This window comes from Harmonia axyridis, chromosome 5 (genome assembly GCF_914767665.1).
Source record: "Harmonia axyridis chromosome 5, icHarAxyr1.1, whole genome shotgun sequence".
Classification (NCBI taxonomy): Eukaryota; Metazoa; Arthropoda; class Insecta; order Coleoptera; family Coccinellidae; genus Harmonia; species Harmonia axyridis.
The window spans coordinates 25,113,821-25,257,999 of record NC_059505.1 but is presented as its reverse complement, the minus strand read 5'-3'; the positions used below and the strand labels follow the sequence as shown (position 1 = coordinate 25,257,999).

Below are 144,179 nucleotides of genomic sequence, written 5' to 3'. Positions count from 1 at the left end.
CATTTATTATGCCATTTCATTTCACATCAGGCCTCTTCAATGCGTCAACATTAGTTTCCGTTATAACAATTTTTTGTTTCAATTTAGTTTTATCTCTTTGTGAGTGGAGATATCCAATGAAAACTTCTTTTTAACAATTCGCAATAAATGCAACAGCCCTAATTTTTTTGAAGTTCAAACCTATTGAATCTTTCACACAAGCAGTATAATGTTTAAGATAAGGAATTTTGGATATTGGATGTTACTCATGATGGAATGTTTAACTCCGTCAAAAGTTTGGGTCAATGCCCCTAATTCGAAGTAAATCATAATTTTCTTCTGATTCATATGTATGAAAATCCTACCCAATATGTTGCAATATCTGATGATCATTGAACCCGCTGTGATTCAACATATTCGATTATGCCAATATCAGGATGCAAAAAACGAAATAACAAAGGACTTTCGCTATATAAATCTGTCAATTATCTATTAACTCACTGTCGAATGAAGCACTTTGTGGCAATCACTTGTCTTTTAAAGACCCAACGTATCAACATATGTTTAACTTGCTGATATTAATTTACAGAAAGTAGAATAGCAAAAAAACACCCTACTCTCCCTACTTACACGCGTAAAATACGAATCAATAAAAAAAGGTTTACCTTTTGAAATTCCAAAATTGACCTCCGTACCCTCCCCAGGGGAAACTAAATGGAAGATGTTCTGGCATAAGTGAATTCCCTCTCAAAACTATAAACATTTTATTCGAAACATTCATCCATAAGATGTTTCTTTTTCGAGATTTTTGACTGGTTCAACTTGAAAAAAAATCTGATATTTGTTTATATCTTCGTCAGAATCATAGAAAACTCAAGCGAATTATCGAAAAAAAATAGCTTATTATTCTGTAACAACAGATCAGACCGAATTAAGATTTTGCAGGTATTTATAAAATAACGATTTTCGGCATTATACAAAATTCCATATTGGTCGCGTCTTCCGAATAGTAGAAAATTACAGAAGAATATTCGGACAAAAATACTCAAAATCGAGTTTTCGCGTTATATATAGAATAATCAATTTTAGCTTCGCGCAAAATTGTGTGTGTACAGCGTTTTCTGAACTATAGCTGCATATCTAATATCGGACAAAATAAGGAAAGCACTTGAGTGAAATCAAGATCTTTATAGAGAGTTCGTATATTCAAGTGCCAATTAGAAATTACAACCTTGAATACACCTATGTACAGTTTTGTGGTCTCTAACAGTGATATTGGCGCATTAATGAAAGTACGGCTTGAAAGCTTCTGACGTGTGAGTCCTAACTTTTTCACTTATCTGAATAAAATTTATTTTAAAAATGATGGTCTCCTATTAGTCCATTTTACATTGACGAAAATAGTCGACATGAAATAAAACTCTCAATATGATTCTCCCTGACAGACCAAAAAGAAATGCAACTGTAAAACTAAAAAAAAATTAAATTTTTAGTAGGATGGTATCATAAATAGAGATTGAAAATCAATGAAGCCCAGAGTCAAGCGATAATATTTCAATACAAAAGAAAGAAAAACGAATCTAAATTGAAAATAAACAAGAAGCAGACTGGAGAACCGACGTCAGATATTTAGGAATGACCATGGACGAAAATCTGAATTTCAATCTACCCATTCAAAAGACAGGTATGAAAGCAAGAAAAATCAAAAACTACCTACACCCACTAATGAGCAGAAGGAGCAAATCAGACAAACGGCTTTAAGTGTGAATTTATGAATCAATGGTCAGATCCACTATGACATACGGAAGCGAAATACAACTATCAAACAGAATCCAAATGGAAGAACCTACTCGAAATAAAACAAAACAAGATGCTATCGACGCAAAGTGGCTCACCAGAAATGAAATGTCGGAATAATAACTAGCACGGAATCCCCGAGATTGAAAGAATTCATAATCAACCACTCAACAGTGACTGACTATCAATAAAAACGTATAATTAAATGACCATAAACCAGAATTAGGGAATACCCCTAGACGAAATAATAAACCAAAAACTCATAGAAAAACTACAATGACAAATCAAAAGTGAATTGAGATTATAAGAAAGAAAAATGTCGCCGAAAGCAGCGAAAAAACTAATATTTTTGTCTACAAATCCACAGAGGAACAGATAAATTGATATGATCAGCAAATACCTCGAACAAGATCTCATACCCGTGATCGTCTCTGAAAAAGAATTTAACGATGGGGATTCGACCAATGAGTGCGGTCAATGTCAACTGTTGAACCACTCTTTCTTTTCGTGTATCATATTCTTATTGCAATATCGGAGAACGTTGAACCTGCTCTATTACAACACCTTCCGGGTCTTAATTTTTGGGCGCATTTGGATTCGATGGGCGTAGCTTCTTGCATTTCTTCTTCTAGCAGCACGTGGAGGACCTTTTCTTACCGAATGTTGCAATTGGGGAGCGTTGAACCTCTTCTATTTCAACATCTCCGCTATCCCAGGGTATGATTTTAAAATTCTATTGGTGCATCTGATGATATGTAAGATAAAAAAAGTGGATATGTATTCAGGGAGAGAGTGTTCTCGGGATTGATTTTCACATTTCTCTACAGTAAATTTTATGTTTCATGGATACTTATTGAGGATGCTAATTTTTTGTTGATTCATTTAGGGAATTTTGAATTCTTATGAAAATTTTTGAGTGCTGGTCGAGTGTCATGTTAGATCGAAAGCTCATTCAATTTTTAGTAGGAATTGATAGAAACTAACGAATCTTTGTTCGAATTCGATTTGTCCGTTCGTATATACACTACGACCATTGAACGAAATGATCTAGAATCTTGAAATTTTCAGGGTACGTTCGGATCTCAAATGCGGTCCAACTCAATAATGGTAAAAATCCGCTAGGGTTTCCCTAAATGGCCGTTCGAAATTCCTATTAGTTTCATAACTGCAGATTCGATTGTGTTTTGATCTAAAATATCATTTTCAAGTTTTATGCAATATTTCACATAACCGGAAATATAAACAGGGTGTTCCTAATTGGTACAACGAGAAATCAGAGATTCGTGGAATAATTTTAAGGAAAAAAAAATCCTGCATAGGCACGCAAAAACTTTGCTTTCGCGATACAGGGTGTTTCTTGTCCTCTTACTTTTTGTCATGATTATACAAGTTTATCGAATCTTTACTAATCTTCACTACGTCAGATGGGATGAATAAATATCGAAAATTATTATTACTTAATTTATTCATCACAGCTTACTAACTAAATTTTTATAATAATTTGGATTTTCGTAAGAATTTCTAAAGAATAGTTTAGAATTTTTCTCTAGAAACCGGTAGCAGATACAGCAAAACAACTAGAAACTAAAAAGTGTAGTTCTAGATTAATGTTGCTTTTTACATTTTTCTAAACTACCAGTGGTTCACCAAGAAAAAAGGTCTTGAGGCAAGAAGCGATATTTTGAATTATCATTTTTTATAATTCTGCTGAGCTGATGCGCTCAATAGGAAATTTCACATAAACCTTAAAACCGCAATGCTCAACATCTTAACTTTTATTGTTTTATCGAACGTTTCAGCAAATAAAGGAAAAATTGAGTTTTTTGTGATCCTGATGTCAACATTAAATTCTGCACGAATCTGAAAATAATTATTCTGAATTCACTCAAAATATCAGCTTCAATAACGAAAATATTTATAATTCAGTATTTTTTTCCAATATTCTTTGCTTTCCAATGTTCTCTAGTTCTGATGATGTTATCATCTTGAAATTGGTATTTCATATTAACATACAGAATCTGAATGCCTTAATTTTTTTCGTCACGGAAATATTGTGTAGTTTTATTTCAATATTCTTCTCAATTTTTTATAATTCGATTTAATTCTTTTCATAATCTAATTTTCCGACTCAAAATTTGAAAAATACAGATATTGACAAGAAACGATATAGCGATTGGTTCGGAGAACGAGCGCTCGTGAGGATGAAAATCTTAATCAATCTTACAACTTCGGAGTTACAAATGTTCAAACATTTCTTTTGACTTGAAAACCAAAAGTTCAATAAACTCCAGTCTAAAACTGCTCCAGCTTTGAGGTGAATGTCACTTTTTGTCAAACCAAAGATTGAAAATTAACACTTAGGGCCAGTTTCATAAACAAAGTAAAGTCTCGTTTTCCGTGAGAAGTCTTCTTTTCAAATGAAACGTTTTTCATAAACCAATTTTGAGGTAAGAAGGTTTCCTTCCTCATTAAGTCCCGATATTGGCCCTTTATGACAAGAAAGGGATCGTTTACTTCACGTATGCTCTTTGACTACAAAACATAACCTCATTCTGTTGTGTCGTTTCCATCACACGTTTTTCTCTATCATAAAAACTTTCCTGTTAAAATTTTCATATTCGAAATTAAGTACCTTCATATACTTTCACTTTATACACAATTTTTTTAATTCAATTTCAATTTAAATTCAACAAAATTTCAAAATTTCTATGAAATATTATCAAATGCAGACAATAAATCACTAGTTCTCAGAGTAGCCAACCCTAGGAAATTTAACTCTTATGAATAAAAGAAAGCTTTCTCTAAAAAACTGTCGCAATATGTTCACGAAACCGGGGCCACTTTCAAGCTCCATTTGAAGGCGACTTTCTAATGAAACGGTCTTTATCAAGAGAGCCTTTTTGCATGGGTTCTGAAACTGGCCCTTAGCCTAATTTCAACCGAAAAAAAAATTGTAAAAAGGCGAGTTTGGGAACTAAGTTTAAAAGATGGAGCCTACAATTAGTATTTCAAATTGGTATGACTTTGTTTTAAATTAATTTTTTTTTCACTTACTTAAAAATTGGTGACATTACTCAAGGCCGTAACTTTAAGTTGATGTGGGACGGACAGTCATTTTGCGTATGAGCGAAATAGATATTGACTCCAGTTATCATCTGTCTTGCAGAAGTTACGACCTTGAGGAAAATTATGGCTACAACCAATATTTTGAATAATCAAAACGTATTCAAAACTCGGTTTTATTAGAAAAGGAAAAATAAGGACTCTCAGCCTCTTTTCGATCATTTAGAATATTCTGTGAGATAAAAGCATTCTGCGGCCTTCCACGGACACCCAGAAGTACCCACCACTACCAAGTGCGAGTACCAAGATCATACGATGTTCGTAAAAGCACTCGTCCATTTATAACAAGGAGGGATTACTGTACGAAATTGCATACCCAAAAGCGGTTCGCATCCATATACATGCATTCTCAAGATTTAGGGCTGGCTTTATTACGGAAATTAAGGCCCTTGCGAAAGAGACACGACATATTGCTAAGTGAAAATTATGGGTTACGTGGTCAAGGAGGCATAATTTCGGATGGAGATTAACCCGAGTAGGCTGTGCGAAATGACCTAAATGACCGATTGCATCGTGATGACTCAAAACGAGGAATTCGACGAAGAACTGCAGACGCTGATCTCTCTGATCGTACGAGGATTCCGGGAAGTTATTTAATCGTTATGCGTTTTTCAGAGTTATTGCTGGGAAAGTCCAGCAGATCGGGTTGGTTTGTGGGTCAGCCGGATTGGCGTGAATTTTGATCTTGGTTTCGGCAGCATTCTTGACAGTACACATTCGGGGAGTGTATTCGCAAATTGGTCTTCCGCAAATGTGTCTGATAGCAGATCTTGGTGGGGTTCTGTAAGGTAATAGCGAAGCTATAACGTAAAACTTCTTTTTCACTTTTATGATATCCGACAATACAATGATTCGAAAACGCCACTATTGGTTGATTATTTCAAATAAATGATGGCTAGAAATAATCCAACCAATAGGGGCATTTTCAGATCATCATATCGTCGGATATCATGACTATCAAAAGTAAGTTTCACATTATTGTTTCGCTATTATCTTAGAGAATTCCACTTACATAAGATAAGGTTTAATTGTGGCAATATCTCGAATGAGTTTCATCTACTCGCACCATCATCTTTTCTGAGCTCGAATTGAGCTTTTACTCGTTTGAAATATTCATTTTGCCTCGGAGTACAATCCGATGAAAGAAATAGGTTTGGATGTTTCCTATACTTTTTAAGTTGCCCGGATCAATATCAATATCACAGCAGACAACTTTAAATTTAAAGTTGTCTTTAATGGACGTAGTTTCCCAGCAGAAAAACAAGATTTTCCAACTCTGAACACCTTAGTGATGTCCAGCTAAACATAAGGATTAATAAAGTTCAGTTCTTCTTCAACATTTTTAATATCTGTTTAGAGTTCTATTTTCCACAGCTAAATCATGGGAAGGCTCTTCCAAAATATAAAACATGAGATTGTTTTTACGCTGCATAGATCTTCCAGCTTTTGTACGATTTCTTCAAAAGATTTATCCTGTATTTTCATCGTTTGTGAAGATGAAGCAGTAATAGAGGATTGAAATCTCCTTATCTCCTTTTGTAATGAGACAATTATACTTTCAAGTGACATAATTTCACTTCCAATACTTTCACATTTTCAATATCTGTCTGGAGTTCTATCTTCCACTGCTACATCTTTGAAAGGCTCTTTCAAACCAGAAATCATGAGATTGTTCTTGCGCTGCATAGATCATCCAGCTTTTGAACAATTTTTTCAAATATTCATATCGTATTTTCATTTTTTTTCAAGGAGAAGCGGTAATAAATGATCAAAGTTCACTTATCTCCTTTTGTAAAGAGACAATGATACTTTTGAGTGGTATAATGTCATTTCAAATACTTTCACATTTGTTACAATTCTATACGAGATGATTTCTTTGAGGTTAATATACGCACTTCGGAACTGCTCATTCCTATACAGGAATTTCCATATAAATGTTGACAAACAGCACACGTTAATGGAAGGTGATCGTCGTACACATTTGTGCAACAAAAACATGGCTTCCCCATATCGAGATAAGATAAGCACCCGCAACAACATTATCGAAAAAAGAGCCAATATTTATGTACCAACATAATATATAATATATAAAAAATCATTGAGTGAGAATCGTAAAGTAAGTCCTCATCTAGGTGAATTAACCGACACAAATGGGCACATCAAAAAAATACCGCACAAAAGCTATTGACGTCAAGTTAGTGATTTTCACTAAATTATTGACAAAGTATTTAAAATATCCTAAAGAATGTACCTATTGACTGATGTTTCTAATAACTTCTCTTGAAGTAGTTAACGTGTTCACAAGCAGATAAAATTGATTAATCAGGAATATCATTTTATAATAATAATAATAACAAAAAACTTTAGGTCGATGCCTTCAACGAAGAAAAAAAGAAAAACCATAAACTTTATTTGCAGATAATCGTTTGTGACCATTGGCAGCTATAAGTTTTCTCCATGTGGGAAGTTGAAATAATTTTGTTTGAATTGTATTCATTTCAATGAAGATACTGACATTAGCGACGAAGTAAACTATTTGTTAAACATTGCTAAGAAGATAATTGTTGTATCGCACGTAGGTCCGCAGCTAGAATACAGAAAGTCGTGGCGAAAATGAGCTACACATAAAATAAAATGCCTTCAGATTTATTAACTGAAGGCGGTACAAAATGAGAAGTGAGATATATGCAACATTACGTGCCACCATTAAACTTGCTAGCTATAAGGAATGGCTGCTTATTTCCTGAACAATAACTAAAGAGAGCTCAGACTACCCTGCAAGTTACACATTGGGAAATTTATAATAAGTTATACTAAAATGTGAAAAAATGTACATACAAAACAAGTAATTCGATTTTTACTTACAGTAGCAGTCATCAAGATAGGGCGATGAATTTAAAATAATATTTATGAGTTATTGATAGATAGAAAAGTTTTCGAAATAAATATTTTTTTGTCAGCAGGAATTCTGAACATTCTTTCCACAAAGACGTTCTTGATTTTGTGGTATTGAAAGCATCGATTTGTCAATTTAATCCTGAATTTCTTTCTATCCTATGGATAAAAAAAAGAACAATAAATATTCAATTCCTACCTGAGCTATCTGGAATTTGAGAAATGTCAATATTTTATTGCTGAAAATACAATTTCTTGGCTTTACCGGCTTGCATGATTTACTGCTGTAAAACTAGACTTTTTTATGGAAACTTTTCCAATAAAAATTAAAGGAGTGAACAAGTCAATTCAAATTCAATGCATTATTTGATCGGTTGCTAAAACATTTGATACAATAAAATTATTAAATGATATAACTATCCCAATATTATGTCGATATCGACTATTTGATTCATTTAATTATATTCATTCTATTTTCAAAGGTAGCTCTGTTTCAACGATCTATAAAGATGGTTAGTCTATGATGCACTTTAGGCCGGACTTCATTTAAATTGTAATCTTAATCTTAATTAATGGAATGATTGTGTCTTCTTTTCTGCCATGGTGTGTTAGTTTGACGCTAATGATCGGTTCAGTTCGGTTCAGGGAAGCAACAATACAAAACCCGTGTTTACCAAGGAGTACTCATTATGTAATCCAATTGAGAGAGTCTCTTTATCTTTGTGGGTGCTTCATCAGGAAGCCGATTGTTTCTGATAGGAAATCACACATTATTATTATTATCACAAACATTACATATTTATTAGAAACACATTTTCCACTCATTCTGAAATTTTTTGAACAAATAAAACTTTGTTAATAAAATTATAAATGATACAGCTGAACACTAGACTATTCTATAAATTCTGATCTTTTAACAACAAAATATTTAAAAATTTCGTCGATTAATTTATACCTACAGTAGGTCTCGGGAGAAATGCAGCAAATTGAAACCATAAACTGAGGTCATCAAGGTGGACTCATATCAAGAGGTTTTAATCGCTTGAAGCCTTTGTTTAGGATATACAGGGTGAATATTTTTTTGTTTGCAGAATAAAAGCCTTCATTATTATATTCGGAGAATGAATAAAATTTCAAAATTCAATGAATGTTGAACTGAGCAACAGACTGATGTCAAATACAATAATTAATAATATTTTTGACCATTCGACCATTTTGGTTTAACATTTTTTAAATTAAAAAGTCAGGACTGAAGTCGAAAATGTTCAACTTTTCAATTAACGTTTATCATATCACCCTGTACATGATCATTATCAAATGTCTTAATTTTTATGACCATTGAGAAGCAATTCCAAAACTTGGCGATAAATGAATATTTTTTTGTAAGAATATGTAATTATTATTTCAATATTCAACTAGCTTGATAGACTTCACTAAATACTATGAAAAATTCCACTTATTAGTATATCCTAACTATTCAACACAAAAATGAAACGTCTTGAATGAAATGTAATCGATCCATTCGTCAAAATTCATCAATTGATCAATTAATGTTTGACTTCTTATGTAGGTAGTTAAATAAGTTTTTTAAAACATGTCACTTAAATATTGTACGAGAACAAACAATGACACAATAATCAAAATGATTAGCAATGAGCCTACCAATTATAAAAAAGACTGAGTTTCAAAGACTTTAGCATGCAATTTTGATATAAATCAAAACGCTAATAGGCTAGTTTACGGTAATACCCTAAATGCAATAGTTATAATAATATTTATAATAAACTTAATATTCTTAATTGAACAGTTCAAATCAGGAATTTTCAAAAATGTTCCATGTTCATTTTGAACACAAATGAAATAAATCAACAACAAATCATTGAAAAATTGAAAAAAACCATCACAAGAAATTTGTCCGCATCATATTAATGAACTAGTGATCTAAAAAAGTAAAGATGATCGCTTTGTCAAAAAACAAGTTGATTAGGTACAAAATTTTTCCGTTTACTTCATTATCAATTCAAATAAGCAATTCTTGATTGAAAAAATGTTCATTTTGCACAATAACCTAGAATATTTATAAATTTTTTATATTTATATCGGAATATTGATATTACTATACTGCTGACTGAACAATTGGAGAAGTTCATAGAGAAAATATTCGACATGTGAGCCTTACGATATCTAGTAAGAATGGTAAGGACTATGTGGAGCTGGTGGAAGCTGAAATTGTAGTGAGGGTTTCGAACGATTATACAGAGTGGGCCATTGAAAACGAAACAGCGGCTCTGTAGGTCGGCAGAACCGAGTTATATAAAAACGCTCGGACACGTAAACAACATTTTCGAGGGGGACATCGTTCGCGATGAAATTCACCCGAAATACATTCCATCCCTCGGAGCTGTGACCGCCACCCCTAAATTTTTGAATGGCATCATATGGCAAGTGATACCTCATTTGAAAGGTAGTTTCCTTCTCAATATCAATCAACAAAAATGAATTAATTTTATCGATTCGTTTTCGAGATATAGGAACTTTAAGTTGGGAAATAACTTTTTATTCACTCAATCAATAAAAATAAGATCTTACATTGCAACTGTTGAAAGATAATTATCATTGTCAATGAATTAAATGTTCAAACTGTCTACCACCCATTTCCATACAATAGTACAAGTTTTGTTCAAAATGAGACCTCACATTTTGCAGCATTTCCGGCGTTATTCGACGGCATTCTTCAATAATTCTACGTCGTAAATCTTCCAGAGATTCTGGTTCGGTTGCATAGATTTTGTTTTTCAAGTGACCCCACAGGAAAAAGTCGAGTGGGGTTAAATCTGGAGATCTGGCTGGCCACTCTATAGCACCTCTTCTTCCAATCCAACTTCCAGGAAACATTCTATCTAAAAACGCCCTAACAACTTCAAGTTCCTATATCTCGAAAACGAATGAATAGAATTTATTTATTTTTGTTGTTTGATATTGAGAAGGAAACTACCTTTCAAATGAGGTATCACTTGCCATATGATGCCATTTAAAAATTTAGGGGTGGCGGTCACAGCTCCGAGGGATGGAATGTATTTCGGGTGAATTTCATCGCGAACGATGTCCCCCTCGAAAATGTTGTTGACGTGTCCGAGCGTTTTTATATAACTCGGGTCTGCCGACTTACAGAGCCGCTGTTTCGTTTTCAATGGCCCTCTCTGTATAATATAATTTTCTCAGCAAATTCTACTTCATTTTGTAATACTTGTCATTTGAATATATTTCAGTCTTTTATTTAAGATCTTAATTATTATTTAATGAGTCACTGAAAATCTTCCTTTGCGTACCATCCAATCATGTTTTTAAACAGTTTTTTCCATTTTCTGAGATTTTTCAAATACTTGAGTTGACCAGGAATGATATGATAAATGTTTGTAACTAGAAAGCTTCTTTGATTTTTTGTTGCATATACCGATTTAATGAATTATTGAAAATTTCATTAAGTAATTATTTTATTATAATTAATTATTAATGGAAAAACTACAATCCGACGATCAGTACAAATAGAAAAGCACAAATTGAAGAACTTCCAATTCTGCTCACTTTCGCTAGTTCCGCCAATGCGAAACTATGGAAGTTCATCCAATCAGGAATTCCTTCCACGAAAGACGAGGTAGATGGATGCACTGCCACTGGGCATTTCACTTTCGGTTTCACACCATTATGTGAATGTTCCTCCGAGTTCAACGTACAAATTCCCGAAGAAGTTGAAACAGGTCTCCTCTTCTTCTATCAGTTCCTTGTCGTGGTTTCCCCGTCATGTGCCGGTCAAAAATTCGTGAACTCTTCTGTAATAATTATCAGCGTCCAGATTTGGGAGTTGAACGAACTGATTTGAAATTCGAGTCACTCTTTTCCTTTTTATTCTCAAGGAAGATCCAAGGCCACTCCTACTTGCAGGTCTCTCACGCATCAGCCCTGTAAAATTTTTAATTATTGGTCTCTGAGTTGTTTATTTATTGAGATGCGTTCCAGTCCAATTTGCATAACCATAAATTCGTTCAATGGGAATGCAACGAGGATATCGAGTTTTGATTCCTGCGCCAGTGGCGTAGACCAGGAAGGAATTTGTGTAAAGAATTCAAGTGTTGATTTGTTTGTAATATTTATAAAGACATAGGTATAATATTGTTATCTCTCATTTAGTCATTTGATGATAGACTAGAGACCTGATTTTCTTTATGTGTACATATTAAGGACAGGCGCGGATTCAGGGAGGGGGGGAACTGGGGGAACGTTCCCCTCCCAAATGGCCTGGGCACCTCTTAAATTTTGCCCTCCTAGGATTTGACATACCAAGGCTCAAATAATTACAAGATCAGCAAAAATGTTACCTTCAATACATTTTGTGGAAACCCATATTAATGAACGGCAAAAAAATGACGTCCCAAAATGGCGGAAGTGTCTGAGTTCCACATTTTCAGTATTTTGAAAACCTAAAAGTTCCCCCCCCCCAATAGTGGGGCCTGGATCCGCGCCTGATTAAGGAAACAGTGATAGCAAATAGTTAATAGCAATTAAATGAAATGAAATTCACAAAAACTGCTAAAAAATTGCTGTATTTCAATTCAGCATTCAGAGAAATTTAAGCTGTTTGGGAAGGATAATGAAATGAAAAATTCAAAACGTGAGCGTTGCTCAAAAACAACTGAGAATGGTGCTGCTGTAGACCGTAGTTGTAGAGTTGACGAAAACTCAGGTTTGCCGATTCCTCTTCGATCTAGGGAATTAGATTTTGATTGTTGATTTTTTCAATGGCCGAATGATGTGGACAACGTTTTTCTTCAACAAGACGGTATACTATGTGCCTGCAAAAGCAACGAAACAATCGCAATTTTGCAAGAAAAGTGTCCTGGCTGTTTTATTTCTCGAAGAGATAATCACAATTGATAACTGAGATCTTTTGATTTGACACCTTTAGACTTTTTTTTGGGGTAACGTGAAAGATAAGATCTATGCCAATACTCCACAATAAATTTAAGGCCTTAAAGATGGAATTCGTGAATTTATCGAGCAGATACAGACTCAAGTGTACGAATTGATAATGACAGTTTTAATCAAAAGGATGAAATAAACATAGGTACCTGCATTCATTCCTCTTAAAATATACTCGTTCTGTTTTCAATTTCAAAAAGGAACATCTTATTGGAAATTCATTCATATAAAAATATCTCCTTTTATTGCACAATTTAATTCTTGGTGCGAAACTGCTTGTTTGAAGTTTACATAGGTTATAAAAAAGATTATCCAAGTAACGTAGTGTTACACAGGAATAGGATAATATTTGGTTTATAATTCGTAGTTAAGAACATTTGAAATTTAACAATATAATTGTCACATTCGTTCAAAACAGTCATATTGTGAGTTCTTGGTGTAAAAAGAAAAAAATTCAAAATTATTCTGAAAACGTGGTACAAGCTTATTTATGTGAATTGAGAATGAAATTCAAGATAAAATAGAGGGTTCAACAATCAATCAATATTCCATGATGAAATCATTACTTACATATTTGTTACCTATTTGCTTCTTTTCTGTATAGCCTTGATGAAGTCTAAATACCTATGTAGACGAACGTTGGCTTAATCCAAATTGGTCACCTGATTTAAATGGTATTTTTCCTGCAATTTAAACTTCAACATGGATTCAATATTATAAAACAAATAATATGACGATATCATCTTATTTAAAGGAGTAAATTGAAGGCAACTTACCCACAAAAAGTCAAATCCATTCACTAAGAAATAAAAAAGATGCAAATTCGACTTATACTTTCTATCGTTAATTTCTGAGTTTTTACTTTTATCTTAATATTGAGGTTCAGAAAAATTTGCCGGAAATTTTCCATTGAAGCCCTCAGTTTGAGACGCACCTGATTGAAATTGCCGTAATATATTACTGTAGTAGTACTGCTCATAATTAATCAAATTTGATGTTTTTTGGTAAGGTTAGTTTCGGAGAAAAGAACTAAAATCCATCTAGTGCATTCATTTTTGAAGGGCTGCAGCTTCGTCCGAAAACATTCTCCGAAAAAAAAAATAATAATATCGCCAAATATTTTTGATCCTAGAATACGATGATGAAAATTGACTGGGACGATATATCGAAAAAGGGAACTAACAAACCATAATATAATATTTGCAAAGTATTTCCTCTTCGAAATAAATATGTATACCACAAGTTATAACAGTAGTCGTTGTAGATAATGAGCTAATAATCCTTTCCATTTCAGAGCTAATGTTCTATGACCATGTTCGAATCTGGAGAAAGTGAAAACTCATTCAAGAGCACGACCATTTTTCGGTCTCTTCACGGACGACCTCCTCAAACGTTTCATTCATAAACAATCATGAATGACGGACACTGATTTACATTTCGTTTTCATATGCTTTGAGATATAAAAAAGACCTTGATTTAAATACTTTTTTATAGCTTATTTATAGATTGGAAATGCAGATGACTTTCTCATTCAGACGAATCCAACATAAGATGAGTGATGCTAATAATTATTAAACAGATGGAGAGCAAAGAGGATTTATCTTCGTTTTAATCTTCGCTCAGGGACTTAAAATTATCTCTTTCAACCTTATTCAACCTTTATTGTTGTACAGGTTTCAAGAATATTCAAAATTATTATAGCTCAAAAATGTGTTTGAGTTGAAGAAGATTCAGGACTTTCCGAAGGGTTACTATTTTGGTATTTTCTCAAGCTTCCTCTACATTCAATGCTTCTTGCTATTTAATTTATGTTTTCTGAAGAATTATTGATTCTTGTACACTAAATGGAAATGAAAAGTGTATGCTAAATAAACTAAATATAACGAAGCAAAATCATATTTTTAATACAAAGCACTATTTTCACAATATGCTCTTCTTAATGAATAAAGAGAAAAGCATTAATGCTGGACCTTCTATGCCGCTATTCATTCATGCGCCAATTGCACCCTTGGAGGCCACAGAATTCCTCATATATATGAGTATCAGGTTATGCTTGAACTTTATAGGATTTTGGCTATGCTATCAAGACGAAATTCTGCAGGAAGCTTGAAATTGATATTCTTTATATGCAGGCAAAATTACAATTCTTTCGGATTTGTTGTCACTAAAATATCAGATTTTTGTTTTTCGATATTCTTCTTGGATTTTTCCATGCTTCTGGTCAAGGTAGCTACAAAAAATTTTGCACAAACTTTGAATAGTTATTTTACATATGTATATGATATCTCTACCTGTATCTGCAATCACGAAAATATGTAGTATAAGTATTAAGTTTTTTTTTCAATATTATTTCTAAATCTCAACTGCGTGAGTTTTGTGTTCACGGAATATAAGTTAATTTTTTGTCGATATTCTTCTTGAATGTCTATGGTACTGTTTGAGATATTTAGGTACTATTTCACGCTAAGCTTGAAAAGGTTATTCCTTATATTCGTGCAACAGATCAATCCGACCGAGTCAGTACTTACCAAAATATTCAGAATCTGTTATGTAGTATTTCTTTTCAAAATGTTCTTCAATATTCTATGTTTCTGATGATAAAATCTGCTTGAAATTTCGCAAGATGCTCGAAATTGTCATTTTCATATTTCATATGAACACCCATAATCCGTCAGTTTTGAGGTCACGCAAATATTGCGTAGTTTTTTTCGTTATTCTTTTAATAATCTTTGATGAAAATAAAATTCTGCTCGAGACTCTAAATTGTCCTACATTCAAATGCAAATTTTCATCTCAATCGAATCTATAATTTTTAAATTATTGATTAACAGGACAAACACAATTTAAAACGGCCATATTTTCGGATCCCTCAGTCGGATTTTGCTTCAGACCTTTAACTTCAGAACTCAACCACAGCTAACCCACATTAAAAATATGATATTTCCAGGTCTTTTCTTTCAAAAGTTATTGCATATAGAGACAGGCAGAATCGAATTTGAGGACGTATACGACATCACTGAGTCAAGACCATTCCCGGCTCGGAATTCGATAAAATAAAAACATACAATGTGAAAATATAGAAAGATCGATTGGGAGAACGAGTGTTAAAAAACCGAACTCAGTAGCTAGATCATCAACCCATAAACAGCTGCCAGGTTGAAAATACCTGTAGGTATACACCAGAATGTTATTCATCCCTTAAAAATGCTGAGATTTAATCAGGACTGCCCTTACTATTAACAGACTGACCAATAAGGCTGAACCACCTTCTGTGGATTGGATATTCAATCACATTCTCTATTATTGACCATCTCATTCACCACCTTGCCTATTTCCTGTCTGTGTAGCCGACTTCTCCACGCTTCATTTTAAATTAGATTATCTTTTAGAGTGGACCTCGAAACCATCTGATGTCCGAAAAAATGATTGACCAAGTTAATATTGACTCCTCCGACAAAAGAATAAACAGAGAAGGCAAAAAAACGATTAATATTCATGAAAACTCGTATACCAATATCTATCCCTCACGTTTTTGTTTCTCAGAAAGGAACGGTAGGTGTTTAGGCCATCATGGCAGGGTGTCTTCAGAAGAACGCGGAAGTCAAAGCTAGTCAGGGTTATAACCGTTACTGTGGACCAACAAATGGTTAATCTGCAGCTCCGAAAACGAATCTACATGATTGAATGGGTGGTTTAGGTAGAACCATTAATACAGGTACGTATCGAGATAATCTGGTGCTTGTACTTCAGAATGAAATTTTACGTGTCACTTGTTGGACAAGGAACGATTTTGAAAATGATATAGACAGTGTTGCATTATTCACAATGATAAAGAAGAAAATTCATGAAACATTTAAGAACGACCAGTTGCGACGCCAGCTTTCAAAAACAGGGGTAGCCAAGAGGGGGTCGGAAATTGAAGTTCTGCTAATCTTTTATACTTATTATGTCACATTTTAGGGGGGCCAGCAGTATTATATGAGGGCCTGGGTCCCCCCTGGCCCCCCACCTACCGCGTCGCTACTGAGAACGACCCAAGATGGCTGTTTGTTATTTTGCCATAATGTACTATAATATGGTAGTTCCAATTTCTCATTGTCGTTTTTCACTAGCGTTTCCAAGTTTGAAGCATTAAATTAAAGTGCAACTGCTTCAATAGAAACTCTTCAATTTTGTGCAGGTTTTCCATGACCCAAATTGAACCATTTCTTCTCCTAGACATCATTCGATATTTTGTTATCATTATAAGCTAGTATATTACTGCGTTCTTCAATGAGACATCTTCGTCAGGTACGTATTGGAATAATTTATTTCTACTTTAGAATGACTAAATCAAAATTTGTGAAATTTTATATGAGACACTTGTTGGCAAAGGATTGATTTTGAAAATGAAACGACAGACCTTTGCTTTTCACAATTGAAAAAAGAGAATTCTTGCAAAAACATGCAACATTCAAGAATGACCAAGATGCACTTCATTTCGGTTAACTTATTTATCAAATCATCCATAGCTGACAACGATTTCCTTTTCTCTATTTTTCTGCCTCTACAGACAATATTGACGAGTCGGATAGCCGTTCTTATCCCATAGAAGTCCTTAGACCTTTTTTATGCGTTGTAATTTCGAAAGACGTCTTTTAGCTTCTCAAGTTGATATTGGAAAGTGAAAATAGGAAGCATGCATTATAAACGTTGAATAACTCTACGTGATGAAGGAAATTTAAGATAAAAATGCAATTTCTGTGTAATTAATATATAATCGAAATTAATTCCTCGCTCATCAATTGATAAAAATAAGAATTAGAAATGTTTATTCATAAATAAATGAATAATAATAAATTTCAATCGAGCGCAGTATTTCTGTTCTTTTTTTAATATTTAAATAAGTATATAAGTTTTAAGTTGGTAAATTCAGTAAGTTTTCTGAACTATAAAACACTGATGATGAAAAATTATATCAAAAAACGATAAAACGGTTTTAGCGTTTGTGAATTAATATAAGGAAAATTATATCACGCCATGCAGACAATATTCGGATTCCGGAGAAAGTAACTCCTGGAGCGGGACTCGAACCCGCAACCTCCGATTCAGTAGTCCAGTGCTCCACCAACTGACACTTTCACAAACTTTGAACTTCCTCTGCGGCTCAGTTGGAGGAGCACTGGACTTCTGAATCGGAGTTTGCGACTTTGAGTCCCGCTCGATGAGGTATTTTTTTCGGAATTGAAAAATTGTCTGTATGCTGTGATATTATTTTCCTTATTATATTGGAAAACTCCAAGAATTCCGAAACAAAAAAAAAATTAAAACGAAGAATAACTTGCTGTTACTTGTAGAATAGCTGAATTTATTTGCTACAGACTAATGAGAATAATGTATTAAACAAAATTAAATCAAATGTTCAAAATGACTGCCTTTCACCTCCTGACAATGTGCTATCCTATTAACAAATTCTTGAGTCACTCTTTCCAAGACCTCTCCACGTATTAGTTCACAATCCCCCATATAAATATATATCCCATGTGAATTAAAAAAATTGAGGGTATTTTCGGTTTAACCGGAAGAATATTATCAACAAAAAATTGTACTCACCTGCAAAATTTCATAAATATTGTCCTTTTTGTTCAAAAGATATTTACTTGGTTCCATACTTTATCCCAATCCTGTATAACAATGCAGTTATAACCTCTGGAAAACTGGATGCAAGGATTGCAAGGCTATTAAATTTCATCTATGGGTACTAATTCCATTATATCATTGATGGAACAAATTTTCTGAATTTCAGATTTTAACAGTTGCGACGCCAGCTTTCAAAAACAGGGGTGACCAAAAGAGGCCGAATTTTTTTTGGGGCACCAAAGTGAAGCGAAATTATAGTTCTGCTAATCTTTCAATTATTTTACCTAAATATGTCAAATTTAAGGGGGGGGGGGTTAACCTCCTGGTCTTCTCGTAACATCGCCACTGGATTTTAAGTGTGTTTTCAAAGCAATTAGTGGTTCATACAGATAATTCGAATTGTCCGTGTCGAGAATCGGAGTTGACAAGTGGAAACTAAGGAAAATTGCTAATGAGACACATAACAATAACGTAAGAGTCAGTACCACCAGGCAAAAGTTTTTCTCACTTTAGACAATAAGTGACAAACATTTCGTCTAAAATTTTGCAGAACTCAAAATATTCGGAGTAAAAACTTTTCTTCCTAGATGTCCCTCATTTAACGACCAAATTATCAACACGTTCATCAGTTGCGAAGGAAAAACAATTACCCGGCGACTTTGTAACAGTTTTCTGTGCAATATTTTATACGCAGCAGACGTCGGATGTACATAAGCACACATACTGCATTTATGGTTCTGAGAATAGCGAGTACAAATCGTACTCCTGATGTCCAGTGCATAAGGCAGTAGTCACCTAGTGGAGTATTTCCTGGTGAGTCGCCAATTAGTCCACTATCACGCCCACAAAACGCACCCACGACACGTATAGGCAGCCATGACATTGTCTTGAATCGCAAATTAAGAACGTCGGGTCTTACCAGGTCATTGGAAAGGTGTAAGCAGGTATCTAAGTGTATTTTTGTGTGGTAACGCGACGAGTAAACATCGTAAAATATGTTATAGTAACTGCCTGACACAATGGCGCGATCCCTATTGGTAATCGTTTATATTTATATTGCCTTTTCTGTAGTGGGATGAATTGTTTTTTGATTCTTTTAATTCGATGATGAATAATAATATAATGATATTAATAAAAGAAAATAAAATAAAACACTTGACTATACGTTTCACAATTTGAGAATAGGATGAAACCCGAAACATGCATAGCATGTCAACGAGATGTTATATATTTATTAAAAATTGTGAAACGTATAGTCAAGTATTCTATTTTAATTTCTTTTATAAATATTGATGTTATGTTTCACCAAAGGATATGTGAGGAATCAATTTCGATTCGAATATAGTGATATTTGTACAATATTCAATATCATAATTTCTCAATAAAAGTAATTATATTTGAGCCTCCTTTATTTACATCAACAAAGCAAAGTACCAGGGAGTCATCTTCAATAAATGAAAAATAGTGAAGATGAGATTCAAGAAATCCTAAATAAAGAAAAAAAATAATTTCTCAATAAAAGTAATTTTATTTGGGCCTTTATTCACATTAACAAAGCAAAGTACCAGGGAGTCATATTTATTGGAGGAGAAATTGTAAAGGGGAGACACAAAAAATCGAAGCAAAGAACAGAAAAACAATTCAAGCAAGCAATTTCATAATTTGGAAACGATTATTAAGAAAGAAACAAAAAAGCTAATCTACAAATCAATAGTTCAAAGCATTATTTTGTATAACGCGGAAGTTACGGATCTGAGTAAAAGACAAAAAACTGCTTGATGCAGAAAAGCACCTTTTAAGAAGGAGTTGTGGAAAGTTTAGATTGAAGTAGTAAAATGAACATCGAGAGAGGCATATAGGGTGATTCACCGCGATGGCCTATTAGACGTGTATGGAAAACGAATCATGAGTTTATGCTAAAAATGATCTTTCTTCCTTAAATATTTCCAGATCTTTACAACTTCCGGTTATACCAGAAACAGACTACTACTTCCCCATTTTAAATGGCACAGTATTCCATTGCATCATTATAAAGCTTTTTTGCTGGCAATTTCAGCTAAAAACTCAACGGTTCATGAGTTCATGGGATTCTTGTTAAAAAAAATGGTGGCGACAAGGACTCAATTTTTTTTCTTTTATTTCTGCAGAAAAAGTTTTTTCGAAAAAACCTTTTTTATTTCCGATTCTGCAAATACGTAGTATTATAAACCTGTTCGCGGTTTGGACGAAAAATGTACAGGGTGTTTATCAGAAAAATCATGAACTTGGACAATTCAAATTCATCAAAACTCAAGGTTTTTTTTATTTATTCAATACATCAATTCTACAAATCGTCAATACATTGATCTTCCCATAGAATGAAAATTGGAAATTATAACCTATATTTTTTATTATTTCAGTCGATTCGACGTATAAAAAGAATTTATTAAATTCTTCTTAAGCAAACCCTATACCTAATATGAATGCTTTAAGAGTTATCGGAGAAGATTTTTAAATAAGGAAAAACCGCAATTTCTAACTGTGTGGAATAGTCTGTGGCTTTCGAAAAACACAGAAAGAAACTAAAATTCGATGTTTCAATAACTGAATTTGACATTTCAAGAAATGTAATGAATTACTCGTAATTGAAAATTGTATTGATTTATAGATTTAAGAGCCAGTTGCACCATTTACCTAAACCTTGATAAAAAATTTAAACGTTGATTACTCTATGATTTCTCAAGAGAAATCAGAAATTAATCAACGTTTAAATTTTAATCAATGTTTAGGCAAATGGTGCAACTGGCCCCTTAATCTTAAATTTATTTATCCAAGCATCGAATTTTAGTTTTTTTTCTGTGTTTTTCCGAAATCACAGACACTCCAAACAGTAAGAAATTGTAGTTTTTATCCATTCAAAGTTTTTTCTCGATAACTCTTACGTTATTTATTTTAGGTAAAGAGTTTGCTAGAGCAACCCCCACTATTTTTGTACATTTTCAAGTTGTAGAGATCTGAAAATATTTTAGGGAGAAAGTTTATTGTCTCAAATCCCAACATACAAATTTTCATCACAAAATTATGATTAGTCCTGTATTTGACTATGAGGTAGGAAACTATTGACATGGGCATGGACATGGATACAAAACGAATGGATTAAACAAAAGGGCCAAGAAAAGTGTTCGTGTTGGAGTGGATACCTCCAAGGAACTTGGAGGAAGATATATTTATAAGTATAAAACAGATAAATGTACAGTACAATAAACGACATATTATGTAACACCATACCGTCTCTCATTCATCTAGTTTTGAGACATTTCCGATATGTCAAATTGTAAGTCTACTGATTCATACCTGAAATTGTATTCAGAAATTCTATAAGAAAAGAGCATCGAATATCTCGCCGAAATGCTGCATTTATTTGGAAATACAATATCGGGTTAATTCTCGAGTATGTAATAGGAAATAATGATTTTTATTATGACTACGAAATGAATAATACAATTCCTTAATCATGAGAATGTCGCAATCATTTTCGATGAAATTAATATTGGCCAATAATGTTGTCACTGTAAAAACCAAATCAGTGACTCACACTGGATTCATTAGAAAATTTTCAATTTTTAGAAGGTTATCCATATTGATATTATGTTATCCTTTCTACTTACTACATAAGTCTGTTCTTATATGAGACATGAGACTAAAAAAATTTTCATGTTGGATTCGGATCTCGAATGCCATTACTAGACAAAATCTGAAAGGGGGTACCATAAACATAAACTGTCAAACATGGCAGTATGGTTTTCCTAATAATTTGAAACTGCGGATTCGATCGAATTGAAATGTTGTATTTGAAAATATGAGTTCACTTTACAGATACTTAAATAAAAATTTCAAGTTACGAAGATGTTACTATTCTATCCTTTAATTTTTTGAACAAAAAAACCGCTCAATGGATTGAATTGAAATTCTCTGGGATTTTGTGGGGATATTGAACTGTAAAACGCACACTCAACATTGATGGTTTTTTCGATATTTTCAATTCAGCGCTTGATTATCCAAAAAGCCTCCAAAGGCCTTTTCAAACGAAGAGAATTTTTTCCGAGGATACTATAGCAAAAAGGTCCTTTTCAATTCAAAGTTCGATATTTCAGAGAGAAATGCTCGTGTCGGAATTTAGAAAAAAGAATATTGAAGCTGAATAAACAAGTAATGTCATCCATATAGTGGTTGAGTTGGAAAAAAAATGTCCAAGTCTGTAGGCCAAAAATAAAAACTGAAAAAATTTCGCAGAAATTTTAGACACTGTATGCATTAGGATTGAGCGGTACACGTTGCTTGGAAAATTTTTTTCATCATGAGATCTCTAAACTATAAACTTCAAGCTTCAAAAAGCTTTTTTTCGAATTGAGATACGACCATTGTTATCGAGATTACAGCCATTTGAAAAACCGCTTAAAATTTCGAATTATATTTTGATCCTTTAATTTATTCCCCTAGTGTATGTAAAAATGATAATGTATATATAATGCATGTATAATAATTCAAGCTTCATTCAATATTTCATTGCATCGATGGAATCACAGAAACTTCAAGCAGGCTATGAAACAAAAAACCCAGTATTTCCGTAACAGCAGATTAGACTAAGTTGAAATTTAGTTTGTTATACGTGAAATGTTACTGGAATGCTGATGATGGAATTTTTCAATTCAACACGTATGACGTATGTGAAATCTTGAAGTAGGTACCCTTTAATGAAACTGAAAATGAATTTTTGTCAGGTATTTCAAACTAAAATCATAAAAATATCCTATAGTTCAGATTTCATAAAGGATTAACACTTTTTCACTTCTATCATTATGCACAATTGTTTTATGCTTTAGAAAAAAACAAAAGATGAACAAAACATTTGATCGGGAAATCACAACAATCTGTCCCTATGTCGAATGTCATGAATTCTCCTTCAAAATATACGAAAAACACCTGATCAAACCAGATCCCAAACCACCTCACTGACAAAATGGCAACCCCATAAAAAAAACGAAAGGGATAACACAAAAAACATAAAATTCATGGGAACCATCTGCCCTGAGATAGCAATCAATAACAGATACATGGAGAGAATTCCGGCATGAGGAACTCGCCAAAACCGATTATAAAAAACATAGTGAAAGGGCCACGTTCCCTTGTGAAAAAGCAGGTAAAAAAGTGAAAGGGTTCTAAAAAATGAGACGAACGAAAGGCCTATTTTTTGCCATGGTTAAAAAATTGTGGCGGAACCCTCTTCGCTAAAAGGGTTGAACCCCTCACCCATCTAGGTAAAAATTTCGATGTTTCTCATCTTTTCGTGTTCTTATCTCATAAAGGGGTGTTTATTGCCTAGAAAAGTCCTCGAAAGAAAGTGCTTAATGATGCAGATTATTTTTCACAACAGATGCTCTAACATTTGCTGATGATTGAGATTAATTCAGCGGTGAACTAATTCGATTATGCAGAGATAGTTATCTATAAGAAATAAATCAGGGGAATCATTCGATAATAACAATTGATTTTTTTTAGTTTGTCACACAATAGGAGAATAATGCATGATTTATTTAGAAGACTTTATTATTTTCAATGTATCAGTTCAACTGGATGGGTATTATCATAGTATTCCTTATACTATGTTATTATCTATGATATAATATGCAAATTTTATGGTTTGAGACCATTCCTGGCTCAAAATTCGAAAATTACAGATATTGTCATGAAATGTAAAAGCAATCTGTTCGGTGAATGTAACCTCAAAAACGATTGAAATGAAATTGGTGGATATTGTGTATAACCCTGTAGGTTCAACGAGGGTCTCTACCCTTTTGACGCTAAGGCGCTAAGCTAATTCTTTTTTCGCATTCTGTTCAAAAAAACTTATTATTAACAATTGAAAATCATCTGAAGTATTACATTGTTGACGTGAGAATTGGAAAAGTGATTTCGACGTGTTTTATTATTTTGTTTTGTGGTTGGTATATATATATACGAATCGGGTTCAAAACGTCTTTCGACGTTGTCCGATGCCTAATAAATAAATAATTTATTCTTGTTAATACTTGTAAAAGGAATAACTTTATGTAATGAATTGCCAAATAAAATAAAAAATTGTGATAATTATAGAAATTTTAGAAAATTATTGATTTCTTACATTAAGGAGCATTTTGATTGAATTATTGTTAAAGTATAACAGTCATTTCATTGTTTGTAAATAGTATATTTTGCTAATAAAGGGTTTTATAATTATTTTTATTTTTCCACATACGGGGTAATTTTGGAACCAATAATGAAAACAAAAATGAACCAAACGAAAGAATTTTCGTTATTTTTCGAAAATGACCTGAGTATACACGGCGTTCCTTAATTGGAGGTACAAAGGAAAATGAGAGATTCCTTGAATTATTTTAAGAATAAAATTCCCTTGAACATTGGTACGTAAACGCTTTGTTTTCGAGATTTATTGTCAATTTTTTTGTGATAGTTATACTAGTTTATTGAATGTTTAATAATCTTCGCTACATATTGGGTGAATAAAAACCAAAACATTCAATTAATTCATTCATCACAGCTCACCAACTGGATCTTTAAAAAAATTTGTATATTTCTGAAGATAACTACAGAATCGTTTGAATTTTTTCTCTAAATCGGTAGCAGATGCAAAAAAACATCAAGAAACTAAAACGTGTAATACTGGACCAAAGTTTCTTTTTACATTTTTCAGGACTACCAGTGGTCCACCAAAAAAAGTGCTGGAGGAAAGAAGAGGGCATTGTTCCAAAAAAAATATCACCCTGTAGATTTGCATTAAAAATTAGCATATCACATGACGAAAACTTCAAATTGGAATACTGCCTAATTTAAGTTAAATATCTGGTGAAAAGAAGATGCTTATGAAAAAAACTTCAACACCCTGTATCTTCAAAACAAAGCGATTGCGGACTCATAATCATAGGACATTTTTTTTATTCAAATTATCGGAAGAATTTGTCATTATCGTTTGTACCTCCAATTCAGCAACATCCAGTATACGACAAGCAATACATTCTTTCAGCAGCAATTATTCTCTTTACAATTTAGGTACCTACATTTACGTAATATTAGGTTACTATTGCCTACAAAGCAAAAATTTAATTTTATCGATATTTTTATGGTGAGGTCTATGCTATATACATGTTTTTATATTTGTGTACCGCAGCCTACAGGAAGTTGGACTACTCCATCGGGTAGAAAGGACTATTGGGTAACTTGGGTGGTCATAAAATGAAAGTGAATTTTATGAAACGCATATTTTGGACCTATTCCTCCACTTGCCGGGATATATTTACGCCACTGTCAAATCATATAACTTTTAGTGTTCCTTTTTCATCAATGCTTTTGGAAAAAGAAAGCCGACAAGATCATAAATACTTTGGCTATTGAACTTTTTTACCGACAACGACACTATTTTTATATTACAGAGGGAAGGAGGATTTTTTGGAATTTAAAAAACTGGAAGCATAAAACATAAAGTTTTTTATAGTAAAAAATGCCTTTTCCTTTCATTTTATTGACACAGTTGTAACGCGGTGCAGAATCAGGTAACATTTTACAAAGTAAAATAGTAATAGACAGTAACTATTATATCTTAATTTGACCCTGTGATAGACCGACTTGAAGACTCAATTGAGATGCTGGAAAGAGAAAGAGAAGAAAAATTCTCGATATACAGGATGTTATTTGATAAGTGTCCGATATTTCACAGGACGATTTCTCAGTTATTTATAAGGTGAAAAGTTCATATAAGCATGGGGTCCGCAAGGCCTTCATTTTTGAGAGAGAGGGTGTTAAAAATTGAATTTAATTTTGGTTTTTCGTGGATGATTTTTAAAGTAATGTTGATATTTGGACGAAAATTGGTATTTGGGAACTTCTCAATATGGGAAATTCAAATTTGATCTTAGTTTGGCCCTTAATTGTAGGGGGCGTCACCTACAGGTCTTTTTTTCACAGCGTTTTTATAAATGATTTAAAATCAGAGTAGGTACCTATAGCTTTCACTTACACTGGTAACTGAGCTTTATTAATGAAAAATCGAAATTTACAATCGAAAACTGTCTATTATCAAATCTAATTTGAATTTCATAAACCTTCTGTTTCCTATATTGAAAATTTATTAATTTATGCCTCTACAAAGTTAAAATCATCTAGAAATACCCTGAATTAATATAAATCTTGAAAAGAATTAGAATAGATGCACCAGGATTGTAGGTACCTAATATGTTCAACTTGGTGTGCTTGTTTTCTCATATTCATTCCACCCTTGTAGAATACAAAACTGTATACATGGTGATTCACCGCGATGACATATTAGACGTTTATGAAAAAATAATCATAATTTCGTGCTGAAAATTTGCATTTTGATGTTTGAGATAATGTTCTTTTCTCTAAAATATTTCGAGATATTGTAAATAGTATATTCTGCCAATAAAGTGTATTATTATTATTATTATCCCTACAACTTCTGGTTGTACAAAAAAACTAATACTTTCTCGTTTCGAATGGCACACCCAGTATAATATTGCATCATTAGATAGCTTCTTTGATGACAATTCCAGCAATATGCCATACCTTGGCAAAAAATCAACGAATCATAAGTTAATGGGATTCTTATGAAAAAAATGGTGACGACAAAATATTTGAATATTTATGCAGAAAAAATATTTTTCGAAAAAACCTTTTTCATTTTAGATTCTGCAAATACGTAGTATTATGAGACTTTGCAGTTTGTACTAAAAATGTACAGGGTGTTTATGAGAAGATCATAAACAAAATTCATTTGATTATTTCACATATACCTAAAAAATGATTTTCTACTTAGTCGGATAAGTTTTTTTTTATATCCTTCATTGAAATTTACAATCTACTCTTCACAAGTATTAAATAAATGTGGTTAATTTGAAAGTCAGATAAGTTGTTATAGAACTATTTTTTCGATTTTCTCTTCGAATTTTGTACTGTTTTGGTTATGTGATCTACATGAAATTATGCTTAAAGTTTAAAATGACTATAATTCACCCACAGGAAAAATTCCAACTTGATCTGATTTTTGTCACTGAAATATTAGTCCCCATTGTGACGAGATGATATGGAGCGATCTGTTCGGGGAAAGAACGCTCAAAAACTATTTAAAGGAGATCCATATCTATTCTTCATGAGGTATCTACCATTTTTTCAAAAGGAGCGGGCTTCTCATTTTTTGTTAAAAATAGCTTAATTTTTACACAATTTTAAAACATTCTAGGTAATGAAGATTAATAAATTTGCAGAACTATTTTTGCCAATAAATTGCAAAATCAATTGGAATTTTGTACAAATATTAATTACTATTAAGTGGCTTTCAACAGGTTTCTAGGTTTTTTTGAAAAAACAACTTTTTTGGGAAAGTTTTGATCAGGGCTATTTTCTCATTGTTTGGCTTCGTTGTCAGGAATTCTAAAACTTGCAAGCAGCTATCATTTTCAAAATTTGAACGAATTGAGGAAAACCCTGAGGAAGACTTCAAAATGTAGTTCTTATTAGTTGGTTCTCCAAAAGAGCTGATTTTGGAAAGAAAAACATGACCTTGAAAGTAAAGGTCACTTAATTTCGACACTTAGGTCTCGTCGTCATTTATCATTAATGACTATCTAAGTGTCTATTGACAGGTGAAATCCAGAATAAAAAAAAATTGTTAATATCATCACTTCCTTCATTAATCCATTCCTGATTTTAAGATTAACAACATCACACATCTCCAAAGCAAAGAAAAGTGTATCGTGAATAGAGCGCATCCACTTTCTTTTAAGACCTAACAAGCACTTTTACTTTTCTCTGAAGTTCTACTGAGTTGAGGTGGGGATGCAAGAACAACATTATTATGCAGCGCAAAAGGCACAATAGAAACATAATCTAAGGACATGGCAGTCACATAGATAGGCTGAAAATAGGTGGAGCTGACTTAAGTGATAATGCATCATGTGAGACACGTATTTAACCTGGCCATTGTGGCCAGACAATACCGGGTATGGACACCATTGCACTCCTCGTCGAAATCACAGAGACGGCCTGACAGATTTCGAGAGTCACAGAAATGGTGATTTCCAAAAATGTGGTAAAAGTAAAACTATGAAATTTGGCCTGTTTAATTTTTGGGGGTGAGAACCAATTAGAAATATTCAAACTAAAGTAAGGGATTTTAGTGATTACTTGTGTTCTCTAGAATGTGTAAAATGATATAACTCAAGAATCTGTTAGAACTGTAATTGTTTCACTTAGTTGAAATGACATTTGCTCGTTCAATTTTCAATTTATCAGATCTGATGGCATTAAATCTGTAGAACAACTTTAACAGTAGGTACGCTACTCTCATCACAACATATTTCACCTAATTATCTCCATATTTTAACAGAATAACTCAATAAATCAATGATTGGATCGATGATGAAATTCATAATGTTAAAAATTCGTACACGCTGCATCATAAAGCAACTCTTTACAAATCTAATAATGAATTTAAAAAATTCTGATTGACTGTCTTGGGTTATCTGAATGAAAAAATGTAAATGAAAAAAAAGATGAAATTATTACTTGGTTATCATCCATTGTTATTTAATAAATAAGAAAATATTGGGAATATTGGACACAATTGTCCAATATGTCCAATATTCCCAATATTTTCTTATTTATTTAATGAAGATGAAATTTGATGTAAGGATTGATTAGGTACTATAGATTACTACTGATCAATATATGGATTTTGACTTAAGGCTTAAATTCACTTTTCAAATAGTAGGTATTCAAATAATTAGTATTAATTATATAATAATTATATATTATATAATAATTAGTATATATAATAATATTAAACTTGTATCGGCAAGATAAAATATATAAAATTCCAGTATTGTGTTTTATTCATTAGGAATTAATCACAAATAATTCTAGCATTCCTACCCACTTCTTTGAAAGTTTTCAAACTACACTTCAACATTTTTATCTCGTAAGTTGAATACAAGGTGAGTCTAAGGGTAGCTCTATTCACCATAGGGTCGGTTTTTCATATATATATAAAGTAATTTATTTCTACAGCGCAGGTTTTATTCGTAGATAAAACCTGCACTGTAGGACTAAATTCAATTATTCGACTGTGAAAAAAACCGACCCTATGGTAAATAGAGCTACCCTTAGACTCACCGTGTATTCAACGAGATAAAAATGTTGAAATGTAGTTTGAAAACTTTCAAAGAAGTGGGTAGGTATGTTAGAATTATTTGTGATTAATTCCTAATGAATAAAACACAATACTGGAATTTTATATATTTTATCTTGCCGATACAAGTTTAATATCATTATTTATACTAATTATTATATAATATAGTGGGTTTTCTAGAATTATTTGTGATTAATTCCGAATGAATAAAAAACACCACTTGAATTTTATATATTTTATTGTTCCGATACAAGTTTAATAATATTATTATTAATACTAATTATTATATAATATATTATTATTTTAATACTATTTGGAAAGTGATTTCAAGCCTTCAAACCTGAAAAACCGACCCTTAGAAGATAACATAGCTTTGAATTTCAGAAATTATCTACCATACGCAGAAAGCATTACCGGACCTGAGTCGATGTCTTCCGCGTGCACCCTGTTTATTGCTTTCCTTGTCCAACAAAGTATGTTATGTATGTGTAACCTACATCGTGTCAATGTTCTATTAACATAGAGTTTTAATCGATTGAGGAAATGAACCATGGTGTTTGTTAATAATCCTTATACGATATATTATAATATGTAACTACTCTCAAAAGTAGAAATAATGTCATGATTTTGAAACCTTGGACTCAAAACATTGAACTAGACTTGTGAAAAGTTCTTGAAGAAGAATTGTCAACATTTAGAGTTTTTTTTAAGGATTTTATAATGCCAAGTGAACGATTCATGAAGTTCATGTTCTAACGATAAATTTTACGATTTTCAGACATTTAAGTATTTAAAATCATAAGGAGATATGGATTGAAAAATAAAATTCTTGAACTTAGATCTAGAAGGATGAATTAGTAAATTAAAATGAGTTTTAAAAAAAACAATGTTCTAAATTAGATATGTTGTATAGTTCATTTGTGGTTTGTATATTGTACAGGTATCATACCTACATGTTTGGTAGGTACCTACTTATAAGAGATTATATGAAAATTTTCACATTAACCTATTTCTACTTGAATGCTGGATATTTAGGGAAAAATAGAGCAAAATTTGATTTTATGAAATAAAATATGTTTTTTTCACCTTTTTCACGAAAAAAAAATTGCAGCTAATATTAGTGGGTAATCAAAATTATATTGAAATTAAGAACTTTAGTCGACATATTCAAAATTATATTCCTATCTACCCACACGTACCTATACCTATAGTTTATTAGATGTAAGCTTATTATTATTTATCGTGATTTGTTTGAAAAATGCATTAATCGAATATCTGAGATTGTTTTAATACAGCCAACCAGCTGGTGAGTATTATGTCATTATTGCATTTCAAATCACAGAAGTGATCTTTTACATAACCTTCAAATATCCTTCACCTTCTGCTTCGAATGTATAATACTTCTCTTGAAGGGCTTCTCTCGCAAATATTTTGCAATATCAACTTGTTTAAGTCATTATATTATACAAAAATTCAACTATTATGTAATCAACATATTTGAGTTTCATTATCCCGTCCATGGTGGTGAGAGGTAAAACTAGTTTTTCATAATTTTTATATTGTTATAAGTATTTTGCAAGTACCTTGCTTCTTCCAGTTCCAGATCAACTACTCTGCAGTTCCTTATTAAAACATTATTACAAGGAGAATTTATGAAATCTCTGTCATAATAAAAATTTAAAATGATGATGTCAAGTACTGCATAAGGTAAAAATAAATTTTGTATTGGATTGGATGCAAAACAAATTAAGGAAAATAAGGAATTTCATTATGAGTGTAGTAGGTACCTATTTCTGGAGCTTCATTTTCGAAGACTAGGTATATATACTTGGATTTTGAACTGGCAAAAATAATATGTTAGCTCATTGTTCAAATTCAATCAAAGAAAAAGTACACGTCCCCTCATTACTTCCTCTATGTGCTCAAAGTAAAATTTTGTGAATTGTTTGTATTTGGCAGTTAGGTAGTAAGAAAAAATTATAGTCAAAAGTACAATTTTCCCTTTCAATTCTAATCGATCAAGAAAAGTAGCAATATTGAGTAAAAATCTGAGAGAAAAACAAATTATAATAATAAAAATTACAAAAAAGTTGATGATTCGAGAAAAAAAAATATAGTTAATTTGTCCCTATTCAGCTATTTACCTACCTTAGAAAGATGATCAACTCAATATAGAATTTGCTCTCTGATGGTGATCTATCAATACTGAATATTTTATATTCATTGAAATAATGGATCAATCTGAGGATTGATCTTGTTAAAAACCAGCTTCTGTGGGTTCAAAGTTGGTCAAGGTTGCAAATGAATAGGTAGTTGTTCTTGTATGGCTTTGACAACATATGACAAGACAAAACCAAAGAGTTATCAGATTTCAGTGATTTCATGTCAAGACTGTAAATACGTAATGAAATAACTCTAGTATTTAGGGTTAATTTATGACGTTGTTCACTGAGTTAAGTGATTGATTGGATGCTGTGTTTCTAGTCTGAATTACCTGCATATGTGTCGATCTATTACTTTGGTAATATCCAATTTCATTATTTGTTTTGGTGTAAAGTACACCCTTACCTATTGTAAGACAGATGTTTAGAAATATTGGTGTGTCTACTCACTATTGACTTTTCAATGAATCTGCATTTTTGGTTTTTAAGGATGTTGACGGTATTCCAATTGATTTCCGCATCAATTCCTATTGCACGCACTCCCATAAAACTGCTCTGTCGTTTTGATGCAAAGGAGTAGTTCATTATATAGGATCTTCTAGGAAAATAAATGGTGGTTTTTTTATCCTTTACATGTGCTTGGCTTTCTCAGCCATCGACACAACGAATATATAATCGAAAAAAAAATGTTTGAGGACATTGTTTACTCATATCTATAATGTACGAAAAAGAGGTTTGATAACGAAGTTTGAACCAAATTACTCGATATATTTTTTTTATTACCAATTCGATTGTTTTTATCTTATACTGGGTATTCCTGAAATGGAGTTACGAAGGAAAATGAGAGATTCCTTGGATAATTTTGAAAATAAAATGGCGTATGAACATGAGCCCACAAACGCTTTGTTTTCGAGATTGTTTCCGGAGTCCTACTTTTTTGTGATGCTTAACCAGCTATTATCTTTATATTAATTTGGATTTTCAAGCAGTTGGAAGTGCATCGTTGAATTTGACCATGAATTTGAACGATTTGTGCCAAACTTTTGTTACTAAATTCGTTATTATCCATTTTTCAAAAAACAACAAATGTAGCGTCACCTAATCTTAAATATAACGATCAGACTTAATTCTATATTTCAAACGATGCTTGTTTGACGCTTGGTACTAACAAGATGATAAAAGTGCAGGTATAGCCACCGACATTGCGCCATCTGTGCTCCAATCCCGGGACTTATTAATTGACTTGAATCATATTTGATATGATTCAATAGTCACATAGGATATCCACAAAGATAAAAATAAAATCAACGCAGAATAGATATCAATGTTAATTTATTCTTTCCCTAAACTACTTTTGGTGAATTGAAAGAATTAAATTCGAAAACACATCAATATTATTAATGTTATCATTTACTAAGCAAAGAAATATTGTCAACTTATCATCGGCTTTCTCTTCTATACACTCACGCCAACCAATAATCAAAATATTTCTAAATGAATTAAAAAATTTAGTTTTCATCATCGTGGGAATTTCTTCCAATTCGAAGTTATACATACTGATGACATCGAAGTCCAGAGTCTTGATATCTCCCTTCAGTGCACCATATTCAGATTTACATAATTTTTATTCATATCTAATTGATTTGAAAACAAGAAAAATGATATCTTCATTTTTGCTTCGTTTTGGTTGTTTGAGAGTATTTCAAAAGACACAAACGTCGCCCATAAAAAAAATTCAAATCAATAACTATAAGACCTGTCCATTTTTGTAACGGGTTGTTCTCACTCTTCTGTCTCTTACAGAGGGATATTTCTTTCATATCTATAACATATTTTATTGAATAAAAACAATAACATCCCTTTTTTCAGTGGAAAGCCTCTCTTTCATTGTTTCTACCCCCTTGAAAGGTGTAACATTCCCACGGAAATAACAACGAGAACTTCGACTTCTCTTCATAGAAAAAGTTCTATAATGGAATGGTAATTTTTCCATGAAAACGAGGAGAACTTGATATAGCGCCATAGGAAACGTTGCGGAAATCAAGTGAATTACCAGAAATTTCCTTTAAATTCAAATGGCTGATCCAAGTGCCTAGTGTTTCTACACATCTGAACATCCACTAGGCAATAAGTTGAAATTCGCCACCAGTTCCTTGAAACAAAATATCTGAAAACAATGTTGACAGATATTTTACTAAACTTTGATCGGCAAATGAACTGCTTGATTGTCTTTGTAACAAGATCTATGCTAGATCCAAAAGTGAAGGTTGTATTTGATCTTGAAAGTCAACCAAGTAGGAGTCTTAATAAAATTTCTTTAGAAATTTTTTTTTCGCTTTCGAAGAAAATTTGATAATTACGGCTTCTAGTAAAATTAGTCGAATCTAGACACAGTCCGCCGAAATGACAAAAAGTTGCTGAGTCCAAATCATATGCACATATTCAACCTTGAACCTCTTCGTTGCTTCACACTAGATTTCACAACGTAATAATGAAGTAGTTTATCTCTAGATAGTTTATTAAAATGTGACATTGATCTCTGATTGAATGCATGCTGCAACGCAGTAGACAGGATTTTCTTTAGCACTTCCTTATTCATCCCATTCTAAAGAACCAATAACATTCAGATTTTCAATAGCCGTATAGTATTTTATGCATCTATAAATAAATGACCTTATGACTCAAAGAATCTAGCAGGCGATTGAACAGAACAATTTTATGGTAAGTATAATTAATTCGAAACTAGTAATAATGGAACTGTCGAATTGTTTCTTTGCGATCTTAGATGGACAAAAGCCTGTGGATCAACCTTCGGCTCATGCTTTGATGAGAAATACCAAAGAATTTCAGAACATTCAGAAAATTTTTGAATTTCAGAACGACTGGATTCAGTTTTTCAATAAATCTAATTTCAACAAATATAATTTTTCTTATTTTGCTGAATAAATTAAGCTGACAAATGCCATCTGATCAGGCTTTTTTCGATTTCTACTTTCTATTGTATTCGGAATTTTGGGCAGATCAGGCAATCCACATACTTTAACAGTATTTTTGATAGGAAAATGTATTCCCTCGAATAAAAAAAACATGTTTTCTTCAGAAATATAATGCTAAAATAATGAATTACCAATTGTAAATAATTATTATATAAAAATAGATAAGAATAAAAGTATCGACACGTTTCCTAAAATATAATAAGTAACTTGGCCGTTTGTTTTACAGAAGATGGTAGTTTGCCAATGCAAGAACTGGAGCTCCAGTTGCGGGCTGGGGAAAGTCTCCTGCGGATGCAGCAATATCCACATGACTGTATTTCAGTGGAACAGTTTTTCCTGAACCGTGCTCGTAGATTCCTGAAGCGAGCATCAAGAAGGCAGCTGGCCCTGAAAATGAATAATCATATTAGAAAAATTTTGCTCAAAGAGAAAATAGTGAACATGTTTTCACAGTTAGAAGCTCAGTATGCATTTACACAGCATCAAATAATAAATAACAATTAATAGAAAATAGCATATAACAATTTCCAATTAACAAAAAATGAAAATAACAGTTATCAAATAACAAATATAAGTGGAATGTCGTATTTTCCAATCACAATGTTTATGCAGCCAAAAGCCCATTATAACAAAAAAAAAGTAATGAATAGAAGCTGTCCTACTTTTAACTTAAACGTGATTTCCTCATTGCGGACAACAAGTACAAATAATAATAGACCGCCCGGTAACGAAGCATAACCAAACTTCTGTCAGAATTGTATATGAATATTCCATAGAGTAATGAACATAGAGGAAATATACGGAATTTTTACATGTCTCCAACATGGTTAGATTACGTTGTCGGATTGTGATATATTTTTAAATCCACAATTTTACCATATCATTATGAATATATATTATTTCGGATGAAATATATTTATTTGAGTGATTCCCGATTAAATATGCAAATTTCAATATTTGGAATCTGATATTTTTCCTAATTGTCGAATTTATAATAAGCAGAATATTTATTATTTTCTGTATCTACCTGCTGAAATCCAAGGTTTGGCAACTATTGCTCTCCTAGTGCCATCGGTTGTTACACGTCTTTTTGGCGCGCTCGAAGTTTGTTTTCTGAATTTCTGATACATTGAGGTATTTATTTCAATATATTTTGATTTAATATGAAACGTTGATTCACTATGGGACATAACAAGTGCGTTCATTGTAGAGAATCTCGCGAATTGAGTGAAATATCGTATCACTGACATTTTCTCATTTCCGAGCCCTTCAAATTTGATAGTTCATGTTGGGGACAAAATTACTGAAAATAACATACTCTCCTTTTATCTACGTTCATAACTGAAAAAATGGACTTTGGAAAAAATTCAAATTGTTAGCATCTTTGGGGGTCTGCAGTCACAAAACCACCTCTCATGCACTTGCGTTACTACTTTGTGCTATTTTATTAGCATTTTTAGCTATTTGTTACTCAATAATTGTTATTTTTTACAGGCATTGAAATCAGATGGAAATTAATATAGTAATCGTCATTGATAGTGTTTCAACTCTGTTAACATAATCATAACATTCGAGAGCAAGGAATCTGTAAATGCCCTTTAAAAGTATTATGATCGATTCTAAAGCTAAAATACATCCTTATGGGCCAAATGAAATCTAAATTATTCATGATAATTCATATCGTTCGAAAGAAATGGAGCCATTGAAGACAATTTCGATAATACCGACCTTGATGTCCTCTAGGAGTTCTTGAGGAAGGAAGATTGTTGCACTGAAGTAAGTCATCACCATACGCTTGTCCCTGATGGAAGTCCACGTCTTCTTTGCGTATGGAGGAAATGTCGAAGGGTTCGCTAATTTCCTCTCCTCTCTCCTGAAGATTTTCGGCATGTTTGATTTTTCTGGCTGGGCCGTTATCCATAACTGAAATATAATTTTGATGGTGAATATACAATTTCAACAATTGAATATGCAAAATAAACAAGTAAATTAACTTTTATTTTTGAATCTACCGATGGAAGTATTATTAAGTTATCACCCAGGCGATTGCATAAGGTGAGGCAGAAAAACGGAACATAAAATCTATTTCTCCAATTCTGTGGTTATTCCGTTCATTCTTCCACATATTGTAGAACAGAATCGTGCGAGAATATATCAGAAACGCACAGTTTTCATGGTTATATTTTATTATTCTATGTTGGTACTCCGAACTTTCCGCCACGGCTTTATCTGTCAATTCATCAATTTGCCTTAAAGAAATCAGTTCTGCTAACCAACATTTTTCAATGCAAAAATCACTAAATTATATTTATGGAAATATTTCATTAATTTCAATGAAAATGCAATGAATTAGAGAAAATAATGTATAATACTCGTACAGAAGGCTCATTCTACCACTCGTTCATTCCAAAACTCGCCACTTCGTGGCTCGTTTTTGAATTTTGATCTCGTGGAAGAATACCAATGCCTTCTGCACTTGTATTATAAATAACTATTTTTCAATCAATGAAGCATTTCGAGACTATAAGTAGAGAGTATCGTCTTCATGCCGTGGTCAGCTAGCCACGAAGGCATTGTTCTGAAAACATTCTGACCGTGTTCTGAATATGCAGAAAAGTTTTCGGTTCTAGCACTGGTTTATCAATAGTAATGACAGTGTTTTTGATAATAAATATTTGGAGAGGGATCAGAAATGTAAATGTAACAGGATCTATAGCTTTCTACTCGTTTTGCGCAGACACATGTCACTGCAATTCTCTAAAACTATGAAGCACATTTCAGAGTGTTAACATGTTGGTTTCTGCAGGGTTATTCGAGAAGGTGTCAACATTTAATAGTATTTCTAGAAAACACCAAAAGTTTTCAACATGCAAATATCCGTGAAGAAAACAAATTCTCTCACGGTGTCAAAGAACTAAGAAAATGTAAACTCGCTGTATACGATCAGGGTGTGGAACAAGTTATGTAATTCAAATATCTAGGACGTAACTAGTGATAGGAATTTGAAGAATGAAGTCAAAATCCAAACAACAAGGGCATCATAAACAGCAGGGTACTTGAGAGATATAATTTGGCGGAATGAATATATGAGCACAAGAAGCAAAATCAGGATATATAAGACCAGCGTGATGACACGCGATTGAGACCAGAGCGGAGAACACCATGACTAGACAGCTTCTGAGAACAACTGAAATGCGCACTTTGAGATCGATAGCGGGATACATGTTACTTGACCACAAGATGAGCGAAGACATAAGAGTGATATGTGACATCCAGGATTTTGTAAAATGGTCAAGAAACCGGCGAAAGGAATGGAGAGACCACGTGAATAGAATTTCAGATGATCGGTTGGCAAAGAAAGCAAAGGAAAGGAAATAAAAAAAAACTTGGTCTCCGTCAAGACAGCTGCAACTAAGACACCATTGATGTGAACACAGTCCTAACATACGATGAAGAAGAAGAATAGCATTTAAGAAAGGGTTCGTAAAGTGCTCTTCCCAATTTCGGCATGAATTTGCTAATGGTCAAGAACAGAGCCCTAAACCTTTACACACCTACGAGACGATATGTGATCACACAGAAATCGAGAACACACGGTTGTATGAAGCTTAGAAATATTTGCAATGTAATTCTAATTGCTATACCCATGTACTGATTTGTTTCATTTTCATCTTTGTCACACTTTACAACGCTCTAAATTGCTCATCAAGACCTCCACTTAGACTTAGATTATATAATTTTCAAAACATCATAATAAAAAACGGTACCATATGTGCTTTTTTGGGTCTTTATTTTGCAGCTTCTTGAGCTCTTTATATTTCATTTCATAACATAAACAGCTGAATCTACCACACTTAATCAATTCAGTTAAGAGGTGAATGCAGCTCGAAAATCTTCGAAAACAATTGCATAATAGTCAAATTGGATAAAACGTTAGAAAAAGCTCACAATCGACCACAAAGCCTTCGTGATCTCTGCAATGATCCAAGAAAGCCGTTCCTAATAACTGACCGGGCACAAGAATATTCTGTCTAGGAAATCAGATCTGCGGATTAAAGTTTGTTCAACTCCGTGGCCCATCACGCTTTTCTTTTGTTTCCCATATGTGTCAATAACCTCTAAGGCCGGTCTTATACACTTATACGATTTATGGGTCTGTAATTTGGCCACCAAAAAGCCTGTCATCAACTTCCTATACATCGCGGTAATAAAATTTTTTCTCCGTTCAGGATTTGAACAGAATTATAATTGGATCTTTTCTGATACATATCTAGCAGAGAAGAATCGATACTGTAGGTGTTGCCTTTAAATGATGTATGAAATAGCAGAGGTGTGCTCGTCCAGTAAAATATTACGGATCCACCTCTTGAGGTGATAACTTAGAGAAAGAGGGATTCCTTCCAACGACGCTTTGGTATTTGTTATGGATTATCATCGAAACGTGACATTCCAAAGTAGAAATGGTATGTACCATTTCTATCTTTCATTAAAAAAATATTTGATAACCTAAAAAAAATATATATGCGGGCATTTAAAATTTGAAGCGTTACTTTGATTGGGTATATAAACAAAGATAGATATAAGGTGGCCAGTTTGGAGCGTAACGATGTAGTTTAATCCATTTTTGAAATCAGTTTTTTGCAGGGATTTCGGTCAAATCATCAATGAAACTAATGATAATCAAGTTTAAGTAATAACCCAAATTGAGGAGTATTCTCCATTGTAGGATTGTAGTTGAAACTCTTATATTGGCACATTCGAATACTCTATACGATTGTAGTATAAATATATACTGAATAGCAAAAAAAAAAAAGAATGAAAAACCATTGTTGAACTTCTTAGTTGTTAGGCTATTGAAACAAGAAGCGTCGCCGATCTAAATTTCGACTGAATTACTTGAAATAGATCAAAGGAGTATGGTCCTTAAGGTGCACGAGTTTCAACCCAGATGACTTACAAGCGCGCCAAGATACATATTCAGCATGTAATCAATTGCAAAATTGTATCATAATTCCTGATTTGTTCGTATTTTTGATAGACGCGGCCACGCCCCAATTTTTTCTGTTGTCTTCAAGAGTTGATCTAAAGCTGGTTAAGAATTTCTGATAATAAATATGCAAAAAAAATCCGCAAAACCCGAATTTCTGTGAATCACGGATAACTAAAAAATCAACTGTACGATTGCTACCGATATCATCGGACATCGTGAGACCTTGTGACATTGATTGCTCGATAATGGTTATCTGCAGGGCCGGTGTTAGGGGTGAAAAAGTGAAACGACCGCCTCTATTTGAGAGGCGGCCATTCGGCCAAGTTTGCTGGTCACCTTTTCATATTTCATCCTTAATTCTGGAGAACAACATAAGGTTGTTCCGCTCCGCTACGTTTGTCTACGTTTACTGCAGTGAAAAACTCCAAATCGCTTTTACTAAGCCGCCTGTATAAAAAATAACACTTGGCAGCCCAACAAATATATACAGAATTTCCTATTCTCTCCATTGGAAGAGGAATAAAATCATTATGTATTTCACAAAGACGAAAAACACCACTATCTTCACTTTTTAACGAAAATTCCTACTATTTTTCATCCCAAACTAATTACAGTTTGGGAATGAACAAATGACAAATGGCGGAACACATGTTACACTAAAATTTAATTTTTCATACGCACGATTTCAAAATTCTTCATCGGAAGAAGAAAGTTTTGTATTGTCATTGGAGCAGGTGCTATTTTTTTTTTTGGGGAGGACATGTTGTTATTGATGCTTTTTCACCAGGGGAACCGAAAAATTCTTTGCTTCAGACGCAAAATTACTCACGCCGGCCCTGGTTATCTAAAGTTCGTTGACAACTAAAATACCGAAAAAGTCGAAAAATTCAGGAATCTGAATCTTCGATTCCCACATATTTCAAAAGGCTTGTGAGGACAGTGGATCCGCATAGTCGCAACGAATTTGAGCCCGATATCTTTGAAACAATAATCAGTGGCGTATTAACATCATAACGTGTGTGTGTAACGACACACACACATAAATATAGCGTTACACACAGAAAGATACAAATTCCAATATTTTTCATAGATTCTGAATCTACATCCCCTGATTCCATATATTTTTTTTATATTTTGATGGAGGCTTAAAACAACACCTATAGGCTCTGCTTATACTACATCTAATAGGTTTTCCCATCTATGGTGCATGTTGAACTCAAAAATTTGGCAATGAATGAATAATACCCTAATAATTTCTTTATATGTATCAAGAAATTAACAAGTTTATTTTTAGAAAGCATTCAGAATTAATCTTCAACAAAGCCAAATTCATTTTGTCACTCTATTTGGGTGCAAGGCTTAAATATATTTATAGTATTCCATTTTGTCCATGCATCTTGAGTTTTTCGATTATTTGAGAACACAAAAATACCGAAATAATAATCTGTTGAAACCCCTAATAGAATGCCGTTAGAAAAATCATTGACATTGTGATCTTATTCTCCCAAAAAAAAAAAAAAACCAAGACTTCACCAAAAATTCAACAGCACCGTATTAACTCTGAAATACTCCCAAAATACAAATTAAAAATTCGTGGCAACCAGAAAATGTTTTTAAAAATTTTTCATCCTTGGATTATGCTTTGCCTGCCCTATAATACTTATAAAGATACATAAATTTGTGTTTTTGAAAATAGTACCCAACAAAATCATGAAACTACAACCTCCAATAATTCGCGAAAATACCGAACTGGACTGGAAACAATATTGAACAAAGCAGAATCATCCTCTAACCTAGTGATAAAAACCTTTCCAATAAATATTGCTGAACGACATAAAACAGCTTTTATTCATGATATGTGACGATTTATGCAAATCAGGGATTAAAATAAAAAGCCACATTCTATAGTACAGTACTATTCACATAAATTATTTAAAAATATAAAGTCAAGGTCCTGCATCAACAGAAAAAACCAATATGCTGCTGCTTACTCAGCAATATTTATGGCAACACAGTGCATTCTCAAATTAACATAATTATTGAGTGGTCATAAAATTAGTATCTCTACTCAATTAAACTGATGCAGTATTCTTGACGAGGTTATATCGATATTGTTTCTAGTCACAAGAATGAAGAACAGGTGAATCTGTTCAAGGATTGTCAATCATTACAACACTGGCGAGAGATAAAAGAACAGGATCAGTAGGACTTCACTACCAAGGAGTGGTAACAATCTTCATCAAAAAAATTGTTATTGGGAACACTCTAGATCAATCAGAACTAATGGATTAATGTAATAAATAGTTGCATGAATACTTATTCATTTTATTTCTTTAAGTGCATGTTGATATGTGCTCACAACTATTAATTTTTCGATTCATAATGTAATAATTTTTTTATTGGAATCCTGGAACCAAATTTTGACATTTCGTTTTTAAAAATCAATACAACAATCCACGCTTAGAATTGGAAAGGGTGTGAAAACCATTCCAATGTTGTTACTGATTTTAATTCACAAGTCATGAAATTTTCAAAAACTGAAATAATAAATATTAAAAAATCAAGAGAAACGAAATAAGGTGAAGACAGGAGCTTTCGAGAGGCCACAGAACTTGAAAAATATAGTTGAATATCTTTTAATAAACGAGTATCACATCGACAGTTCTGTGTTATCAAAGGCTGCATAAATCAATTTTGTTTCGATATTTTGCTTTTCTATTTTTTTTTATTCTGATGACGCGGTCAACATGAAATTTTGCATAAATTTTGACTTCGTTATATTTAATTTACTCGCAGAATCTCAACTTGGTCGGATCTTTTATTAGGGACAGAATTGAATTTTACTAAGGATTCGTCATCGTTGAGTCGAACCTTATCGTTCATCGAAAAACTAGTGTTCTTTCTTTTAAACTGTAATTCAAATTGTAGGTTGTAGTCAATAAACATTATTATTATTATAGGTAGTCTTCTAGCACTGTTTATTAGGGTTTTTCATATGTACCTATTATTTCAACAGTCTTTGGCTACCGGCTTGAATACAAAATTTCATGAAGATCGTTCAACTAAAATATTTGAAAGAATTACTATGAGTTCTATATGTCAAAACTAATTCCCACAGTTGGATTTTGTGTCGGCATTAAGGACATTAATACAAATTAGTATTCATATAATTATTTCGCCCAATTTGGCATGCAGATTTTTGCTCCAATGTATCAATCTGAAGGCTGAGGAAGAAGAAGATATTAACCTGCTTGATGCAGTCTTCGAGATATATCTGAAGTCAGAACTTCCTGGTCTGTAACTTTCCATGAAAATATAAAATTAAGTGATACTTTCAACACAATTTCATTCATCAATTATTGACAAATGATGTGATAAACTCTAAACCAGAAAACGTGGATTTTTTTTTTCAATATATGCCATTATCACCAGCCACTAATACCTACATTCAAATTTGTTTTTTTATTGAAATATACAATTTTTTTTTTTTTCAAGCTGTGTCTTTTTGATATTGACTCGACACTGTAAAAATACGTCTTTTTAATATCTTTTAAGTTTTTGGAATTTCTAAGACGCACTCTGCAAGTAGGTTACAGAAAAATTCGATATATACTCTGATTCCAAGCGTTATCAAAACACGAACCGTTCTTCCATTATCAGAGCTACATAGCTGACTTTTGGATAAACCACTTTATCGATGAAAAACTTTAATGAATACCTAATTCTAGTGAAATCGAACGAATATACATATATCGAAGTTTCATACCTTCTAAATATTTTAAATTTGCATGAACATTCCTTCCGCCATTTTGTAACTGATTTCTAAATTTCAGTTCAATCTAATTTTCAGATGGGTATTTTTTGAATTATTTAGAACATAAAATTTCTTGGGGGTATTACACCTGAATCCTGAATCGTCCAACAGATATTTTATGTTAACGAAGTTAATCATAATAATCGAAAAAAATCACGATAATCGACAGAATCCATTGTCCATAATTTGAGAACACTCTCGGCTGTTAATAACAGACCAGAATAGTATTCTAGTAGACGGTGAATTTTACAAATTACATAAAATAATTGGCGCATCAATACCCTTCAAAAATGGGTGAATTCTGGTGAGTCGTGCCTAATCCTTCTAAACGAAGCTACCATTTCAGGTTCCAAATTAACAAGGTTCTCTTCATTAAAGCAAACTGGCAAAAACCGAAACGCATATCAATTTAGCAAATACCTACCTAACGGTCTCCTTCTGAAAGACTCAATTGTGCTGAATACTCAAATATGACATAACCTAATTTCGCATGTCACCGGAACCCGGAGAAACAACCTAACGGCTGTACCGAGGAGTTTCCCAGAAGTGGGTGTTGCATTTTTTCCACATAAAAACAACACCTGACTACGTTCGTGTTTGTATAAACGTTTAATGTACTACATAAACGTGATTCCGCACTTACTTCAGATGCCATCGATTCTGTTATAATGAACCTGGGATCGAGATGAAACGAGGCCATATAGCGGAAAATATTTTTGTCGATGGCACACGTATAGCGCACCGTTTGTTGGAAGGCTGTTCGAATGTTGCGTTTTTAACAGTTAGACACTTCTATTTTTGCTAATGTTGAGTTATGGGTGGAGAGGAGGAGGATTTTAATTTGCGAATGATGATACCGTTGTTGTGAGAGTGACAGGACAGTGACGTGCAGTACAGTTATTGATGGGATTTATACGTTTATCAAAGGTTGATGAAAAAGAAACCGTTGATGATTTTCGCATAGCGATCAATTTAACTGTATTTGGTCGTTGGATGTTACTTTTATGGTAACTGTCGCATAATTCGATGGAGCTTCTTAGTATTTAATCAAAGAAAGTCATATTTATAGTTAGCAATAGCAATGGCATGACGTCAAGGATGGCCAATCAGTCGACATACTTTATTCACACAAAATCGGGCAATTTCTGAAGTTCTAACCCCATTGCTATATTGCCAATGTATTCTGATTGTGCGTATCTGTTTTATTTTTAAGATTTGGATTTGGTTATTTTTTATTTAATTTTCATATGATTCACCCATACTTATCAGCATCTATTATTAAATATTGATTCTAGGTTAACCTCCAGTATACAAAAAAACGTTAGGAAAAGAATCTCAAATTTTGTTTGGAAGCAGTGAAAAGGGTTTTTTTGACAGTTCAGCAACGACTTTTCCTTCAATAGCTGATATTTTGTAATTTCTAAAAGGCATGAACTCTACATACTTAATTAGATATTATTTCATCACGTTGTGTGTATTTTTAGAATTCTTAGATGGAAACCTCCAAACTTGAAATTTACAGGGTCGGATGTCGAATGTCAAGGTTAAGATGAAACATTGGATATAGATTTGTAATATCAATTTCAAGCTTCATGTGGAAGTTCTTATTGATCGCGTTACCAAAACCAGAGAATATTCAAAAAGAATATCTCAAATGGTTGACATTTGGCGTATATGAATACTCGTAGAATAATAATTTCAGAAAAGAGAGAAAAACGAAGCCGAATATCGAAAAAAAAACTTATATTTGAGTGACGATAGATCCGACGAAATTAAAATTTTCATGTGGATATCATGAGGAACCATAGAAACTCCGAGCAGAACATCTGAAAGAATTACCCAGTATCCTCTCAACAACAGATCAGACTAGATTGAAATTTCGATTGTCAGTTTTACTAGATGAATTTCAATTTTTTATGTGATAAATTGTACATGATATGTTCCTTCATCTGTTTCCTTCCAAAAAATGAAGGTGAATAAGCTTCTAAGAACTGAAACCTGAATAATGAAATTCTCCAATTGTGTCGACGCCAATGCTCGCCAAAGTTCACTAACTTAAGAAGGTCTGTACGGAGGTTACTTGACCGAAATCAAACGAGCGACACAATTTCTTTTCTCGGAAAGATGATGCACACCTATCAGCGGGATCGAGATCATCAGAGAAAGGCCAATTCTTCCAAGACATTAGCGGTTTTTGGCAAATACCTCTCAGTGCCGGGGCAACGAAGAGGTTCAAGGAGCTCGAGTTGTGGGCGTAAAACTTTGTAGATATCGCCCATTTCAAGGTCCGGATATCCCTAGGATTGCATTTTGGCGCGCCTATCTGATATGTCCATCCGTTTTATCGTTTGAGACCATCTCCGGTTAAAAATTCAAAAAATACAGACACTGAAAGTGTTATAACAATAAAGAACGACTTCACCATCTTGGTTTTTGACAATAGAATGTGAACGTATTTTACGATCTTTTTTTTTTTTGGGGAAATAAATTTTATTCCTTAGTTTTTGTTACAAAACTAGTATATGAAATACAAACTGTCAAAATTATAACTGTTAGCAAAATAAGCAGAGGTAAAATTGCTGCCCTGTAAGAGATCAGATTTGATCTGATTTCTTGTGAAGAGCTCATAATTATATCAAAACATGAACATCAAGGTTATTGGCAAACATTATCAGAGGAATATTTGTTGAGAACAAAACATGTTATCATCCAAAAAGACCGGAATTCTCCACCATATTCAATTTCTGATGAGTTGTGTTTTCAGAACAATGCGAGAAAATTTAAATTAATTGAAATTTCAACTTACCAATGCTATAACCTTCACCAGCACACATATGAGCATGACCTGTCAGGGTTGCAACAGTGTAGAGATGAGGATTGACTGCATCAACTGCCATCTCTTTGAACTGAAAAAAACAACCAAAAATTTATTTAAATAATGAGGCACATAAAAACCACTGACATAACTATTAAGTCATTGAATTAATTAAGTTGGTTTTACCATCAATTGTTTAATATCTTTGGATTATTTATTATTTTTTATCCAAGCTGTTATTGGACTGAGTGAGTATACCAGAAACTAAAGGATTTTGCGATTTTGAAGACATTGAAATGATAGATCATAAAAGTTTTTAATTACTCAATAAGTCTCGCACAGATCGCACCGCCAGTGTCGTGTTTTTCACTGATACCAGGCATAGTTAAGCCTGGACCGAGATATCGAAGCTTAAATGTCTCTACATTTGATGTTGTTTTCAAAATGGATAAAAACGATTTTCGTGTATGTATGAACACTAGTTTTTTTATGGGGAAAATACTGTGCATGCAAAATAATAGCCTGTTGAGTGTCATTCAGACTTTGTTCTATCCACAGCAACTGTTTAAAGGTGCTCCTGTGAAAGATTTTGGCTCTAATGAAGAAGTGATTGCCGTGGTTGAAGCCTATTTCGGTCGGAAAGACGAATCTTTTCACAGAAAAGGTAATCAAACTTATAGGAAATTTCAGAAAAAAAACCTCAAAAATCGTCGGGAAAACTTTTGAAAAATATTTAAGATATAAGTACAGGATGTATTATAAGTAACTGGGAATATTTCATCTTCATCTATAGAATTTTGAACCCAAACTATGAAGATTTAACACAAATTATCTAAATAAAATTTCTCCTGTCTATTTGTGCCCATACACTGGAATATTTGGACGTACTATTTTCATATTTGGCAGAAAATGTAGGCACTACAAATCCTACAAATTTATTCTAAATACACCTCTGGCTACCACCAGAGGCGTACGACAGGGGCAAGCGAATAGTTCATCCTTTCCAAATTCTACACCCTTGGCGGAATTGCTATTTCTCAAAATTTTTCGATTCTGTAATACTTACGAAAATTAAACTTCAATAGAAAAAAATGGTAAAACCTCATGATAAACTTCAAATATTTCGATAAATGTTTACTTTATCGCAATGAATGAAAATTACAATATTTACTAGGAAAATAAAAAAATTATGGTAAAATTGCAATTCCGCCAGAGGCGTAGACTTTCAGAGGACAAACCAGTCTCTTGCCCACGTCGGACGCCTTTGGTAGTAGCCAGGAACTTTTATTTTGCATAATTTTGTGAGGTTTATAGTACGTATTGTAAGGTTCACAAATAAATATAATGACTTTTTATCTGAGACGGTAGAAACTTTTATCTAATTGATTTGCATTACATCTTTATATTTCGCGCTCAAGATTCTATAATTCAAATATGTCCAATTATATACTCATGATACACCCTGTAGATATCTATTTTCCGAGAAATATTATTTTGTTCAACTTCTCAGTGAAAGCTTTCCACCAAACCTCATCGGAATCTGATATTGGATGTAAACGATTATTTCACCTGTTTTAGTACCTACATCGTAAAATGAAAAACCTACTTCGCGATTTCAAGCACCAGTATTATTGGAAGAGAAAAGATAATGACTGAATAAAATTTAAAATGAGTGGCGGAAATACATACTCGACAGCGCTGTCCAATTATTACCTCCGTTTCAAGATTCGGCATTGGCATTTTTATGGTCCATACGCACTTTTTGCGGCAACATGTTCAGATAGTACTATTCGGTTCAATTTCGGGAGGTCTTTGACCTGAAGAAGGCAATTCGAAAACCAACTGGCATACAGGAAATTCGAGTTGTCCGATTAAAATAACAGCCAATTTTCGGTCTTGACCACAAATATGGAAATGTGAGCACTTAGTATGACAGGTATTACTGCGATTTTTGACGGGTTGAGTGTTATTTCTGATAAATACTCGATATAATCTGAATTTTGCAGAACTGCAAAGATGTTGTGTGTTTATATTTATGGAAAAGTTGAAGGCTGAGCCGTACACCTTCGGAACTATATAACCTACTTGATCTTGTCTTTCATTGAACGATTTACAGGTCGAGAAACAGTTTGACCCCTGAGGATACGATAGGAAATAGGAGAAAGTTACAGCTTATAACTGACCAGTTCAATTGTCAATCTGGTGCCACACCTGGGTGCTTTAATGTCCATCCTAAACCATGACCAGCCCAACCAGGCTCTTGAAAATCGTGATTTGAACTTGATGCTGCATTAAGAAGTCATTATCAGACCTGTCCTATTTTATATGGAATTGAAGATACTGATACTCCTAAATATTCGGCGGTAACGTCAATGCGATTCTGGTAATAGGCCAATTGAAAAGTCCTCGGTCTACGATAGCAAAACACATTTTTTTGGCAAAATTCGATTTAATTATTGAACATAGTTGCCTTCAAGAGCGATACAGCGATCTTCCAATTTTTCGATACCATTTTTGTAGTACGATTTGTCTTTCGCTTCAAAATAGGCCTCAGTTTCGGCGATTACTCCTTCATTGGCGCTTAATTTCTTTCCAGCGATCATTCTTTTGACGTCTGAGGAAAAAGTCGCTGGGGGCCAGATCTGGCGAAAACGGTGGATGCAGAAGCAATTCGAAGCCCAATTCATGCAATATCGCCATTGTTTCAATTGATTTGTGACACGGCGTACTGTCTTGATGAAACAGCACGCACCTTTTTTTCTTCAAATGGGGCCTTTTTTAACTATTTCATCCTTCAAGCGATCCAATAACGCTATTTAGTAATCGCTGTTGATGGTCTGGTCCTTTTGAAGGTAATCAATGAATATTATACATTGCGCATCCCAGAATACTAATGCCATAACCTTGCCAGCTGACTGTTGTGTTTTTCCTCGCTTTGGATTCGGTTCGTGTGCAGTCCACTCAGCTGACTGTCGATTGGACTCCGGAGTGGAATGATGGAGCCATGTTTCATCCATTATCACATATCGACGCAAAAATTCAGGTTTATTGCACTTAAACACCTTCAAAAACTGCTCAGAATCATCAACACGTTATTGCTTTTGATTGATTGTGAGCTCGCACTGCACCTATTTTGCACACAGCTTTCTCATGTACAAATATTCGTGAATGATATGATGTACACGATCAGATGATATCTTCACAATTCGTGCTATCTCGATCAACTGCACTTTACTGCCATTCAAAATTAGTTTGTGAACTTTTTTGATTTTTTCGTGGGTGACAGCCTCTTTTATGCGTCTACTGCGGTCGCCGTCTTCGGTGCTCATTTCACCACGTTTAAACTTAGCATACCAATGATTTTCCTGGTGCAGACCCCGGAAACTCTTCATCTAGCCAAGATTTTGTTTAAACTTTTTTTTCCCTTCAAGAAGCAATATCAGCACACGAAATTCTTTGTTTTTCATCTTTTTTCGAATAACAAAAGTAGTTACACTCACAACGCAATATCTCACAAACTAATGGTCGGACTGCTGTCGAATTTTGACACGTATCGTTTGAAGGTTGGTACTTTTTATCTGGATTATGATGATGAAATTCAATCATTTCAATATTATCCTACTCTAGAGGAAAATTTTCGTATTATCAGTGATAAAAGACCCTACCGAGTTGAAATTTTACGAGTGGATGTAGATTCACAATTATTTCAAGCTTTATGCAGAATTTTTTATTGAAGCATAGATAGAATATAAAAAAAACTTATATTATCATGATAACAGATTACCACCTGGCTGAAATTTTTATATTATGTGAAATAATCACTCGAATGTTCAACACTAGACTACTTAAAATAACCAATAGCATTGAACTTATAGTTGCATTTCATAGTATGATATTTTAGGGCAACTTATCATTTCCCTCTATTGGAAATATATTGTTTTTGAATCAGATCCGTCGCAGGATCGTTATTTCAACTTTCATCAATTCCAAATGACCAATTGTGAAACAGCTATCATATAGAAGATCTCGAAGAAAATATTCACGAGTTCCAAATTAAAAAATTATCCGATATTTGGGTACCCTCTCCAACTAGGTGCAGGTTATTTGTCCTTTTTCCATATGAAAACCTTGAAGATTTGCATGAAAAAGTAGAAAAAACAAATGGAGAACTCCTTCGATTCGAGAAATTTCCATATTGCTAGGTACATTCTTCTGCGTCAACGTAAATAGACGGATAAGTAAATTTCATAAAAAAGTGAAAAATCGAAATTTGCATTTTCAACTATTACTGCGCATTGTTTGTCATACCTCACAATTAACCACATTTTTATTCAATTAGAAACCGAGTACAGTTAATACCTGAGGGCAGCAATTTCGATGCTGTGACCTCTCGCACGTGATAATTAAACGTGAAACTATAAAAACGGTTTTTTTCAACGATCAGGGTTAGTCTACGTTGACTTCCTGATAAGGTGGGTGAGTACTGATAGGTAAACATTCATTCATTCATGCGAAATGACAACTTTCGAAAAATGCATCGATATTATCTCTTTATCCAGTAGGCTAAATAAAAATATGGAAAAATATTGGATGTTATTTCACACTATGACATGGAAGAACTGTCAACTCATCAGTTCTAATGTTCTGAAAGGAATGGAACACTTGCACATACAACAGGCTCTTTTTGCTTGGAGCCCCTTCCCATCTGAATCGAATAAATCCAAGTGCCAAATTCGATTTAATTGAACTTGGCTGGGATGTTGACTGGAATTAAAAGATACACACAAGGTTTCTCAAGATGATGAAGTTTACTCTGAATTATTAGGTCATATTACTGAAAAGAACTATTTCATGAATGACAGAATATACCTACATTTCAATTGTATCACTTGGTGAATAATTATCCAATTTATAAATTTCATGTTGGTTTCCAAGCTGTCCATTCAGATTCAGATTCTTTTTAAGAATGCGTCGCTAACTTCAAATCAATATAATGGAAACTAACATTTATTACTCCTTTCTGTTTTTTTTCAGATTTAATTATAAAGTCGCCAACCCTTGGTGAAGAGAAAGGATGGAGAAGATTTTGTTTGGATGAAGTGGAAGCCCTTCAATATAAATATGTCAGCTTATTTTGTAAAAAAATACACAAACCAGTCACTGCAGTTTTTGCTGAGGTTTTTATCTGAGCTCTGGTATCATACGTTGAACTGTATGATGCCCCGTTTATATTTCCTCTGCTTATACCGAGATTACATCTTCACATGCTTTATTGTATGAAGTTGATAATTTTTTGTATTACTAATTGAAGGAAACTTTTTATTACGGCAAGCAATATTTTTAAATCCTTAGAAAACTCTACTCGCAGTCGTCTCACTCCCCTTAAAGGGAACATTAACTCAATTTCAGATATTTGAAATATCAGAAGGGCAGAGCTCGATCGTGTCCGCTCCTCGTAGCCCCCCTGGTCCTTGTCGTCCCCCTGTCTGTCACTTCCTAGGAATATTCTCACCTTGCTTGGTGTCTTCAAGAGAATAAGGGTTTTGGGTATTATTCCAGTTGTTGAGATAGTTCTTATTGAAATCATTTCCCACTGGCGTTTTATCTGAAACTCGAGGTCCTTATTTTTTTAATTTGTTCGACCGCCGTTTGAAGCATGTTGGTGTAATTTGTAATTGCTACTTCGATGAATATTGCTGTCTTCTGATGTTTATCGACTAGTAATATTATTATTATTTGGTCTGTTGTGAGGAACCGTCTTGTCACTGAGAAATGTACGCCCTTCTTTAAATTCGTTACCTGCAAACATTTGACATCCACCTGTTCGGTATTTTATGCTATATTTGCAGTAGTTTATCGTTGGGAAACACTTCCAGGATTTTTTCACCTGGAATCAATAATTCGACGCTGCAATGTAAATATGATACTGATTCTTCTCGTTGAAATGTCATCCAAGGAGGGGCTTCTCGCCCATCTTTCTAGTTATTCTGGAATTATCTGGTGGTTGCAAGAAATATATTCCTTGTGCAGTTGTAAAGCTTTTGATTCGTCTGCTTCACCTAATGTTTGGTTGTTTCGATAATTTTCCAGTTTTTTAGTCGTTGTATTGTCAATCATCATATTTCCTCTTGAAACTCTTTTCTTAAAAAATCTAAAATAGTCACAAATAAACTTATCTAACCTGATCAAACATCAGTACCTACATGTTCTTTGAAAAGTGTTATAATATTTCGTTTCGTTTGTATATGTTTCCCAATTAATTTGAACTTGAAAAACATGGGTATTGTTCATCGAAATTGATTTCATCACGGAAAACCGCGGAAAATCTTTCATTCGCTTCAAATCCGGAATCATCAGCGATTCAAATCAATTCAAGCAACAAAAGTCGTTATAATCCGCAATCGCCTATTATCATCCATATTGCCATGATTTAACGGTAATACATTTTTTTCGAATTCCATTTCATATTATCACGTGTTGTGTATGCAGGCGCAACTCACGTTTGCCATTACATAATTAATACGGTATCGGTGTTAAACACGTGTGACATTTCAAAAGTTTCGAAAAAATCAGATAAATGCATAATGTATTATGGCAAGTTACCACTTCATCACGTTGGGACACGTACAAATATTTCAATTTCGCATTGAGTAATATGAAGTAATAGATTTTTAATGTTATGCATAATTATTATGTAGAATGGAGTATGAAACAGTAACTTTAATCAACATTATCAATTTCTAACGTTTTTCAATCGGATAATAAATTATTTGAAATTGTAAGGTCGTACAGTGGACATGAACAGTTAGAAATAACCGTTCTCCAAAGGTGATATATATAAGTGACGGTCATCTCTATTCCTGATTATTCTTGGGAAGGAATGCGAAAGATCATTGTCAATGTCGAATGCGTCGTAATGACTCCATCATAATACTTCTTTTCCTGACACCTATATTCGAACGTCAAGCAGAAACATCCAAACTTAAATCTCCCTTTAGAATTAAAGAACTTGAGACTGCTTAACTTTTGCCCTTGTGGACAAGTCTCACAGAGCTGATTATATTTTGAACAAATAAAGAATGAAGTTGTTGAAACCTTCTATTATTGCATCAATGAAAAGTTCCTCAAAATGAAATAAAATTTTCTTACAGCTTTAGGAAGGCCATCAAAGAGCTTGAAGTACCACCTGATGATGGATGCCCAAATCGAGGCCAAACTGGTATGGTTCAAATTTGAGAGAACCTCATCCTAGGATGACCAGGATGAAAGATTAACTATGTACAAATGACAAAGCCATGTTTCTAGACAGAGAAATTCTGCGCCAATCTCGGCTTTTGAGTCAGATTTAATCTTTGAACTCATTTATTGTTGTATAAATGAAATTTTCCTCAGAAGATCAAGACTTCATTACTCCATTATCAACTTGACATCTCGCCGCTGTGGATATGGGAGATTCATAAAGAAGGATGCACTGAATAACCATACTGACATCTATGGTCCCAGTATGAAACACTATCATCCCCCGAGAGAGGGCGCATAATAGAAATTGGTTGAGAACACTTCGCCAAAGGTTTAATATTAGCTAGAGATTAAGCAATGCCTTTTATTTATTTGTATATCCTTGGAATTCTGGCATTTATGATGGAGACTGCAGAAAAGGGAGGAGACGAAAAGACGAAGCAAATCTCTTGGCGCTGTATACAGTGGGAAACACTAGAAATATTGAAATATTAGATCTTTGAATTGCTTGGACAAGCGAACAGTTTCTATTTTATACAGTTAACTATACCGAACCAAGAAAAAACTTGATATATTAAGATATGTACTGGGTTTTTCACCATAATTTGACCCCCCTTTTACTTAAGAGGTACAAAAAAATGTTTGCTACAAAAGTTTCACGAAATCGACTAGTGTTTTTTAAAATAATTTCAAAAAATGAAATATATACAGGGTGGGCAACATATTGATAGCAACTTCATTTTTTCAAATGGAACACCCTGTATATTTTTCTATATTTGACTAGCTCTTTTTCCCCTGATTTCGAATATATAACATATGTTTGGTCTATCTATCTTATTCTGAGTACCACAGAGTTTCAAACTTTCAAGAACCACCTGGCATGCTCAGTAATCAGTTTTCAAGTGGTAGGCTGCGATAACTCAAAATGCTTTTTTTTGAGTTATATCGTTGGCAACGATATGATAAACGTTTTTCACTATAAATTGGAATTGGACGATTTAGATGCAACTCCATATATTCTCCCCTTGTAGCTTTCTTATTTTTATTGTTCTTCACATAAATTGAAAATATTTCAAATTTTTCCTCTTTCTGTGTATGAAACGTATATCGTTGCCAACGAGATAACTCAAAAAAGAGCATTTAGAGAGATAGACCAAACATATGTTATATATTCGAAATCAGGGGAAAAAGAGCTAGTCAAATATAGAAAAATATACAGGGTGTTCCATTTGAAAAAATGAAGTTGCAACCAATATGTTGCCCACTCTGTATATTTTTCGTTTTGTGAAATCATTTTTGAAAACACTAGTCGATTTCGTGAAACTTTTGTAGAAAACATTTTTTTGTACCTCTTTTAGTAACATACTTAAAGGGGGGGGTCAAATTATGGTGAAAAACCCGGTATCTGTAACTTCAAATCGAATAGAGATGGCATGGATCGAATAGAAATGCACCGAAACCATTTGGAAATGGTATTCTGTAACTCAAATAAAATTATTATGGATATCAATTAAGAGTTACATTTGGGATAGAAGAAGAATTTGATACAGAACATCAAATTTGGTCGCGATAGAAGTGAAACATTCCGATTTCTCAGATTACGATATGATTCGTTCGTTTCTATTCGAGTTACAGAATAGGGCTGAAAAGTAGTTCATGTATAGAAAAATGAAACCTCATTCGAATATGTAAGGTATATGAAATCACTGCTTTTATAATTTTTTACGATGTTATGTCTGAATTTTCTATTCTCATAAGTACAATGACGCGGTCAACAAAAAGTCTACATAACTCCTGATTTTATCATTTTATATTCATATATGTATATCTGTCGAATCTGTAGTATTATTGGGTAATATTCTTCGATATTCTGTTCAATTTTCTATCAAATATCACTGAAAAAGGCCGTGGTTTTACAATAGGAATAAAATATTAAATTTAACCTAGAAATGTATTTGGTGATTTTTAATACCAACTTGAATTCTGCAAATCAAAAAATTACTGAATGAGCCATTACCAGCTTAATTAAGATTTTACACAGCCAACCGTAAATGTCAATAAGTCCTGAACTAATTGTACAGTGTGGAGAAGCCAAACGGAAAAAATTCACTATTTTGGTTACTGTATATATTTTTGAAAATTCCGAAACATGTCAAATTTGATTTTGAAATAATCATTCTTCTTCGTAAAATGCGAACCCTACCATCAACCCCCTTCGAAAGACAGGTACAACCCCCAATTTTTCAAATGGGAAGTAAGCGCTTGTGATATATCGTGTGAAATGTCTTTCAATTCTCTATTCAAAAATGTTATTGCTTTTAAGATTATTGTAAACATTAAACTAGAAAAAAAATGAATACTAATTGGATAACATCACATTGTGAACATCACATGTTCACAAAAATCAGTTCTCTTATCTAGCTCTTCCAAGATTTATAGGGATGTATTTTATTTTGTTTTAATATGTTTAGAATCGAGGTATCTCTAACGTTTTTACAATGGTCTCCCAGAGGAAAAGTACAGAGTTTGTGTACATTCTGTAAAAAATTGAATAGCCACTTAAGAAAAATGTAAATAATTATGCTATTGTTATGTTCATTTTCCATGTTTATACTAGCTAAGTGCTGAATAAATATTAGTATTATATTATAATTACTCGATTTATGTGGATTCTCTTCAAACTCAAGCATCCTATTCAATTTCACATCCTCAAACAGTGTATTAGCAGCTTCTTTTTATACCTTAGATGCTCAAACTCGCGAAACTGCTTCTCTATATTACTCATTATCCCTTGGGAGTTGGGACATAGCCGGCAAATCCGGAAATTTCTCATGAAATAAGCTACTACTTGTGTTCGGGTGTTATTTCCGTAATCAATCATTTGTAAAATTATTATTTTGTGCTTGACCATTAACCGAACCATTATTCTAAATTGAAGTTAATGAAATCCAAACACAAATTAGACAATTTTTAAACTACAACTTATCAGCAGAAAACAATTTGCGAAAACGTTCTAAAGAGACTAAAATCATAGTATATCCAAAGTCACTTGAACTAGTCCATAAAAACGCTTGACCATAGATGTCCCTTTGATGTGGATACCTCGATCCGCTAAATACCGGGATTCATTTGAAAGTATTGTTAGGAAATAAATACACTGGCCCCAAATGAATTTCTGGAAACTTGGACAACCCTTGTATAATTGAAATATTCAGCTTCCTCCAAGTGACTTTGGATATACTATACCACATAAGTGTTTTACGTAGTTTCCATGGTACCATCTGGAGAATAAAATATTATTATTTTTCATTTTCTTCACATCTTGAAGGCCTATAAGATTAGTATTATTATAATGAGATTTGGGAATATTATAATGAATTTCGATGATTGCATGATTTTATTTTTTCTTGTTTAAAATTTGTAATCATCTTGAAAGCAATGACAATAGCAATGAATAGAGAATGAATAGAATTTTTAAACACAATTGGGGGATGTACCTGTCTTTCGAAAGGAGCTGAAGATAGGTTTCGCATTTTTACGAAGAAGAATGAAGGTTTGGAATTTGAATTTGACATATTTCGGGGTTATATATACATATACAGATATTGAATTAATTTCATTTGGCTTTTCTACACTGTATACAGGGTGAGTCTTTGACTTGTACATATATTTTAACCCAAGATTCCTGAGGTCAAAAGAAACACTTTTTTCCTTTACCATTTTTTCTGATTCGGCCCGGTTAAAAAGATACAGGCTGTTGAAAATCGTTAAAAAAATGTGATTTTCGGCTATATCTCGTAAATGGTTCCATCGAAGGAAATGATTTTTGAAATGAAGCATTTTTTTTTATGTGATACATCTTATCCGAACACAAGATTCCATACACATTCTTCTGTTTCTTTATTTTGAACATTACATTCCATAAAAATACCAGAAATTCGAAGAAACCAACTCTTAAGAGTAATTTGAACGTTCATTGAAGAATATTTGGCTAATTTGAAAAATAAAAGTATTCTTCATGTTTTCTCGTACAAAGCGCCGTTTTCGAATAACTTGATCTTAAAAAAAAAAAAATTATCTGTGAAATTCAAAACATTGGGTACTTTGGCTGAATGCAACTCTGTTCTGTTGTGGAAAAAAAAAACCACAGAAATGAATATTTACTATGATGTCATGTCTCAGATTTTAGAATTGAAGTACTAGCCAACTTAGTTTGAAAATGAAGTTATTTGAATAAGCTCACCTCACCTCCTCGATTTGATTACAAATTACTGAGCTTTGGCACAGCTCTGATAATAAGAAGATACTTCACTAAAATCAACATTCTTTTTGAAAAGTCCAGATTATTCATAAAGCCCATGTTTAAAAAAGTTTTCACAAAATAGTCCCATTATAATGAGAACAATCAATATCCCACTAAAGACTGCTGCTATCGAACAATACTGTATTCTTCTTCGGCTCATTCAAACTCACATCGAAACATACCACTAGGACTAGGTACATACTAGACAAATTTTCATGTGATTGAGATTGAATACTTTTATTCTTTTGCTATTCCATAAATTCATCCTAAGAGCATATGATTGACATACTTCCAAAAGGGCTATAATTGTTTTAATGTGAAAACAAATTAGGTGAGTTGAAAGAAACTGGATATTCTATTGTGGATATTTAAATTGAATACTTCTCATTTATTTTCAATGCCAAAATCAAGATGAATTAAGTAGTAAAGTTGGCTATAATGTAGGTACACATTAAGAACAAATTTGATTACAAGTGGAGTCTAACATTTTCCATTGATTACAGAGCCAGAATATTTTACATATTTTCATACTGATGGCTTCAAAAATATTGATGCATTTCAATATTTTTATGAGATAGTTGGAACAAATCAAATGCTTCATTTCATAACAAATATCTTATAACAATAACAGTGTAAACTGTAAATGAAAATTTTAGGTGTGAACATAGATTATTCGAACCGAACTGCTGTGTTTATATTTGGCATCACTCGAAATTTGAAAGTCAAACTTAAAACCACAGATTACTATAGTCTGTGTTAGAACTTTCACAGATTAATATTATTTATTTGAGATTTTAAGGTTAAATGCCAATTCTTGTAAACAAAACGATATCATATAAATGAAATATAATGAATGAATGGATATGAATTATGAGTATCAGAGCTAATATGGGTGGTAGCGAGCTTAATTCATTATAATTATCGAAAATGAAATAGAAATCAAGAGAAGAATATTTAATCTTTAGCGTCAACGAAATTGGAATAACTCATTTATTTTATTATAAACACTACTTTGTTCAACAAATGGAATGTAAAACGTAAGTTTATGATGGTTTTTCTAATTTAGTAGCTTATTTCCAAGGTTCAGAAGGTATATCTTATGCTTGAGAAAACTTCAGTGTTCCGGTTTTCAGGGGTGAATTAGCTCATTTTGAAAATTTAAAATGGCTATATCTTTTTAACAGGGCCGAATCGGAAAAAATGGTAAATGAAAAAAGTATTTCTTTTGACCTCAGGAACCTTCGGTTAAAATATATGTACAAGTCAAAGACTCACCCTGTATAGTCCTCACTCAATCTTATACAAGAGCAGCTCTAGGCAAACATCTGACTTCAGTTCGGTGCTTTTCTAAAATTTTCACAACCTCAATTATAGTTACCTTGCAAAGTACATCAGCCATGACCATCCGACCTTCGGCGTCCGTGTTTCCAACCCTGATAAGTTTACCAGACCTGGCTGCGATCAGCTCGTCAGCAACGTAGCCGTTGGACCCAATACTATTTCTAGCCATACTGAGTCCACCCACTACCCGTATGTGGTCTGGTTTGAGCAGTTGTAACACCTGGAAGAAGCCAGCGATTGCTGCTGCGCCGCACTTGTCTCTCGACATTCCCGCCATTACACCTCCAGCCTTTACATCAGCACCACCAGTGTCGTATGTGACACCTTTGCCGACCAAGAAAAGAGTTTTCTTCACCTCACCCTGGAACAATAATACCTTGTATATCTACTGGCAGAGACAATATACGTATATTCCCAAATGACAATGTGAATCGTTGGCCAAGACCATTAAACATTGGAGTCTGGAAAGATACTTCAATCTAGGACGTAGGCATACATGTTTTTTCTGAAGTCGAAGTTAGGAATGTGAAAATTAATATTAATACAATGCATAGTAATTATATGAACTTCAATAAAACTTATACTAAAATGGTTATAACGAATGTTTCAAATGTTGCACTAATGCACTCACATAAGAGGTTACAGGGTGTAACACGAGTGGTTGGCCTAGTGATGAATGCAGGTCAACCTAGAATTGATTCATGGGTGATTCATGAAATTTGACCTCAATTTCGGATATCAATAATTAGGAAATCAGCAGTTCGATTCTGTTTGAATTTTGTGGATTTGTTCAGCTCATACAACCCTTCGAAACGTTTTATCTAATTTCGATATTTTCAGAGTAGTACTCAGATTACTAAATTGTTTTGTTTCACTCTTCGAAATCTATATTTTTCACACGTTTTAGAGGAATGTCGTTATTTCCATGAAAAAATACATAATTCGGTCTAATGAATTCAATTATTACTTCGAATGACACACTTTTTTTAAAGGTGTAGTGACTGAAAGAATTAATTGTTTATGTAACTTTTTTAAGATACGGTCCTGTTTTCATTTCTTTCGTAATAATATTTGATGTTATCACCTGGGATTTTGAATTTCTTAGCTTTCTATTCTACATCTCGTCATTCTAAAACCCTAGTGAGTGTTGTAACACACTTCGTAAAATATTAATAAGGGGTTGTCCATTAATCACGTGAGGCTTGAAAGGGGGGTGAGGGGTTTGATAAAAATCACGAAAATATCACAAGGGGAAGGGGGGGTGTAGTAAGATATCACGTGTATTTATTTTTTCGTCAAACGCGCGATTTTTAAACAAATATTAAGCGGCACGGCGCGGCGTGTAGTGACCTTGACTACATTAAATATATTCATGTACTAGTACAATACATGTTTTTCCTATGATTACACTTTTCGTTTATTATTATTGTTATGGCAATCAAAAAAACTTGCAACCTGGTGTAGACATTTTTATTATGGTCCTTAATTTCAGAAGAAAGATTATAGTTTATACCTGTATTTAAATTGAGTTAATATTCAGAAAATTTTAAGATTCGTTGTAGGTACTAAAAATACACGTGATGTTGAGAAGGGGGAGGGGGGGTGGTCTTAAACCTCACTATGTATCACCAATAGGGGAGGGGGGTTTAAAAAATGCTGAAAAAAGATCACGTGATTAATGGACAACCCCTAAGAAGTATGCATTACCAAACCAACCCATGTTACACTCTGTATAGGTATACTTATAGGTGGTTTAAGGGTACATGAATTAACGAGTGTTCAAAAGCTCCTGACTTCACGTCTGTGTTTTTTCAATATTTTTTTCAAAATTATGCTTGAATTTACTACGGTTGTGATGCATTATATTCTGAACTAGTCTAAGGATTGCTATTCTAAAAAAAACGAAAAAGTTCAACTAGTTTAGATCTGTCATCACCCAAATATCTCAATCTGATCAGATCTGTCATCACAGAAATATTAGATATTTCTTTTTAAATATTCTTCTTGGATTTTCTAAGGTTTTCATAATGTGATGAGATCGATTTTTCACAGGGACCTTGAAATTTTATATCGACACTATTACGAAATTTTATATCAAAACTTCTGTTACTTTCAAATGATATTAACAGAAAAATATTCTTAACGGCCATAAACACGGAAACCCTAGTTGGACTGGGCGAGTATTCTATAGATACTTTTGGTGGTGGCTGATTTAATTCGGTTGGCTACTTGCTCGGTCTAATTTTCAGGGTTCGAATACTGCGGTCAAGTGCATAAATGGGATAATGGCCGGTATTATAAATGATGGTTGACTGTCGGTTGAGTTCAACCGAGAGTCAACATATATATATGAGGTTGTCGACATTAAAGCTTTAAAATTATCGATTTTTTGCTATTCCTTTTGTGTTAGGACAACGAAATCTAAGAAAAAACTATCAGAATTGAACGAGTAGTGTAACCAACCGAATTAAATCCGCCATAACGATGGTTGTACAACCGGCACCACAAATATCTTTAGAATACCCGCCCTTGGGAAAAAACAATTTTATATAACCTTTCACTGATTGCTAAATCAGGATAACTATACCTTTGGCTTATATTCAAGGAATATTATTCTTCCCTGGTGCCTTTCTATGTTACTAGCCGCCCTGTTGACCGCTTCGAAGAGTGGGTATTCTTTTCGGATGACCTCGATATCTTTGACTACAGAAACGGAAATTTCCGAATCTTTGAACAACTGGGTGATATATTCTTCGACCTTTGGTGGTGCCATCCTTTCTGGGTCGGCATCGCCGATATCACATGCAACTCTACGGCCATGTTCCAAAATCTTCGCTGTGTTGACCAGGTTTTCCAAATCAATGGGTGGTTTTGCGAATACTCCAACTTTCTTGATGCTGTGGAATCTCTCAGGTTCCCTTTCACGTATTTGTATGGGCTAAAACAGATTTTAATTTAGAATATTTTGAATTATTCCATACAATTTTGTTGAAAGATTACTGAGCTATAGTTTATAATAACTTTATTATCAACCAATTTTTAATATTCTCTGTAACTATGAAATTTGAAAAAAAAAATTCTATATCTAATGTTAAAATGTTGTTATAGCAACTCTTTTGGGTAGATAAAGTTACACCACCAAGGCTTCACCACCAATCTTTTTTGATTTTTGGGGCAATAATGAACTTCATAACTCGAGAATGCCTGAAGCTATCGCTTTGCGACCTTCAGGTTTTTTCATGCAAACTTGATGATTTCTCTTCCTGTCAAAACCTAAAGACACCATTCGGTTTTTCAGTGCATCAGTTGAAGAATATCTTCTGTTTTTGTTAAGAAAATCCTATCATTACATTTCGGATTAAAATGAACAAAACAATGAACGTCTGACTTAGCGCCCCCTATTGAAAGCAGCAAAAACAAATTTATCATGAGTATATTTTTTTCTCAATCAACAAGATGTTGTCCCTCAAACGAGATATAATTTGCTTAAAAATGTTGAGCCAAACTGAAGTTACAGACATTTCAATCAGTCAGATTTCTTCCTTTCCCCCACCCTTATAAGATGTCGTAAAATCGAAATTGATAATTCAAAAACATAAAAAATTTTCCAAGGATTACAGTGATGATATTTTTTCTTCAACTTTATATGAAACATTTTCTAGTGAAATTCATTTTTCTACCCGACGATAGCTATAACGCCCCCTAGCGGTAGAGGTATGAACTTCAAAACAATTTCCAGTGTGTTTTCTTGTACACTTTAGTGATAAAAATTTTAACTGCAAGTCTCTACGATGAGTGGATCCTGAGATAAAGCCGCTTACTTTGCTTATTTACCCACCCTGTACATTTCGTATATTACTTCGTACACAAAACGCAAAATTACTGAACACTCCCCAAAAACCAGAATGTAAAATTTGTTTTACATTTGTTGACAGAGAAATTCATATCCCTAGTAACGGAGCAACTCAGTTACAACTTTCCTCGAAACAAATGTTTTCAGCCGCAACCATAGAGTAATAAATATAGTTACTGGGAGTATACGAAATTTGTACATGTCCTCAACATGGTTACATTAAATTGTCGGATAGTGATATATTTTCGAATCCACAATTTTACTATATCATTATGATTGTATATTATATTGAATGAAATATATTTATTTGAGTGATTCCCAATTAAATATGCAAATAAATTTGAATATTTGGAATTCGATATTTATCCTAATTGTCGAATTTATAATAAGTAGAATATTTATTATTTTCTGTATCTACGTGCTGAAATCCAAGGTTTGGCAATTGATTCACTATGGGACATAAGAAGTGCGTTCTTTGTGGAGTAACTCGCGAATTGAGTGGAATATCGTATCACTGATATGTTTTCATTTCCGCGCGCTTCATGTCAAATTTAATAGTTCATGTTGAAGACAAAATTTGCTTACTGAAAATGAAATATCCTCCCTCTATCTATGTTTATTACTCTGAGGCCGTCACAAATACCAAAATACGACTTAGAAGTCACGCATCTATTAGAGCTTAGTAAACCGTGCCTACTCAACTATATTTTATGTTCAGTGCTTTTATTATTTTGTGTTATTCTATCTTCTATTATACAAAAATTGTAAAACACTAAAAACGGTTTTTATTATTTAATTCAGCAAATGTCCCGCTCTTGGGAAAAAAAGTAAATGGTCACGTTACGTATAAGTATAACTGCATGACCAGCAAAATAAGAGATATTCTGTGAAATTCTTATGAGATGAAAAAAGTTTCTTAGTCGAAACTTTTGACTCATAATTATTCAAATAGTAATAAGTATTTCTCATAATAATCGTAATATAAATAAGATTCTAATCTTCAACAAATATCTACATACATCTTTGAAATGCATCATAATACAATAATCCGAAATAAAATGGAATTTTTATCTTATCGCTTTTAAGCAAATATTGAACTATCAATTTCTAATATCATTATCAAATCAGAAGTACCTACACTTCTTGATCACAATTATTCGAAATCACGATACGTTCCGTAGTATCAATATTTATTTATAGATGGAAATTACGAACCACAAGTGTATTATGCACTTATCTAGCATGGAATTGAATATCCTTATCGTTTAGGGGCGTTCAACTTGTTCGATTAAAAAGATGATTACTTTGTGTGCATTGTTTCAGAAGTATGTATATTATTTCATTTTTTCGATTTATCAAATATGTAAAGAATTAGGTGGAATTGAAATCCAGTTTCGAATGTACTTACTAGTTCAAATCGAATTAATCTATTAACAAGTGGTTGTTTTGAAATATTGATAGAAAGAAATAAAGATAAATTGTTCTTAGATTAAAATATACTTAATAACATAAAAAAAAACTAAATTTCGAAGCTTGTTATACTCTTTGACCCGAAACTTTAATTCCTCTAAATGGCACTACCCGAAAATGCTGAAGCAATTTTACCACTGGCACAGCTATTCAAAAAGGAACCATCTGTTTGGTAATGATGACTGTTAGTAGGAGTGCTCACGATCAATTGAACAAAGATGCTGTTTAGAAATTTCAACCAATCAGAGAGACTGTACCCTAAAGGTAAACTTTCCTCAGGCAACCAGGTGAAGATAATAAAAATAGTGCTCATACCAAGCATTACGTATGCAGGAGTAGCCTGGTATAATATGAAAGAAAATAATGAGGATCTATTGCAAAGTACGCTAAATTCAGTAAGCAGAACAGCAGTTGGCGCCCCATGGTTACAATAACCAACCGACAAATTAGAGAAGAAATGAAAATTGTAACTATTGAGGAAATATTCAACAAACAAAGAAAGAAGACAATAGAGACGCTGAAAGAGACTACAAATCAAAATATAAATGAGAGATAAGAGGAAATAGCTCTTTCAAAGAACTAAATAGAAGAAAAAAGTGACATGAAGTAAGGAGGAAAGTCTTCCGTTCAGACAACAACGACGACAACAACGAAATTAAAGTAGAGGTGAAAGGAATTTAAATTCCGGGCCTCAAACAAAAAGAATATCTGAGGTAGTTAACAGGTCGAGATTTCATTGGCTCCTAAGCAGTAGAGAGGTGTAAACCATTGGAGAGCGAAAAAATAAAATAATTTGAATGATTTTATGTTAAAAATGTGTTATCGTGTTTATGGACGAGAGCCTTCTTGAATTTGTCTACTAATTCGTCATCAGTAGTAGAACCTTATCGATTGAGATCATTTCCAGCTCAAAATTCAAGGAATGCAGATATTGTATTTTCGGTGACGAGCGCTTGAAAGGAACATACAATATTAATGAATGTTTTGAACCAATTTTTCGTATGTATGTCTCTTAGGATTCGGTTAGAAATTGATCATGATTTTAGTAGGATCCAATAGTTGTGAAAATTGCAAAAAATTAATGTGCTGGACCTCCACGAGGTACCCAGAAACACGCCTGTCCATATTTCTGATGAGATGATCGATTTCATCTCGCCTTTTTTGTGCCAGACTACTTTACTTGGTATCCTGTTTTCTATGCCACTCAGTAAATTTCCAATTTTCGATTAACCTCATAACAAAATAGCATATCCTCAAAAAAGGATTACTGTTCATATTCCGAAATCCTGAAGATATGTTATAAATTCAGTTGCTATGATATTTGAATGTGGTGTCATGTTTCGAATGATTTCAAATAATCTGATAATAATAAATTGACCTTCAACCTAAGGCATTTTCGAAATAATAATTTATATTACGTAAAAAGTTGTATACTAGGCTTCGAGTGCTTTTTTTATCAATGATCTTTTCAGATTTGATACCTGGAAATTTTTATCAGTAATTCCAGCTCATCTCGAAAGAGTGATAGGGGAATAACAATGAGTTTCAATTAAATTTTAAGTGAAATGGATTTATTTCTACTTCCGGTCATTCTTTTGCTGAATCATGTGTGATCTAATCAATATTTTGTCGAATAATGCAACATCTCGTTACTAAATGATATGGAAATATAAAAACAGATTCATATATTTTTTCAATTCACACCACTTTCATAAGATATACCATTTAGCAATAGCATGACATTACAAAAGGCGAATCCAAGATGCTAACTGTATCCACCGTGAAAAGGCACAAAAAAACTGATTATTTCTAGAGTTGCACTTTGTTATGTTGCCGTTGTAAAGAGTTTTTCAATAGTTATGGTACGATTTGAAATCGTTACAACAACAACATTGTACATTATTTTTCGACATTTCTTACGTCAATAATGCCACAAATAGTGAGTCGTTTAACTGAATAATGTCGTCCATGAATTTTGTTAATTTTTTTGAATTAACAATTTCTAAACGTCGTTAAAGCATGTATCATTCTATCTAACGACATAACCTACTGAACACAATTGAATTAAAAAATGTCAAAAAATGACAAAGTGTAGCTAATATAAATTATAACCGTTTTAAATTGTATAATTTTTATCTGACAAGAGTATGTATACTCATGTTTATTAGAATTTATATCAAAAAACCAATTTCAGAAGAATACAAAGAAAGTCCGGAAGAGACTCAAAATTTGTTTGAGATTCTGGCAACTACATTTTCCTTCGATCGCTGAAGTCATGCCATTGCTAAAGTAAATGGGTTATATCGAAGATAATCTCATAATATTGAAATTAGGATTTTCGGAAGGGAATTATTCAGATGTGGGAAAATTATTCTTCATAGCATGAAAGAAAGGAGAGGAAAACGATGAAGCATATTCCGCAAATCTTTTATTTTCGATAAAAAATCAGGCACTTCTTGTCACGATCGATTCAAAGAAATGAAAATTAAAACGAAGTTCCTGTTATGTTCGACGAGAATAAAAAATATTATTATTTTTAAAATATTGAAAGATATAATATATAGTTTGAAATTATTTTCCACGAAAATTTTCGTTTAAATCACACATGAAATAAAAATGAATGTCACGATATTATGAATGTGATGAATTTGATAATCATAGATATGATGGTCATATGACGATAAAGAATGTGCTTCCGCGTTTGTATTATAGGTACATAAAGAATATGTTTGTGCTATGTTTTTAACTCGGTTTTTATATTTTTTATTGATTGATACAGAATAGTTTACCTATAGTGATTTTTTTTCAATTCTCAAGAAAGGATATTTCAACTGGGAAGAGAATTCAGTATGTAATTACGTGAATTTCCAGCAAAATGGTAAATCATGTTTTTGAGATTCCCCAAATTCGGATTCTAAATGTGATAATTTTCGAAAAAAAAACAATTTTCAGGTTCTGAATTTTAGTTCAGACAAGTAATGATCTATCACTTTGTTGAAATATCCATTCACTTCGTTCATTCTCTGGACAACCATGAATCAGAAACCGCTGTTTATTATTAGAGCACCCCAAGCCTCGAGGGGATCGTTCGCTCAAATAAATCGATAATGTGGCAGATAGCGGCACCTACCGACGAGAAATCTGCAGGTAGAAGCAAACAAGGAAGTTACCTGTAGTAATTCCCATTGTTCCGAAGTAAACAAAGGAAATCATTCGATGTGAACATTACATTATAACAAATAATCCTTACCACATAAAGTCCCTCTAAAACACCTAGAAGTGTGACCAATGGAGCTTTCTTGTAGTCCGGGTGTCCCAAAACATAGACCAGTGGGTTTTTAATGCCTGCCTTGATTGCTCGCCTGATTGCATTGAATCCTGTCTTTCTGAAGCTCCTGACATCATCGAAATCGACATCGAGAATTCCAGTAGGTGCAAAAATCAGTCTTTTCGCTTTGAATGTGGGTATTGGGATAAGTCCTACCTCATCTTTCACTGAGATGTCCAAGTCAAAGGCATCTTTTAAAGCCCCTGAAAACTCTTCGACCGTATCTATCTGCTCGGGTGTTACCACTAAAATTATTCCATCATAGTTTGGGTCGTTCAAATCTTCTACAGGTACTACGTCCAGGGAAAAAACTCTGAAATAGAAATAAATGAAAATAAAGTGTGGTTCAAAGATGACTCAATATAAATTTACCCTTTATCCATTGTTAGGAGATATGCTGTTTTTCTAGGTTATGTTTCCTTTTCGGTTTTGAGGAAACGAACGAAATGTAATGAAATTCTATTTGTAATCTAATATCGCACATGTAGGGTGGGGGAAGTTATAGATAAAATTTTACCAACATAGCTACCCTAGGAGAAAAGTATGTAACTTTTAGAAGCTGTAAGTACTATAGAAAAGGAATCTTCTGACTGGTTGAATATCAACTCTATTCAGGTTTCTTCCACAGCGCAGATGCAAGTTTGTCAATTAGATAACAGATGGCGCCACCATCTATGAATTTGATATATTTCAAGTTTATAATCGTAAGTCGTAACGACGAAACTGGACCTTGAATCATTACGTGAGAAGTGAGAACAGGGATGACAAAATGTTTTTCTCTAATTCTGTGGTTATTCCGTTCATTCTTCCACATCTTGTAGAACAAAATCGTGCGAGAATATATCAGAAACGCACAGTTTTCATGGTTATATTTTATTATTCTATGTTGGTACTCCGAACATTCCGCCACGGCTTTATCTGTCAATTCATCAATTTGCCTTAAAGAAATCAGTTCTGCCAACCAACATTTTTCAATGCAAAAATCACTAAAATATATTTATGGGAATATTTCATTAATTTCAATGAATATGCAATGAATTAGAGAAAATAATGTATAATACTCGTACAGAAGGCTCATTCTACCACTCGTTCATTCCAAAACTCGCCACTTCGTGGCTCGTTTTTGAATTTTGAACTCGTGGAAGAATATCAATGCCTTCTGCACTTGTATTATAAATAACTATTACGCAATATCTGAATCATCTACACAAATACAATTTATTATAAGTTCCTTTTTACTGCGCATTTTGTTCACTACAATCTCATAGATGGCACCTCCTCACAAGAAAGATTTCATAGACCTATAAGAACAGTTATTATATGTCTATGAAAGCTTTTGATACAGTCTAGCAACTTAGCAATCAGCCATGCTATATTCCAGATATTCTCCTACAGTATATGGCTCTATCTTGAGCAGCTATCTCATTATGAAAATATACAGTTGGAAACACTAGTTCATTGTTCATAACAAATTACCTTCGACATGAAGTAACTTGAATTTCTCACCAATTGAATTAATTCATAAGGAATATTGAATACTTATTGACAAGAAAAATTACTTCATCTTCATGGTCGCCTGGAGTATTGGCTCAAATAAAGCTATATTAATTTTACGCAGCGTTAATTATCAAGATCAATACAACAACATCAATTAATATCACATCTTCAGACAGAGAAATGTCTATAATGAGTGGTGATTGGATCTCAGAATCCCTTCGAGTTAGAAAATAGGAATGGTAAATTTTCAAGCTCGATTTTCGAGTGAATTAATATTGGTGAAAACCGCAACCTTATAAATTCAACTGCTTCCAAGATATAAGAGAAAATTAGAAAATGGCGTGAAATGGAAAAGTTATCATAACTTCTTTATTACTTATTACTATAAACATGAAACTAAAACATACTACAGACACTTTTTTCAGTAGAATCCATTGGTGTAATAATTTGTTTTTTGAAAAACTTTTATTTTTTAAAATGTAAACCATTAAAATTCTTATAATAAACAAAATCGCTTTTATTCCCTTTTTAAAAATATATAACATATAACATGATATATAAATTTCTTATCAAACTATAAAAATCATCAAAAGTTTCAGTATCACTCGTCAAATCAACTAAGTGCCTATTATGGTAATCTGTGAAATTAAGATAATTAAAAGATTCGGTGGCCACCGATGTCTCCGTATTTAATACCGTTAGATTTTTTCATATTTTCAAATTGATGAATGTTGTTCTTTAAAGGTGAACAGTGGAAAAAATCTAACGTTGTTAAATCCGGAGACCTTGGTGGCACACATTATCATAAATAGGTATTTAATTGATTTGGGGTGTGAAATTGAAACTAATGTTTTTTTTATAGTTTGATAAGACATTTATATACCAAGTTCTATATTTTTGAAAAAGGAAAAATTAGCGATTTTATTCGTTATAGAAATTTTTATGGTTTACATTTGAAAAAACCCGAGTTTGTTTTTAACTTCAAAAGTAATTGCAATATTTGCAAAAAACCAAAAATGATTATACCATTGGTTTCTATTGAAAAAAGTGCCATTAGCACCAGTAGTAAAGAAGTTATGAGAACTTTTCATTTCACATTTTCTCCAATTTTCTCTTATAGCTTGGAAACAGTTGAGTTTATGAGTTTGCGACTGTCACCATATTGATTCTCTCACCAATCGAGCCTAAATATTTGCTATTCATTTTCTTCTAGCCCAAAAGGATTTTGAGATTCTCTCATTCTACAACGAGTTTGGGACACCCGATATCTAAAAGTGTTCTTTCTCGTCAATTTTTTTTCCAATACATCCAAAATTAAATCTTATTCTCATATTTGGAAAAGTGTAACTTTTCAAGGAAAGGCCTTAGAGTTTTTGTTTTTACGAAGAACATCCTTGCATTTTCGACAAAGATTCAACCCATAAACACTTTCGCATCTGATTTGGTTTTGGTAGCACCTGTTATAGAAAGGCTCCACACAAAATTTTCGGAAAATTTTTTCATTTTGAAATATATACCTATATAACAATAAGTTTCTAAAAACGAATTAATTATGTTCTAAATTGAGTAAATGAGCGTTAGCTAGAGATAAAACTGGCGCTCCTGTACCGGGATTAGGATAATTCAAAGTCGATGCAGCTATATCTATATGGCTGTATTTGAGTGGTTTCTCGTGACCAGATCCATGCTTATCCAGTCCCGATGCCATTATAAGAAAAGCCAAAGGACCTGAAAGAAAAAGTTAACGTTTACATTTTATTTTTAATTTAAGAAAAGTTCTCTAGAACCACATTAATAGAGCAAACAGCCTATCTGCAGAAAATTTCTTTATTTCTTGAGAAAGCCACAAACATAGGTAAAACATAACGGTCACCCATCCCAATAGTGTCCCTGACCGATATTGCTAGGATTCCCTATCAGGAAAATGTACAGGGTGGACAAATAAGCGAGGTAAGCGGCTATATCTCAGGATCCACTCATCGTAGAGACTTGCGGTAAAAAATTTTACCAATAAAGTGTACAAGAAAACACACTGGAAATTGTTTTGAAGTTCATACCTCTACCACTAGGGGGCGTAATAGCTATCATCGAGTAGAAAAATGAATTTTACTAAAAAATGATTCATATCAAGTCGAAGAAAAAATATCAGGCAGGTGGATTTCTCCGCCCCGACTCGATCCATCTAATGGGGGCCTGGCTTAACAGCGCAGATTGCATAACGATCTTTGAGTTTCATTACCCTTCGAAGGTCTAAGAAGTACAAATATTCTTTAAGAAAAATCTGGACTGGATACTGAATTGAAACTGGATTGGGAGTTTTAAACAAGTTTTCTACAAATCTAAGAAAAATGATTATAGTATAGGACATGCAACTATAGAATAATTTTTTTTTCAAGCAAACAATTGTAATAACTTAGTTGCAATTTAGTAACTCATTCAGTAATTTTGGTTTCATTAACTTTTTCCGTGATGAAATATTATAACCTGAACGACCATGGTTCGCCCCTTCTAGTTTTGATCCTGGTATTCCCTTGGTATCATGTTGTTCAATGTTCATATGTAGACATAAGCGGTTAATTCAGAAGAAATGAGTGTAGTCTTAATTATTTGTGTTTTGTGTGTTTTTAGGGACTTAATTATATATAGTGGTAAATTTCGTTCAAATTGAGCTAAAATTGGCGAATGGGAACATAGAACTCAAGAATACAGTTGACTGAACTGAACCGACACACGTCAAAATCAAAATTTTTGGGCCTGATAGTATTTGATTGCATATACAATCATTTGACACTGAAGAATACTACAGTGACTAAATAAAATTGGTCTCACATTTTGAATAAATCCCAAAAATCAGGTAAATGGAGAATGTGAACAAAAAGCCGCCATATTTAGGCTCAGCCAATAAAAAACGAGACCACGCTTTTCGCCACTGTGGTTTATTTAGTCACTGTAGTATCATCCGCAATATTGAGAATAAGCGATGCAATCAGCTATTGAAATATTGTGTTTTGATAAACTCTTTTTTTATTGTCTAAGGTTGAGTAATTTCAATAGGTCGAAATTATCAAAAATTATTTTAAAAGTTGAAAAATGTATCAGAATTGATTAAAATTATGTTAAAATCTGGAGCTTCTGAGCGCTCGTTTATTCATGCGCCAATTAATACCTTACGCACAGGTAGTTAATTTTAGAATTTAAAAATCTCTGTATCTCACCATGTTTATTTATGTTGAATAAACATTATTATTATTATATTAGTATTATTAAAAACTACTTACCTATAATAAACATGTGGACTCCAAAGGCTCAATTGGTGAATGAATTAAAGAGATCTCTAAAGCTTATGACTGATGTCTCACGCTTGTTTTATTTGCAATCATAGAGTAATAAACATAGTTAGACTAGTTAGAGGAAGTATACGCAATTTTTACAAGTCCCCAACATGGTTAGATTACGTTGTCGGATTGTGATTTATTTTCAAATCCTCAATTTTACTATATCGTTATGAATGTATATTATATTGAATGAAATATATTGACTTGAGTGAGTCCCGATTGAATATGCAAATTTGAATATTTGGAATCAGATATTTTTCCTTATTGTCGAATTTATAAGAAACAGAATATTCATTATTTTTTGTATGTACCTGCTGAAATCCAAGGATTGGCAACCTTTGCTCTCCTAGTGTCATCAATTGGTTCACGTTGTTTGGCATGCTTGAAGTTTGTTCTTTGAATTTCTGATATATTTAGGTATTTAGTTCAATATATTTTGAGTTAATATGAAACCTCGATTTTCTATAGGACATAAGGATTGCGTTCTTTGTGAAGAAACTCGCAAATTGAGTGAAATAACGTATCACTGATATGTTTTCATTTCCGTCGCTTCATGTCAAATTTGATAGTTCATATTGGGGACAAAATTTGCCTACTGAAAATGACATATGCACACTCTATCTATGTTTATTACTCAGAGGTTGCAATCAAATTCCTTCAACTGAGGACCGAATCCATCAGATACTCACATTGATGTCCCCTAGGTGTCACTGAAGAAGGTTTATTATTACTACTAATGAGATCATCTCCAACACCTTGACCCTTCATGAAGTTAAAGTCTTCTCTTCGAAGCACTGATATTTCATAAGGATCACTTATCTCTTCTCCCATAAGTTGCAATTTTTGTGCATGTTTTTCTTTTTTGGCCGGGCCATTATCTATGACTGAAAAAATGTATTTTTCATAATCTGCTTTGTTCAGTGAAATATATTCATTTCAAAAAATATTTTTCTCACTTATATTATATCCAAATCCTGCAGTGAGTACAGCATGACCAGTCAAAGTGGCGATTGTGTATATGTGAGGATTTACAGCATTCACAGCCATCTCTTTCATCTGTCAAAAATTTTTCACATGAAGGAACTATATTTTTACGTAATCAGTCAAATATATGTACTCGTGTCTCGTATGATATAGGAGTAAGCATTCTTTGTTTGGAAAAATGAGCATTTCATTCGTATAAATAACTAACATACTTCTCAGACATTGACATATATTTACAAGGATTATGGATAAAGTAATAGATTATCTTATCTAATACAAACTCTAAGCCTCTGGAAGTTCTCCTAGAGTCATGAATAAAAAAATAAATAAAACAAACGGTCGTTAGCCAAATGAGTTTTGGCTTATCCTCAAGACCTGCCTCATTTTCATTTGAAAGGATATTGATAGATATGAATAAAGTAATAAAATGAAAATTCGATGACAAAATCTAAAGGAAAATGAATTACTGCAACATCAGTACCTTACACAGAATATCGGCCATAATCATTCTTCCCTCTGCATCAGTGTTGCCAACCCTGACCATAACTCCACTTCTTGCTTTGATCAGTTCGTCTTGTACATAAGCGTTTGTTCCTATACTATTCCTCACTATACCCAATCCACCTATTACTCTCAGATGTTTAGGCTGAAGGCGTTCGACTATCTTGAAGAAACCCACCACTGCAGCTGCTCCACATTTATCTCTCGACATTCCTGCCATTCCTCCATTTATTTTGACATCCAGACCTCCTGTGTCATAAGTGACCCCTTTTCCAACGAAGAATAGAGTTTTTTTGACTTCTTCCTATACAGTCAGTGACATTATAAGTGTTACACTCAGAAGGTATTATTTCTCCAAATCGATTTTTTGGCACTAACGATTATATATTCTCGAAAAAAGGGCAAGGGATGTAAAAAAAACATAAATTTGCCACGAAAGTTATATACTATAATTTTTAAAGCAAAATTATGCGATTAACATCTTTTAAATGATAACATCTTTCTTTTAAAATGATCTTTGGTAAGCTATCGGGTATATGTAGATATAGTTGTCAGTGGACAATATCAATATATTTCTTTCAATAACACTCCGTGGGAGTTTGATTCATAGTTCGTCTATAAAATCGTAATCAGAGGAACTGACAACAGTTAACGAGCCACTTGAGATCAGTATGCAGAACGATGAAGACTGCTGGAAAGAATCTCTTACTTTAGCGGAGTTGTCAGGGGTTCTGGCCTAGAAATACATGTCCTCCTTTTTTTTTACACAATACAAAACCTGGTGTTTCGAGTTTATACATAACTTTTTTTTTCTATCAGGGAATTCCATACCTTGTACGGAAGACTTCGGTGTTGCAGTTACAGATCGGTACATTTCAATAAAAGTCACGAAAGAAATCCACACGGTGCAGACACGAGAACTGAAAACTACACTATTAATCTCCTAACCCAAGAAAAAGAGAATACAAATGCAAGAAAAAGGACATACAAATACCAGAAAAAGAGAGATATTTGTAGTATATAAGAGTCGAGCAGCCATATGTACTAGCGCTTAACTTGCCTGTACTTTGGTCAAAGCTAGTCCGGAAGGATAAAATGTCACTCAACGATCTCTGATAAGATAATCAGGTCAACAAACTTTGGGCGCTTGTTCCCCCTGGGTTAATAAAATGGTAGATTAACTGGTAAGAGAAGGTGGTGCAATTCCTTACTTTGGACTAGAGTCTTTCTGTTGTTTTATAGCCGGTCATCAATGGAAATTAAGGAATGGAAACTAGAGGAAGTAAACGTTCTGGAAAATGCTTAATCGTCAAATACTGGACAACTTCTTCGTCTACTACACGACGAGGTGGACCAAAAAGAGTTGCTCATTCAGTAAATTAAAACTGAGAATTGACGTGTTAACTCACGGAATATTATCTTGCGATTGTCATCAGCGGAACATGCAAAAGATTCCAGACGATACTTGTCGTTCCTGTCAAAAAGCCACTGAGATAGCTGAACATTTGCTTTTAGAATGTGAAGCTGTCCTAGAAAAAGTCTATAACACCTTGGCTTCTTATTCTTAGAACCGGAATAAGTAATGAATAAAGTACCTAGGAAGGTAGTGAATTTAATTGTAACATTGCTACCACGCCGTCAGTGGTAGCATAATGAATCTTTAGCTCAAAGTATTCATCAGGCTGACAATAATCTACTCCAAACGAATTTTCTGGATTGTGGGGACAGCACATTATCTTTGATAATTTTTAGTGAATAATTGAATATATTAATCATAATGAGATGAAATATTTTCAAAAAAGATTCAAGAGCTTGAAATAACCTTTGGCATATATTCCAGAAACATAATCCTGCCATGATGTCGTTCTATCTTATTTGCTGCTCTATTGACCGCTTCAAACAAAGGATAACTCTTAGCGAATTCCTTAACATCTTTTATAACTTCTATCTTAATACTCGTATCCGCGAATATCGTTGTGATATATTGTTCCACTTTCGGAGGTGCCATTCTTTCAGGATCTGAATCGCCTATGTCACAAGCTATCCGTCTGCCTGTTTCTAGCAACGAAGCAGTTTGAATCAGCTCGTCTATTTCATCGTGATATTTGGAGTAAACTCCCAATGATGTGATGTTGTGAATTTTTCTTGGATCTTTTTCACGAATTTGTAGTGGCTTCAAAAGATATCAAACTGAGGTGACATTTTTATTAATATTGAGATACCTTACCACATAAAGGCCTTCTAGCACTCCTACGAGTGTAATAAGAGAGCCATTATTGAATTGAGGATGATTTTGTAGGATAACCATGGGTTTAGTGACACCGGCTTTTATGGCACGTCTTATTCCGATATTTGCAGCTTTTCTGAAGCATCTTACATCGTCGTAATCTTCATCCACACAACCTACAGGTGAATAAATAAGCCTTCCAGCTTTGTAATTCGGTAAGGGTATTACTCCAGCTTCAGTACGTAGCCCATTATCAAGTTCTATGGCTAACGTTAGCGTCCTTGAGAATTCTTTCAGGTCATGAACATAGTATGGCGATGCAACTATTAGAATTCCATCGAATCTTCCATCTGCCACTTCTGTTACGGGAAGCATTTCCACTTCCAAAATCCTGTGGAAAGAACTATGTGATATTTTTAATAGTAGCTAATAACACTCATACTTCAATTCTGCTGTCATATGATCTCGGTAATCTAATCCGAAGAAAATCAATCTATTTGAGAATTAATTGAACTTGAGTTGTCAATTCTTGTCTCTGGTTGTCAATAATTGTCAGTGATCTATGAATAAAACGAAATTTTCTTTTACTTAAAAAATAGGTGTAGATCTCTCTATGAACAATTTCACGAGAAAAAAAAATTGATCCATAAATAAAATAAAACGAAGTAATTTCCACTATGTTATTTAATTATGGTATTGATACTAAATTTTTTTCGTTAACTTATGTTAATAATATTTCTGAAAAGATTGCTAAATACTTGAAAACAAAATTCAATTACACAATATCCTTCAAAACAAGTAACAACTTAGAGATGTTCATTAAAAACAATAAAGACAAAACAGATAAAGAAACTAAATCCGGTGTCTACAAGTTAACCTGTAATGATTGCCCTATGGTTTATATTGGACAAACAGGAAGATCGTTCAATAAAAGGATAAAGGAACACCAAAAGAGTTATACATCTGATAGTTCGTTTTCAACCTACGCGAATCACTTAAAAGAATGGGACCATACCTTCAATAATAACTTTAAAATTCTTCATTTAGAAAACAAGAGCTTAAGACTAACACTCTTAGAATCCCTAGAAATAAACAGGTATAATACCCAAAATATTCTGTTGAACGAACAAACGGATGTAAACTCATCCCCTTTATTGAATTTCTTCCGATAGTTTGGAAATCCCAGGCTGTAAATGGTCCAATATAACTTTGTAATTTATACCCTTTCGAATATTTTTGTGTCAATTTTGTTCCTATATAAGATTCCGAAAACCTTTGTACTCTTATCAGTTCAGAAATGTAGCCTGATGAAGCCACAGTGTGGCGAAACAATTGTTGCTAACAATTAAATAACATAGTGGAAATTACTTCGTTTTATTTTATTTATAATGAATTTCCGCCAAGTAAGGACCGAATCCATTAAATAAAAATTGATCCCTTTAATATTCTCCTTCTACCTACCTTTGCTCTATTCTATAGATTCTCATTGAAACTTCATCAAAGTGAATAAAATACTAAAATCGGAAACGAAATTTTCAATGCTCTGAGAATTCAAGAAAAAACATATTCCTTTCTGTATCGCTAGCCATACGGAATAATATATTGTGCAAGAAGTGGGGAAGTCCAACTTTTCTCATGAGAATGAGAAAAAGGACGTTTTCCAAATGTTGCACACAAAATTTTCTTTTCCTACAACTGCACAAATTTAAATAATACAAGTAATGTACCTGATTCAATTCAGAATCACAAGAATGGACTTCTTTGCATCTCTTGGGTTTCCATAAAAACGACTTTTCAAAAACCCAATTTCATTGGTCTATCAAGCGACGTGTGAGCAAAGTAGGCAAATTATTTGAATTCATGCAGTTATAGGAAAAGTACCTATACTGTGTAACATGTGGAGAACGTCCTTTTCACCCTCGCCTATCAGGCTCGTGCCACAAACTTCCAGAAAAGTTGGAATTTTCCTACTTGGAATTTTCCCACTTGTTGCACAATATACTAATATGAAATTGAATTAAATATGAACTGATTCTAGTGAAAGTTACCTTCTATGATTTGTCAACATGATTTAGAGGATAATTGCTACAATGCTTATAACTAAAGATCAGGTCTCAACTAGGAAGAGAATGGTTTTCACCTGGATAAAAATTAATTCATAAATAAATATTTTAATGAAACATTCATATATACAAATAACTTAAGTGGTGTCACAATAAATTAAACCCAAAACTGTCGATTCACGTCTCATAATGGTCTGTTTTCAAGGCTGAGTTGTGGAGGATGATCCTGATCCAGGGTAGTAGGCAGAATAAGCTACTTGCTGAGCTTCTCCGTTAGTTGGTGTCCAGATTCTTGCATATGGGCCACCTTGGCTGGCAGATGGGTCATAGTTCGGATTGTACGAATCTAGGGGAGGAGCAGTGCTCGGTGGTCCATAGATGGAGGATGGTGGTTCAGATGGCATTGGAGCCATGGACATTGGCATAGGCATACCTGGGACGAAATTTTCAGTAGCATCAATAATTGAATATTATTATCGCAAATGATATTATTCTGATAGATTATAATTCTACTTTACCTGCTTTGGTACACAATTGGTAGATCAAGAATCCGAGAACAACACCAAGAGCCAATTTACTGATGATAAGAGCTTTGATTGATTTCAAGCCGATGAGACCAAGCAAAACAGGCATAAGCAGTTGCATTTTCAGTTTCATCAAGAGAAGAATAGGGAATAGAAGCTTCTTTTTCAAGATACCTCGAGCTGAAACCAAGAATTTAGTTTCATTGATATTAAAATGCTGTTATAGATCTAGTATTACATTGTGAGTCTTCACTGATGTCCAATCCAGTTTTGGGGTTGTACACAATTTCACTACCATCGAAAAGGGCTTGGGGCAATTTGAATCTGAACTCATTGGTCCTCAGAACCTTTGCTACCCTCTTGAATATGGCTGCATCAATGTCCTGTAAATAAAGTCGTTTCAGTTTTTCTGATATGAGACCAAACATTTTTTTTTGCATTTTTACGAAAGAAAACAGGGGAATCATTTGTTCTTCCTCTTTCTTAATGACTCTAATTCATTGTTTTTTTGTCATTAATATTCACCTTGACACCTCTAGCTGAATCCCCTTCGATATGCAATAAACCATCCAGATACTTCAAAACATTTAATTTCACACAATCCATATCTACACAATTGCTAACAACCATCGAAACTAACTCATTTCCACTTCTGGGCACATGCGCACTAGCGGAGAAGGCACAAGCCACGAACAGAAGACACACGATTTTCCACATGATGTTCGGTGGATGAGTCTTGGGAACCAATGACTAAAAATTTTGTCTGGGTGCGGTTTTATTGGATCTTCTTTGGGGTCAGTGGGATTGATCATGAATTGATTTACAATTAGCGTAATGTAATGAAAATATTGTACGGACGCAGGACCGTATGGAGAAAATAGTCGATTGTCTATTAATGGAGGTGAAACGCTTTCCAGGCACGGCTGAACCTTAATATTTTGAATCAATTAATTTTCAGCTATATCAATTCTTAATCAAAATTCATGGATTGTTTTTGGTTTGAATATTTTATGAATTTTAATTCGATTTTCTTGAAACAGTTTTATTTGTAAAATCGAATAAAATAATTCAAATCAATGAATCGAATTGAAACAAAAGATATAAATTTTCTTGATGCTCAGAATATATCTCTGAAAATCATTCACTTGTATGAGAAAATGTGACGATTATATTTTTATCTCCTTGCAAAAAGAAATATCACTTTCAGAAATATTTACTCAGTTGAAGAAGTTCAAATTTTTTTCTTCTCGCACTAACTTAATGTCGGTCAACTTTGTAGAATTATAATGTTCTGAAAAATTAGCATCATCACAGCGAAAAAATTTAATATAGCAGCTCGTTATTATTTAGAACACTCTAATGTTGGTGAAGTCTCTGCAACTAATGTTCATTAATGTATTTTTTCTTCAGAATGAACTATATTATTATTTTAATTTTATAATAGTCACATTGCATTGAAAAAAACAACATGATGTTGATTTCCATAAAAAAGTATTTCTGATACCAGTTATAATACTAATAATAATTATTTCTTTTTCGTTGCGTTTTTCATTCCTTGACTTCATCTACATTTTGGAATTATTATATGCATGTAACATTCAGCGATGGAAATAATTGTTATTGCCAATCGTTTAATGAGTCTTTCTCCTCTTTATTTGGAAATCCTTCAACACCATAGTTTCTATTTTTCAATTCAAGACCTCAGTTTATTTGAAATTTGAATGAGTAAAGTAACTAAGCTCTTATCCTCGAAATCTTTACATACGTTTTGTTGACAGTGTTTTCATCTTCAGGAACAAACTGTATCATACTGTATCATCAATCAACTGTAATTCATAATCTAAGTCAATAACAACCCTAACTACTAGATCATTGTAGTCGAAACGTTGTTGAACAATGTAAAGATGCCGTGTAGTTACTTCAAAATTAGAAGAATAGTGTTAACTAGTAAGAAAATTTTAAAGAATAACATAGGGTCTGTAAAAATTGCAAGTTTTCATTTTCATCAGATTAATATGAATTTCCATTAAGAAAGAACTGAATCAATTACATATTTCATCAAAATAACAAATGGTAGATGATGATTTTTCAAGAAAAATAATATTCGGAGATTTTTAACATGATAATTAATCATGATTTCTTTTATTTTTCAATAGATACAAGTCTGTATCGATTGGGTATCAAAAATTGTTGAACGCTTCTGGTGGCAAGTCAAATTTTGGTATCTAGCTCTTGGAAGAGGCACCAATCCCCTAAAAATGATAATCGTTGGATGCTACTCATATTGAGAAGCAACGTATTTCTTGAGTTTTATCGAACTTTCATAATATACACACCAGGAAAATTACAGTTGGATACCTTGTGTATACATGTGGTCAAGGAAGAGTGATGAGGATCCATTCTTCATATACAATATTATGAACAGTTCTCTGTACAATTTTGAATAGTACGTCCCTGGATCTCATTAATAGGAGGTGTTGACAACTATATATTTCAATATGGATGAGTTCCGCTACAATGTCCGGTATGGATCAAAGATGCATACCTTTGAAGTACGGCTAATTTCAATTGTTATGCACGCGTTGTCTCAACTCTTGATTTCTACAGATATTCAGGACGATGGGCTAGATTCAACTCTAAAAGTGAGTTGGGCATTTAAATTTGATAAGAAGTTTCTGTTTGGAATGACTGAAGTCTGTTTTTGCATGGATTTTGATTATTCGAATAGATATTTTCACTTTTCTTCGAATATCATTATTTGGATGAATTTTTAGCAGCTACAACCGGAACCGGACGTCAATCTCTTCATGTTGGTACCTACTGTGGAAATATAGGCTTATTATACAAATACCAACTTTTTTTTTTGACGAATTCTCCAAATAGCTACTGGAGTAAAATTAGCAGGATTCTTAATCCTACAGAATTATTTTCATACGGGGATCTCAGTTTGAGGGAATATATAAAGATATTTTGAAAATCTTTTCTTGTGATGTGTATAGGGTAGTTGGAAACACAATTTAAAATCAATTTCATATATACACGGGGTTCGAAAACAAAGATATGGACCAAAATATTGTAACACCTTGTATATGAATTCAAAAATGGAATCGCAGGTTCAGATATTGATGAGTTTCTTCAGATCACTTTAACCTTAGAAGCATCATTCACGGAAAAATGAATTTTTTTTGGTAATTAATGAAAAAAAGTCAACTCTGGATTATACAGAATGATCATAATTATCTAATATTCAAACGTTAACTAGAACTAATGACCAAATACTTGCTGAAAATTATAAGGTTTAGGTGCAGGAAAACTTAAGAATAATATTTAATAATAATAACGGTTGAAGTTGGTTATAGGTTGAACCCAAAACACAAAAGTAAATTCCAAAAATGAACAATCCAATTGGTAACTAAAAAATAATAATAATAAATGGTAATATTCAATAGAGATTAATTTCAAGAGAGAATAGGTTCGAAATCAATTTTAACGTTCAATTAGATATAAAAATACAGGGAGGGGCATTTGCAATATGAAAGTTTTTGGCCATTATTTGTCGTTAATGTTTGAATATAAATCATAATCACTCTTTATAATCCGAAGTTGACATTTTTTTTTCATAGAATTAGCCAATATGGCTACTCGAAAAACTATTATCTGCTCCGGCGGCGTAACTGGTTTCTTCATTAGTTACCAATTGAAAACCCTTCATATTTTAAATTTTTTGCCATTTTCTCGTAAATTGTGCTTCTAAGAATGAAGTGATCTAAAGAAACTCATCATTATTTGAGCTTGCGATTCCATTTTTGAATTCATATACAGGGTGAAATACGATGAAAAAAGTGTAACTATATCTTTGTTTTCGAACACCCTCTATATATTAAAATAATTTTAAATTATGCTTCTAACTATCCTTTACACATCACAAAAAAGATTTTCAAAATATCTTCATGTACTACCTCAAAATAAGATTGGCGTCTGAGTTGGACCACCCGGTATATAATAATTAATAAATAATTATATTCTTAGGAAAATCACCATTTCGAATATTTCGATATTTGTATTAGAATCTTTGAAACTCTGATGTAAATTAAAAACAAAAATTAAATGTTAATGTGTTAATATCAGACATAGAAATTTGCTTACATGTCCTCATCATAGAACCTCAACATGTCAAAGAAGTTTCAGAAAGAACATCTGTAAATTGTACAACGTTATACATTATGCATTGAAACAACTTAATGATCACAGATTCAGGAACAAAATCAGAGAATACCTGCTCAGTTCCTCTTAACTCTCCTTTTATCTCCAAGAGGGCAAAAAAGGACATTTATTTTTTCAATTCTTTATACTCGATTATTATTTTTTTTATCAATGTTATTGGATGGATTGCACACAATGTATGTATATATATTTTTTTTCATGTATCACAAAGGATAAGTGATAGAACACCTATGGGTGAATTTTCTCTTGAGATTTCTATAAAGAAGAAAAGGCCTCATTATTATTAAAATTTAACTCTCGAGCTATAAAATGTAGTTAGGGGAGCGACGGCTAATGGAGCTCAGCGGACAATGGCGCTCACTTATTTTCTTCCAAATTCTTGCTTTAATCGGATAAGGAATCTATAAACAATTTGAAGAATAGCAATAGCCAGTTAGTTCCTGAATCAGAAAATATTCGACCCATAGCTGAACGCTTTGAGGCTCAATCAAAGGCAGTTTCTGAACCAAAGAGTATTCAACCAATAGCTGGATGCTCTGGGACTCAAATAAATTCAATAAAGCATAAAAGTGTAGTTGGTTCTGTTTTCTCTAATTTCACCCAAACCTGTTGTCAATATAACCGTAGAGTTATGAAAAGAAAGAAACAGTGGTTGGAAATTTTAACGTTAACTCCTAAAAAAGAACAGCTTGAGATTTTGGCAGCAAAAAGAAGAAAATATTCAGAAAAGTCAGCAGGAAGAATAAATGGAATTTGTAATTTTTCATTACTGATTTCAGTTGCAATTAAACATAGGGAACAATCAGATCAAAAATGCTGTAAATTTGGAAAAAATGAGCTTTGGTTCAGATGATCTTCAAGTGAGCAGTGGGCCCATGCAAGATGCTCAGGAGAAGATCGACCACATGGATATATTTGCGATTATTGCAAACCTCAATTTTCGAATAGAAGATTGAACTTTTTATTTGAAACAAAGTACCTGAATGAATCTTATCTATATTTCCTAGTTTCCTACACACCTGTAGGTAATAAAGTTTATTTTCCACTTAATTAAACTGTTCTCATGATTTGCTGTTATTGAGCGTAATTGCACCTGCCTAAGCGCCATTACCCTAAGAGTCGAGTAATGGCCTTCATTGGATACCCTCAGAAAAATATAATTTCTGACTTACATTCTGTTTTATAGGTGAATTGAATATAAAAAGTTGCTATAAATGCGAGTCAATTCACGAAAATAGAATGAAAAAATCAGTTCTCGTTTCTTGAAAATCTGAAGATTTTCTTAGGTGAGCGCCATTTGCCGTCACTTCCCTATATATCATTCAAGTAGGATCATGATGATACTAATTAGTTCGATATTCTTCGTGTCCTTACTACCTAAGTAATTCTCGTAGTTTTATTGTTAGAAATTTTTGAATCTCCTTTTGATTTTTCTGAATAACACATTTTGCTAAAATGTTTTCACTTTTCTCAGCGAAATTTCGAAATATGAGTTGTGAGATGAGTATGAGAAGTTGAATGAAACATTGAGCAGTTAAATGAAATATTATATTTTAAAAATATTGATTTAGCACCACAGCGAGCACCTGGATGAAATAGCTCTTAATTTGAACATCAAGAGAAGCATTGTGTATTTTCTACAATTATCGATTATTTTGTCAACTCATGAAATATAAACCTACTGCCATGGCTTTTATTGGAATTAGGATCCTCAAATATTTTCAAATATTATATAATACCACCTCCTATTAATTTATCATTCTGTGGTGTGTTTTCCCCAATTATTTTCAAGATTATAATAATCAAGATTCATTTTCCGAAATTAATAAATCAGCTTTTAAATATAGAAGCCTGGATGTTCATTTCAAGGAAGAAAGCAGTGAAAATTCAGAGAAAAACCATTTTATTTCACATATATTTTAGCTAGGTACTTGAGTATGTGATGTCAATGATAAGGAATGGTTTGTACCGACTTCAAATAATTAAGCCCTCTAAGCAGCCATCTTCAGTACGATCGTCAAAAATGTCACTATCGCTCCACTTCGACTTTCACGTATTTTTGACGATGGTACGAAAAAGTTATACTGAATTTCAAAATTAAATACTTGAAGTACAAACCCTTTTTTATCATTATTAATTTTAATTTCTTCTTATATCGTTCATCACCAAGAACGAGATTAATTTTTGGGAATGATAAACCAAAAATGCTGAAAAATATTGAATATAGCGTTTCCTCGACAGTAAATCAAACTGGCACCGTCCTCAATACAGAATTGATATTCAATCCGAGAACCCATCAACTTCCTAATGAACGATCGAAGTTCAGAATGAAAATACTGAATATTTAGAGTAAACATGCCACCCATAATAATAAGCGGAATCCATTTATCCGCATTTCTTTTCGCCACTAGAAATGATCAACCAACATTTCTTCTTCCTTAGCTTTACTCCCACCATCAGGAAGTACGGTCTCATATAAAAAAACAAACAGTTAATAATTAATATCAATCAATTTCGATCCACTGTAGGTTCAGTTCGTAGTTCAAGATGTTCCGGTCAACCACAATCGTAGTTTTAGTTGTTCTCGGTTGTTGCTATGCATCAGAACCTTCTTTAGATAACTTCGAAGTATTTAGTCGAGTATTCAAATAAGATTTTCACTAACTCTTCTCGTTTTCAGTTCGGCGATTTCATCCAGATCAGTAAAAACGACTACCAACCCCAGCATTCAGGAAGGAGCAGTTCAGTAGAAGGCAATGTAGAGAACTACTTAAAAAGTCACGATGTTACCGTTAAGTTCCCAGGGGTTAGCAGCGCTGTAACAGTAGAAGGTAGAAACCTTGACAGCAACGAAATCAACTTAAAACTTAATCTTAACCATGGTGGAGTTGAAGGTAAAAGTGTTTAAGTTCAATACGCAACTACTTTCAAAACTCATTTTATTTTTTTACAGCTAGGAAATCCAAGTTGAAGAAGATTCTTGGACCTATCATGATCGTAGTCCTCCTCAAGGCTATGACCTTGATCCCTCTAGCCTTGGGTATCCTTGGATTCAAAACTTGGAATGCTCTTCAACTATCTTTCGTGTCTTTCGTGGTCGCTATTGGTATGGCTGTATATAATCTCTGTAGAAAGGTTGTTGGTGATCATGTTCCACCACCAATTGTTGCTCATAATGCTTGGGAAGCTGCCAGATCTTTCGGTAATGAATACGCTCAGAAGATGGCCTATTCTGGTTATGCATAAAATGGAGAATATTATTTGTTTATTTATTTATTTAATAAATTATTTCAAATATTTCGTTGTATATTTGTGCAAAATACTCTATACCTACCTATTCTCAGTTCAGTTTTCTGAACAAAAATCTGAAGTCAAAACTTCTTAGTGTCTCTTAGTTTTCAAAATATTCAAGTACCTAGAAATTCCCTTTCCTAATAATGAATCAATTATTCTACAAAGAAACAGCCATGAAAACAGGGAAACACAGAAATAATTCAAATCGTTTGACGCTGTGAAAGAATTTTTTTTAGGAAACGAATCAAGGTGTATGCTTCTCCCTTTTCATAAAAAAATGTTTTACATATATTGGCACCAAATCATTTCATTTAGTCTATATTGAATGAAACCGATATTTGTTTTGTAGTTCAACAATTGTTTAAATATTGCTCTCGTTGTAAGTATCCTTCAAATGAAGTACCTAATGAAGGGTTTTCCAATAGGAGATTTCATTTTCATATTGAAAAAAAAAAGAATGTATTTTGAAAGAAATGGATGTTTATTTCATTGTAAAGAGGAAGGTTTGTCATTGTAAATGCCAGGCCGCCACGTCTACGGTTGCAGCATCATTTTCTTTTCATGAAATTTTCCATAACCAATTCCCATATTTGCGGCTGTATGTTCTCGATAACTTCACGAATTCAATCTTCAAGATCTTGAATGGATTATGAAATATTGGCATAACTTACCTTTCACGTGGTCCCAAAGGTGTTTAATCACAATATTTCGGTGGCCAATTGTGATCACCTTTTTGAAAAATAACATGGTCATTGAATTTATCTTGCAAAATTGCGATTGTTCCATTGCTTATGTGGCATGTAGCGCCATTTTGTTTAAAATAAACTTCGTTCACATCAATATCTTTCACTTCCGGCCATAAATTTTTTTTTAATCATAGCTTGATAGCGCAATCCATACAGTTTCTTGGTTTTTCTTTGATATTCCGAGCCCCAAATTTGACAATTCTGCTCATTAACGTAGCCTCTGAAGTGAAAATAGCCTTATGACTGAAGGTGATTTTTCGATGAAAATCCGAATCATGTCGATCCATTTCAAGGACCCAATCAGCAAAGATACTGATCGACAGGCTTCAGTTCTGGTGTTAACTGAACTTTAAGAGCCTTCATATAGTGTTTTTCCAAAATACAATGTAATGTCGTTCGTGGAATGCCTGATTCCCAAAATCGATGAGAAATCGACCAACTTGTGTTTTCGTCTACACTACGGGCTGGCCACAGAAGCAATATTCCCAGTTGTTCTTGAGCGACGCATACTGTTTCGATTATTCACATCACTTTATATTATGTAAGGCAGAAAGGATACAAGCAGCACATAAGGTTTTATGACATGATGCTAAGTTTTAATGGGCTTTCCAATGCCGATGACAAAATTGAAAAATTTAAAAAAATATATAAATTATTTGGAGAGACAATTTTTTTTTATTTGAAAGGTTATGGTATGCCATTATCTGTGAAAATTAACATCATTCTATTGACCACAACGACCTCTCCTTACATACTGCATACTGTCAATTTAGTTGACACAAATGACTCGTTCTAGTAAACCATAATATTTTTATAAATATAAAAATCTTCTAACATTCTTGAATTTTTTTGAAATTTACTTCTGAGCAGTATTCAAAAATTAAAAAAATTACTAAATTCTGTTCGCCGTCCAGAACTTCTTCAAAAAAATACCAATGCTGTTTGCATGCATGTTTGTATTCAAATCGATTTCGATTTTCGAAAAGTTTCTCTGGATTTCTGTAAGGGAGTTCTGTACGGCTGTGTGAGTCTTTTTCATCAAAATAGGGAAAAAATATTCAATTTTTCTCGAATAGGATAATGTCATTTCAGAATCTGCTGAGATGCATCAAATCTTTTTCCTTCTAACGAAATCGTTAGTTGGTGAACTCTTATTTTTAACCTGACATTGATACTTTTTTGATCACCTAAATGACAGTGATTCTAAATCATTAATATTTTGAATATTTAACATTTGTTTGTGCCTAAATGAACTTAAAGAAGGCATTCGATCGAGTAACACTAAGAGATGTGACCGCTATACCTCAATCGAATAAAACACGAGTACAGTTAAAAAATTCATGAAGGATCTATATACGAATATTAAGCCAATTGAAAAGTCCCCGGTCTGATGCACAGATGGCGGTGCTAGTATTAAATCCATATGATTTTTAGTTAGTACCAACCTTCAAACGATACGTGTCAAAATTTGACAGCAGTCCGACCATTAGTTTGTGAGATATTTCGTTGTGAGTGTAGCTACTTTTGTTATTTGAAAAAAGGTTGAAAAAGAGAATTTCGTGAGCTGATGAAATATTGCTTTTTGAAGGGAAAAATTACAGTTGAAGCGAAATCTTGGCTTGATGAAGAGTTTCCGGGGTCTGCACCAGGAAAATCAACCATCATTGATTGGTATGCTAAGTTTAAACCGGCGAACGCAGTGGACGCCCAATAGAGCCGACATTGTGAAGATATCATCTGAACATGAACATCATGTAGGATTTCACATATGCCTACTTATGCGTTTCGTCCCTGGCACACACACCGGACTCATCAGTGTGACTTTGGTATATTTGTGTGTGCCGTGTCACAGACGCTTGGGGAATTTATTATTATCGGGAGCCGCCGGGACTCGAACCCGGCACCTTGTCGCATCTCGGTGAGGAAGTCTACACTCTTAACCTCTAGTCCACCGGGTGCTGTGTCTATGGTTACTATGTGGAGCTTTATGAGAGGCCGCCACAATCATATCATTCACGAATATTTGTACATGAGAAACCTGTGTCCAAAATGGGTGCCGCGCGAGCTCACAATCGATCAAGAACAACAACGTGTTCATGATTCCGAACAGTGTTTGAAGCTGTTTAAGTGGAATAAACCTGAATTTTTTCGTCGCTATGTGACAATGGATGAAACATGGCTCCATCATTTCACTCCGGAGTCCAATCGACAGTCAGCTGAGTGGACTGCACACGATGAACCGAATCCAAAGCGAGGAAAAACTCAACAGTCAGTTGGCAAGGTTTTGGCATCAGTATTCATTGATTACCTCCAAAAGGGTCAGACCATCAACATCGATTATTACATAGCGTTATTGGGTCGTTTAATGGATGAAATCGTTGAAAAACACCCTCATTTTAGTAAAAAAGGTACTCAAGACCGTGTCACAAATCAATGAAAAAAATGGCAAAATTGCATGAATTGGGCTTCGAATTGCTTCTGCATCCACCGTATTCGCAAGATCTGGCTGCCAGCGACTTTTTCTTGTTCTCAGACCTCAAAAGCATGCTCACTGGAAAGAAATTCAGCGCCAATGATGAAGTAATCACCGAAACTGAGGCCTATTTTGAAGTGAAAGACAAATCGTACTACAAAAATGATAGCGAAAAATTGAAAGATCGCTTTAATCGCTGTATCGCCCTCGATGGCAACTATGTTGATTAATAAAATTTCGCCAAAAAAAATTGTTTTACTATGGTAGACCAGGGACTTTTCAATTGTCCTGTTATAATCCGAACAGAGTGAACTTGGCAGTCCAAACGGAAGAATGAAATGCAGAAGATTTGATTCCTTTGAGAGTATCAGGACTTCCTGAATCAGGAGAAGGATAGATCAAGGATTTGATTCAGTGGAATTAGTGAATAAATAAGTAAATCGTACTATAATCCAATAGATGAAATAGAAAATCAGTAATTTAGGAAGATGATGAATAATTACTGATATCACTGAGGAAAATGAAAGCTCTGACAACGAAAATGAACCTATTTTGAATGTGTTCACTAAAGCGGCGATTATATTATTCAATTCATATCTTTGATGTGCAGAAATACATATTTGCATATAAAGCACAGCATTTTTTTTAGGAAAATGAGTTCGCACAATCTCAAAATGATTGTATAATCCGAACGACGTTTAGATTATAGATATCATTCAATATGATGATTCCTATAATCCGAATGATCTGAGATCTGATAAACCGAACGGGTCCTTCTAACTTTCTGTTCGGATTATCCATACATTATTGGAATGGTTGGTTGGTATGGAAATTTATATGTCCATTATGATTGTAGTTTGACAACTTATGAAATATTTGACTACTCAATTATATAGAAAATTTTTTTGAAAAAAATCGAAGAGACACTTTTTAAGTAAAACCCTGTTTTCAGAAGGAAAGGACCTTTTCAACAAAATATCGCATGTCTCGTCTCCCCTTTTCAAATAATGTCGCTCTCAAGAACAAAGCTGACAAGTCCGAACGATTTTCCAAAATCTTGATTTTTCTTCTGTTTCATTTTCAATGAGTTACCCTGTATATTACATTTCGTTGTAAAAGTCCTTTTGTTGGTCCGGATTAATATATATTATATTTATATCCCGCAATGTTAATTTACTATAACTAACTCAAATCCTGAAAGTTTATAGATTTTTCCGTGAAAGATATCGTTTTCATGGATGACTGGACGGACATAATTGAATTTAATAAGGAATTTTCATCCATGAGTCTAATTGAGAATGTCATAATTACTCAAAGTTCGAAAATAACAGATATCGTAACGAAACGATTTAGCAGTCTGTTCGGGGGACGAGTGCTCGAAAAACAAATTAAAATAAATATTTCTGTTACACTTATATTACGAATATATGAAAATTCTATTCGAATTTTGCTACGAATTACCCGAATATTCTCAAGGGGCATTTCTCGTCTTAGGATTAGGGCTTTTTATTCTCTTAACGAATTTGAAGCATGAATGATACAGATTTTTATTAAACTTATATATTTGTGGATTATTTATTTGCAAATATTCATACATATTATATGTGTGTGTGTGTGTATGGCTGTTATGAGTTTACATTTCTCGATTTGTGAAAATTATTCTTTAGTAATTCACCAATAAAATGCGATTTATCCAAGTATAATTTTTTCATCTGAACTATCTGTTGAACATAATTCTCATAACTCTTAATCTACAAACTCCCCGACCAATTTCACCCACATCAGTACAAACTGCACGACCCGAAGAAGAGAAACCGAATTCTAACACAGAAATTTCATTCAGACTAGCGCCGAACAAATGAGAATCACGTATAACCCCAATCTTGATTTGGTTTGAATTTCCGTCGTCTACTTGATATAAATTGTCTACTTCATATTATCGAGTATCATTGTCCTTTGGTTAATTAAGCAGTATGGTCAGTTTGAAATTTGTTCTGGCTCTTACAGCCGTCGTATGCATGTGCAATGCTGACCAATCTGCAGTTGAGCTGATGCAGGATGTATTCCATGGTTGCCTCCAAGATTTGTCCATTAGTTGCGTCAAGCCGAAATCTCTGAGATGGATCGATGAGGTTTCTGATAAACCTGTCATCAAGATCACTGAAGATCTGGTCATTGTGAAGAAAGATGTTCCAGAACCAGAGGTAAGAAGAATCATAAATAGTGAAGTTGCAGAATTTCATCCTTTACTTTCGCTTCAGCTACAAAGAGGTTTATCTGACGATGTCCTCGACAAATTTGAAGACTTCATCCAATCCCATGAATTGGTAGCTAGAGTACCTCAAATCCTACGCAGTGATGGACCATTGGGATCTCTCGTACCAAGAGGATTCCAAGCTGAAGACCTAAAAGTTCCTCTTGCTGTTACTGGTAATAAATTCATACCAAAGTGATGTTCATTTTAATCTCGGTTTTTTTTTTAGGCCGTTCCAAATTGGTGAAGAAAGTCATTGTTCCTTTCTTGTTGGGTCTTAAATTCAAGACAGCTGTCTTGGTACCATTAGCTTTGGCTTTGATTGCTTTGAAAACATGGAAAGCACTTACTCTTGGTCTTCTCTCAATGGTCCTCACTGGAGCTCTCTTGATCTTCAAATTCACCAAACCAAAAGTAAGATTGTAATAAAATTTTGACTTTGAATATTTCAACAATATTTTTCTCAGGTTGTCAACTATGAAGTCATCCACTACCCCCACCATCACCACGACCACCACGTTGAACATATTCCTCAAACTGGCTGGGCTGAACCACCAGTATATGGTAGACAATTATCTGCCCAAGAAATGGCTTACAATGCTCAACTTTGAAAAAATGTGTGAACCGATTATTTATTGTTAATTTATTGAATAAATTATTGAAATCAAAAGGATTTGAGTTATATTTTATCAATGAGAATCTTGAAATGAACTTTGAATGGCTACCTTAAAGTTTAAATCTTCCATACACATATTATGTTGACATCTATGTATTTTACTGCATAAAGTAATCCTCATTGATTCCTGAAGTTCGGCAGAATATAATCATAATTGAAATATGAAAAGAAATATTCATTCCATTTTATTTTAAATTTTTCGATTGGCTTGTATTTTTTTTTTCACAACGGAGTACGTTTTTTTTTTGATAAACCACTTTGGTTCATTTCGTTGAAATTAATTATTCAATTAAATTTGGAGTGACTGATATGTTTGATTTCGTTTCAAGTATTATTTGTCTCTTCTTTTACCTTCGTTTGTACTGAATAGAAATGATTACAAAAATGGAGAATGAATTAACCTATATATCTTACTGAATCATTTCAATTAATGTGTATATGTGCGCTTTGATGTCAGATGACATCATATGGATAATCCTCTTTTTAGTTTCGATTTTGGATATTTCTATTGCGAATATTTTATCTAACTATTTACAGTGCCGTATCTAGGGCGTGGCAAAGGTGGCACTTGCCACGGGCGCAAGATCTGCAGGGGCGCCCAAAAATATCAAGAGAAAAAATATTGGAGCACCACACCAGACATAATAATTCGAAAGATCAAAACTCGGTTTTCATGTATACGCCTCGCAACGAGCAATGCCGAGGAATCTGGAAACCAAGGACGGAGATCTTCCTTTTTTCTTGGAGGGGGGTTCTCGAAAAAAAAAAAATTTATAACAACGCTTACTCATATCTGTAATGTGAGAAAAAGAGGTTTGATAACGAAGTTGAAACTTATTTACTCTTTTTTTTATTACCAATTCGATTGTTCTCACCTTATACTGCGTTTTCCTAAAACGGAGGAGTTACGAAGGAAAATATTGCCTGGGTAATTTCAAGAAAAAAAAATCCCATAAACATAAGCCCGCAAACGCTTTGTTTTCAAGAGACAGGGTGTTTCTTGTATAGCCATACTTTTTAGTGATGCTTATATTTATTAGTTTATCGAATCTTATTAATCTTCGCTACAGAATTTGTTGATAAGTACCATTAGTAATAATTAATTTATTCATCATAGCTTTCTAACTGGATTTTTATAATAATTTGGATTTTCGTGAGGATTACCAGAGAGCTGTTTGAATTTATTTTCCGAAATCGATAGCTTATACGACAAAACTACAACAAACCAAAAAGTGTTGTACTAGACCAGAATTTCTTTTCACATTTTTCTATAAAACCAGTGCTTCACCAAAAAATAGAAGCAGGTACCCTTCCAGAAAAAAATATCACCCTGTTGATTTGCATACAAAATATCACAAGATGAAAACTTTCAATCGGAAGATCTATACCAATTCAAGTTAAATATCTTATGAAGAGTTAAATATCTTATGAGAAAAAAAAACTCTAACACCGGTATCTTAAAACCAAAGCGTTTGCAGATTCATGTTATAGGACTTTTTTTCAAAATGATCCGAGAAATCTGTCATTTTTATTTGTACACATTAGGAACACCGTTTAGATATAATGAATTCAAAACTGATATCTGCACAATCAAATTTGTAACACGACCCAGACAATTTTTCGATACGAATTACTCAGTTCAGTATTTTGATAACTACAGTATTGAAATTTTGTGACGAGAATGAAACAAAAAACCGAAAACAACGAGTAAGTACATACCGATTACGAATGCAAAAATTACAGATGGCAAATAAGGGGCGACACCGACAAAGCGGATAAAGGAAAATAATAAACCTCGGACATAGATGTGCTCGTAGTGCAGTGAAAGTACTCATCTTGAAAGCTATAATAAACTCATAAACCGTAAAAGGGTCCGATTTTGTACTCCGTGTCGATTTCAGAGGAAAGTAAAATGATTATTGGTTTTTTTATGTAAAAATTTTCGTTTTTCGTCTTGGCGAGAATTCTGAAATTTTATATTTTGGAAATATTGGGGGGGGGGGGGGATGATTAGCACCCATTTCTACGCCCTTGCTGAAAACATTTCAAAGTATTGCTAGCCTTCCCTAGAATTTGCGTACTAAGCATAAAATAATCAGAAAATATATGACTTGAGTTATGAACACAAAAATACCATAAGAAAATATAATCGATGAAAAAAAATCTTCGAAAATGGGGGGCGCTGTCTAAGATATTGCCACAGGCGCAATAGTACCTAGATACGGCTCTAACTATTTATAGTTACTATGCCCTTTGTGATTGATGATATTTTGTGATATGATATAATAAACCCCTGTAAAAACAGCACCGTATCTCACTGAATGACAAAAGTATTAAATAGAATTACTTGCATCAAATTTCTGAGAATGTGATCAGCTTGAGATTTCCATGAGAAGATTGAAGTTGTTATTTGATATCATCACCCCAAATCTCAACCCTGTTCATTTTGTGGTCACAGAAATATTAAGTAATAGTAGGTTTTCGATATTTCTCTCAAATTTTTTTATGATTCTTGTAATTTTTTTTTTATGTATAAAAAAAAATTAAATAAACATTAAATTGTTTATATCAGGTGTCAAAAATTCGTTCTCTAGTGAGTGTATCTCAGAACCCTTTTGAGCAAGATAAAATTAATTGATGAATTTCCGTGCTCGATTGTCGAAAGGATAATTTTGGTGGAAACCTAAACCTCATAAATTCAACTTTCTTCAAGCAATAAGAGGAAATTGGAGAATGACCTTAAATGAAAAATTCTCATACCTTTTTTATTACTTGTTATTTTTTATTGCCCTTATTTTCAAAGTAATAATATTTACAAACTTGTGTTTTGTTAAATATAAACCATAACAATTTTTATAAAAAAAAAATTGTTTTTTTTCCTTTTTCAAAATTATAAAACGTCATATATAAATGTTTTCAACGAACTATAAAAATCAGTAAAAGTTTCACATTCACAAGGGAAATCAACCGTGCCTATCTAGGATAATAGTCGGTGACCACCGAGGACTCCGGATTTAACATAGTTGGATTTCCCTATTGATAACATTTAAAGTACAACATTTATCAATTTGAGAATGCTGAAGAAAATATAACAGTGTGAAATCCGGATACCTTGGTGGCCACCGAATATTCGAATTATCTGAATTTTCACAGATTATCATAGGTATAGGCACTTGGTTGATTTTCAGTGTGAACCTAAAACTTATGATGATTTTTATAGTTGAATAAGAAATTTATATATCATGTTATATATTTCTTTTCAATAAATTGATTTGAAATGTATACATATATAATGTTATAAATTTTTGAAAAAAAAACGATTTTTTGTGTCATTGGAATTGTTTAAAAAAACACAAGTTTTTATTATAACTTCGAAAAGAAGGCAATAAAAAATAAATGATAAAACCAATAAATTCTACTGAAAAAGGTTCCTATAGGATGGTTTTGTTTTATGTTAATAGCACCAATAATAAAGAAGTTATGAAACCTTTTCATTTCACGCCATTTTTCAATGTTCTCTTATAACTTGAAAACAGTTGAGTTCATAAGGTTAAGGTATGTTTACACCAAAATAATCCTCTCAAAAATCGAGCCCGAAAATGTGCCATTCATTTTTTTCTAGCTCAAAGGGATTCTGAGATACCCTCAGTAGACAGCGAATTTGGGACACCTGATAAATACATGGACCTTGAGATTCTGGTTTCACATCTAAATGCAAAATTTCATTTCGATAGAATTTGCAGTTTTGAAATTATTAGGATGACTATATTTCGATTTTCGAAGCAACCATCCCTAGTTTGATAATGCTGTTCCTGTTTAACGAACTCAATACAGAAAATGCTCATTTCCTCTGAGGTTGGGTCCTCTGGTCTCTACCAGGAAAGTTCCTCTGTGGGGGTGTTCTGATCCTCCTATCTTTCTTAGACCTATTTCTTACTACTTTGCTGTGGATGGCGCAAGACACACAGTAGTGCAACTTGGCATAAAGTTTGGGCAATGTGTATTGGTTATATACTGAAGCCTCGGTGATATCTCTAACAGCGGCAGCTTCGACGATATTCCTAATCACGAATTTTTTGATTGCCTTGTCTTTGGGGACGCATCTTGCACAGTTGGTACAACGGACGGGCTTAACATGACCACGTCCATGTTTGGACCTTCCTCCATTACGCCTTTTGCAAGTCATTTTGAACCACTATAACCGGAACGTTACAAGAATTACAACGTCTGTAAAAGAACAAAACCGCGATATTTGAGAACCGAAAAACTTGGAAATTCCAAGTTTCTAGGTATTTATTTTCGAGTTATCTTGTATGTGAATGGTTGAACAAAAACGAATTCGAAGACGGATTCGTCATCAGAGAGTCGAACCGTATCGTTTGAGACCATTTCTGTTCCAAAATTCAAAAATACACACATTGTGCTGAAAATAACTAGAAACCAAGTTAGAAAATTATTGACAATAAATCTTTATGATGTACATAGACAATCCAAAGCAAAGAATCGTAATAAACCTTATTTAAAGGTAATTTTTAGGTAGGGGAGAGTGGGGCTGGAAGTTCCCGGGGTAAGTTGTTCCGATGGTAGTAACTTTTTAACGAAAAAATATCAAGACAGGCAAATTATGCTTCTATAGCACCAAGTGGAGAATACAGAAAGAGATAAGATCTCCTAGACAATTGGTACGTCAAGCTGCACCTGCTGTTACCAACGGCGGAAAATTTGTTGAAACTGTGGCAAGAGAAATTTAATTTTCCGCATGACCTCACATCGACTTCTAGAAAACGACGTTCACGAAAGACGACTAAAGAACAGGCAGAAAAAAGACAAAACAGATGAAGGCATTACAAGAACTGGAACAAATAAAACAAAGATACAAAAAAAGTAAAAGGTAAAGGCAAAGGAGAAAAGTAAAGATAAATATCAGGAGAAACCACAACGCAAAATACCGAGAGTGACAGCGGTAATTATCTGGAATGGTAGGTACCTACTGCCTAATTTGTTTTGATTCCTATTCAAATTCTTGTCCAAGAAAACAATGGTTTGTGGATAGAATGTATCCTATGTGTAAAAATTCTGAGTTAGATGAAGATAAGAGTGTTGAATATGATTGCTGATGAATAAAAATGGAGATTGCCGAAGTTATTTGAAATTGATAAAAAAGACTGCTCAGACTTAGACTCAATTAACCTGAATAAAAAGAATATATGAAAGTTACTAGTTATGTTTTTTATTTTGGAAGTATATTTACACATTAGATAAGATTTATAGTTTTTATGGACTTTATTTTATTTGAACTGAATAAAAAAGTTCATATAAACCAATAACATATTTTGTTGTTGTTTTTCAGTTCAGTCCTGCACAAAATAATATTAACATACACAGGTTAACATAAATGATTGTTTTATTCAATACAACCTTCATTATTTCAACAATTATTGTCGTATTATTTGAAAATCGGAACTTCCAGCCCCGCTCACCCCGATCTTGTGGTGACTAGAAGTTGGAGCAATTGAGAGTTCCTAATAGCAGAATCGACCTCTCAAATGATTGAAATATTATGAAGATTGTTATCAATAAAATAAACTGCAGTTCATTGAAAAATGAATAATCTCCGATATTTTTGGAATCATTCTCTGATCATAAGACCGCGAAAGGAGCTTATCAAACTTCTCTTCAATATTCAATTAATGATATAGATCGAAAAAAACATTTTGAAAATTGCAAAATAAAAGAATGCGGCACCAATTGCAAGAGTAAAAGAGACCGATACACTGACACGAAACAAAAGTTGGGCATTTTGCTAGTAGATATTTCCATATCGGAAACCAATAATTTTTTTCATCCCAAAACTGATCACAATGCTTCCTCTATCTTCGGTTGACTCGAAAGTGACTTGACTAGGAAAAATAAAGAATCTGGTTTTCTCTTTGAGTGTACCGCAAAAGGAATTGAGAAGATAATATGTTCCATACAAACAAAGGAGTCTGGAGATGTTTATACTATAGTCAATATTTTCAAGAAGGTCAGATTTGCCATCTACGAAGGTGGAGGAAACAAAAATGATTGTAATATTTACAGGTTTTTTGCTATTATACCTTGCATATCGAACATTTTCAAGGTAATCATCAATGAAAATGTGCAAATCGATTAAGTTTAATCATTTTATTAAATAAATGAATAAGCTGAGTATATTAATCTCATCATATTACTGCAAAACGAAATATTTTCCTCATTCATCAAAGGATGTAACCAGTTGCTTATTATAATCCATCCAAATTTCATAACTTCAAACCAAAAAACAAAGTGAACAGTAAATTGTCCGTTGAACAGGGAAAGTAACCCCATTCGAACAGCTGAAGCGTCCTGTGGCCCAGATGCAAACCGGCAACGGAACTAGAATTCACTCACAAACTTCTTCCTAATCAGTATTCAAGGAAGACGACGGTATTCATGAATCCCAATTCCTCATCCTTTGGCTTACCATATCGAACAATTGATTGTCTTCGATTTCTTCAATCTGAACTAGTTCAATTCGGCAGGTATAAATGGCTGGGGTGTGTTCATTATTCTCATTAGTTATCGGCTTTTCAAACAGTCAAAATCATGAGGTACTCAGGCTTGTTAGTTTTCGTAGTATTTTTAGCGGCAGCAAAAGCTTCTCCTGCCAAGCAGCAGTTATGGGATGACATCTTCCCCAAGGCGACCATGGAGGAGATGAGGAGCATGTGTGACGGAGATGATCCAATTTCGTGCTTAAAGCTCAAGGCTATCTCCTTCCTGAATAACATCTTCCAAGTCGACAACTACAAGGTATTTCACATATCTATCTTTCGATTTTATTTTACGAAGCTAAATTAGATTGAGTGTTGTATTACATTACGAAAAATCTGAAATAATCATTTAAAATACATGTCGAAAGAGAATTGCACCACTATAACTAATTTCTGGACGAAAACTAATCTAATCTAATAACTATTGATTTGAAATTTTTCCCTCTTGCCAAAACCCAAATCACTAATTTAGCTGATAGAAAACAGTTGCAAATTTTGAGTGTAAAATAGTAGTTTCGTGTTGGTCGCGTCATTCAAGTCGAACAGATTATCAAAAAAAATCTTGTGATAACGGATACGACTAAGTTAATATGTCTCGTATAGATCATAATTTACTGTGGTAAATTATGATCTATACGAGACATATTAACTTAGTCGTATCCGTTATCACAAGATAGTTCTGGACTGTGGTCCAGAACTATAGTAGATCAGGTATCGAGAAAAATACCCAATATTTTCTTAATAGATCAAACCATCCAATAAAATTTCCATAGTTCAAATTCTAGGGGATTCTTTCATTTTTTTATTTGATAGAATTGCATGTGTTTTTGTTAAATTGCTTCTTTTATCGGTATAGTACTCAAAATGAGATCAGTCATGGAAATAATTCAAGTATATTGAGAAAACAGAATCAACAGATAACGCAAATTCATTTGCTGATCATTTTGCTCCGGTTGCTGAAAGAAGTAACCATAAATATTACGGAAATGATTTGTTATTATCTTGTACAACTTCGGCTTCATCAGAAAACACCTTTTTTCATCCTTTTATAAAACAATAGTTTATTGACATCAAAATAAGAGTCGCGTTATTGATGACGTATCTGTGTTCATCTTTAGAACAATGGTGGATTATATAAAGGATCATCTAGTTCATATTATCAATTTATTGATTTACGGATCTTCCAAAAGTAGAATCAGTGACTCATGTTTTTAAGAAACTTGATCCTTGTGATATAAAAACTTGAAGGCCTATATCGGTATTGAGTGTTTTCTCAAAATTCTTTGAAACAATTGTATATGATTGAATGTTTTGTTAATTACAATATTTTATTGTGGCCTGTGGCCATCATGCAGAAAGGAATTGTATCCTTGATATTCAATTTCAAACCTAGAGATACCTGTAAACTGGTATTCAAAGTAACTGAAATACTCATTTTGCATCCACTGTTTATAATAAGGAGTGTAATTTACATAAGAGAAAATGAGCATTTAATGGTGAAGCATTCAAGTTTCCACACATACCTACTCCTTAGGGATCTCACTACACTCAGCATTCCTATCCATAATACATTGAAGTATCAAGCAAGCCCTGTTAAGCAATTTCATTTTATAATCATATTCCCACCTCAATTAGATAGTTGAGCATTAAAATGTACAAAAAAGTTATGAAAGGTATGTTGATTCGAAAAAGAAGAGCGTAAGCCAGTTCTTGGATGATAATATGTTTCTGTGAAATTTAACTTATAATTTTTCTTTTTTTTTGTATACATATTCATATGTCTTAAGGAATTAATAAAAATTCTATTCTATTCTTTTCGATTCTAATGGGTTTTTATGAAAAAATGCTTTGACTAAACCTATGTTTCGTTCAGCTTTCAGATAGCGTAGAAATCAACAAGAACAGCTACAGATCCAACGATATCTCAGCAAGAAGCGAATCATCCGTAGGTGACAAAATCGAAAATTTCATCAAAAGCCATGACGTCACTTTCAAATTCCCAATGGTCGATTCAGAAGTTACCGTAGATGCAAGGAATTTGGATAGTGATTCTATGGACATCAAATTGAGGTTCAACACTGGCACTGAAGTCGTCGAAGGTAAAAATTATTTCTCACAAATATCGAGTATCATAAGTACAATAATGTTCATAAGAGCTGTATGGAACTTTATAGCATCATTCTCAGGACTTTTCCAAATATAGTAGGAGATTTATCGAAAACAACTCATTCAATGAAACTCTGAAATTTCAGCAAGAAAATCCAAGTTGAAGAAGATTTTGTTCCCAATTTTGACCTTCGTCCTCCTTAAGGCCATAACTCTGGTACCTTTAGCTCTTGGTGTTCTCGGCTTGAAAGCATGGAATGCTCTCCAACTGGCTTTCTTCTCTTTCATTGTATCAGTTGGTTTGGCTGTTTTCCAACTCTGCAAGAAAATTGCTGCTGATAACGCTCCACCACAGATTGCTGCTCATGCTCCATGGGAACCTGCATCTTATGCTGCCAGGTCTTTCAACGAAGATGCTCAAAATATTGCTTACTCTGCCTATGTACAGTAGTGATGTTCAAGAAGGATGATTATTTATAATTTATTTATTGAAGATTTTGTAAATATATGTTTTGAAAAGCAATATTATCTCTCTTTCGTAAAACTCAGTGAAATATATGTATAATGAGCCTAATCAGTGGCATCAAAACATTTTGAAATGATCCACCATAAAATATTGAGCTTCACATACACAACCAAAGAAACATAATGAATAAACTCATTATAAATCTTTAAAGATTGGAATTTAGTCAAAACTGAACATGTTGGATTACTTTTCCTTTTATTTATAATAAATTCTCAACTTAATACATCTTAAAGAAACTAGCTTTGATTCCCATAGATATCGGTTCTTAAAGCATATCAATGTGCTAAAGTATAGGTATTCGTTTTTCAATAAAGGTGAAGATATTTCTATTGAACCGTGCCACGGTAGTACTTTCTTTATTATAACCTGTGATAATAAATTCCAATTATAAAGTTGCTGATGAGACAATTAATCAGTCATAAACAATTAATTAATCAGGGTTGGGTTAAGTACATTTAATCACAAATAAATTTTTAAATCTGAAATAACAATAACTATAATCTAATAAGTTTCTTACAAATATATAATTCTTAGTTCTAATAGACTGAATCGAAAGATTGCAATACCGTGCACTTAGGACAATTATACACTAATGAGTAATTTAGATAATGAAGTTCTAGTTAAAGCAGTCAAAATGTGAATGATGAAAAATTTAAAGTATCAAGCTAATATGGAATGTAATCTCTAAGAATAAGGATGAAGTTGAATTTGGAAAAATATACGATTAGGAAAATTTAAAAAAAAGATACTCAATTTGGATAAGTTGAAATATAAGACAATATGAAATTATGAGTACTAAACTTTGAGAACTGCGAATACAAATCTGGAATATTAAATATACTGAATATAATGTGAAAATTACAATATTCAAATATTGGTAATGTTAATATGAGAAAATATAATAAAAATTTAGAAAAGGAAATGTGCCAAAGGTGAATTTAATATTATATCCAAAATTGTATCTAATCAACAATGAAGAAAAAAAAACCATGAGAAGGAACTTATCTTAAAATTAGGGTGAATCTCCTCCCCAAGCCAACTGTACCAAGTGACTCAAAATGAAACGGTATGAAAATCTCTAGCAACAAATGTAGGACCAATTGAACAATTTTCCCAGGAGGTATGCACCATTAACTCGCAATTTTCGTGAAGATCTTGAATGATACCAATACGTCCAATAGAAAAAAAATTACCATATAATAAAAATCTAAGAATGACAGAAAAAAGTATGTATTACTTTAAAATTCAATTCAAATTGATCACAAGGTAACTTACCCTCGTTGTCGAGGATTTTCACTCAATTGTAGCTCACAAAATAAATACTTGATTTGACTAGGCTATCCAAATTAAATTGATTATTGCCTTAGCAGAAAAATTAATTCAGCTACCATAATAAATTTCAAAAAATGCCGACTTTAAACTCTACTGCTCGCCAAAATTTCGTTGTTACTCTGTGAGAGGCTACGATGGAAAAAGAACGATATTCGAAATGCATTTTCAAAAGAACTCAAATTGAATGATAACCGAGATACAAAAAAATGAATGAAAAAACTGAACGTGTTGATGTTACTTTATGTGTTTTAAATGCAAGTTTGAATTTAACGCTATAACATGACATCTACCGGCAATGCAACATACCTCCTGTTACAGAAATCATTAACCACAGGAACAAATTATAAGGAATACTGTAAATAATAAAATTCAAATTCAAACCGTAACATACCTCCCCTTCCCATAAAAAAAAAAATCGAAGATTTTTTTTCCAAAGAAAGCAAGCAAATAATCGACACAGTCAACATGAGAGAAGAAAACTTCACCCCAATCACTGACCAGCATCAAGAGTTTTATCAGGCTTAAGTTGAGACACATGCCAATTTCCCTTAGAAACACCTGAATCATCTCTAAGTTCATATGTATTAACCCCTAGCTTTTTCGATACTCTATATGGACCACAAAATTTATCACCTAATTTAGCTGAAAAATCTTTTATACTGGATGACAAGAAATGTGATTTTACCCAAACAAAATCATTTACACTATATTGTTGAGGTCTATGCCGCAAATTATAATCGTGTTTAGTTTTTTCATGAGCTTTTTTCAACCTATCTTTCACGAATAGTCTCAATTTTTCCATCTTCATTAGCTTTTCCGACTCTTTACTACCTTGTTTCTCCTTGACTCCATCCACAATACTTTCTCTATCCCTGATTAATTCATAATCATTACCATCCACAATCATTTCACATCCAAAATTTATAGAATACGGTGTATTATTAACAACTTCATGTTTCGCTGTACGATAGGCACAAGCCAATTGAGGTAAATATTTGTCCCATTTTTTATGATTTTCTTCAATGTAACTAGCTATCATAGTTTTTATAACTCTATTCGACCTCTCTGAGAAATTTGGTTCCGGATGATAAAGAGGATTATAAAATACTTTCACATGATATTCATTAAGCAACTTTGAAAATTCTTTACTCTTAAATTGAGTGCCATTGTCACACTTAAGTATTTCAGGAACTCCGAATAACAAAAATACCTGTTCTTCTAAAATTCTTATTATTGAAGATGCTGTTGCTTGTCGCAAAGGATAAAGTAGTGTGAACTTACTAAAAAAATCGCAAACCACCAAAATATGTTGATAACCCTTAGTACTACGAGGAAAAGGACCAATCAAATCAATAGCTATGTATTGCCAACATCTATTAACTTCAGGTTTCTTACCCATTATACCAGCTTTTAGTTTTTGTTCCGGTTTATGTGCAGCGCATATTTTACATTTATTTACATATCTAGTAATATCATGCTGCATCCCAGGCCAACAATAATTTTCCAAAATTCTATGGTATGTTTTGTATATACCGAAATGTCCTCCACTTGTAGGATCATCGTGAAATTTCTTGAGTAACTCAATACGTTTTTCTTTAGGTACTACTTGCTTCCATGTAGTTGCATCAGATGAGGTCTTACCCATATTTTTATATAAAATTCCGCCGTCAGAAATTCTAAAATTTGAATATTTCAAAGGATTTATCTTAACTTGACTTACAAGCTTATTGTACCAAGAATCCTTGATATTTTCCAATGAAATTTCAGACATGACAAAAGTTTCCTCAGGAATTGCTCTAGAAAGGCAATCTGGTACTTGATGAAATCTTCCTGGTCTATGCAAAATAGTGAAATTGTACATTTGAAGTTTTAGTACCCATCTTCCTAGTCTACCGTGTGGGTCTTTAAGATTATTAAGCCAAAGTAAACTATGATGATCTGTGATTACTGTAAAATTTGGAGCACCTTCTAAATAACAACGTAATTTTTCTATTGACCACAGCACGCTTAAACATTCAAGTTCAGTTGCTGAAAAATTTCTCTCAGTACGAGTTAAACTCCGAGAAAGATAGCAAATTACGTGTTCTCTACCATCATAAACCTGAGATAAAACGCAACCAAGGCCATAAGAGCTAGCATCACATTCAAGAATAAATGGATATTCGAAATTTGGACAAGCCAAAATTGGAGCACTCACTAAAAGATCTTTAATTTTAGCGAAAGCTTGTTCACAGTCGGCTGACCATACAAATTTACAATTTTTACGAGTAAGTTTAGTGATGGGTTCTGTGATAGTCGACAGGTCTGGAATAAATTTACGATACCACATAATCATGCCAATTATTCTCTTCACCTCCCTAGGTGACTTTGGGCTGGGCATATTAACTATCGCACTTATTTTATCTGGATCTACAGCTAAACCGTTCCTATTTACTATATATCCTAAAAATTTCAACTCTGGTCTACAAAATACACATTTTTCCTTGTTCAGAACTAAATTTGCCTGTGCTAATTTGTCGAGAATACTTTCTAATATACGCAAATGAGTTTCGAAGTCAGGTGTTACTATAATTATATCATCCAAATATCTGAATACGTAACCTGGAAATTCGGCAAGTAAAACATCTATTATTTTTTGAAATGTTCCAGGGGCATTAGTTAAACCGAATGCCAATCTTTTAAATTGAAACAACCCGCGTCCTGGAATGGTAAACGCTGTATATTGTTTACTTTTCTCGGAAAGTTTGATTTGCCAATAAGCGTTTTTTATATCCAACGAAGTAAGATATTTAGCATTACCTAAACTATCGAGAATTGAGGAAATATGTGGTAAAGGATAAGCACACTTCTCAGTTACAGCGTTTAGCTTTCGGAAATCAACACAAAATCTATAAGTGTTATCCTTTTTTGGAACCATAAGAATTGGTGAACTCCAACCACTATTAGAAGGTTCAATTACATCTAAATCGAGCATTTTATCTATTTCCTCATTTATTTTAGTTTGCATGTAAGGACTCACTGGATAATATTTAGATTTTATAGGTTTACTGCTCGTTATTATTTCATGCTCAATATCTTTGACACAACCCAATTTTACATTCTGCATTCTATTGAAATAACCATCAACAATCTGATTTAGTTTTTTCCTCTGACAATTCGTTAAATCATCAGAAGTTTGTAAAGAATTCAGAGAATCAGAATAAAAAGATTGTTCTTTACTAAAGCTCCAATAACCTTTCCTCAAATCTGGAACTATACCCATCTTAATCCAAAAAACCGTTCCCAGTACAATGCTATGACGTAAGTCAGACAATACAAAGCATTTAAATATATGTGTCTTATTTTCCAAAGTAATAGGTATATTGACAAATCCTAAGCATTTAAGTTCCTGATTATTCGCTAAAACGCATGACGACACATTTTCCGTATGTAAGACTATTCCTAACTGATGTAAAAATTCGTAAGTGGATTCATTGATGAATATTTGATTAGCTCCTGAGTCTAATAATCCTTTAAATTTTTTATTATAAATGTCTACTGAAATATATGGACACTCTCCTCCTGAAACTCCGTCTAAAATATAATTTAAAACTGGTTTATATTTATTATTGAAAGTTTCGATTTCTTCTTTAGAACAAACAAAATCTGAAGTATCCGAACCCAAATTATAATAATCATCTGAAGATATATGTTGATTAACCGATAAAGGTTCTGAAGTCGAAGCTCGGTCCACACTTGACTTCCTTAGTGGTTTAAATTACAACTTGGACAATTTAATTTTGTAAATCCGAACCTACCACAATTGTAACATCGAATTGATTTTACTGTGCAATGTCTAGCTAAATGATTTTTTCCCTGACACTTGAAACAAACAACAGACGAATCTTGAAAAGAATTCTGAGCCCTATTTCTGTCACTTTGATCGATAATTGGTCTTTTACTATTCTGCGCACTATTCCTATCTATACTTGGAGATCTATCATCATTCAAACGTTTCTGATAAGGATATGTTTTATGCTGACTTCCATATGACTTATTTGAATAGTTCCTATCTGAGTATTGTCCATCTTTACTATAATTAACTTCTGAACAACAATATCTATTCTTAGAAGAATCTCTAGTTCTAGTGCTACCTCGGGAATTTGATCTATTTCTACTTCGCGAATTGGATCTACTTCTGCTTCTTAACCTATTATCATCACTAAATTGTTCATTTTCTGACTTAGAAATACTTGGTTTATAATCATTAAAACTAACCTGTTTTTCAGTCTCTAAATTACATAATTTACCCTTTGTCGATTCGCGCTTGTATTCTAAATCAACTTCAATTGCATGCTTATTTGATGACGGTGGAATAAAATTATTAACATAACGCTTATTATCCTCCAACTTACGACCCAATTTAATCAACATTTCCAGAGAATTAATATCATCTATCAATCCGAACCCTATACGATATTCTGGCCTGATTCTATCTTTTATTAACTCTAACTTTACCTTTTCATCGACTGAGAAAGACAATCTATTGAACAAGTTTTGCATATATGCTACATAGATAGCTATTGTCTCAGTTTCACCTTGAGTTCTTCCTTTAATTTGTTCAAAGATTTTTCTGTCTCCATCTCTGAAAAATTCATCTCGAAAAATAGCAATAAGTTCTTTCCAATCATCAACCAAACTCTTGACCGCTCTATAGTATACTAGTGCTTCACCCTCGAACAATTCTGATGCGATTCTGAACATAAATTCTTCCGAATAACCTCTTGCTTCCATAATATCATTTACTCTTTCGAAAAAAGCATTCAAGCTCAGAGAATCGTTTCTACCTGAATATTTAATTCCCAGACTTTTCAAGTGAATTTTAGGATCTACTACATTCAAATTTTGCATCATATTAGTCGCTGTTGTTAAGCTGTTATTTTGAATATTACCAGAAACATTAGCAGATAAATTTTTTGTTGGTGTCGAACTCACGGCTTTTTGATTCAAGAAACTTTGCTCGAATTCTACCTCCGCAGGCAATGATTTTGGAGCCTTAGAATCACCCATTAATTTACTCTCATATGAAGACATTAAGCGCAAACTCGCAGTGAGTAACTTAGATCTTAATTCACATAAGGTTTTATCCTGTTCAGATGGTTTGATTCTTTCTACTCTACCCAATAAATGACTTAATTTTGTTCTAATTTTGCGTTGCATAGAACCTGAAAAAGGTTCTTTGAGATAAACTTCAATTTCGTCAACCTTAGCAGAACATATATCCAATTCTACTTTTGCATCAAAATTATAAAATTCCTTGAATGATTGTCCCTCTGACTCTAATTTCAATAAACCTCGTAACATTTTGATCAACTCCGAAACTGACCCTTCAGGTTTCAGACCTCTTAACGCAATTTCATACTCTAGTTCCTCTTTAATTAACCGATCGGGTTCAATTTTCAAAAACATGGTAGCCATATTTAAAAAATGTGTCTATTCCAGTGTAAAAGTCAAAATTATATAAATGAAAATAACGTAGCAAAAAAAAATGGTCCAAACAGAGAAAAGAAAAGTGTCTCACCAAAAACCGAAAATTTCACAGCTCAAAATGATGGTGTTCCCTCAGCATGAATTGATCCTCTTCAAAGAACAGTATGACTTGGTTTCAGTAATGAACAATGTCCTGTACAATTGTCGATTAATCGTGTATTGGTTGCCCCACGTTGGGCGCCAATTGCCACGGTAGTACTTTCTTTATTATAACCTGTGATAATAAATTCCAATTATAAAGTTGCTGATGAGACAATTAATCAGTCATAAACAATTAATTAATCAGGGTTGGGTTAAGTACATTTAATCACAAATAAATTTTTAAATCTGAAATAACAATAACTATAATCTAATAAGTTTCTTACAAATATATAATTCTTAGTTCTAATAGACTGAATCGAAAGATTGCAATACCGTGCACTTAGGACAATTATACACTAATGAGTAATTTAGATAATGAAGTTCTAGTTAAAGCAGTCAAAATGTGAATGATGAAAAATTTAAAGTATCAAGCTAATATGGAATGTAATCTCTAAGAATAAGGATGAAGTTGAATTTGGAAAAATATACGATTAGGAAAATTTAAAAAAAAGATACTCAATTTGGATAAGTTGAAATATAAGACAATATGAAATTATGAGTACTAAACTTTGAGAACTGCGAATACAAATCTGGAATATTAAATATACTGAATATAATGTGAAAATTACAATATTCAAATATTGGTAATGTTAATATGAGAAAATATAATAAAAATTTAGAAAAGGAAATGTGCCAAAGGTGAATTTAATATTATATCCAAAATTGTATCTAATCAACAATGAAGAAAAAAAAACCATGAGAAGGAACTTATCTTAAAATTAGGGTGAATCTCCTCCCCAAGCCAACTGTACCAAGTGACTCAAAATGAAACGGTATGAAAATCTCTAGCAACAAATGTAGGACCAATTGAACAATTTTCCCAGGAGGTATGCACCATTAACTCGCAATTTTCGTGAAGATCTTGAATGATACCAATACGTCCAATAGAAAAAAAATTACCATATAATAAAAATCTAAGAATGACAGAAAAAAGTATGTATTACTTTAAAATTCAATTCAAATTGATCACAAGGTAACTTACCCTCGTTGTCGAGGATTTTCACTCAATTGTAGCTCACAAAATAAATACTTGATTTGACTAGGCTATCCAAATTAAATTGATTATTGCCTTAGCAGAAAAATTAATTCAGCTACCATAATAAATTTCAAAAAATGCCGACTTTAAACTCTACTGCTCGCCAAAATTTCGTTGTTACTCTGTGAGAGGCTACGATGGAAAAAGAACGATATTCGAAATGCATTTTCAAAAGAACTCAAATTGAATGATAACCGAGATACAAAAAAATGAATGAAAAAACTGAACGTGTTGATGTTACTTTATGTGTTTTAAATGCAAGTTTGAATTTAACGCTATAACATGACATCTACCGGCAATGCAACATACCTCCTGTTACAGAAATCATTAACCACAGGAACAAATTATAAGGAATACTGTAAATAATAAAATTCAAATTCAAACCGTAACAACCGAGATACGAACATTTCGAATAGATATGACTAATGAACAGTGCTCATAAGCTATGCAGGAAGGTGCTCTTATCCCAATAGGCACACGTACGGTCATTTAACGTTGTATCGTTAAAATTCACGTTACTGGTTGAATTGGAACCATTAAGTAATCACCTATATCTATCTCATTCGTTGACTTTATGTTTTCTAATAACTACATATATCATGACGTTTCTATTCTCTATATTCTTTATATAACATATCATTCATACTCTCTGTCATTTATTTCGGTAACATACAACTTTTTATCATAGTTTATATTGCATATATCTTTAAATCGACCTCTCAACCTTTTTTTGACTTATATGGTTGATAGTGATATTGGAATATCCATTTCAAAATTCGAATTGATGATGAAACTACAATATAATCATGTTGTACATCACGTTGATATATCCGCTATTATCCTTAGTTATTTGTACATTATCGAGCAACTTCATTCCCCATAATCATATTGATGGGCCACTTTTCAATGTTAATGAAAGAATTAATCAGAAAATCCAGTAACCCATCTTGTACGAAATTTGAATTTCTTGTTGATTGAGGACAAAATATAGTCATGATAAATTTGTTTTTGCTGCTTTCGATAGGGGGCGCTAAGTCATAAGTTCATTGATTTGTTCATTTTACTCCGATATTTCAAATGTAATGATAGGAATTTCTTAACAGGAACAAAAATTCCATCAAATTTGCATGAAAAAACCTGACGGTCGCAAAGCGATAATTTCAGGCGTTCTGAAGTTATGGCCGAAAGAAGATATTCTTCAACTGATGCACTGCGAATAACCAAATTGTGGCTTTTAGTTCTGACAGAAACAGAAATCCCATCAAATTTGTATGAAAAAACCAAAAGGTCGCAAAGCGATAGCTTCAGGCTTTCTGGAGTTATGGCCAAAAGAAGACACAATATAGTTTTTCAGTGCATCAGTTGAAGAATTTCTTTTTTCGGCCATAACTCCAGAACGCCTGAAGCTATCGCTTTGCGACCTTTTGGTTTTTTCATACAAATTTGATGGGATTTCTGTTTCTGTCAGAACTTAAAGACACAATTTGGTTATTCGCAGTGCATCAGTTGAAGAATATCTTCTTTCGGCCATAACTTCAGAACGCCTGAAATTATCGCTTTGCGACCTTTAGGTTTTTTCATGCAAATTTGATGGAAATTTTGTTTCTGTTAAGGAAATTCTTATCATTACATTTGAAATATCGGAGTGAAATGAACAAAACAATGAACTTCTGACTTAGCGCCCCCTATCGAAAGCAGCAAAAACAAATTTATCATGACTATATTTTGTCCTTAATCAACAAGATATTATCTTTCAGACAAGATCTAATTTGCTCGAAAATATTGAGCCAAACTGAAGTTACGGGCATTTAAATCAGTCAGATTTCTCCCTTTCACCTACCCATATTTGATGTCGTAAAACCGAAAGTGACAATTCAAAAAGATAGAGAATTTTACAAGGATTACAGTGATGATATTTTTTCTTCAACTTCACATGAAACATTTTCGAGTAAAATATTTATCTATCATGTCCAAACATTCACACATCTACCTAGGCGGTTGTTCACTATATTAATACATTTGTAACATTATATACATTGCTACTCCAGCGAAGGCACCCATAACACGCAGACATTGTCAGTTCACGTTAGAATACTGCAGCCATGCAGCGTCGAGCGCGGTTAGAAATTAGATGGGTGACCGCTTAAGAACATTGCCTTCTGTGAGGATTGAGTTCATTTCTTTCAGGCAAAGTCCTCCGCTAAATAAATGGCAGAGATCACTGAGTACCAGACTGAAGATTCAATCTGTGATTTCAGGATGAAACAACCCCTCAAAAAATTAGCTCGGGTCGTATACGTCTCCCCAAACATAATATTTGGAATATGCATAATGTACCAGAAATATGGCCAGAATAATTCAACGTATCTATTTTTTGTTATGTAAAATATAGAAACAAGTGCTTCTATGTTTATTTAAGTATTCGATCAACGTTTCTGTTGATAATGTTGATATCATTATTAAACCGTATTTGTACGTTTAAAAACAACTCTCAATAATGTTATAATACTTCCAGCAAATGAACTTTATTTCCCGCTACATTTTTACTTTACCGATGATAAACGATTGGTTACCCAATAATTTCACAATATTATATGAACGTTTCTATGACCATTTTCAATAATGACATTTCGGAATCGTTCTCGGTGAAAAATTTTATCTTTCTGAAAACTATAACCTTTGTTTTAGAATGTAGAAATCTAAAAATCCAAATTTACAGCCTGCCTTCCAGAGCTTTTATCCGAAACTGTGAGAAATGTTAGCTTGAAATTCAGTACAAAATTTGGATGTTATGGTGCATTGATTCTGCAAGATCGAGGAAATGATTCATTAATTTTCAATGAAACAATTGAGCAATCAATTGAAAGATTAGCAGGATATATTGATAAAATTGAAAATATGGATCGTCAGGATAGTATCAGAACTATCCATATATCCATTACTCCTAGAAGTTTCGGAGTTATGTACCCCTCTGAAGGCCCAAAAATTTATTTCAGCGCTTAGGAACAACTGTTCAAAAAATAAATAATACTTAAAACCAAGTCGATATCATTAGGAGTATATATAAAAAAAGTATTTTGTAAGATTTTGTTGAACTTGATGCATTTCACCATTACTGCCTTCAACCCCAATATTGATTTAATCGAAGGCGAATGTTTGTTGATAAAGTAAATAAGAGCTTAGGGATTATTTGATGATTTCTCAGTTACAATTTTCACACCCGTGGACAAAACTATCCGCAATAAAATTTCAAAAATATATTCAGAAATGAAGCTTGATAAACTATTGAGCGCTTGTCCATTAATGCGCCCATTACTCCTTAGGACACCACAGAACTGAATACGATTATAATTCACAGGCTACTGTTTATAGTCACAAAATGAACTGAATTAAAAAAAAAATCGGAATTCGTCATTCGATGTGGGATTTCGGAAATTTGAGAGTGTCTGTTTTTCATTTCATTCTTGTGAAAACGAATGGTTCTGATACCTTTTAAATTTTTCAACAAATACTGAGTTGATACTCGAAAATTTGAGTTCTATGAGTAGAACTCAAATTTTTTATTTATTGTGAAGCTCTATCTAGAGAATTAATAAGAACCGACGAACTAGCTCGATTTTTGGATGGAATACATATTGGCCAACTGCATTGAGACAAAAATTTATACTTCTCTTTGAAAAACATATGTTTCAGTTTGATACATATGCTAACTTGTTATTAATGATATCAAATAATCTCTAAAGTGGATTATTAATATGATATGGCCACTTCAGAGGGATAACAATGATTCCGTATATAATAGGCTTAGCTACTTAACTTAAGATTGATTCATTTCACAACCAAAAAAGTAAATAAAATCAGAATAATTGAAAAAATAAAAGTAGGTAGTAGATAACTCTGAAATGAGAAGTGAAGAATTCACTAATTAACAATTTTGCAGAATTACAATATTTATTGGGAAACAAAACACCATAAATTTTACAACACTTCATGATAACAAGAGATGTATCACGGAACACCACAATGACAATAAGCATTGATTGTAAGACCTTGAATCATCAGTTCTATGAAGTAGATGGAAACGTTTCATGTATAGTCACTATCTAGGATCAGAATTTGAAATCTTATAACTATATTACTTCTCTTGAGCAAAAACTACTGATAGCAATATCTGATCCTTGAGGCGAATATACATATATCAGTGAAATATTTAAACCCTTAAAATGGCACATCTCCAAAAAGACATGAAGAAAGTAGATCATGACTGAGTGAAAATAAATAAGAACTTAACCTATAATAAATACCTAAATAAATAAATAAATAAATTATTGAGGATGAAGAGCTTTTATCACTATAACTGAAGGAGCCAAAATTTCCACCAAAACGGGCATTTTTAAACATCAAACTAGTACTAGCATGTAAAATAACCCTTGGCAAAAAAAAACATTCACTAACAAACACACCTATTATTCGATCGGTTAGAATGAGAACTCTCTGAGATTCTCATGTTTAATCTACTCATTTTTTTTTTAAATAATATTCTGAAACTATCGAATAAAAATAATCATCTTATCTAATTGTTAACTATTACATAATGGAAATAGTTAAATTAGAATTGCATAGGACTAGTGTTCATTCTTAGGTTTTTTCAATTCTTTTTGTTATTATTGTTTCACAATTCACTACCTAAGACGTTACAACCGGTGTATAACTTGATGCAATCGTTTCTTTCTTGTCCATCCCTCGCTGCTTGGAAATATCTGAAGAATCTCAACACTGCTGCGTTAGGATTGGTAGGTTTTTGGAGATCCTGAGGCTCCCTGGAAAGCATTTATATTTAGAAATGAATTCGATGAATATGGAATTAGCATTTGATTATTTCAATAATAAATAAAACATATTCATGAAACATCTAGTATATTCAAGTATATTTGCGAATGAACCATTATTTTCAATTCGAATAGATGTTGCAGACATTCTCGATGCAAAGATGTTCAAGATAGAGTTTAATGGAAAATCATCTGGGAAATTCATTGAAATTAAAGAAGAACTATTTAATACATTTTTCGAGGAATCCATATTTCTCGGAAAAAGTAGACCTCCGCCCCGTCAAAAATACAAATCGAAACCCTTTCAGGTTTGAGATTTTGTACTAAGCAAAAGAGCCGTGGGGAGGGGAGTTCGGGGTTGATGTTCAAGATTGTGAAATTTGTTTAAATCAAAAAAAAATATTCAATTCGATCTTCCAGTAATCCAGATTTCCCAGAAAAAGTAGATAATGCCCTCCTCCATTATTAACCGCCCCTCTAGAGCGGCTCTGCGGTTTCAGGTTATTCTGCTCAGTTTCGACTTCATAAAAAGCTTGATTTCGTATATTATTATTGATTGAACAAGTAGTACCCCTTCCTTGAGTAGTAGTTTTAAATTCATTTTGCAGGACAAAGTCTTTCCGTTAATTCAAAGTAGTACCTACCTACCTGATAATTGATTTCCGCGAAAAAATCATAATCACAATTGAATGGTCAAATACTCCTATGCCTAAGGTAAATTCGAAATGAACCGTCTTAAACAACATACCCAATTTAAGAATAAATTGAATCAATCAGAGTAGAAAAATTCCAACGTTATAAGACGCTGAACAAAAACAAAATTAGATTACCGCCGAATATGACCCAGTTGATTTCATATCCTTAAACGAAAGTGAAGCTGGAAGTCATCACGAAAGGTGGCCCACTTAGCTCGATTACCCGGAGAATAAGTCATTGAGATCTTCTCAGAGACAACCTTGATCTCCTGAAACAACGACCGGGCTACACCGAATCGACTAGGTCAGACGGTGACGAATGAAAAAAAGAAAGCATCTCGTGAAAGTGGTTGACGCTGTTTCGGAAAGGTAAGATATACAGAGAATATTCGAACCGGTCGCGTTCAGATGCAGGCCTTCGCTGCATCCGATCCACGCCTTGATATCAACATTAATTCTGGTTATTTGTAAACAAATCTTGCGTTGCTTTGATCAATTTTCCTGATCGTACAGTTAACTTGGGAATATTGAGAAATCGATCCTGTTAGTGAACCCAAAACCTAAAACCTATACGTTTCTCGTTTAGTCGTTTGAGTGAAAGGACTTAAGATACAGATCTTGATCAGAATTTTCAACATTTTAATTGCTTTTCTATTCTAGGTATCTTCATCGAATCTATAAATCGAATTGTTGGTTCGACATTTTTGCGGAATTATAACTGGAACATCTATTATATTTACTGATTCTAAGAAAGTTGGAGATCAATTTATAGAGTTTCATTGCATTTTGAACTTCTACGTCGTTACAGTGATTTACTACTTATTGATCATATAATCAACAAATTTTGCAAGCCTGCTTGAAATAACTTTGGTAGATCTTTGGTCTTGTGGGCTCTGTAGGAGATGTTCTATGTCATATGAGAAATCTCAGAAACTCAGAGCTTATGAGGGAAAATCGGCTTTGGTACTGTGTTAATGTGTTTGTACATTGCTTTCCAATACTTTAATTCAATACGATCTGATGATTTTATCACGAATAATCAGAATAATTTTCAATTTCTATCCGAAACCTTTTAAAATCTACTACAAAAATGTTATAAGTATTTGAAGTTTTTTCATTTTAGGTTCAGGTTCAGGCTGTACCATTTTCATTTTTCTCAGATCATTTTTTCCATAAATTTAGCTCATATTTTATACCTTCACGTATTGTCATCAAATTTCATTCACTAAATAATATCACATAAAATAAAAACTGATAACATATACTAACTGACAAAGAAACTGCAACACCCAGAGAGTATACATTTAAATTTTTTTTTTGGGTAAAACATAGATAGTATAGCAATGAGTAAACGATTGAATTTGAAGAAAAAAATCGTGAAGGTTTTTCAATGTAAACAATTTTTGTTACTTGAATATTGTAGTAGTTATTTGCAAGTTTTTTTAATTTTACAACAAACCAGCTATTCGAGGAGTTCCAAAATCGATGTTTAGTTGTTGTTAAAATATCTAGAGCACGTGTAGATACGCGGAATTTATCGCCAGCTAAGTGAATTTTAAAGAGGCCGAATTGTTTGTCTATGGGGGCGAGAAATCGCTAACCGTACAAACAGAATTCCAACTTCTGTTATGAGATGTTGTGGTTTGATAATGCCCAAAATCGAAGAAGAGTAGGCACCGTACGTCAAAGAGGCACAAATGAAGTTCAAGATCGACGTCTAAGACTTATGGCTATTAGAGACCGATTTGTGACAACTCGATCTTTGGCTGATGAGTGGTTAGGAGAACAAGACCATCCTGTAACTGTCCGAACGGTTCACCGCCGGATAAGGTCATTTGAACTGCAGCATTATCGACTACATCTTGTGTTAAGTCTGACGGTTGAGCATCGCCAGCAACGATTACAGTGGTGCAGAGAACGTCAACATTGGAATGTGGAATGACATCAGGTCTTCTTTTCTGATGAATCTCGATTCACCTTGGGTGTACAGATGGCCGAAGAAGGGTAAGACGACGTCGGGGAGAAAGACGTGAACTTCAATTTGATGTTGAGCGTCATGTACACCATGGACAACAGGCGTTATGGTATGGGGTGCTATTGCACATACAGGTAGGTCACTTTTAGTCTTTATTCGAGGTAATATGACAGAGTGGCGTTACCTTCAAGAAATAAAGGGCCTAGGGCCAAATGTTCTCCCTAACCTAAACCAGCTCGAGAATCCAATATTTCAGCAAGATAAGGCCCGACCTCATGTTGCCAGAATTAGTTTAAACTTTTTCGAAACGACCCATGTGTATGTTTTGCCATGGGCACCCAGATCTCCTGTTTTTTTGCCCATATAGCATGTTTGGGACATCATGGGTAGAAGGCTTGGAAATTTACCCTAGCCCCCACGGACTTTGGCGACTCTGAGAGATGAAGTACAGTTAGCTTGGGATAATATCCCTCAAGAAGAAATAGACCATCTTATTGCATTAATGTCAAGGCGTATTGGGGAGTGTATAGATAATCGCGGTGGACAAACATATTATTAACAAATTTATTAAAAACATTTGTTAACCCTTTTTTCTGCAAATTTCAATCATTTACTCCTTGCTATACTTTCTTTGTTTTACCAAAAAAAAATTTAATTTAAACAGCTCCAGTTTCTTTGTCAGTTAATATAATACATTGCTAGACCTGATATCATTACATTATTCAAGTGCAAAAAATAATATAATAATTTATTTCACCGGTATAACCATGTTTCAATAACCATAACTAAAGCACAGCATTTTGCTAATTCATTGACATTTCACTGAGATTGACGTTTATTATTTTGACGTCCGAGACTGTTATTATGGAAATGATCCCAATATGGCAGGAGGCGAAACATCGAAACGATTATACCACGTCATCAGGGCCCAGGGGTATATCCATTTATCAATACGCTGTAACTATAAGAAATTTACGGATTCTATTGGTTCATCAAAACATGAGTTATATAATCATCGAAATAGTGATCATGAAGCTCACACGAAAAATAGGAGTCCGTTGTGTTAAAACTTTTGATGTGTGATTATCATGGAAGTTACAGTTTTATCGATAATCGTTAAGTATTATTATTCACAATTTATGTAGTATCAGCTTCTCAGAAAGAAATGCAAAAAATTAGTAGATCGAAATTCCAATATTTGTTTCCTTCATTACATATACCATAGACCCGAAAAAGGTAAAAGGGCTCTGACAAAATGATAGAATTGAACCACAAGAATATGTGCAAATTAAATTGTGTTCGTAAAAAATTAATTCGCTATTATGTATCATCCGACACATTCGATGATTCATATTTTAACCCAGTGCCTCATATTCGACAGATTCGAAAGTTTGGCCGATGAATAACCTCCTAATAGCCATTCGATTCCGTTAACAGCAATAATGAATTTGATGAGTTGAATGGATTAAATTCTTGGGAAACAAAAGTCCTATCTCTTTTCATTATGAAGTCAATGAAATGTCTAAATTTGTACGGGATTCTCACTAAATTTGAATCCCTATTATGTATTATTCATCTATTCGAGTTAAGATTTGAATGATAGATTAAAAATGTTATCATTAAAATATAAAACCGTATAATTCCGTGAATATTTGGAGCTTGAATACAAATATCCTCATGTTATCAATTATATATGCACCGAATTGTACTTTCTAATGTCCAAGATAATGGAAGATGTGTAATTAATAATTATAATTCTAGTTTTTTCCTGTGAAAAACTAATTGTAACAGAGCTGTTCTATGAATAGAATAATCATAATGTAGCTGGAAGTTTTTCAAGATGAATAAATTCTATATTTCCGACAAGATTATTACAATCATAATTTCTCATGTGCCTTTTACTAGAGATAATTATTGACAACCTCTTCTTCGTCTCTGTATAACAAACTCGAATATACAAAATATAATTGTATTTTATCCTTTTTTTCGAGTCTTATCAATTAACTGAAACATTTTCAAATTAATAATTAGCATATTGTTTGAGGATGAAAGCTTGTATTGTTATTAAAAATAAAATAAGATTAGCAATGATACGTCTTGATATTGTAGATATCCAATGCGAGAAACAGAGATGAAATCCTATCAGTTGAATTAAGATAGTACAATGCAGTCCCTTTCTAACATATCCCTTTGAGGGCTTCCACTTTTTGTGCAAAGGAAGAGGGGAAAACGTTGTCACTCTTCTCTTTTGAATTTCGGCATTCTTTCCAATACATAGATATGACATACCAAGATACCGACTTGCCAGACCTGAATAGTCCGGGTAGCTACAATACCAAAAAATTTATGTTTTTCAATATTCCAATTCCTATACCTATTCATTACTCAACCTCTGAGAATTTTTTTACTTGGAATCACTTTAACATTAATTTTTTTTGTGAGGAATAGATAATTATCCTTCATATTTACTCGAATTAATCCACCATTCCTAAATTTATGTAGCTATTATTGTTCAAATTATTATCTCTAGAGATTCAACCTCAGTTAGTACATATATGATTTTGCTGAATATATGGGCGAATGATTGCACAATACGAAAAAATCAGAATTCATCAATAAACTCACCTGCTCAGTTCATTGGAAAGCAAGTTGCTGTGAGGACTATACTTCTCTGGACTTTTATACATAAAACAAATCAGTCTTTCTTTGCAAGGCTCATCGGTATAGCCCAGATTCACTAGTATCTTATCAATTTTCATTAATATGGGACTGTAAAATGGATCAAAGGTAATGCTAGCTGCCTTCTGTATCGCTTTCTGGAGATCAATCTTGGGCGTATCAGCAGTCTCTTGATTTTTGTGCACTTCAGAAACTGGCACACCAAATTTGTCTGAAGCTCCATAAGCTACCTTCGACGATTGACCAACACCCTGTTTGGAAACTGTTGCCGTTCCCTGATGAACCTCATTGACGCCCCCGTGATAAGACATCACAGAATTTGGCACCATATTAGCCTGAGGACCAGTAAACTTCAAAATTGGTCGCGTCATAAGTTGATTTGGTACAGAGAAGGCGTTGTTTGAGTTGAAGATCTTGTCCATTGGAGCTGGTGGTGGGCTCTGTAGAAACGGACTGGGAACTGTGGGTACAGAATTTTTGAATACTGGGTTGGTCTTGCTGATGATGTTCATCTGTTGGATTTTCAGCTGTTCCTGGATTTTGATTGCTTGGCGTAGTTGCTCTTGGAGGAGGGCGTTTTCTTCTTGTATCCGTTTTTTCTCTAGTTGTAGTTTTGCCTTTAGCTGTGTGAAAATTGAGAATATTAGGAAAAAGTATGGAATTATATAATCTATAATATGAAGGTGTAGTGACTCTGTCTGCTCGCAGATGGCGTTATGGATTTTCGCTCCACACATACTTTGGCCCCGGCGGATAGGGGTCATAGCATTGCAACAGAGTTACCTCTCCACGATGGTGCGAGAGGATGTGTCTTGGGCAGAGATCGCTGAATAGCCCAACTGGTGAGTCCACCAGCGATCTCAGGACGAAACACCAAGCGTACCTCGTAGCTTGGCTCGAGAAAGACTCGCCAAAAAATCTTTCACAATATTTTTGTATTCTCTCTGCAAATTTCGATAGAAAATAGCCATTGCTGTGAAATGCTCCTTGATATTTTGCTTTTTCCACACAGAGGAGTAAAAACTTTTCGAGTCAATTTAAAAGATTTAAGTAACTACCAACCTTTTTAGCCGTGGTCTACTCGATTTCGCACCTATCGTTTCACTTACAATAACTTTAGGCAACTTCAGAGGTTCTTTGGTTTCTCCATTTTGACTTTTAAAACGACTTGGAGACTGTGAAAGAATGTGTTCTACCCATTTCCATTGTATTGAAATACCTTTGAAATAAAGTAAGCCATTTGCTGCATCCCTTGTGTATTCAATTATTATTTGTTTTCAATCCTTCATCATAATTTAAAAGCACAAAAAAATCATCAGTTTTCAATACACCGCCTGAATCGAAAATTCTTGCGATGTAGGTAATGGACATTATTGAATTTCTCTTCAAATTAATTCCTATCACGCATTGAGAGATGTTATGAGCTGAATTCGGTACAATCCTATTCCTACGCGAACTAATACCGTAGTCGACACCCAATTCCATGAAATAAATATAAAGATATTCATTGCGGATATAATTCAGTGGGCCATAAAATGGTTTTTGTAGTCGCAGAATGTGAAAGTTTTGAAGCATGGAATTTCTCTTCTTTGACTGCCAGAAGGTAGAGGCGAACCTGTTGGCGTAATTCAGTGCATAACAAAGATGCATGTGAAAAATGCATCTCCAATTCTACAATCATGGAATATAACTATAATTTCTCAATGGTATTAACACCTTATGATAAGTAATTATGGGTTTTAGTATTGCTATAAGTACAGTGTGACGTATCACGTATCCATATAGATATTAATGTTTTGTAAGTGAGTACTGGAAGTAATTGTATCGATGAAATTTTTATAGAACGTCTCATATCTAATTTCGAAAAAACTGGACTAGTAGATACATCGGTACATTCAAAGTGCAGTCTATTCAGGATGTTTCCTTACAGAAGTATCTATGAACATATAGGTGAATAACCGAAGTTGCTTCGTTTCTGAGATAGGTCGTTGAAGTTTAAAAAAGCGGTATTTATAAAATATCATAAATATTTTTGAACCGTTTCAGTTGAAATTTGGAACAGCTATTGAAGATAATAAGGTCAAAATTGTTCATTTTTCACTTTGGTTTTTATTTTATTTTATTCATGGATAATATTCAGAAGGAGTTATGGTGAATTTTAATTTTTTGTTCTCGAGAACGAAGCTTGATATGAAGAAAACAGAAGTGAACAAAAAGTTAGTTTTAGTTGCTTAATCTAAAAAAATACAAAAAAGTTGTTGGTTGTGGTGCCCTCTGAGACGTCACTGGACTAAATAATTTCAATCTAGTCACTACTACATAAGCACATCATTTTCTCAGATAGCTGTACTGAATTTAAAGTTCAGTTTTAGTATATTGATGATATTCAGTTACAACCGTTTTTTTTAAACTTAAATTAAACAACACTCTGTATCTCAGAAACGAGCAACTCCAATCATATGTTTAAAGATAAACATTTTTATTTCGAACGACCTAACGAATATCCTTCGAAGTTCGTGTCGTAATTAGGAAACACCCTTATGTAAAAGCTGAAATTCGTTTGACGCCATTCGCTTTGTTAAAAGAATACCCATGTTAAATTGCATTAAAATTGGACGAGATTATAGAAGTCAAGACTTTCACAATGATTGGGGATACAAAGACCGACAAACAAACACACCGACCCAAAGATATTCGGAATGGTTTTGAATGTATTTCGCGATCAAAATTTTTAGAATAAAAGACCAAAAGTGGCTTCTACGAATTGTAACTTGGCTGCAAAAAGTAGACCAGTGGAGTGAGTAAATGAAGTTCCTCATTCAAAAATGAAGATCATCAGTGAATAAACTCTACTATCTCAGAGAGAGTTGAATGAGCTTAATGTGTACAAATTCTTCAGATACTAGGGTGTTTTGGAAAAAAATTATTCTCCCTAATATCTACACTGAATTGACATATAGATAATATTTAAAACTGCTCGTTTGTGCATGTTCTGCATTTCACGAGATATTCTCTTGGTTCATTAAACTTCCTGACCTAGAAGTCAGATTTTCTTTTTCCCGTCCATTTTGATGATGTCAATGCGAAATTCAAATATTTTTTTTGCTTGTTCTATAGATTAAGAGATCATTAGTCATTTGAACAGTAAAATGAAAGAAAATGAAATAATACACACCGACAAAGAAATAGTTGTCACATACAATTCTGTTATTCCCCACATACGATAAATATTAGAAAAAAGATGCAGAGATTTCTTAAAGTTATGTTTGGGGTTTCCATACGCCAATGAGTTGGAAAATAGATTAGGAGATTTCAGTTTAATATTGTTGGAGATGAAAAAAAAAATTTTGTTTTAATGATTCAAAATACCAATTCAATTCAGAATTTGGGGAAGTGAGTTGTTAAATACCTAATGATACAAAAGTGAGTGAAAATTAAGTGCATTAATTTTCAAGTTCCATATCTAAGGATAAGTTTTCCAGATACCGTTACGATGAAATTTATTGAAAAGTCAGCTTTAAAGATGCGTTGCATTTATATGCAGTTATAACTTTCTCGGTGAGTTATATTTTTTCATCTGTAGCACTTTCTCAATAAATAACTCGCAAAAAAAATTTCAGGCTAGATTTCAATTTCATATTTGTGAGAGGCGCAATAAGAATTTGATTTCAGTGTACTTCATCTCATATTACACTTTCTAATATATAACTACGTTCAGGGTTCTTTCAGTGTGTATGTATTTCATTCGTTTCCTGAAATTGCTATATTCAAGGTAAGGCCTTAAGAATATGTTTAAAGCTGACAAAATTCTCAAATGTAAGTAAAACTACAGCCAAATTAAATAGAAAACTAGGCTATACACAAGTGAAACTTTCACATAGAATGTTTGTCATTCGAACAAAGGTAGATATGCTAATCAAAACATTACACATTATCATGGAAATGTTGTCTAAAACAAATATATAATTACCATTGCTTCCTTTTCGGCTTTCAATACCATGTTCTCTATCTCTGCAGGCGTAAGAGGTCTCTTCGGATTTTTCTTAGTGGGTCGTCCATGGCCTTGACCTGGGATCTCGTTGTCTTCCATGTACGGGTCCTTCCGGTTAGTTATAATGCTACGAAGATAACAGGTGGGCTTTATAAGAAATTCTCGAATTTCAATGTTATGAAATGTATGAACACAACCGCACACGATCGAAAGAATTTTTCATTCCTATTTGAGATCCACAATAACAGAAACGGTAAAATATCAGAAGCGTTGAATTTTTTCTCCAAACGATTCCAAAGGTAACATCAAGGTGAGTCAAAAATGTTTACCGAGCTTCCTGGGGGCGATAATACAATGAAAAATTCCAAAGTTGATAAAATTAAAAAAAATTCTCCTCAAAGCTTTTGAATACTTTATTACACTTCTACATTTCTGATATGGGTATAAATAGTGTTTTTAGACGGTGAGTCATAATTTTTTTGGGGCAATTTCTTTCGTTGTATTCGTTTTGGTAGCAAAAATAGAAGCATTCTATGGAGCGAAGAAAATTACATGAAAAAGGTATTCTTATCCAATACAAAAAAATTCAACTGTTTTCGAGAAATTTGAGTTTTTGTAGTCACATTATGTCAGCAGATTTATTCATCGCGAGATTCATCAATAAGCATAGAAGTTTTTCGAAAAAATCATGACTCACCCTCTATAACAATATCAGAAATGTAAAAGTGTAATAAAAAAAAGAATTTCAACAACATACATTTATGCACGAAATTTCAATCTGATGGCATTCACCGAAGTTATATATAATTTTTTCAATTTTACCAACTTTTGAAGGATATATCTCCCTTAATAGGGGAAATGCAGACAAAATGACATACTATTTAGTTCTTCAATCATATATTTTTAGTTATTTCGATAATACTCCCATTTTGGTGCTAAATACTAACTTTGGTTAATTGTTTTCAAGTATTATAAGATGAAAACTGAATTGAACTACAAAAATAAAAGATATAAGGAGTAATTTTGACTTCTAACAAAATCCGTTTTGTCCGTATATTACGGACAAAATGACACACTGGTAATGGACATAATGACATACATAATATTCAAATGCAAAGTTCGCAAATAAACGTTTTGGTTCTTTCCGAGATCGGAGCAAACGATGTATGAGCCCAGTGAAAACATTGAATGCAACGAAGCCACTGATCACCAGGTTTGGAACGAAAAAACGTCACTACAAAGGATAATGATCCTTTAGAAGTTCCTGGTATATTGTAATCATCAGGAATTGATAGGTAATTTACCTATTTTTCACAAGACACATACCAGAAATTTCACGTTCTATCACGTATAGTGCATGTAAAATATGTACAAATTAACATGAAAATGAGTTCATTAGTTTCATGTGAAAATCAATCCATTAAATTCTATATTATTTCCAAAACTTTATTCTCTTCGCATATATCGGACAAAATGACATACTATGTCGTTTTGTTCATCAGGATAGTATGTCATTCTATCCAATACACACTTTTTATAATATTGAAGCACAATTTGAAAACAAAACCAATATTCATCTTAAAACTTATACATATTATTACGTCAAAACCGTAATAACAGGAATGCATCCAATGTACAAGGAATTGTCATGACACTCTCCAGAAGCTATTTAGAAACCAAGTGAACAAAAAAATTCAACCGACCAAAACACATTTGTGGCTATTGCACCAGTGAAACTCGCAACAGTGAAATTATTGCAACAGTGAAATTGACTCCCTTAGAGGAGGGAGTCAATTTCTTCGAAGGATTGTCATCATTACAAGCAAGACTTAAATTACTTTGAAACTCCGAGCTATACTACGGCAATTTTGAAAAATCCTAAAAGTTCATTTGGTCGGCATATGTCGTTTTGTCCGCTTTTCCCCTATGCATTTTGGGCCATAAGTTCATTCATCAAACTTTACTTATTTTTCAATGTATTATCACCCCTAGAAAGCTACACATTTTCGACTCAATTTGGAATTCGAGTTATTATTTTTATTTTCAATCGGTTGCTCCCTGAACAAATCGCTCGATCATTTCACCACGAAGAGAGTATTATGTATTATTTGTATTATGTGGTCCTGCCGTAAACACGAAAAAATGGCTAAAAATTCAAAATTTTCAGGTAAGTTTTGGATCTCGAAATTTCATTTCTCTGATAATTTCAAAAATACACATTCAATCGGAATTATTGGATGAAATAACAATTTCGAGCTGCATGAAATATGTATTGATCTTGTCCTCAGAATCTGAGAGATTTCAAGGAGAATATCAAAAAATATATATATTTACGGCACTACAAAACTTGAGTTACCTACATTCCATAAGTGTAGATATAAAATATCATTTTAAAGCTACTTGCACACTTGGAGAACACAAAACTGTTTATCGACAGAACCAAAAAAAAAAAACAAGGGTACTCTTGGCGTATGACAACATGAGTGCTGAAAGGCTTTTGACTTCACGTCACTGCTTTCCTCATTTTATCGATATTCTCAGATTCTGTTTGAATTTTCTTTGGTTCTCCTTATAAGTTCGACTTTATATTATGCACGAAGATTGAAAATGTCATTTTATAACGAGCGTTCATTTAAGTTTGTGGTCAAGAGTGCTGTGGAGAAACTAGAGTGGATTTTCTGTGATTATCAGTAGAGCTAAATTTGAAAAGTTGAGTTCCAAAATGGTCGTCACGGTGAGAAGACTACTTTCCCTCACGTCCCATTTTGGAGCTCCTTAATTTGAAAGAGTCTTTTTGAAAATTATACTGAAGAGTTTGTGAAGTTGAAATTGTGAAAATAGTTTGTGATTGTTGAGATTTTTTGTGATTTGTGTTACAGATTGTTTAATGTGTCGATGGCGACTAGCCAAGCACATGACTTTCAAAAGAAGTGGAAGGAAGGAAATTTGTAAAGTTTGTACCATATCACAAACAATTGTTCAAATACTTCGAATCTGGGAACTATATGGTACAAGCTGAGCACTACTTGTAATAACAGAAAATCAACTCTAAAACCTCCACAGAACTCTTGACCACCAATTTTAATGAGCGCACGTTATACATAGACATTCAAATTATCAACTCGCTAGGTTCTGTGGTAACGAAAACATTATAGAAAGGCAATTTTTTTGTTCCTCTTATATTTTCCCCGGTTCCGGGGAAAATCAATCAAAATGAAATTTAGCATTCAGCTCGAAATTATTATTTCACATGTGAATGCAATATTTTATTGCGATTGAATCTGTAATTTGGAATTTATCAAAAAACGAAACCACAATTGATTCGCACAGCCTATTAGTCACCAAAAGAACCACTGGAATGATATATCTATAAATCGAGAGCGTATAGAGTGAATCACTTAAATAGTTGAATAGTTCAACTCGGAAATGTATCATTATAACAATTGTTCGTCAATCGTCATGAAATCAAACTTCGGTCAAAATTATCGAAGTTCTTTTAATTGTAAGAAATAGCTTAGCCTAATTTCGTCAACTTTTTATGTGACATTTATATCTAATTATTTTTATGCTCGCTTTTGAATATGATTAATGTAGTTATCAAAATTTGTACAGAATTTAGACCATATAATCGTATAGGTTTCCTCACTTATACGGTGATTAAGTATCCTGTCTACCGGATATATAGTTATTATAGTAGTTCAAAACTAGTCATTAACCTGTGAATTTCGGTTAGAAAAAAGGTTGCTACTCCACTCAATGATTATTGCATTAGAATGAAATCACTTTTTTTTTGCGAAATGTGGCCGTAGTGCAAAAAATTTCCGAAGAGAATGTAAGAGAATATGACATGATTGGCCAAAATTATATACATATATGTCCCTAATTATAATCACACAGCGTACAACAATCTGAATAATTCAAAATTACTATTTACCTAACCCCTTTTTTTTAAGATACAGTGACATTTTGGTACAGATATTTTTTTTCCTGATATAGACTAGAGAAAAGTTTACATTGAAGAGAATTTATTTTGGGTGTTAACTGGCATCCAAGTGTTCAAATTGTTGGGCTTATTGTTTAAAGGTTATTTTTGTATTGAAGAGGACCATGTTGTGTTCAATAAAATTTTCATAATGAGGATTCAAATTTTTTCGTTACTTCACTTAAAAAAAACATAATAATACAAAATCCTGCACCTTTCACTAACTATCTCAACGGAAGAGAAATTCTCATCAATTCTTTATTCATGGTAAAAGATTTTATCATAACAAGGCAATCTCCAAACCGACTCATCATAAAGAATCTCTTCAGAATACTCTAATAAATCATGGTATATACTGATAGTATTATTCGCTTCTAAATGTTTGGAAATGTAGGTATTTGGGCTACGTTCAACATTTAATTTATTGCTATTTTATTGTCGATAATTAACGGTCTGAATGAAAACTGCCTAGATCAGAATGTGAAACGAAAAAAAATAGAATGTTCCGGTAGGTGGAACCATTCACCAACATTTTTTTTTGTTTCTTCAACGTAAGGATTTGACTTTTATACGTGATTATTACATTTAACATATCCGAAAATTTTCTTTGACTTCAATAACAACAAGAAGAGTATATTGTATGTAGTTTATTCTTTTAGGTTGTTTTTAATCCAAAACTTTTGATGAATATTAATAACTTAATATCTATACTTCAATCTGATTCCTATTCATTTCAAAAATCACCTATTCATCCCAGAAAATTATAAAAATAAATAACAGTGTAAATAACAGCGACAAGCAAAATATTTCAAATATTAGATGAATACTAAAACTGCCTCGAGAAAATATGTAGGATCTTGTAAATATCTGTTCAAAAAGTGCAGAGGGCAGCTCTTTCCATTACGATTAGGGGTGCAATAATAAAAAGTAATTTATTAATGAATCTTCTTGCTATGGCGTTTAGTTATTCTATTAGTTTTTATTTCCTAACCACAAAGTAGAAACTAAGTTATTTTCAACCCTAACTTTAAAATAAGCAAATTGTCAGATCCTCAATTTTAATTTTACAGTCAGAAGATTACAAAGACGTATTGTACTTGATACGCTTCTAAAAAACGTAACGATATAATTCTGATGAATGATAAGAAACTCCCTATAGGTGAAGGAAACATATTTTTTCGGCAACCGTCCGGGAAGTGCTCACTTCCCGGACGCTTTTTCTCTGAGAAAGTAGCATTTCCCGGCCTAGTCCGGAAAGTACGTACTTCCCGGACTAGGCCGGAAAAGAATCATAGAATCCATAGCAACCGAGATAACGGCTGACAGTTCATATGAAATTAGTTGTCAAAAATTTGCATGTTTTTTGATCGCAATAGCAATAAAATATGGAAAGCAGCAGCGATAGTGTTATTTTACATGGTTTCCGAAAAAATATTGTACGCAACACGCCCGAAAATGGTTTTTTTGGACTCACAGACTTCCAGGACTCGCTTACGCTCGTCCTGGAATTTTGTCTATTCGTCCAAAAAAACCCTATTTTCCGGACTTGTTACGTAAATTACTATTTTTGTTTAATGTCAATTATTACAGCACCTTCCTACATATCCTGAACAAAAAGTCGATAAACGATAAACATGGTACAGTTAGTATTTCCTTATTACTGAAGTTGTAGACATCACACTCTAATGCACAGAATCTTCACAATCGTTCAACGAAGGTTTTGACAAGGATATTCTAACCTTCATATATATCTTTCCAGGTTTTGGGAAATCGTATAGGACCTACGAGACTGAACCAACCAGGACCAGGGAGGCGACGAGGACCAGGCCTGACTCTTAAGTATTCTGATAACCTCTGAAGGGCATCTTCTACCTAACTTCGATGTTTTTTTCAACAGTTGCTGAAAAGTTGATTCCAAATGGAATGTTTCGCGAGAGCAGTAATTTTTGGTTTCTTTAGAAATCAAATTATATTCAGAGGAGAAAGTTCGCTTTGAATCTTAATGATGATTTCTTAGAATCCTTGCCAGACGTGAACCCAGACGAAAAAGACACATTAAGAGGAAGGCAAAGACAGTCATGCTCACAAACCGAAACACTCTATTAAGGCCCTGATTACCATTATTACTTCTTCGTGAATATAAATTCAATCATAATTATATAGAGCACATGTGTGACAATAACACTGAATCCGAAATTATACGAGATTTCAATAACATATTTATTTCTGCTCCAAATTTAATCATCAGAAGTTGAAACGAATTGTTTTTGAAACAGTTAGTTGTATATGTATACATATTTCCTTAGTTTTAGATGACCCACTCTTCTTTCTATTCTGAAATATATCTTGATACCTTTATCGCAGTTTTAAGTGCTTTACAGGACCATCATTTTTCCTAATTTCATTCTTTACAATTTGAAGTCAGAGTTGAACACAAGGGAAATCTTTATTCATTTGGTGCTATATCAAGAGCTACTCATCAGGAAAAGGATTTTGGAGTAATTCAGGTACCTATCAAGATGGTTTTTCCAATGATGTGTAGGTAGATACATGATGTATCGATTTGTTCTAAATGTATCGATCTGTCTCTATACAGACTATGATAAATTTTTGTCCTATTTCAACTGAATATAATTATTCTCAACAATCTTTGTCCAGGATTTAATTGAAGTTCAGAACATTATCGGATTTTCCAATTTCATTTATGTTGAAGAAATCTGCATCGACGCATATAGGTACTATTTGTTTCAATACCTCCTAACTGTTTTTGAAATGGTCAACCCATTTAGAGTTGCATTGTTCGTGTCCAATTGAAATTCAGAACAATAGTCTATATCCTGAAGACCGCAAATGCTAATATGATTTTTGGTCAGTGGGTCAACCACATAGGTTCACTTTAACTCTTTCGCATGAATAAAAGTAGTATCTTCAACATTACTCGATAACAAAATAAATGAAATGGCTCTAATCGTTCGAAAATACTAATACTACAACATTTTTGTTTTGTGTTTGACTCTTTGTTTATTGACGTTGATTCGAATTGTTCAGATATCAATGTTTAGTGTCTGACATTAACAACATCTTTAGACGTCCAACTCTATGATAACTATAGATTCCATAAACAAGACTTGGAAGATTGTCTGTGAGAAATACTCTGCCACTTAATGAATCAGATGTCTCGTTACTTCGAAATATGCGTAATCAACATTTTGGAATATAGAGTATTTACCAAGATAATGAAAGCAAAATGACGCTACATTTGTGGTAGTATGCAAATGGATAAAAACGAGTTTAATGTATTGATAAAACAATTGTTTTTTGATGAGAAAAATACTGTGCAAGCTGAGCAATGAATTGATAAGTGGTTGCAGGCTCTGCTCTATCAAAAACACCGATTAAAAAGAATGAAAGTTTATTAGTTGAGGTCGAATAGTTACCGACTCTGCTATATGCTCAAAAAAGTTCACGAAAGGGTTTTGAGCGATCCTTTATATGAGTAGCGTGAGATAGCGGTAGAGTTGGAGATATCAAAAGGCAGTGTATCCTTCGTGTTGCGTGAACATTTTTTTGCCGGGTCAGGATTTTTGTATCGGAATGTGTTAGTGGATGAAACATGGATTCATCACTGCATTCCTCAGTGTAAGGAAGCATCGTAGAAGTGTAAATCAGTAGGCAAATGCCGTACAAAGCGACCAAAATCTCAAGCATCAGCAGACGAGATTATGGCTACTACATTTTGGGACGTTCATGGCACATCGACTATCTTGACTGAGGTGAAACCATTAACAGTGAATATTATATAACCCTGTTGGCTCCACTGAGTGGAGAAATTAAGAAGAAGTATCCTCAAATGCAAAAGAAAAACATTATCTTTCACCAAAACAATGTTTCTCGTCACAAATCGATGAGAACCATGGTCAAATTGAACTAATTACACTTTCAACTGCATGACCACCCAGTTCATTTCCCAGTGATGTTTTTGAATACCTCAAAATAATATAATGCTCCAGGGAAAGATATTTCGCTCTAATAAAGTGATTGCCGAGATAGAAGCCTATTTCGAAAGCTTAGACTAATCCTTCAACAGAAAGAGGTATTGTAAAAATTGAAGAGCGTTGGAAGGCGACTGTATCTATAACTTTGTTCGATGTGAAGGCTTAGCTTTGATTCATTCACCAATAAACAGAAATATTTTTTGAGCATTTCTATTAAAACTTTTTGAGGTAGAAAACACTAGCATTTTGCATTACTGCACGAGTATATGTGTCAAGACGATTAACTCAATGTTTAAATTATTAGAGTTGTATGTACTTACTCTTCGCCCAATCCTGGTCCACCACTGTAATACTCTAAATCATGTTCATGTGGCTTATACGAAGGTGAATGAGGTGGATCAATGTCTACGAAATGATGAAGAGAGCTTCCTCCAAGAATTGGTGGTCCATCAGCGTGGGGATGTATTATCTCGATGCCGTCGTCATGGTGATGAGGATGATGGTGGACTCCTCCAAGGTGATGTATGTGGGCTATTTGATGTTTGTGATGATGATATTTGGTTCCGTGAGGTACGTATGGGCAAAGTTTGAAAAGGTGTTTTATCGCTGGGAAGACGAAGAACAAGATTTTGATGAGCAGTTTCTTCGCAGCGGCTACACCCATGAGCATTGGTAGGAAAAAGAGGAATTTCACAGCCAATAATTTAATGACTACTAGGACGGCCAGCAGAGCATAGAGCAGTTTTTGTGAAATTTTCTTCTCTGAAATTGGAAAATCGTTATTATATTCGTGTTGATAAGGTATTTTCGATCATTTTGGTGCTATTTCCATTGAATAAGTGATTTGTAATTGTCTCATTATAATAATGAGCTTGTAAACTACTATTGAGAAGAATATCATCCTAATCTTAAATTTATTTCAACTTTGCTTCCGCCGTTTTTTCTCCGGAATTCGAGGCTTTATTGTAAAAAACTGGTTATACATTTATGATTCAGAATATCGGCCATCACTGGCCACTATTTTCTCCCATCTTTCGGGTAGCGTACGAATCCCTCGTTGAAAAAACTGGTTATCTTTAAAAACGATCCACGAATCGATCCAATTTTATACTTCTTCATATGACCGGAAGAGCTGGTCAGCTGATAGTGTGAAGGAGCAATGTCTGGAGAATAGGACGGGTGGGGTAAGACTTTCCATTTCAACGTTTCCAAGTATGTCTTGACCACTTTCGCAATATGGGGTGGAGTTTTGTCATGTTGTAAAATCACTTTATCTTGTGAAGCGTTGAAACCACTCTCGGCATGTTTTTTCACTAATAACGGCCTCACACTATATATTCGGTAGCATCCGATGAGCCTCAGTCACGGATTTTGTCATATTGAAGCAGAAAATTTAAACCTCCCACAAATTACGAGAATCTGACTCGTAAGCTGATATGTTTAATCGAGAATAACGTTTACAAATACCTGAGCTTATTGTATGACATCTAATTATTTCGACTACCACTTACCGCTACAGCCATCTATTGCGAAACGGCGAAAGCAAAATTTTACCCCAATATGTTATGAAAAAAATAGATCGCTGTCATATGATTTTGTTTTATCTAAGATAATTTCACTTTTTAAATGCCTTTGTCATTTGTACTTTAATTTGCTGTTTATATCATCGTGTCACACTAAAAACAATTCAATTCCACGGCATGTTTTATAATCCTTCCTATTCCTCGATACTTTGATCATGCGTCAAAAATTCTTCTGGTTCTACTAACAGTACATTTTCTTCATCGTTGTAGAATTTTTCCGAGGATTTTTCCATGAGATGATTGTAATCGTTTGTAAACAGATAAAAATAATGTTACCTGTTACCTACATATGATATGCAAGCAAGGAAGTGATCAATGGTATTCTAAATAACTACAATAAAACAGTATTGATTTTAACCTGATGAATGAATTATAAATATTTTAACAAGAAACAGTTAATTAATTAGCTCAATCTCAAGGTATTTCATTATGATGTAGCCGAATTTCAATTCATTTATTTGCGTAATTAGTTCTATGATAACACTTTTTGCATTTGATTCTTTTGGAAGAAACGGTTATTTAAATTTTATGCTCAAACCATACAGCGGAGCGTCTTAATATTTGGCGAAGAGACATACTTATAACAGTAGGCCCTTTTCTATTTCTCAACTGACTATCGGTGTTTGAAAAGTGCATGCCTTCAGGCCTATTTTCGACATTTCAATCAATCATGAAATTCAACTGAACTTTTTCCTTCGAAATGTTACAATCCAGGTTGACCAACACAATTTTTATCTATTTGAAGTGACATAACTCTTATTATAATTCAGAAAATGCGGAATTTATATCTTAAATAATCAAGGACAAATCATAAACATAACCTTGAAAATAACTTGAAGGTTTGCAATTCTGTACTTAGCGCTGAAACAAACTCCAAAATAGCATAGTGTAATCCTGTCAGATATCTGTCGAACTTTACATGCAAATATGCATAAAAATGTGCTCACATAAATAACAAGGTATCAGGTTGAAATATCCTCAAAAAAATCATTAAAAAAATATTCAATGCGAATTGAAAACTTTATGATTTTTTCTATGAATTATTGTATGAAAAAAATTACACACGAATAAAAAACCTGGCATTAATAAATTATTCTGGTCGCCTTAAGGAATATGAAAGCTAGAATGAATTAATAACATTCCTCACAAGAACATCCGACTATGTCATATTTCATCTATAAAATAACACCAAAAATCCCGTTAAAAGAAGAACGCATTCTCCTAAATAGTTGAGTAAAGCTTACTTCACTTTATTTTTGATTTGATATCTGCTCTAGAAATGTTCGCAGCCAGATGTGAACCTCAATGAGAGATTCCATGAGACAATTACTTATTGACCGCTGATAATTTTGTTTGATTCCTCAATGCGTGAAATCTGAATGATCATGTTACTCTTGACTCTTGAGCGTCATTGAGGAGATTTCAAAGCCAAAAATAGTGTCCTGAAGAAAACTTCATGACTATTTTTTGAATATATCAATCCAAGAACTCACTTATTTTCTTGAGGAAGATCCTTCCTTCTACAGCATCCTCAGGAATCTCTTTGGGTATCCACTCCAATTTAACTACTGCCCCGTTGGTCTCCAAGCTTCTTGGTGCAATCTTCAAAGTAGCCCCCTCAAAGAATGTATCTGGCATCTGCACCTCCAGGTCGTGGGTCATCAAAAACTTGAACCCTTGTTCCTGAAAAGTCTTCGACATCTCATCTATGGTACTTCTTTGCTGATCCTCATCATCCTCCAAACCCTCATCGTTTGCTGGTTGCGTATAATTTAAGGAGTTTTTCGCGAATTTTAGGAAACTTGTTACACTGTAATCTTTGGGATATTCTAGGACTTGTTTCAGGTATTTGTACATATTTCTCTCCACGCATTGCGCTGTAGGAATTTTGCAATCTTCTAATAATGTTCTCCATAGCGTGTTGTCGGTCGCGTTTACGTAGGAATCAGGTATCACCTCAATTGTTTGATTGACCGTTGCGAACGCCTGTGTTATCAGGATGCTGAGGCCGAAAAACCGCAAGAGCATTGCTTTGGTTCGTTTCCGGTTTCTTGCAACATATAAGGAGAAATGGCAGCGCGCACTATATGAAAACAATTCACTGTCACCATCGAACTATGCGAGAAGAATCGCATAAAGATCGCGGCATAGTTTCCTCGAAGTCTCAAGATCAAGGAACTGTCAGTTGCACGAGAATCAGCTCACTAAGATCAGAGACGGTGCTCAAGTTCACCATTATAAACTTATCAGTTTCAATGATGGGTGGGTTTCGGTGTGCTGTAACTGATGGTTGGGAGTGGATGGTACTTACAGGTGTACTAGTTCTTTTACTACCTACGATTAAACGCGGTTTCGCCTGTTTTGATGACAATTAATGCATATTATGACGGAGAGTATTGTGCGTTATTATTTCTGAGGTTTTAATTGCATGAGAATAAAATGAAAATTCACAGTCGCAAGAATTACAAACATTTCATTCCACTGCTATAATGGGTATCAGATCGGATCGTGTTTTTAAGCTCTCTTTTCCCGAATCTGAGGGCTATATTGGAACGGAAGGACCCAGAATTTTGAAAATTTTGGTAGATATAGCCATTTGACAATTGCTTTTCTATTAATTTCTAAACTACGAATTCCACCGAAATGAATGTTTTTAGTTAGATGTGAGAAAGATCTATGGGCTCACAAGTTTGGTTTTATGAATTTAATTGATAATATTCATTTTTTGAAATACCACTACAAAAACATAGCAAAAATCAATTCATTTATGAAGCCAAAATACGCAGATACTTTTCATTCAAACTGTTTAGGCATCTTCACCATTCGAATTATAGAATCATTTCTAAACGAATTTTCTGGAATTGACTTCTTCACTTGACATTGTACGAATTGCTTTTTATGCGCTGGTTCCCCGGAGATACTACAACATGATGAATGGAAAAACCAGGAAACTTGTCATTTTCAGGGGAATTTCGGATTTCGAACGCTGCAGTCAAGTTTATTAATGAACATAATCCGACCAGAGATTCCCTACCTAAAAAAAGTCTAATTCGATCGGAATGAAATTTTTTATTGGGATGTGATATAATAATATCAAGCCTTATTCAATGTATAATAATAATAATAAATGAGTTTATTCGGATACAATAAGTACAAGTTCAAATTAAACTCAGAAAATAAACTGTGAGTTATCTCTAGAAGAACTGTTTACAGCTATCAAATAAAAATATGATTCTAACGACAGTAAAAAAATAAAATACGGTTTTTTCCACCATTGTTCCACATGAAAATTCGGCTAATTGGTCACATTTGGGAAATTTTTCTTATAATCGGGAATTTGTCTTATCTTGGGAATTTTATTTCATCATCTCACCTTTCAAAAATACCACCAACCAGGACCGTCGCTAAGGGGGAGGCAAGGTAGGCGGTCGCCTAGGTCGACAAAATTCAAGGGCGGCATTTCAAGCTTGATGAACAAAAACACATGTGTAGAAATTCCATGTACCGAATGAGATCCAATTTGGTCAGCAACAACAGGAAGGAATACCGACAAATTTAATTAACATCAAAAACCATCGAATGTGCTGCATTAAACTAATAAATATCCAGATGTCCCGTAATCCCCTCATAGTGCTGTTTTCGAGTTATTGACGCTAAAAAAAACACTTGCACTCATCAGGCTTGTCAGCGTTCGCTTTGCTAAACATTGCCGAATTTTATTGCCACTTGAAGCCTCCTTTGGATTATTTTTCTTTTCAATTCTCAGATTAGAATGTTGATTCCTCAAAATGGAATGAAAAATATAGGAGAAACGATTCCATTTCACTATTTCTAACTTATCCTTCTTAAGAAATATAAGAAGTTTTATTATTTCATACCACATTCCATTATATTATAATATTTTTTTTACCAAATTAACTAGTGTTGGGCGTGGGTATTCGAATTTGAAATGAAGGTTCATCCGCATAATCCGATCGTTTTACTCGATAATTCAAAAAAAAAAATAAATAAAATGTTCAAGTCAAAACTGAGCAGAAGAACCTGAAACCGCTGGGCCCGCTCTAGAGGGGCGGCAAATAATGGAGGCCGGCATTATGTAATTTTTCCGAGAAATTTGGGTTCCTGGAAGAATGAATCAAATATTTTTTCTTATTTCAACGAATTTCACGAATGATTTTTTTTGTCGGAAAGTTTTAAGGGCGGTAGTTGGGTCTTTGCCTGAGAAGGCAAAGTAGGTCTCTGCCTAGGGCGGCAGTTTGGCTAGCGACGGCCCTGCCACCAACTCAATTCATGAAGAGTTGATTAGACTGTTTATAACTGTACTTCTTTGATTAAACAGTTTTAATTTTTTTCTTGAACTTTTTCAAATTACTTATTTCTCTTATATTTCTTGGTATTTTTGTAAATAGTCTCGAGGCTATATATGTACAGCATTGCCATCATCATTGTCCTATTCTTTTTTCCGCTCTTTGTCTTTCATAGTTGTCCCCTTCTGTTCTAGTCGAATATTTATGTTCTTTCAGTGTTAGAGATATTTTTTCTGGTAAATGTTTACTACTATTCTACTAGCTTATAACTGTCTCATATCTAGTGCTTCGAATATTTTGTAGATCTCTTTACTAGAAACGATTTATTTTTTTCCATATATAATGGTATTCAAATCTCGTCCTTGCAATCAATCAATAAAATAGGTAATCATAGCTTGAGGAACGGTGAACAGCAAAAAAGAATAAAAAACCTTTATTAAATTTGCCAACATTTCGAATCTTTATTGATGAAGAATCAATAAACCTAATATTTCAGTGAACACTGATCTGACTAAGTTGAAATTTGGCTTGTAAGTTTAAAATAATACGTGCCACAAAATTTCATGTTGATCATAGAATCAAAGAAAATTCAAGCAAAATATCGAAAAAAAAAACAAAATTTTCGGAACAATATACCTACCCAATAAAATATAAAAAACAACAGATGTGTGACAACAGATTCAATTCAATAAAGTTCTACATTCAATTTTCAATTTACTTGAGTTTCTAACCACAATCACAAGGTGCTTGAATATTGTCGATCGAATTGAGATTTTATAAGTTAGTTACAAAAAAGTTGAACTTACAAAAACAATAAATAATAAATATAAAATTTCCTGTTAGCCACGTCATCAAAACCATTGAAAACCATACGACCGAGTTGAAGGGACCACACACCGCATCGAAGGAATTTGTTGTAAAACTCGTGTCTTAATTGCTCCACCGCTCTAAATTCGACCGTTCAGATCATACATATATCGTGCTAAAAATACGTTTTCTAACATTTCAGATGGACATTGTAAAAAAACTTTTCAAATACTTGAATAAACTAAATTGAGTATGCATCGATTGTTCATACAGTTGATCAGAGTACTCTGTAGAGAAAAACAATTCCTACACACACACACAGAAGATATATAGGGTGGGTTCAAAGATATCAAGTTCTTCAGTGATTTCCAAAAAATTGAATGGTGGAATTTCATTTATTTCGAATTATTTTGTGTAAGATCAATATCAATTGCGATTGATGATGTTACGAGTGATACAATTCCACCGTTCAATTTTTTGGAAATCACTGAATAACTTGATATCTTTGGAATCGCCCTGTATATCTTTTATGGATGCAGAAATCATTTCTGTCTATAGGGAACTTTAATCAGCTGTATACACAATCGAAGCATATTCGATTAGGTTTACATTATTCGAAAAAAGTTTCTTCACAATGGCCATTTGAAATTTTAGAAAAGTTATTTTTTCAACCATGTCTAAGAACAATTGGTAAAATTTCAGGCTACTGGAGATACCGCGTTACAGAACACTTAAATCCTGCCGTGGCGACATACTTTCGACCATCGATCCCCAGTCCCCACAGCCACAGACGATCGTGTTTACACTTTTAGAGAAGGACGCGGCGTCTAAGACATGGACACCACTAAATCATCCGAATTAATTCATTAGATCGTAATTGGAAATGTACGGATGCATTTCGATTTGGGAAACGCACCAATGTACCACTTAGTTACCGTCTATAGGTTGAGTAACGGTAACATTGATCACTTTCTAGGAGCAACATGTGGAAATTCCGTTGAAATTGAATTTTGTTACAGATAATATTTGTTCCATAAGTGGGCCGAATAATCGTCATCGATCAAACATTCCAAAACAAGAAATTTTGAAAGTTTTGAATGCAGGTTTGATCCATGAAAGAAAACATTTTCAACCCGCACACCTGCATCTTTAATTTATTGGAGTTTTTGAACAGGAAGACCAGATGAAGGAAAATTGGATTCATTTTATAAAGATCTGATTGGCGATAAGTTTTTTTTATTGCCAACAGTCTCAAAAGTTATAGAGTAGCCAAAAGAAGAAGAAGACAGGAGACTGTTGATGAAGAGTAGTATACTTACTTACAGTGTCAATCCTGGTGGTAAATATGCGAGCCGATTCACCTTTGGTCGAGTGTAGCAGTTGGTAGTAGATAGGTATTAAAGCTTTTTTTGGGACACCCCTAGAACATTTTCGAGTCTGTAACGCTTCTCTTACATGGTGGATATCTGTGAGAGTTAGATTTTCATTAACCTAATGACTTTGTCTGGCGTCCAAAGAATGCTGCAGCGATGAATATCAAATATGCAAGCAATGCTCCGGCAAAGGTTGGATTTAAGTGTTACAAGACGTCAAGAGTTTCTCGAAAGTGAAAAACTTTCTGACTTTTCGAAGTTAGCTAAGTAAGCAGATAGTTTGTTTTTAACAAATTACAGATCCCTGAGAATGGCTATGATAATAGCCCAAAGCTTGGATTCATGAAATAAAAAGTTCTTCTTTTGTCATTATTAATATACAGGGTTAGAACTATTCAGAGAGGCACTACAGGGATATCGAAAACCGTTAGAGCTACAGGGTGGCTTGAATTACGAAAAAGTTGCGTTATTAAGGGATTAGTGAGTTGGTGTTAACAGATCCAAAGTATTTCCAATGGTTCATGAGATATTAAAAAAAAAACGGAAAATCGAGATTTTCTTTTTTGCTGCATAACTCATTTGTTTCTGGAGATAACTTTATGAAATTCGGTTTGTAGCCATCATCCCATATAGAGATGGTGTTGTCAGATTTTTCTGTTTTCCATTGTTTCACAGACGCGATAGTCTTTGGTTTTTTTCTTATGGACGCTATATTAGTTTTCTTTATGAGGGGGTAAAGAAATAAATTACGAATTCAACTATGTATCACACAAAAATATCGAGTCTAGGAGCGCAAATTTGAAGAGTTGTTATGTGAAATCATCACTTAACTATCGCGTTTCTGAAATGGAAAACAGAAAAAAATCATACACCATAAGTATCTCAATAATTAATCCAAAAATCATCATCTCCAAAAATTACAAAGTTATACAAAAAAAAGAAATTTAGATTTTCAGTTTTTCGAGATATCTCGGAACCATTGGAGATATTTCGGATCTGTTTACACCAACACCCTCATCCCAATATAACGCAACTTTTTTGTTATTTAAGCCACCTTGTATTTTTAACGGTTTTCGATATCCCTGTAGTGGACCTCTAGATAGTTCTAACCTTGTATAGGTAATTAAATTAGTCAATTTGTTGTTTTTTGAAATTGGAAGTGAAATTTTTCATGCTGCAAATTTTCCTTATGAACAATTTTGTTATTCTCCCTCGAAATTAATAGAACTAGTCTAGGAAGCTTGATACCTTACTATCTGTTTGGCGTTTTATAAGTGAATGAACACTCACGATAGTTCCAAACAAATTATATCAATCTAGCTGTTATGTTATAGATAAATGCAGAGACGGATTCCAGTTGTGGAAATGAAAGCAAAATTATAGTCATATTGAGAACACGATAACATATCAGCATCTTAGCTCATGTTAAAAATCGTCAGAAAATTTATTTTTCAGTTCTCAATATCTATAGGTAGGTAAATAAAACGGTCATTTTTTCTCCTCCACAATCGAGTGGATTCTTTTTTTTTGTAGGGTGTAGAGTTAATAAATCTCGAGCGAGAAAATTTTTCAACTACTCCGTAATTCTAACAGTTCAGGTTTAGGAATGTAGAGAATACAGAAATCGAAAAAAAAACTTCTGTCCGGATATTTTTCTCGAAACTATTAGCGACTAGCAACTATTATTATTTTCATGAAATTTTTTAAGAAAAATCGGTTGCTCTATTGATTCCTCCAGCTCGAGAACGTGATCCATTAAATTCCGAAAAAAACATAAATAAATTTGAAAAAAAATATTTTCTTCAGAAAATAAAAGTACCTTCATATAGCTACGATGATAGTGTACACAATATTTTACCGCAAAGTTCTTTCGGTATTTCCCTCTTATATTTTTGGAATTATAATTTTCAGGTTTTGCTATCGATTAGCCCAGGTTCAAATCCAGCCGCTTGATATTTATTGAAATACCTTTACATTGCTAATTTCTTCTTTTTTCATCATGTATGACGTGTCCTAATAGTTTACGTTGGGAGAGTAAATAATTAGCCATTGTGTAAAATTTGATGAGTTTTTGAGCTTCATTTCATCAAAAAGGTTCGACTCGCATGACGATTCAAAACTTTATGTTCCCAAAATTCAGGGGGTTGTTCCTTGGACTATTTTAAGCATGTTTTGTCCTTGGATGATTTTTGAAAAACCTCTTTGTTTCGAAGATACAGGGCGAACAACATTTTTCATATTTTTAAAATTAATAATAGTTTAAATAAAAATGCGTACCGCACTGTGTTTACTAAGTACAATTTATTTTTAAATTTGTTTAACAACATTCCAATTACTAAAAACGGCCAGTTTTTTGACTAAAAATTGATAAGTGCAGATGGTAAAGGAATACAGATTAAACACGGTTTTCATTTGAATTCGTTTTGTGATGTATTATTATTATTATTTGTTTTTGAAAGGGTTCGGCAGTCAATGAGGAGAAGATTGGATGCTTGTATGCTGGCTAGAGGTGGTCATTTTCAACAGTTTTTGTAGGTTGAGTTGAATTTTCATGTAATTTTTCATAATAAAATGTTATTATCTGAAATTTTGTTTCCCCTATATCTTCGAAACAAATAGGTTTTTCAAAAATCATCAAAGGACAAAATATTCTTAGAATAGTCCAAGGAACAACCCCCTGAATTTTTGCCACATGTTTAGGAAACACCCTGTATACTAATTTCCAGCAAAAATCAGTTGATCACTCAATTGGAACCATCGGAAATTCAAGAAGAATATTGCAAACAAAAACTTAGTTACTAAGTTTCATGGTCAAGAGTGCTGTGGAGAAATTAGAGTTGATTTTCTGTGATTACAAATAACGCTTAGCTTGTATAGTATATCCAAAGTCACTTGAACTAGTCCATAAAAACGCTTGGCCAAAGATGTCCCTTTGAAGTGGATACCGTGATCCGCTAAATACCAGGGTTTATTTGAAAATATTGTTAGGCAATAATTTTACTGGCCCCAAAGGAATTTCTGGAAACTTGAACAACCCTTATCTAATCGAAATATTCTGGCTTCCTCCAAGTGACTTTGGATAGACGGTACCTTAGTGATATGGTTCAAGCTAAGCGTTATTTGTAATAACATAATTGTAGTAATTGTAGTAATATATATTTACATACTTCAAATCTGGGAACTATATGGTACAAGCTAATTAAGCGCTACTTGCAATCACAGAAAATCAACTCTAATTTCTCTACAAGACTCTTGACAATCTTGACCACAAATTTAAATGAACGCACGTTAATTCCGATTGAGTTAAGAATTCCATGAGAAAATTCGGATTTTTCACATCTTCAGAATCGAATAAATTTCAAGAAGAATTTTGAGAAACAAATTCTGAATATTTCCGTGATTAAAAATTCGGTCCAGTTGTAATTTTACGTGTTTCCTATATAGAAAAATGTTCATGCTTCGTTATGAATTTTGTATTGATTGTATTTCCAGATTCATGGAGAAAATCTAAAAAAACATTCTCAATATTTCCGTGACACACAGAACTGACGGTGTTGTGATTTTGGACGTTTGTATGAAATGACATCATTACTAGTATTCTCCCGGAGAACTATATTTATTTAGGTATAAAATAATGTATTTGTGATGTGAATTATTTTATACCTAAATAAATATAGTTCTCCGGTGATGAATGAACCAGAGATCAAGATCTCCTGATTTCACGTCTGTGCTTTTCTCTCAATTCGTTTATTTGGAATTCAAGCTGGTCAGATAGTAATCTGCATTAGATAATTCTGCTAAGGGAACAATTTCAGATATTCAGATAATCACAAACCGTCAAACCTTGTTCTTATCGCCTCTAGTCCTCGCTATTGAGAAGATATTCACTGAACAAGGTTTAGATTTAAAACCCCATATGTAACATTATTTTGAAAACGACGTTATCATCAGAAAAAAGTGAAAATTAGTCCAATAATATGAAAGTTTTGAAAAACATTTATATT

At 33.3% G+C, this 144,179-nt stretch overlaps 7 protein-coding genes across 8 annotated transcripts; 2 read left to right on the top strand and 5 right to left on the bottom strand.

The window, feature by feature from the left end:
• Positions 1-34,878: 34,878 nt before the first annotated feature.
• On the bottom strand, positions 34,879-68,468 carry LOC123680088 (putative aminopeptidase W07G4.4). Its single transcript, XM_045617770.1, has 7 exons — positions 68,310-68,468; positions 67,860-68,250; positions 61,874-62,224; positions 59,324-59,647; positions 46,395-46,494; positions 36,513-36,707; positions 34,879-35,171 (listed from the first exon to the last, which is right to left on the bottom strand). The coding sequence occupies exons 1-7, from the start codon at positions 68,318-68,320 to the stop codon at positions 35,005-35,007; spliced, it is 1,539 nt and encodes a 512-aa protein (XP_045473726.1). The 5' UTR covers positions 68,321-68,468; the 3' UTR covers positions 34,879-35,004.
• Positions 68,469-70,914: 2,446 nt separating this feature from the next.
• On the bottom strand, positions 70,915-77,033 carry LOC123680129 (putative aminopeptidase W07G4.4). Of its 2 annotated transcripts, none has more exons than XM_045617839.1 (7): positions 76,924-77,033; positions 76,482-76,884; positions 76,077-76,427; positions 74,235-74,558; positions 73,726-73,825; positions 73,459-73,653; positions 70,915-71,162 (listed from the first exon to the last, which is right to left on the bottom strand). In XM_045617839.1, exons 1-7 carry the CDS (start codon positions 76,938-76,940, stop codon positions 70,981-70,983), a joined length of 1,572 nt encoding a protein of 523 aa, XP_045473795.1. In that variant the 5' UTR covers positions 76,941-77,033; the 3' UTR covers positions 70,915-70,980. The 2 variants fall into 2 exon arrangements, with proteins under 2 accessions (XP_045473795.1, XP_045473796.1); XM_045617840.1 differs by having other exon boundaries at positions 76,482-76,872.
• A 1,603-nt stretch (positions 77,034-78,636) lies between these two features.
• LOC123680187 lies at positions 78,637-79,829 on the bottom strand. The gene is made up of 4 exons (XM_045617968.1): positions 79,594-79,829; positions 79,307-79,451; positions 79,063-79,248; positions 78,637-78,977 (listed from the first exon to the last, which is right to left on the bottom strand). The coding sequence occupies exons 1-4, from the start codon at positions 79,783-79,785 to the stop codon at positions 78,745-78,747; spliced, it is 756 nt and encodes a 251-aa protein (XP_045473924.1). The 5' UTR covers positions 79,786-79,829; the 3' UTR covers positions 78,637-78,744.
• Positions 79,830-85,784: 5,955 nt separating this feature from the next.
• Positions 85,785-86,589, top strand: LOC123680257. The gene is made up of 3 exons (XM_045618057.1): positions 85,785-85,920; positions 85,973-86,186; positions 86,246-86,589. Exons 1-3 carry the CDS (start codon positions 85,840-85,842, stop codon positions 86,536-86,538), a joined length of 588 nt encoding a protein of 195 aa, XP_045474013.1. The 5' UTR covers positions 85,785-85,839; the 3' UTR covers positions 86,539-86,589.
• A 5,161-nt stretch (positions 86,590-91,750) lies between these two features.
• On the top strand, positions 91,751-101,866 carry LOC123680899. Its single transcript, XM_045619020.1, has 8 exons — positions 91,751-92,009; positions 92,067-92,235; positions 92,289-92,473; positions 92,527-92,667; positions 98,671-98,856; positions 99,315-99,548; positions 101,163-101,388; positions 101,542-101,866. Exons 1-8 carry the CDS (start codon positions 91,779-91,781, stop codon positions 101,844-101,846), a joined length of 1,677 nt encoding a protein of 558 aa, XP_045474976.1. The 5' UTR covers positions 91,751-91,778; the 3' UTR covers positions 101,847-101,866.
• LOC123680687 (40S ribosomal protein S26-like) lies at positions 96,561-96,970 on the bottom strand. Its single transcript, XM_045618718.1, has one exon. The coding sequence runs from the start codon at positions 96,919-96,921 to the stop codon at positions 96,577-96,579; it is 345 nt and encodes a 114-aa protein (XP_045474674.1). The 5' UTR covers positions 96,922-96,970; the 3' UTR covers positions 96,561-96,576.
• Positions 101,867-113,896: 12,030 nt separating the features above from the next.
• Positions 113,897-135,917, bottom strand: LOC123680515. The gene is made up of 5 exons (XM_045618452.1): positions 135,182-135,917; positions 132,426-132,867; positions 124,108-124,255; positions 120,084-120,760; positions 113,897-114,779 (listed from the first exon to the last, which is right to left on the bottom strand). The coding sequence occupies exons 1-5, from the start codon at positions 135,714-135,716 to the stop codon at positions 114,632-114,634; spliced, it is 1,950 nt and encodes a 649-aa protein (XP_045474408.1). The 5' UTR covers positions 135,717-135,917; the 3' UTR covers positions 113,897-114,631.
• Between the last annotated feature and the right edge of the window lie 8,262 nt (positions 135,918-144,179).

Bases quoted from the DNA above. Each gene is read 5' to 3' on its own strand.
- LOC123680088 (XM_045617770.1), bottom strand. The intron at 46,495-59,323 runs GTAACTATAATT...TGTTTTTTTCAG, and splicing joins TGGCTGATGTACTTTGCAAG to TTCAAAGAGATGGCAGTTGA. The intron at 36,708-46,394 runs GTAAGTTGAAAT...ATTATATTTCAG, and splicing joins TGGTGAAGGTTATAGCATTG to TTATGGATAACGGCCCAGCC.
- LOC123680129 (XM_045617839.1), bottom strand. The intron at 74,559-76,076 runs GTTATTTCAAGC...CTGACTGTATAG, and splicing joins TTCTGGAATATATGCCAAAG to GAAGAAGTCAAAAAAACTCT. The intron at 71,163-73,458 runs GTGAGTATCTGA...TTTTTCTTTCAG, and splicing joins GACACCTAGGGGACATCAAT to GTCCTTTGGCTTTTCTTATA.
- LOC123680187 (XM_045617968.1), bottom strand. From the start codon at position 79,785: ATGTGGAAAATCGTGTGTCTTCTGTTCGTGGCTTGTGCCTTCTCCGCT. The intron at 79,452-79,593 runs GTGAATATTAAT...CTTTATTTACAG, and splicing joins ATTCAGCTAGAGGTGTCAAG to GACATTGATGCAGCCATATT. The intron at 79,249-79,306 runs GTAATACTAGAT...TCTTGGTTTCAG, and splicing joins CATCAGTGAAGACTCACAAT to CTCGAGGTATCTTGAAAAAG.
- LOC123680257 (XM_045618057.1), top strand. From the start codon at position 85,840: ATGTTCCGGTCAACCACAATCGTAGTTTTAGTTGTTCTCGGTTGTTGC. The intron at 85,921-85,972 runs GTATTTAGTCGA...TCTCGTTTTCAG, and splicing joins CTTCTTTAGATAACTTCGAA to TTCGGCGATTTCATCCAGAT. The intron at 86,187-86,245 runs GTAAAAGTGTTT...ATTTTTTTACAG, and splicing joins TAACCATGGTGGAGTTGAAG to CTAGGAAATCCAAGTTGAAG.
- LOC123680899 (XM_045619020.1), top strand. From the start codon at position 91,779: ATGGTCAGTTTGAAATTTGTTCTGGCTCTTACAGCCGTCGTATGCATG. The intron at 92,236-92,288 runs GTAATAAATTCA...TTTTTTTTTTAG, and splicing joins AGTTCCTCTTGCTGTTACTG to GCCGTTCCAAATTGGTGAAG. The intron at 98,857-99,314 runs GTAATCATCAAT...TATTCTCATTAG, and splicing joins GCATATCGAACATTTTCAAG to TTATCGGCTTTTCAAACAGT.
- LOC123680687 (XM_045618718.1), bottom strand. From the start codon at position 96,921: ATGACTTGCAAAAGGCGTAATGGAGGAAGGTCCAAACATGGACGTGGT.
- LOC123680515 (XM_045618452.1), bottom strand. From the start codon at position 135,716: ATGCTCTTGCGGTTTTTCGGCCTCAGCATCCTGATAACACAGGCGTTC. The intron at 132,868-135,181 runs GTGAGTTCTTGG...TTCCAATTTCAG, and splicing joins GATCTTCCTCAAGAAAATAA to AGAAGAAAATTTCACAAAAA. The intron at 124,256-132,425 runs GTAAGTACATAC...TTATCTTCGTAG, and splicing joins GGACCAGGATTGGGCGAAGA to CATTATAACTAACCGGAAGG.